The sequence below is a fragment of the Pholcus phalangioides genome, unplaced genomic scaffold (assembly GCF_987345545.1).
Source record: "Pholcus phalangioides strain wild (caught in Gottingen) unplaced genomic scaffold, Ppha-v1.0 ptg000009l_1, whole genome shotgun sequence".
In the NCBI taxonomy this organism is placed as follows: domain Eukaryota; kingdom Metazoa; phylum Arthropoda; class Arachnida; order Araneae; family Pholcidae; genus Pholcus; species Pholcus phalangioides.
In genome coordinates this window covers 1,862,504-2,006,682 of record NW_028301602.1, presented here as the reverse complement: position 1 = coordinate 2,006,682, position 144,179 = coordinate 1,862,504, and the positions used below count along the sequence as shown (strand labels likewise).

At 35.8% G+C, this 144,179-nt stretch overlaps 5 protein-coding genes across 6 annotated transcripts; 3 read left to right on the top strand and 2 right to left on the bottom strand.

Annotated features, from left to right (window-relative positions):
* The first annotated feature begins 45,922 nt into the window (after positions 1–45,922).
* Positions 45,923–89,799, top strand: LOC149081619 (next to BRCA1 gene 1 protein-like). Of its 2 annotated transcripts, none has more exons than XM_089237028.1 (15): positions 45,923–46,157; positions 51,577–51,747; positions 65,343–65,432; positions 67,617–67,704; positions 68,262–68,340; positions 69,850–70,095; positions 70,317–70,446; positions 73,223–73,543; positions 75,592–75,760; positions 76,107–76,229; positions 77,103–77,255; positions 77,815–78,158; positions 81,372–81,562; positions 87,062–87,176; positions 89,104–89,799. In XM_089237028.1, the coding sequence occupies exons 1-15, from the start codon at positions 46,101–46,103 to the stop codon at positions 89,341–89,343; spliced, it is 2,517 nt and encodes an 838-aa protein (XP_089093154.1). In that variant the 5' UTR covers positions 45,923–46,100; the 3' UTR covers positions 89,344–89,799. The 2 variants fall into 2 exon arrangements, with proteins under 2 accessions (XP_089093154.1, XP_089093153.1); XM_089237027.1 differs by having other exon boundaries at positions 45,952–46,157; positions 73,223–73,561.
* Positions 89,800–90,339: 540 nt separating this feature from the next.
* On the bottom strand, positions 90,340–96,000 carry LOC149081618 (coiled-coil domain-containing protein 12). The gene is made up of 5 exons (XM_089237029.1): positions 95,667–96,000; positions 95,094–95,170; positions 92,002–92,057; positions 90,595–90,706; positions 90,340–90,483 (listed from the first exon to the last, which is right to left on the bottom strand). Exons 1-5 carry the CDS (start codon positions 95,804–95,806, stop codon positions 90,416–90,418), a joined length of 453 nt encoding a protein of 150 aa, XP_089093155.1. The 5' UTR covers positions 95,807–96,000; the 3' UTR covers positions 90,340–90,415.
* A 214-nt stretch (positions 96,001–96,214) lies between these two features.
* Positions 96,215–119,286, top strand: LOC149081617 (splicing regulator SDE2). The gene is made up of 7 exons (XM_089237026.1): positions 96,215–96,435; positions 103,708–103,825; positions 104,752–104,863; positions 106,900–107,069; positions 112,885–112,981; positions 114,533–114,980; positions 118,935–119,286. The coding sequence occupies exons 1-7, from the start codon at positions 96,328–96,330 to the stop codon at positions 119,139–119,141; spliced, it is 1,260 nt and encodes a 419-aa protein (XP_089093152.1). The 5' UTR covers positions 96,215–96,327; the 3' UTR covers positions 119,142–119,286.
* A 1,010-nt stretch (positions 119,287–120,296) lies between these two features.
* On the top strand, positions 120,297–132,098 carry LOC149081616 (acylphosphatase-1-like). Its single transcript, XM_089237023.1, has 4 exons — positions 120,297–120,511; positions 128,460–128,476; positions 131,546–131,655; positions 131,858–132,098. The coding sequence occupies exons 1-4, from the start codon at positions 120,394–120,396 to the stop codon at positions 131,970–131,972; spliced, it is 360 nt and encodes a 119-aa protein (XP_089093149.1). The 5' UTR covers positions 120,297–120,393; the 3' UTR covers positions 131,973–132,098.
* A 1,336-nt stretch (positions 132,099–133,434) lies between these two features.
* On the bottom strand, positions 133,435–143,534 carry eIF3k (eukaryotic translation initiation factor 3 subunit k). The gene is made up of 8 exons (XM_089237025.1): positions 143,396–143,534; positions 140,945–141,043; positions 139,051–139,171; positions 137,376–137,450; positions 136,279–136,345; positions 135,473–135,550; positions 135,248–135,373; positions 133,435–133,518 (listed from the first exon to the last, which is right to left on the bottom strand). Exons 1-8 carry the CDS (start codon positions 143,446–143,448, stop codon positions 133,487–133,489), a joined length of 651 nt encoding a protein of 216 aa, XP_089093151.1. The 5' UTR covers positions 143,449–143,534; the 3' UTR covers positions 133,435–133,486.
* Positions 143,535–144,179: the final 645 nt, after the last annotated feature.

Here is a 144,179-nt window from a genome sequence, read left to right as displayed (position 1 = left end):
CGCACGAAACATAATTTAAAGTTCAATCAAAAACCTTCAAATTCAGACTCATCAGGAGATACTCATCGGGCTAATAACATCATGTTCTGCAGATTGTCCCCAGCGGTAGATAATCCGCATTTTTTAATGTTTAACCACTTTTTTTAACAAATAGTCCATGGATTATACGGAGCAAAATACGGTAATTAGAGCCTGGAAGTTTAGGCACTAAAAATGGTAGAAATAGGCAGGCAAAAAGGCACTGAAAATGCCTAAAATAGGCATTAAAAAAGGCATTTATAATTTTTGAAAGAAAGAAAAAATAAAAAAAATAAAAACAAGGTATTAAGGGTATAAAAACTAGCTGAAAAATTTCTTGCACTTAATCCGTGTATTGTTTTAGTTGTATTTTATAATAACAACATTATTATCCAAGTTAAATTGATTTGAAGCCCAAAATAAAATGTTAGTAGACCCTCAGAATTAGGCCAATTAGAGGGCCACCATTACCAGACACGGAGCCCGTAGAGAAAATGGTCTGTGGGGCAGCCTTGAGTTGCTAATAATTCTGGTTCATTTTTTGTATTATTTAGTTAATAATTACTATTATTTCTATAGTTGAAGCATGGCTATCTCTTGTTCCATTTTTGTGAAATATTACCGCGCATTCGGGACTCCTTCAAGCGCGTTGCCCTCTGTGGTCATATCTGCCGCACACTCCGGGGGGCGACTCTGGTCAATTTAACCGAATTCTAAATATGTATGTTTAATAAATAGCCGTGGTTGTTTACAGTGCATTCATGGTGCAAAAAAAAAGTAGAATCAAAACAATATGGGTCCCATAGCCCTGTCTGCTCCTAGCATGCCTTATGCTTTGTCATGACGTCAATTCATGACGTCTTGGGACGTCTTGTCTGCGTCTCTGGTTCAAATGCGTATTTGTGAATCAAAAAAGAATTGGTTCATTATAAAACTTGGTGAGTACTGAAAAGTGGGTGATCTATGAGAACAGTATTTCTTAATCTTTTTCCGCCAATGACCCTCTCTGGGCCATATTTTCTTCTAGTGGTCCTCTCCCCGCGTTATTTCCCTATTCAGCACCCACTCCCCGTCCAGAAATGAGAGATCATCTACTCCTGAGGTCTTCAACCTTTTTCAAGTCGCGAGAACTGTATGTACCCACCATCAAAAGAAGAGTACCCCTTACGGCAAGTTTGACATACGAATGCATGAAATCGGGGTGATTTAAATCATTGAATGCAATTTGTACAAGGTGTTTAATTGGAATGTTGATCAAGCGCTCGCGAGCACGAAATTGGACAAGAGCATCGAGCACTCTGAATGATGATTCAGGGAGCACCGTGATGCGTGCGAGCAACGGGTTAAGATGCTTGATCTACTCATTCGGTTAATTTTTGAGTAAATTTATAATGAACAAAAAACTCCGGACTCCTAAGCTAGAGATCAGTGAGGGTTCTCTCGAGAGTGATCTATGCTAGGCTGTCTCATGGTGTCAAAGATGAAATGATGTTCTAGGCGAGGGGTCCAGATTTTCCTAGAAGCCAATTAGTTGAAAGTATCAGCTAATGGGCTACATATTTACGTACGTGAACTCAAAAACCGTTGTACCAGATCTCCTTATGTAACCCCCCCCCCCACATAAACATGGGCCCCGGGGCAATGTCCGGAAAGGTCCACGCTTTAGGATGGTCCCAGTTCCATGGGCAGTTCTGCTGGGGTCTAAAAGTAGTCACACTTTTTCCCGCTATATTTTACATAAAAGCCACATTTCTTCACATCTAAAAAAAATTTCACAGTTCTTCGCGACCCCGTCTTAGCCAACCGCGATTTCTCGCTTCAAATTACCCGTGATCCCTCTTAGAATATCGCGGTACCGCAAGGGAGCCAATAGCCCCAGGTTGAGAAACACTAATATGGGTCTGATCTAATCAAATATCAGGATAAGCAATCATTTTTAGAGACTGAGAACGCCACAATGAGATCACATATCCGCCATCTCCAGGTAGACATCGCTGATCTGCAACAATATTCCCGACGAACTAACATTGAGATTCTTGGCCTCCCTGAATCAGAGAATGAGGACATACATAGAATCAAATCCACAATTTTAACGAAACTGGATCTTCTTGATTTAGAGCCCGATATCAATACCATCCAACGACAAGGAAAGATAAAATCAAGCCCATTATCGTACAATTCAAATCAAAGGAAAAACGTGATATATTATTTAACGCCACACGCAAACTGAAATTGTGTGCATCACAACTTAATGAACACCTCAGACCCAGCAATGTTTTCTTTAATGAGCATCTTGCACCTTATACGAAACAGGTACTGTATTTTGCTAAAAAATTCAAAACGGAAAATGATTTCAAATTTTGCTGGTCACGAAATGGAAAAATAAACTTGAGAAAATCGGAGGACACCGGAGTGTACAAAATCAATCATATTGATGATTTAAATCACATTATTTAGCATGTATGAACTCTCTCTAACTGAAATGTGCACTCTGGGGTCTTCCCGATTTCATTTACATTCTATTAAAAAAATAATTTGGAAAATTCATATACAAATTTCTAAAATATACCCAATCGTTTACAATTTTTTGCTAGTATATTATGTGAATATTACAGTATCTAACTTAAAATTAATTAAATTTCCAATTAAAATTGTACACTTGTGCTACGTTTTTCTGCTTGATAACATTGTAATTTTTAAATTGGGTGTAAAAATTGATGTTTCTTCCTCCGGGGTGGTGGTGGTTATTATATATAAAACTACATTTTCTTGGAATATCTAGCATAAAATTCTCTGATCTTGGCACTCTGGAGGAGTTCATTAATTTTCTTCATACCCAAAATATGCATGATTATGATAAATTTTATGATATTAACAATGTTCACTTCAACATTCGTAGCATAAGAGCAAATTTTGACCAACTGATGGTCCTATTGAATGAATCTATGAATTATATTGATATTCTTGTATTGTCTGAGGTTTGGGTTGATGAGGATGAGGTTGATCACTATAGATTGCCAAATTATAATTTATTTACAAGATGCAGAGATCATAATAGTTCAGGCGGAATTTTCGTTTGTACAAAAAAATCCCTTCAGTTTTTCGAACTTGATTCTATAGTAATGCAAACAGGAGAATTGATAGTTATTCAAGAGCCTACATTAAAATGTACCATCTTCAGCTTGTACAGATCACATTCATTCCCGCAAACTCAATGTATTGAAGAACTTGATTCACTTTTTAAAAATATCAAATATAGAGATGTTTTACTAATTGGTGATATAAATATTGACATCCTTAAAACTGATTCTGGTACCCACTCAGATTATCAGGGCATGTTATGCAGTCATGGATTTACCCCTTTAATTTTCAAAATAGCAAGACCTCTCTCTAACTCCTGTATTGATCATATTTTTATTCGTAACTCATTTAGAATCAAGGAAATTTCTTCATCTATATATATTTACTACAGATTTGACCGATCATTATCCAATTTCATGTAAACTCAAGTTTTTACTGATTAATCCAAGAACTAATGATACTGACAGGAAACGCTTTAAAAAAATTGACTTATCTGGAATTGCAACCTATCTTCAACATCATAACTTTGTTTTTACAAATGAAAATCCAGGATTGGTTTTTGATGAATTCAGGGTTAAACTTGAAACCATAATTAACAATCATACATCATACTTACAGATCAAACCGAAAAATAAAAAAAATAAACCTTGGATTACCTCTGACATAGTTGACTTAACCAAGATTGAACAAAAACTTTTTTTGAAAACAAAAAAATACCCATTTGGCATAATAGTCAAGAATGATTACAAAAACGTCGCAACGTATCTCAAAAAACAAATTAGAGCGACAAAAAAAAATTATTACTCTACTTGTTTTTCGAATTGCTCTACATCATCCGAACGTTGGAAACTAATTAACAAAATACTTGGATATGATAGGAAAAACTACACTCTGCCTTTGGAAACTAATTTGCATGTACTGACTAATGATTTTAATAACCATTTCATAAATATTACACAAAAAACCCACGAATACGGAAATTTTGAGCAGTATATTCCTCGCAGTGACAAATCAATTTTTCTCGCCCCCACAGATCGAACTGAAGTCTACAAAATAGCAAAATCTCTTAAAGACAATGCATCTTGTTATGATACCTTGACTACTAAAATTCTAAAGAGCTTTCCTGAATGCGTGTATCAACTACTGGCTCACCTAATTAATAATTGCATTGAAAGGGGTGAACTTCCTGAATCACTCAAATCAGCCATAGTTGTTCCTATTTTTAAAAATGGTAATCAGAATAACCTCAGCAACTATAGGCCCATCTCAATATTGTCACCTACCTCGAAAATAATTGAAACACTTATTAAAACTAGGATTTATTCTTTTTTAAATAACAATAATTTCTTCTCCAATAATCAACATGGTTTTCTACCAAATAGATGTACTGAATCTGCTCTTTTAAACTTTTCTGAATATGTCTACAAGAATATTGACCAATCTAGAAAAGTATCTTTCTGGACATAAGAAAAGCATTTGATAGCGTGAATCATGAAATCTTGCTCTCAAAATTGTACTCCTATGGAATTAGAGGAAATACTTTTAATTTTATCCATTCTTATCTCACTAATAGAACTCAAAAAGTTAAATGCAAAAATTGTTTAAGCAAGGCCATGAAGATAATCAAAGGAGTTCCACAAGGATCTAATTTAGGACCATTATTATTTATAATTTTTATCAATGATCTATGTAATTTAAATATCAATGGTAAAATCATCACGTTTGCAGATGATACTGTAATTCTTTATTCAGGAGATGCCTACCCAACACTTATCAACAATATAAATACCGATCTGTTAACAGTTCGTAATTGGTTTACTGCTAATGATCTTCATATCTATATTTCCAAAAGTAAATTTATCAATTTTTCCTTACACAATATTCCACATATTGACTATGACATAATTTTCCATGAACCAAATTGTGCTAGTAATAATCCATGTGACTGTCAACGTATAGAACAAATATCCTCTATAAAATATCTAGGTATTTATATTGATCAAAATCTAAAATGGATATCTCATTGTAATCATTTAAAATCAAAACTTCGTTTCATTTTATACAAATTCTTCAACCTGAAACCATATGTAAACCGATCTTTCTTGTTAACCTATTATTATTCAATGTTTCATTCACACTTACTTTATGGTCTGCCAATCTGGGGAAGTGATTATGTCACCAATATTGCACCCATTATTTCTTTACAAAAAAAAGTTATTAGAATTTTGGCAAGCAATTACATCACTCCAACGAATGAACTTTTTCTTCAATTAAACATCCTTCCTTTAAGACATCTATACTTTTACCGATCCATACTTATAATTTAAAAAAACCAATTCTCTTTACCTCTGAACTCGTCAAGAACATCTAATAGACACAATTTTATTTACTCAATGCCTTTAGTTCATAAAACTATCCTCAAAAAACATTTTAGCTTTTTCATTCCTAAATTTTTTAATAGCCTTCCAAATGATCTCATACAGTCCCCCTCATTTTCAATTTTCAGAAAAAACCTCAAAAAACACATGCTACAAATTTTCAATATTGAAAATTATTTCTGATTTCATCCACGGAATCTCAATCACTCCCTGTTGTGTGTGTATTACTGTCTTTTCACCTCCAGCTGTCGAATTATTCATTAAAATACCCTTGCTGCCAACTCTGCTCTGCCAGTCCAATTCATACATAATCATATGTTGATTTATAGTTGTTTTTTTTATGATCACTAAAGCACCCCCCCCCCCCACCCACCGTGACCGTTGCATTATTCATTATTTATATATATTTGTATTTTATGTATTATATGTGTTTGTGTAATCACATTTCCCCCCCCCCCTTCCTATTTTGATGTTTTTTTCATGATTTTTTGTTTTCAATCTCAAAAATCAGTATATAGTGACTATTTTACACTGTATGATAATTGAAATGTTATTGAATTAACTTCATTGTAACAACCAGTATGGAACCTTGGTGTCTCCTTGGTGGTTTTCACTAATCTAATGTATTGTTATCATTCATCTAACATATTAATAAAAAAAATTGAAATTGAAATTGAAAAAATTGGGATGCTATGAGCTGTGTGTGTCCGTGTCCCCGTCCCCTTTATCATCTCTTTTGTACCAGTCTCTTGAGGCTACAAAGTGTTTGTTTGTGTTTGTATTATGTGTGTACGTATGTAACATTAGGCTTGAGATATTCACCACGTTCTTTAACTAAGATGAAAAGACAGGGATATTCAAATATTCACGGGAATAATGAGGGGTATTGATATCTCCCCATTCGATTAAGTTCCCAGTGATTTCGAGATTCTCTTCTTTATTATAAGATTGGTACTATTTGTGTATTATATATTGGTATTTGTGTTTGCTTTAGACCAGACTCATCCGTGGCAGATCGTTATAAAAATAAACGATTTGCGGCCATTACAACTTGCTATTGAACAAGCAACTCAAATAATTGGTACTAATTTATTCGACGACGATGGTATTTGTGTATTATATGTTTGTATTTGCGAAATAAAAACAAATGAAGACCTTGACCTTGTGTCAAGGAGATTTACCCACGATCTAATAAACCCCATAATTTCGTTTAAATTCTATGATTTCTTTTACCTTCTTTTAGACATTTCATAGACTTGAGAATATTGTTTCGATCTTCAAAAAGAGATACGAAATACGCAAACAAAATATGTACGTGGAAATATTACAGTCTAACCCTATTGCTCATTATTAATATTGTTTGAGTGACGAGTGCGAAAGATTAGCAACAGGTGAGACCTGCAAGTGGCACCCATTTGCGTGGGTGTAGATGGCAATTAACGTTATAAACACCTGTCGGCATTCACTTTCTTTACATGATGTGTGTTGTTGTTTTTTTATTATTATTATTATTATCCTAAGAGAAGAATGGATAGCGTACTACTTACTTATACGATGTGTCAAAACGGAAAGGAAAAAAATGTCGAGAGAAAATGGCTCTAAAAAAGCGGGATTCTGTCAAGGTCTGCTATTCTTTTTCTTTCCATTTTGTGTGTATAAATTTCCATTGTCTTACTTGTGATGCTAAAGAAGACATTTGATATTCTTTTTAGAAAGCAAAGCTTCTTTTTTTTTTCCAAGGGCGACCATGTACAAGTCGATTGCATTACTATTTTGGGGGGGTTTTCTTCTTCACTCACATTGGCCAATTTCTGCATTCATGTTGCAAATGCATATTTGACAGCACTATAAGTCCCACGGAAATTTCGAAACCGGTCAACGATTTTGGCTTTATTCATTCGGTTAACTTGGTAAATATTATTTTTGAAACAACTCACCATATAATTTTTTTTTTTTTAATTTCAGGGACACTCTAGGGCACTCAACTTTTTTTTCAGATCGTGACTGCCATTTGTGTCCAGGATGAAGAGAAGTTTTAAAATGATGAAATATTTTCTACATACGAAATTTTTCTTTGAAGGAAGAAGTTCTCAAATTGGCCAGCTAGACTAACCTGCGAGCAAGGATTTGTGCGCACACATGCTCTAATCTAGTGATCGCTAAAGAGTATGCCATGAGATTCTTTGGATATAAAGTTATACTAAACGTAGATATAAGACTGATTCCCTATCGAGGGTCAGAGTAACTTAGGGGTGAATTGAAATGTCTCGAGATCGAGCAGAGGTGCCACGAGTAAAATCACAAAGAATCAAGGAAACACATTTGCAGCAAAAAAAATCATTTATTCTTTTTTCAAATTATCCTCTCTCAGATGATATGCAATGGTCTCATCTTTCGATCCGCTTTTCAAAGCAAGTAGAGAAGATTTTTTCTAGGAGCTGCATGGGCGGAGATACGGGGGGGGGGGTCAAAGGTGGAGTCGACTGATCTAATCTATATATGTGTATATGAATTGACATCATCATCATCATCTTGCCCCCCCCCAGACTATGTCCGCCTATGAGGAGCTGTTTTAGTGAACTCTATATGGCTGAAAAAACTGAAAATTCTCCTACAACATCGAAAACACCCAAAAATAGCAAGGCACAAGATCCAGATTGTAAGGGGGTAGCGGCATGATTTTAATATAGCATTTACACATTATGTTTTAGTTTTGAAAAGTTTGTGACAACTCATATCGAGAAAGCATCGTGAACTGGTAGAAATTTCAGCTGTGCAGGTTTCACTGAGTCTACTTACTTAGGAAAATGGAATAAACGAAGGGACCATAATGTAATATACTTAGAAAAATAATATATATGTATAAATTATTTTTAGCTCTACCTATATTTCTTGATTTTTTTTATGACTTTACTCTACCTTCTTATGGAACGCACTTTGTAAAAAAAATCGTGAATCCCCGCTAGTGTAAGGTACAAATACAACGGAAAAGACTAAATGAGATAAAAATCGGCTGATACATGTATAGTAGTGTCAGGTCTTATTTAAGTAAAAGTCAATTTGCGTTACGATAAGATTTTCGATTCTGCAAGAATAAAAATAAGTGTTAAGGCTTTTTCTGTCTGAAATGGGTCAAAAATCAACCAGAAAGTGTATTATTCAAAAACGAATTTTATTCAAAAAAAATATCAAGGCATGTTTTGAAATACAATAAAACCTCTTTTTTGCGACGGGATAAAAAAAAATACGTCTGTAAAAGAGGGGTGACCGTAAATCAAGAGGGCGTGAAATGCATACTTTTATTGTACGACGGGAAATTATTATTTTGTCGTAAAAGAAGGGTTTTATTGTATAATCATACATGTAATATATGCCTAGTTAGCAATGTTTTTATTTCAAAGTATTTTTTATTTGTTTTAAAAATATTTTTATTCAGTTAATAATATTATACATCATTTTCACTAATAAGATAATTTAAAATGTCTGAAAAAGTCTGAAAACTGCCCTGCCACAATGGTATTCCGATTCTAACAATGACTTTAGGAATGTATAATTTTTCTACAATGTCCACATCCATGATCAGGGTGACGATATAAGATTTTTTGTCGTCGTCTCTCCATATCGAATTTCTAAAACATTTGTAGTGCAAAAAAATTGAAATGATGATAATGTTGATTTCCGGGCACCTAGAATAGAGCTCTGTTAGTAGTCTGGTGAGAGCCATAATGGTAATACTTAATCAAAATATGGAAAAAATTAGACTTAAAAAAATAAAGATGGTGTATACAGTACACATATATATATATATATATATATATATATACACACACACACACACACAGTATATGAATATAGGCGTAAAGTTATCAGAAATAATGCAAGGCTCGAAAAGGGGGGCGGGTAAGTCATATATTTCCATAGGTTATATGGAGATAGAGTAACAAATGATGTAGGGCTCGGGCCCATGGGCCGGATACAAGTTCGCACCTTTGTTTTAAGAAGATACTTTCTATTTGAAAGAATCAAAGGAAAATATTCTTTTTTGAAGAAAATCGAAAAATCATTGAAGTTTTTGGAAAAGGCTCCCTTGTATGCAATGTTATAACAAAATGAAGCCCCCTTTATGGTGATATTTAATGCCACAAATGATCAAAAGAATGAATCAATGAAAATGAATGAAATGATTGAATTACCGCAAATGAATAAAAGACAGATCAAGGTACAAACGTTAAAAAGACTAAAAAAACCTCACGAAAATTAGGATATGCCTCCCCCCCCCCCCACGACACTTATATCTATATAAACTGAACAGCAAAACTTTTTTACGAATTTATTAATACTAAACACAAAAATTGAATGTTTATAAAATACAGTAGGATAAATTTGCCATAAAATTAAGAAAAATTTGACCCTGAGATCCTTGGCAAGAAAAATGTGTGTATCCGTGAAATGAAGGTTCTAAAACAAATTCGACTGTGATTCGATATAACGCCAAACTCGTTACAGTGCCAAAATTTTAAAAATTTATATCGACATAAAATCGTGATCTCCAACTGTAGATATAGAAAAAATATTCACGAAAAATAGAAAAATATGATATACACGAGTGTTTATATGAGAAATACTTTTATAGGAAAGAAAAAATATATATTTTAGTGATTTTTTTAATTTTATTTTTCGAGAAACGTTGATAGTTTTTTAAGAAAATCTCGCAAAATCCTTGGACCTGTTGCGAGTTTCTTGTAGGAGAGGAAGGTTCCCTTGTATGCAGTGTTAAAGTAAAAGAAGCCCCTTTAATAAGCCTCTCTTTGCCCTTCAAATAACGAAAAAAAAAAAGAGTTTATTGAGTTCTTTGGAATGTATAACTTTCACAGATTTTTCTACTTTCAAGGTTATAGCCCAGTTTCAACCCAAAAGGGGTCCTCATCTTTTCTTCTTGTATGTACGTATAGTATTTTATCTTGGTAGCACTTGACTCGATCTCATTGCCATGGGGCCTAGCTTCTTCTTCTTCTTCCAAGGACACAAAAAAATGTATATCTTAAAAAGTATTAGGTATCAAGAATAAGAGCGATATACTTGCTCTCTCTTTAATGGATATTGTTAATGGATTTTGCAACACCGTGATGCCGCAATCATCAGAATGTAACTAATTGAATTTGGGAAAGCCAAGTTAAGATAAATGTTGTGACAACCTGTTTCCCTGTTTTTGCACTTTATTAACCGATTTTATATTTTTTACTCCGATTTTTTCCCCCTTTATTTTTTCTATAATTTTAAAAATATTTGTATTTAAATAACTTTTTTTAAATTATATAATCTTTTTAAATTTGAATAGTTTTTGTTTCAATTCATCAATATTTTCCTCTTTTCAAGTTTTTTTTTTTATCAAAAATAATTTTTTAAGGATTGATCATTAAAATATTCGTATTTGATTTTTTAAATTTCAATGAATATTATCGGTTTTGATAACTTTTTGCCTATCTATACATTTATTACTTTCTTGACTTTATTTTATTTTATCATTTTTTACTTTCAAATTTTTACCTTTTTAATTCATTCTCTTCTATTTTATCTTTTTTTTTAATTTTCCATTTATTTCTTAAGTTTTACATTTTTCATTGATATCTTGATTTTTTTATTTATATGATTTTGCAATAATCTAAATTTCTCATTTGTTTTCTATTTGTTCATTATTTTAATACCATAAATTTCTCATTGGTTTTTAATTATTCATGAATATTTTATTATTTATGTATAATTTAATATTTTTTATTAAATTTTGTAATCAATTATTATTTAATTTTTCTTCAATATTTTTATTATTCAAAATTTTTATCTTATTTTTGCTTATTAGTTATCAATTTCAAAAATTTATTGTAACATAAAACGCGTTTGTCTGGTATGTATTTCAGTAGAAGTGAATCATAGTATATGGACTATGATGCTATTGCTCTTTTTCCCAAAGAATCAACCGATTGCTTCGTAAATGTGAAATGTGTTGTTATCGTGGAAAGTTTCGAGAATTGTGAAATCAGCAGCTGTTTCCGACGCCGAACGATGTAAAAAATATGAATGGGATAATAGGAGCGTGCACAAACAATTGTGAATTCCTCCAGTACTTGTATATTAAGCAATGCATATTTCGAGAAATAAACCTTTAAAGGCAATGTCAGCAATATCACGCTATTGGTAAGGCGAAGTTGATTGCGACCGCTAATCGCATGAATTTGAGAAAGCTTTTGTGTAATACGACGATTAGAAGAAACCACGACAATCTGTAAGAGCCATCAACAAAGGCTTGATATAACTTGGATTATACAAACGCATACTGTATTTCGCAGACATTTCTGCGTTAAGAAAAGCGTGTTCTGCTCGCAGACATTTCTGCGTTAAGAAAAGCGTGTTCTGCTCGCAGACATTTCATATATGGAAGAGCTGATAATATATAACTCAAAATTTTTCTTATCATAAACTTCACAATTGTGTGATATCTTATTTGAGGGTGCTGTATGAATTATAAAAGGATCGTCACGAGATGTTTCTTTCACCTAAATCCATTTCAAACCTCTATTGAGAAATAAACTCTCCGAAAAGTCGATTTCCTGTGTAGAACAGCGTTTCTCAATCTATGCGCAGGCGCAGGCGCAGGTGACCCGCAGGCAGATTTGGTAATTTATTACCACCAGAATGAAAATTATTCAATTGTTGTACTTGTAGTTACAGCAATATTACTATGGTTTAAAATAGAAAAAAATTTGACCTTTTTAATTTAGGGTAACCATATTTCAACGTGAAAAATATGGAAAATCAATATCCTAAATATGAGATATCGCTAATTGTGGCCAAAAATTCTATTTACGACAAATTTACTGATTGTTGCTTGAAATTTCTGAAGAGCAGAGAGGTGAAGAGCTGCAGCACATCAACAGTAAAGGGAATTTCATTTCAATAGAAAAATCGTCATCATGACTTGGGTGATCATATTTCATTCAGGAAAATCGGATCTTAGATACGGAACATCGGCAATTTTCGTCAAGAACGTGGTCATAATTCGGCAAAATCACCAACTATTGCTAAAAAATTATCAAATGATGAGTGATTAAGGACTATTAGAAATTGCAGTTGATTGAGATGAATTTAATTTTTAAAAACAGTGTTTTAGTCATAGGTGGAGGCAGAATTGAAAGTCTGGGGGGGGGGGGGAGCGTCACGGTGATGATTTCTGGGGGGGGCATGATGATGATGATGATGATGTGAATTCATTTATATACGCATGTACATTAGATCAGTCTGCTCCCCCTTTGACGCTGGGGGAGGGGGGGGGGCGTATCTCCGCCCATGTTTGGTGATATCCTTTTGTTAGAACAATTTACCATGGTCATGAACCTACATGAATGTATTTTTATGCGTAGAAGATTATCATTTTTTTTAGTCATGATTATGAAGCTACATTATTTTAATTTTAAGCATAAAATATTAGTATGTAATGCTGCTTCTCAGAAAATTTTTAGAAACTATACGATATCCTCCGCGCATCACCAAGAAAATCGAAGAAATTCCATGCGCAAAGTAAAGGAGGATGCCCACCATTTCCCTCACGAGACTTCTTTCTGTCAGTGATTTGCCGTAATTTTTAGTTGAGCTAAAAACAGACAGAAAAAAAAGAAGAAATATACATATATCCATCGCATCCTTTGAAACAGCCTTGATCCCAGTCCAGCAGCATCGGAACATTTTGTTTATCGTTGTCCTTGGCGCTGAGTAAACCGTCATCAGCAGCAGCAGCACCACTATCATCAGCCAAAAGAGAAGATACCAGCGATGGTTCATCACACCATCTCCTTCCTCTCCAACATTGAACATCCCATTGAAAAAAAGAAAAGATAATAATAATATGTGTGGAAAAAATAAAAGAAGGGACAAGAGGGCGACAAAAGAGGGCTCACTCAGTCTAGGGTAGATGGATGGCAGCCATGATTGTCATTGACTAGTTCCATAGTTTTAACCTTGAAAAAATTTTGTACATTGGCCTTGACCATCTAAAATAGGGTGGGACCTTGGGCGTTGAAGCGGGGATGTGTGTGCTGCAAGGATAACATTAAATAAAAACACACACACACCAACCGTTATGGAGATAGATAAGGAGACATGGGTGGGCGGTCACAGGTTCGACCCCGAATTCGACTCTTTTAAAGGAGGGTGAAAGGTTATTGTATAATAAGAAGGTCGAAAACGACAAAACGTGTAACCATAGATATATTGGTTGCAGCATCGGTAGCAAGGTCAGCGTGTGGGTTACGTACGGCTCAGAATTTTCTATCGAATAAGAGCAACCTTGGATATTAACCAGTTTTTATCCAAAAAAACAAATGTGTTGATTGAATGTTGAAGCAGCTGCAACCCAAGGATAATGTCCGTCTTGAATCAACAGTTGGTCACCTCATATGCATGTTAATTAACGATATATTGTAATTGTAAGAGACGAATATACACATATCATGAGCGTAGGTTGATGTATTATCATGTATTAACATTTTCATCGGACATGATTCTTCACGTCTGACCTGAATTCAACCGACACGGACAATTCTCGTTGAAAATTTCCAAGGAAATTGATTTTTTGAGGGTTATTTGATTACTTTTATTGAAATCAATTTTTCTTTTGAATGTTTCTCATCCGCTTAAAAATAATTATTTATTGAACATTAAACCAAGTTTCTATCAAAAATTTAAGGAATGAATAAAGGGTGTAAAATTGATTGAGAATTATTCAATTTAGAGGTTCGTTAATTAATCCTCGTTACTCTACAAAAGAACTTGATGAAATTATCTTAATTGGTGCTATTTACAGGAAACAATTTTTACAAAAGTTGAAAAGCAGCCTCCCGAAAATTGTTCGTGCCTTAAAATTTTAAAAATGTCCTGTTATTGCAGGTGCTCTAATTCACATTTACGCCTCAAAGTTTAAAAATCTTACGAGATTAGGCTTTCAATTGATTTACTCAACTCCTAATCATTAATCATAAATACAGCAATTAATGATCGTTTTAGTCATTGAAGCATGGACCTCGGAGATGGGTTCTTTTACGCCCCTCCCCCGTTCAAACTTTTCACGGGCTATATAGTTATAGTTAATTTAATTATTTATATTTTATTTTATAACTATTTATCTATAGTTAATTTATAGCATGAAAAAATAAAACAAAGATGAGAATTGTCAGTCCCGCCCTTGTGGGGGCCATGATTGAAGCAGTGGTGTCGAAAACGAGGAGGATGTGGGTGCTCGCATGGGATTTTGTAGCACGGGGTCGAGAACACCTCCCGAATAAATTCAGAAATCCAAAATCTGCTGCATAAACCTCAGGCGGAGCACTCAAAGCTGTAAATAATTTCTGAAAAAAAAAACTGTTGAAACTGAAAAAAAAGCAGTCACAGAAAACATTTGAATGTTTCACAAACACATAAAAAACAAAACGAAAAAAGGAACTCACTCAATGTTTCAATTTGTTTTGAAACATGCGTACAATGTTTATTATTTCGTAGAGAAATGACCTCCGTATAAATTTCTTCTGCACGTTTTTACCAATCTGTTAGGTCAAAGATTGATGAAAATATTTTCAAATATTGTATTTTACACACAATAAACAAACTAATAATGATTCAATTAGCAAGCTAATTAGTTTTTCTCGTCAATATCGAGCTTTTAATTAGAAGCAAAAATTATTGGCATTAATCTCTTGGAAGTCGTGACTTATTCAATGAGTTTTTCTCCAATTTTCCGAATAATTATTATGTGGCATATTTCCGGAAATGATTAATGATTTGTTTTCGTAGTGGAAAACATTGTTCTTTTCTTAAAATGTGTGATTTCTGATTAATTTCTTACATACAACGGCGTCGCGTCTTTTCTTCAAGAAAATGTTTCAATGATTCCTTTATCCCGTCTTATACGTGTATCATGATGATGATGGATGACATGTGATAGCCACAGCATTTTTCTGCTATACAACAGTGCGTCATTTTCTATGCAAACGGTGACAAATCCAGGGTCGGTTGCAATAGCAGTGACCTTGCACATCGAAAAATGGATTGTTTGTTTCAAGAGGACGCACAGCTGCTTTAACATGGAAGTCGGAAAAAAAAAATCCACTCAATTATTAGTACAACCGTAAGTCTGTAACATGTACATGCGCTCAGATACGTATAACCAACTCTCGAGTTTCGTCCATTGAATCACACATTGAGCGACTGCGTGAATTAGAATCGCTTACTTAGAGTCTGGTATTTATATTTTCGAGGTCGGATTCTTAAAAATAGGGGGAAAAACGTCAATTTGACTATTGTTTGAACAGCCATGCGCTGAAGTAGTTGTTCGCTGAGGCACTAGGATCGAACCTCGTCTCGACTCCCGTTGCCACCTATTTCGTATTTACCGTATTTTAACGTGAATAAGAAACCTCCTTAATTTTTTTTTTCTGCTTAAAATTTGGAAAAAGTTTTCTCATCAAACTTTATATAGATATATATTTTTCTTTTTTTTTATATAAGATTTATATATATATATATATTTTTCTAACCTCAGAATTCATTAAATTCCTCATCATTCTCATCTGATACATGATAATCAGCTACACCAAAGGTGCTCAATTTTACGAGCCTGTGGGCCACTTAATTGGTTTGAAAAAGTGTCGCTTGCCACTTAAGTTCTGTAAATGTGCCGCGGACATCTTGTGTGCTCTGGAACTGTGTCGTGGGTCAGTTGAGTGATCTTTAAATATACCGCGTGGAGGTGCACTGTGGGTAACTTAAATTATTAATAAATGTTCCGCGGGTCCCTTAAGCTCCCTAGAATTGTGCCGCGGGTCACTCGAATGATCTGTAAAAATGTACCGCTTAGTTCATTTTTAAAAAATAGGTTTGAGATCGCGGGCCACATCGTACTACTCCGAGAGCCACATTGTTCCTTACAGGCGAAGGGTTGATTATGTATGAACTACGTCAACTAGTCCATTATCAGCATTAGAGTTACTCTCGTCGTAAATTGCAAGGAATGGGGTAATTTGTCAACATCATTAATACACTCCATGTATTAATGATGTTGACAGAAACCCCCCATTTTTTGGGCAAAAAGGGGTTCCTTATACACGTTAAAATGCGGTAATTCAAAAATTTTACGAGTAAGTGCTTTAAATTTTTTTTATTTGTGTTTCATTTTTTTTTCTTTTCAGGCACTCCATTGAAATTTCAGTCTCGTCCCCCGTTCACTCAGTCGTAAAAGAAATTGCAAAAAAACAAATAAAATTTACAACAGACGCGTTTTCGAATGGCGCGACGTCTCATCATGATACGGAGAATGCAATTCTGTGCTGCAACGGGACGAGAATTACGTCATATATCAAATAATCCCGACCAGAATTTTCTACTTCATTTTATTTGGTGAATTGAAATGAAAAACTCGAAATTGTAAGAACATTTATTACTTAGGCCGGGATTACACTATAAAAGTTTCATTTTATAGTGTTCAAAAAGTTAATTTATAAAACTTGAATAATTTAACCAATAAGGTTATTGGTTATATTTGAGAAAATGCAACCGATAGCTTTATTGGTTAAATTTTTCAATTTTTATAAATGAAATTTTATGAAACTTTTACTGTGTAATACCGGCCTAGAGCCAGGATTGTATGCCAATGCATATGTGCATATGCATTTGCATATTTTGGCCCTTTTACCACATTAACGCATATAAATGCATAAAATCAAATAATTTTCATTATAAGTGCATATTTTAAGATATTTATTTAAGCTCAATCACCTTTTTCATAATTTTTCAAATAATATAACTGCTCATAATGTTTTCTTAACATCGGTTTTTTCCCCACCACAGTGTGTTATTTTGACCATTTACGACAAAAATATTTTCTCAGTTTTAAATTGATCGAGATCGATTTTTTGTATCCTATCCCTTGTATCATTCATGTGTACATATATATACTCATTAATATCTAGTTTATCCCATAAACTATGATAAAACTGCAATAAACGTCATAAAATGCAATTTTTTTGATGAAATGCAAATACACATGTGGATGGCGCCTTAAAATTCAACCATTACTCTGTTACATGAAGATAAACATTAGAATACAAGTTAGATTGAGTGTTCATTCCACCATATCTCTCGTGCCGAAAATTACAAATAATTGTAAAGAAACATGCAAACAAATGAACTAATAAAAAAAAAATGCTAATATAAAAATGATGGAGAAAAAGCCTGCTCTGTATCACTGTTCGATGAATCTGGATTTGATTCGGATTTATCCGAATGATAAGTGGGATTTTTGTTGATATCTGTTATTTTGGCGCCAGAGTGGATAACATAATAATTTTGATTCCTTAATCCTGTGATACGCAGGACAGAGTTCACGCCAAAAGTCTTTCGCTTGTTGGCGTAAGAGTTTAGACCTGCGATACACATTCTACTAAATAGCACGAAAGCATATGCGCTTTCGAGCATACGCAACCAATGAGGTTATTGGTAATATTTGCATGTGTTACCCCCATATCTTTGTATTTAATGACATTTTTTGTGCGGTGAATGGGGGGAATTGTGGAAGGAGTCCTGCTGTTGGTTGGCTTGGGGCTGTCCGGCCTGTTGCGGGTGGTTTGCCGGTCTTGGATGTCGGATTTTCCACCATGGCTCACGTCTCCTGAGACGAACCAGCTTATATCCCCTAGGGGAAAAGAGCGGGGAGGGGGGGGAATGCTTGGTCTAGAGGTAACATTTGCATGAATGTTACTAATAATCTCATTGATTGCATATGCTCGAAAATAGCAAGTTCTCGTGCTACTTAGTAGCATTGTATCACGGGCCTTATACCCATACGTTGAAAGATTAATATCCATCATCAAAGAAAGCTCTTGATCTGATGATAATGAAGATGACTTTTGAAGAATTGATCTGCGGACATTCTTGATCATAATACTTCTGTTTGGAAAGGCATTTAGAGTTATTTCGCTATAGTCACCGAATCACTCTTACCCACTTTTCTCAGTGTTACTTCGACAGCTGCGCACAATTCTTCTGGACTCGTGGAGATCAGAAGAGGTTTCACTTTTCGCGACTTCACTCTAGGAATGCAGTCGGTGAAAAGCTTATTGCGTCTTCTAGGTCTATTAATGGCAAAAAAAATTTGTGACGGACCTGGAACAGCCTCAAATAAATCTTCAGCATGAATAATTCTTCATTCATAAAGAAAGAATTATTCATTCATTTCATTAAGCAGCTTAATGATAATGAAATAAGGCAGTTTATCATTTCCTGTGGCAATTGGTCCCACTCGTCCAGCAACGCTGTTTTCATTTCCTGGATGGTTCCCGGAGGGGGGTTGCGAGTTGCAATTGCCCTCCCCAGAGCGTCCCAGACATGCTCCATAGGGTTAAGGTCTGGAGATCTGGCTGGCCAATCCATCCAGCGAATATCCTCACTCTCTAGAAAATCGTCGAGCAGAAGAGCTCTATGTGGCCTCGCGTTATCGTCCATTAAAATGAACTTGGGGCCAACTGCACCCTTGAAAAGGCGAACATGGGGCTCCAAGATCTCATCCCTATACCTCCACCAGTCACAGTGCCTCTTTCAAAGACATGGAGAGGTGTGCGGTCATCCAACATGATGCCTGCCCAGACCATGAAACCTCCTCCGCCATAATGGTCGATTTCGCGGACATTGGAGGGTAGGTAGCGGGTCCCTGGTTCTCTCCATATGAACGTACGGCGAGAATTGGTGCTTAGGCTGAACCGAGACTCATCAGTGAAGAGAACGGTCGCCCATTGATCCAATTTCTATGCTCTCTGCACCATGATAAACGGATTCTCCTGTCCGTAGAAGTGAGCGGGACGCAAACAGCAGGTCTTTTTGCAAACAACCCTCTCTCATGAAGTCTTTTGGAAACAGTCACCCTTGATACACGGGTTCCTGTGGCTGCATACAAGTCATGAGAAGCTGTAGCACTCCTGTTACGCCTGGCTATAATCGACAAATGGCGATCTTTTCTGGCCGTCGTGGCTCTTGGACGACCTCGCCCAGACTTTCTCTCGATGGATCCGGTATCCTGAACTCCGGTATCCGGATCCGGAACTGTTTCCATAAGTTACACACTATGTGTAACTTACTCTCTACAAATCTGGACTTGAGATTGGCCTGCTTCTAGCCTCCCTACAATTCGCCACCTCATTCCATCATCTAAACGTTGGTGGTTACTCATTTTTACTGTTAAAATTTGAAATTAACCGATTGCTGCAAAATAACACCAAGAAATTCGCCGAGGTGTGCTAGCGAACGAAATGCGTCTTGACTTACGCGCGCTTATAAAGCCTGTTTCTCTACACACACGTGTAGGCTTACGTATTTGACGTACAAGATTTGCATTTTTGTCTAGAAGCAGTGGTTTTACATTCAGTTCAGTTCTTTTCATGAAATTCGATGAAATATGCAAATTCTCTTAATTTATTTCACCAGTGTAGATACATGTCAGAAGGGTTCAATTTGTTTTTAGAAAAAGTGGCGAAATTTATAAAAGTGTCACTAAGAAATATATAAGATGCATTTTAAAGACATGTCTGCTTTTTTTTCTAAGATGGTGATTTTTTTTCAATGCATATTTTCTCGTTTTTGGTATTTATTTCGGAATTGTTAACTTTTTTTCAGGATTTTTTATTGCATATTTTGGGTTTTTCAATGTATATACTGGGGTTTTAAATGCATATTTTGGCATTTCCAAGTGCATATTGTCAGGCTCTAATTACTCGGGTACACTGAAGTGCCAGAAAAACTGATCTTGCAGCTGCACTCGGAACTGCTGCAACACGATGTGGCATGAGGCAATTCACAACATGATTCACTCAGGGCAGTTCACAATTCCATAACGATGATTTTGAACGGTACATTGCAGGGTATACCATGTGTAAAGGGTTCTTAATCTGTATGTGTCGACCCAAACTTGGGTCGCACTTGCTTCCAAGAAGGGTCGTACAAAATCACTTACAGCCAGAGATTCTTGAGCTGTGGCTCACGACACAAACTTGATTCGCACGAGCTACTACTACTACTAAACCAAACATGCACCTCGTCCACATTTCTCTGCGGAACTTCTAACGAATTGGTACATGTTGGAATGTGCGTGTACGTGTTGTGAACCTGACGTAAAGCTTGTTTCTGCGTGATGCTTGTTATGTGTAGTGCCGCCATCTGCCATCAGTTTTTATAACTATGAGTGAAGTGTGATGATTGAATAACTGTGTCATTGTAGGCCTATTGCTCTCTGTGGCGAAACTTTCTAACGGGGAGATCGGCCCGCATTTGCATCTCGAAGTTGGGAACCAAAGAAAACCAACTTCAGCCGACCAGCACTGTGGCGACGGTGGGATTCAAACATGGGCCCTCGCGATGTGAGGCCGTCACTATGACCGACCGCAACGGCGATTCACACGGGCTGCAGAGACGGATTGTTCAAATTCGCAAACAGCCAGGGGCTCTTGGGCTATGGGTAACGACCCAAACAGGATTCGCAGGGTCTTCTGATGAGGGTCGTATAAACCCATTTGCAGCCTGGGATTCTTGAGCTGCATTCAAGATCCAAACTGGATTCGCCGGAGGTTGTCACAAATCCACTTATAGTGAGGGACTGTGTGGGTCTTTACCAAACTTCCGAGATGGGGTCGTTCATATCCACTAACAGCCAAGGGCTCTTGAGCTATGGGTCACGACCCAAATTTGTTTCTCAGGAGTTTTTTTGAGAAGGGGCGTACGAATCCATTTACAGTCACAGATTCTTCAGCTATAGGCCACGATACAAATTTGAATCGTAGTGGCTCCCGAGATTGGTCTTACAAATCTACTTACAGTCCTATTATAAATGCACTTATTGGGGCCTTTGGTTTCGCTAATTTCGACAAACAAACAATTATGGGTTGCGAAACTAATCTTTTCGTTGATTTTGGGTCGCTGCTGAAAAAGGTTAAAAATTCTTGCCATATGTGCTCAATAATGTTCGTGTTTGGGGATATGGGTTGCCTGCGGCAGAGCCACCCTACGTCTGGACGAAAATATTTAAACCGCGGGCCCGATGCAACCGCACCTGTCGCTCATCTCTTTTTGCCGCTCTAGCCTACGGAGGATGTTGAAGTTAGAAGAGTGTTCCTGGAACTAAGACGCATTAGTTCATATAAAGGGGGCTTGATACGAATGCATGAAATGACGATGACTTCAATCCTTGGATGAAATTCCTTCAAGGTGTTTAATTGGAACGTTGTGTGTGCGTGTGTGATCAAGTGCTCGTGAGCACGAAATCGGAGACGAGCATCGAGCACTCTCGGTCCAACAGGGAGCACCGTGGTGCTCGCGAGCAGCGGGTTGAAGTTGCCTGTGCCCTATACACAAGTCGAATGATGACAACCCTGGGGTTCGAACGGAAAAATCAAAGCAGCGCACTGCACATTAGATATCCCCAGAATCCCGCTCTCTTGAAAGACCAATGTTCCATAAATGGAACATGCATTTTTGAACGCGCGTAGCTCTTTAATGTTTAACAGTACAAAGAAACTGATTAATTTACTTTGATTGATATATTAAGTGGTAGAAACACACAAAATAATTTTCAATTTACTTCAAAATTGAAATTTTAGCAAATTTTAACCGAAATAGGAAAAAAATGACCCAAAAATATTAAATTTCAAAATTCTGTCAAAAATGTTTGTATCAACCTGAAGTTTCCGAATTTATTTCAAAAAATACTTTGAACTCTCGTCTTTATACGTTAAAAAACCGGAAATACATGAATCAATTTTTATCTGATATTTTTGTAAATAAAAACTGTTCCATTTAGTGGAACATTGGCCTTTAAACGGTTAATGCAACTAAAGTTCAATAATCAAGTGCATTCTTTAAAAAAAAAGGTTTGATCAGATATATTTGGATAATCAAATCCATCAGAATAACCAAAGAACTATAAAAACGGGATCAGGTCAAATGAAATGGAGGCAATAGTTATAGACGAGAGTAAAATACTGCCCTGACCCGAGTCGTCCTCGTGGCGATTGAATCTGGGCAATATTCTGTTATCGTCTTTCAACCATAATCTCCACAGACAATGATTTTTTCACAGGCTCCTTTTTTTTCAAATTTTTCCGACTTACAAATTAAATGTAATGAAATTTATCTCGCCCGGACTAGAGACTTATCAACCTCTACCGTGTGGAGACTATGGTGAGCGTTCAACAGCTGGCTGGTGCGAAGATGAATTCAAGAAATAAAGAAAATTCGTATGGATATAGCCGACACACTACGTGTGTTCGCAAACCTAAAAACTTTCCGAGTCCGACGCGGGAAAATTACAAGACTAATCAACGAAATTTGTAAACGTGGTTAATGGAGAAGCAATTTTTTTATAATGTGTTTCTCCAACTAAGAATTTCTTTCGAAGTATCAAATTTACAATTTCATTCATGGAAAAAATCATTTTCTGGGTGAAAATCTGAACTTTTTTCTGGTTTCGTTTCGGTCTGAAAAACATACAGAGAAGCAGAAGTGGATTCATGGGTTTAGTCTAATCTCTTTAATAACCACTCGTTCCCCAAATTTGCTGAACTGAAATATCATCCCCGTAGCCCAGTGTTTCTCAAGTGTTCGTCGCGGCTCCTAGGGATGTTATGGAGAGCTGGAGATATTGGTTTGTGTGCCTATTTATGTTTGAAGTGGTGTTTTACAAGTAAAATCAAACTATCCTAGAACTGCAGATGAACCACGAATTGGGCAAGGGAGGCGCCGGTGACAAAAGTATGAGAGATCCACTGCTTCATTCCCCCTCCCCCGTTAATACGCCTCTCCTGGAGGCGCAGAGTTGGTAATGTGCTGGGCCGCAACTAGATGCTTGGTCACCCGGGGCAAGCGCGCATTTTGACGCCCCTTGTAATGAAGTTTCAGGATGAAATTTGCGCCCCCCCTCGGGTCCAACGCGCGGGGCACGAGACCCGCCTGCTCCCCCCTAGTTGCGGCCCTGGTAATGTGTTGTGTGTGTGTGCTTTTTTTTTCTCCTTATATATATATAAATATTTTTTTCTCATAAATTATCCATACCAGATATCGCTCAGTTTGTAGCGCCATCTATATTAGAGAAATACAAAAAATAACTTCTGCCAATAAACTTTTTTTTTTAAATCGTCCATTGAGTTGCAAAATTTTTAACATTTCGATTTCCTCTCTGCCCATGTTCCCTAAAATGGATAAAAAGGAGAGAATTTAATGTACGGACGTGTGGAGAAGAAACAGAACAGAAGTTATGAAAATATGAATTTTAAAATCAGGAAAAGTTCCTTTGATATATTTGTAGAGAATAAAATTTATGGATCGTATCATACTAAGTTATGTGCCTGATTTTGTACTTGTTAACACAATGATTTTTTTGATCGGCATCAAATACACAGGGTGCATAGTTGGTATATAGTATATATTCGGATTAACTAGCAGTACTTGGAGCAGGGGTCTTCAGCGTATGGCCCGCGGGCCGTATTTGCTCTCGGAATTGTTTGTCGTGGCCCGCCCGCCGAAAATTTTTAGGAAATGATCGAAAACATTAAATGATTAAAAGATGATTAATTCTACAATTAACGAAAAGAATAATTTTGAAAATAATGAACGAAATATTTTTGTGAAAAAAATTAATGATAGAAGTAATTTTTTTGAATTGATGAAAGAAATAATTTCGGAATTCGTTAAAAAAAAATAACTTGAAAATCAATGAGGGAAACAATAATAAATGATTTCCAAGATGTATTGAGAAGGAAATAATTTCAGAATAATTGAAATAAATAATTGAGGAATTATTTAAAGCGATTTCAGATTGAAATAATGATAATGAATTCGATTAATCAATAGTTAATCAAAAACTCTTCCATAGTTGGTGAAAAAGCGATTTGAGAAATAATCAAAATTGATAGAAAAATTATAATAATTGCAGAATAAATAAAAGTTTTTCAATTATTTTTGCCCCAATACACTTCGGACCCATTGGCCCCTTTTATTAAGATGTCACTGTAAATTTCATAAGTAAGCCCTCGTATAAAAATCTATATTCTTATATATAAATACCTCAGTCTGAACTTGTGGGCCGTGTGCTATATACTGGGGAAATTTCAATTTGTGATTCACGCATCTAGATCAGGGCCGGATTTACCATTAAGCAAAATAAGCACGTGCTTAGGGAATCAGGAGGAAAGGGGCACAACAAAAAATGATCAAATAGTACATTGGTTTTTAAATGTACGGTTTTTTCCCAACATCAACCATTAAGCAGAAATTTCAAAATTTGTAAGAGCATTTGAGATTTTTTAAGATTCTTAAAGCTTCTCCAGGACCGCAACTAAAGGAGGGCTGGGGGGAATTCATTCCTCAGGCGTTGAACTATAAAGGGCGTCGAGTTTACTCATTTCCCGTTAAAAATTACGGGGAGGGGATGCAAAATGGATACACAACCCCCTCCCCAAGCGACAGAGTAAATTTTCGTTTCTAGTTGCGAGCCTGAGGGTGACACAAAAGCAGAGAAACCAAGTTAATTTGGAATAAAAACTCGCGTTAAAATGCTCAGTTTTTCGATTGAGATTTTTCTCTATTTCTATAAAGTAAGCCCAGAGCTGTCTCTACAGTATCATAGGCTTCCGGGTAAAACAAATTTTTCTGAGGTCCCTTACCCAGGGCCGTAACCAGGACTTTTGCTGCCCGGGGCAAACATGATTTTGCGGACCCCACAACTTTAAAGTTCTATAGTTTTATAACGGTGTTCCCACCTAAAACTGCCCTCCCCTAAATTTTTACGCCCAGGGCAGTTGGCCACTGACCCCTTTAGTTCCGGTCCTGTACCCAGGTGATCCATATCTCAGATACTAATTATCTGATCCGAATGAACCGAATTGTTTCAAATGTTGTTTTGAAGAAGGGGGTATATGTTACAACTTATTCTGGATTTCAAGTCTGTATCTGGAAAACTCAAAAAGATACGAGGCTGTGAATTTGAAAAGGTTTAAAAATTTCCAGATTTTTTCTTAAAATGTCACGATATATGAGGACAAAATGCAACCAGAATTACAAAAATCGGGCACGAATTCGTAGAGCAAAAATGCGATCCCGAATGCAAAACCAACGTGCAGTCGGCATACTGTCGCGAATATACAGGGTCTTACAATGCTCCAAGTCCCTTGACCGCGAATCACTGGCGAACCGTTGATCCTAGAGAGGCCTACTTTCAATAAGAAAAAATATCCAAGTAACATGTAAATCTCAGACAATTATATTGCAAAGATTGCATAATTATCAAAATAATAATAATAATAATAACTTTATATTCGCTGAGATATTTGAATTAAAAAAAAACATCGCTGAAAAAGTTGTAAAGAATAGCATAATGAGCTTTTCCTTTAGTTTGTGCCATTCTTTTTCCCCTCATTTTGAGTGGTTTTTAATTCAAATATCTCAGCGAATATTGAACTCAGAAACATGGATTTTTCTTTTGCCCTGACAAGAGACAAGCCATTAACTTTCTAACTGGGTGTCTTAGAATAGGGTGACCAGATAGAAAGGTTATATTTTCATTTCAATAACGATCTTGGAATATGAATGAAGTGTATAAAATACACACGTTGTTTGGATAATTTTTCTAATTGGAAGTATGCCTCTAAGATGGACGGTTTGCGAGTAATTTGCAGCCAAAAAACTTTAGGCATCTCCCTGTAAGCAACGTGCGAGACCAGGGCGGCCCTTATCAGACGCGGAATGGGGCAAAAATAATTTCGGGACACCTTGGTTGGGATTTCATATATTCAGTGCGGGAGGAGAATCGGAATCACAGAATATACAGGAATGCTGAAAAATATCCACTCAAAAAAATGTAGACCCAACCGAATGTAAATCGATACAAAAATTAATGAAAATTCAGAACTGATTCATAAGAAAATTTTAAATTGATGAAAGAAGTAATGAAAATTAGGGTCTAATGTTCTGAGAACTAATGAAAATTTAAAATTGATGAATCGAAATTATATATAATTGTGAGATATAATTTCATCACACAAATGAAAATAGAGAATGTATCAAAGAAAAAATCCCAGAATTGATGAAAGAAAAATCCCAGAATTCATGAAAATTTAGAATTAATGAAAAAAAAAATCCCAGAATTCATGAAAGATAAGAATTAATGAAAGAAAAAATCCCAGAATTCATGAAAATTTAGAATTAATGAAAGAAAAAATCCCAGAATTCATGAAAATTTAGAATTAATGAAAGAAAAAAATCCCAGAAATCATGAAAATTTAGAATTAATGAAAGAAAAAAATCCCAGAAATCATGAAAATTTAGAATTAATGAAAGAAAAAATCCCAGAATTCATGAAAATTTAGAATTAATGAAAGAAAAAAAATCCCAGAATTCATGAAAATTTAGAATTAATGAAAGAAAAAAATCCCAGAATTCATGAAAATTTAGAATTAATGAAAGAAAAAAATCCCAGAATTCATGACAATTTAGAATTAATGAAAGAAAAATCCCAGAATTGATGAAAGAAAAAATCGCAAAATTAATAAAAATTCTAGAAGCAAATCAGTTGAAGCTCAGACACCATGTTTTACTACGAAAAAAATGTATTTGGTTATGTATATTTTTCCACCTCTATTACTGGAAATGCGGGTCTTCTCAAACCACAGGGCCCAGTGCGACCGTACCTGTCGCACATTCCTTAGGGCGACTTGGGACGAGCCTGGATCAAGTATGGATGTGAATTACACTATTTTTTTTTTTACACGTGACGGTTTCTCTTTTTTTCTGACGTATCTGAACGTAAGTCAAAATCCACACATTCCAGCATGAAAATTTGATTTAATTTCAATTTACTGTACGCGATTGACTGCGTCAGTGTCCGACACTGACCTATTATTTTTTTTTCTGGTCACGTTGTCACCGTTGTGTCCCCTCTAAACATCCTTTGGTACTTTAGGCGAGTATCTAATCGACCTGACCTACCAAGCCCCACAATAATATAGCTAAAATGACGGAGTCCTAAGGCAGTCACAACGAAGCACTCGACACTATTGTATGCGGAGAACACAACAAAGATTTAATTCATTACTGAACTTATTAACACATTAGACAAAAAACCACAGTGTAGTTAGACATACTGACACTCGAACACACATAAGCAACACAACGAAAGGCATAATGAAATGCAAGGGAAAAGCAAAAGGAAAAGTCCGCATCACGGTTACACGGAATGTATATAAACATGAAAATATTCCAGCGGCGCCACCTAAGGTTACATGAATGAATGAACGCCAGAACTTTGCCACTGGACTTATCCCGTTGCCGAGATCTCTTCCAGCCCAGCTTCGTGGCAGAGTCTGGAACAGGTTACAAACCTAAGTTACACCTAAGGTTACAAACATATGTATATAAGCAATAATAGCCTACGGTGAAATCCCGATATAACGACACTATTACAACTACTTTACCACACATGCACCTCGTAAACATTCTTCTGGGGAATTCCTAATGAATTGGTGCATGCAGGAATGCGTTCTGATCGTATGTCTTTCCCTAACGTTTTGTGCTGTCAGAGTTATACGTATTTCGTGTTCTGCTCTAGTGCCGCCATCTGTCTTTCATATTTTTCGAGTGAAAGGGACAGATGCCTAAATTTTCATAATATGTAAGTATCGATACTCTGTAGGTTAAGAAAAAATACCGTGTGTGTATAGGGATTATCGTTATATCGAGAACTGGCATTATAATCACGAAGTGTTAAAATTTATAAAGTCTTTATAAATTAAAGATATAAAAATTATAGATTAAAGATAAATTAAAGATTAAAAATTATAGATTATTAAAAGTCTTCAAATTTATGCTGTTGTTGACATTTCTTCTATATCAGCGTTGCTGTACCACCAGAAGGTACACTTTTATAAGTATATATTCGCCGCAAAAAAGTACAGTAAAACCTCTCTTAACGGCCACCCCCTCAGAAGCGGTTAACCCTCTTCTACGGCCAAATAATAATTTACCTTGTATGTATGAGAAAAGTATGCTTTTCAAACCCCTGGTTAACGGTCACCTCTCTTTTACGGACAAAGTTTTGTCCCTTTTTTGACAAAAGAAAGGTTTTACTGTGTAATTGAATAATTTATAAATACACTCAAGCACACTTATAACGGACCTGAGATATAACACGGAAAAACACTCAGTTAACCTAGAAAATAATTCAGATATCACATACTGCAAACAAAAACCTGAAAAAAATGAAGCCTAAACTGACTTATTTGTGCAACATGTAGTGTGCATGCAGGTGATATCTCTTGATGTTTTTTTCCCCAAGGAAGCCGTGGTGATTTTTGTAAAAACGCAAGATTTATCGTCAAAATAATTATATTTACTGTAAATAAATAAACTAGCCCCATAATCGTATACAAATAAAAAGCGCCACCTGTTAGTGACGACGAAAATATTTGTTCAAACATTAAAATTATGTGTTATTTTTAAAAAAAAATTATTCTTTTTATGAATTTCTGTGAATATGCTCTTCAAATTATTGAATGTTTCCTTTTTTCTGTTACTTTTGGATAGCTTGGTGGATAGCAGTTATAAACGATTGTTGTGATCGGTGAAAGCAGAAATCCGTACTGTTTTAGGAGCATCAAATTTCTACCAATTGAAAGATTATGCAAAAGCATGTTGATTGATAACAAGTAAAATTAATAAACATTAGATGTTTGTTTTTAATGCATTGTATAAATGCTGACAGATTTTTTAATGAAAACCATTAGCATAAACTTAAATAATACCAGCGAAATCAATTAAATTGGGGGGGGGGGAATGAATGCATAATCCTGTATGCACTACACTTCAATACATTTTCAAAATTCCTCAGAAGATATCAACCAAAAACGATATTCATTCCATATAAATTTAATTATTCACTGCACAAGCTTATTTCGTTCGGGACATTCTCATTAATGCACTTTATGCATATATAGGCTACATACAACTGCTATATAATCCAATTTCAAGAGACCTCGCTTATGAAATGCACGTTGGTTATAACACACTTCTCGACTCACCTAGAAGGTATGTTATAAACGAACTCGACTGTATAATTCTGTTATGTGTTGTCATTTTTGTAAAACGTTTACCGCATAATACTCTTGTGCACTACACAGAAAATAGCGATACCGAGGTGTTTATCAACACTTTCGATGATGGTGCTAAATACCAATGTTATTAGACACCCATTGGAACAACAAGAACCGCTGATGAATTTAAAAACACAATAAAGGTGATTTTCAGCGAGGATACACAAAAAACATCGTTGCAAAGGGATTTATCGCTATAGTGAGGTTTCATTCTAGTGCGTTTTCCCACATACGTAGATTTATAGATTTTTGTAATGGTTGTAATGGGTTGAAAATTTCTGTAACCCCAGGAGCCATGTTATGTGTTTATTCTTTGTAATGATTTATTTATTTATTGATGCACATCTCAACAGGCAAGTATTGACCAATTATAGAGATGCACAAGAGAGAGAGGGAGAGAAGAGAAATGTAATAAAATACAAAACTACATAAAGAAGCGGAATGATTATTAAAGGAACGACGCAATAATACATACACAAAATCCATAATAACATGATACGAAAAACATAATTTCAGCCGAAAATTATTCATAGGTGCAGCTGAAAAATTAGAAAAGAAATCGTGGCAAGTAGAGAAAATTGAAGTACGATTCTTGGGAGTATAAAATCTCTCTAATCACCTCTATCCTAGCGATTCTCAGCTTTTCTGAATCCAAGGACCACTAAAATTTCTGAGATAGTTCGATGGACCACTAATTTACGTGGTCCTAATTTTTCATTCGAACTCAACAATGTCATTAATCAAGGAAACAGTTATTTTCCGGATGTTATGCTGAGGTGAGCTCGGAAAGAAAAGTCATCACGTCTCCGCCGGGACTCGAACCCAGGCCCTCTTGCATACCGGGCATTAATGTCATTAATGTTAATAGATTAATAGATTATTGAATAATTTTCATTCAGTTAGTATAGAATTTTCAAGTCTGACTGCGGACCACAGATTGATAATGCAGTGATCTATCCGAATACGAGGCATTTATGCGCATCATAATACTGTATACAATGTACAGGCAATTTTATCTCTCATATAAGACGACACCAACCCCCCATTCATTTCTAACGAATTAGTACATGCCGGAATGTGTGTTCTGAGTATATGTGTGGGCCCCCCTATAAAGTAATGTTATCAGCATAATGTACGTTTCTTGTGTTATACTGTCGTCTGTTTTCCATATTTTGAAATGAAAATGGCAAATGCCTCAACTTTCAAGTTATGTAAGTAACGTGTTGAAGGTCTGCCTGCTCTCAGCGGAGAGACTTATTCAAATGGGAGACAGACTCTCACACACACACACATTCACTCCTTGAAGTTGGAAACTATTTCAGTGACCCTGCAATTCCAGAAAAAAAAGACATCGTCCTACAATCATGCAAAAGAGGTCGCTACCTCTATCGTTTTATTGAACGATATTTTCAGAAATGATTTTGAAATTTTCTATCTATCACTGATGAGGAAATTTATGAACGAAATTATATTTTCAAGAAAGTTTAATTAGTTTTAAATTTTTCAAAAAATGAAAAAAATGCAACCAGGCTGGCCATTGTTTGCATTTTCTCATTAAAACAAATTCGGTCATAAACGGAATTTATTGAATGGCTATCACCTCTGATTAGTTTTTGAACCATGTACACATCCATTCTGTTTTAAACGTTACTTGCACCCTGATAAGATACGTAATTCCCTGCCGAACGAGTCGCAATTGAAAATAGTTTACGCGCTCCATTATGTTGGGAGACATTACAAAGAATTGATGAGGTAAAAGAAAATAATGAATGTGGTGCCTAACCTCCAGCACCAGAGACATTGCACAAAGCCACGTTTACGTTTACAAAACCACAGAGAAACTATCCAATCAATCTGTCTCATCACATTCTTCTACCTCCTGACCTTGTAATGAATGTTTCGTCTCTCTTTTTCCGGATCTCGACACGTTATAAGAAGTAGTTTGTGCAACATTTAGCCCCGTTATGTCCCGAACAAAACGCGTGAAAGTTTTTCTTTCTTCTTTATAGTGTACATTTTTTATAGTCTCCGTGTCCTAATTTCTCTTGTAAAGTGAAAGTTTGTCTAACACGCGATCTAAATCGCAAACACGCATATAGGTCAGCCACAACCGAGAGGAAAAAAAAGGGAAAGCACCACGTTTTGTAATAAGGAAGGCGGAAATGCCAGTGGCATACACAACATGAGTAAAAAGAAGATACGTTCGGAAAACTTTATGGTATATTGTCTTCTTTTTTTAACGGACTGGGAAACTTTCATCTTCAATATGAGAGAATTTTTTGCTGTTGAAAACGTTTCTCTCTGAAATTCTTTCCGAAAGAATTCTCCTTCACTGTTGAGGGAAAAGCAACCACAATGACGGCAATACACAGTGGTGTCTCTACAGGGCCGGCCCCAAAAATTCTGTCGCATGAGGCGAATAATATTTTGCCGCCCTTAAGATACGACCATCTGAAAAGAGTTTTCTTTCTTCACCTCTATTACCTTGATACAGTGGTTCCCGAAGTGTTAGTCACAACCCCCCTTGGGAAAAAGGTGATAACGTTGGATTTAAGATGTCGCGAGAGAATTTCCTAAATAAAAACGTCCTGATGAGACGTTTACTCATCACATCTGTCACAAACCTATCACATCTCTAAGGGGGGGGGGCATAGTGGACGCAACTGTTTATCTTTTTTCTATGGGTTTTGGAAAAATGCCTACCCTTCAAAGGATTAATTGAGGTATTTAGCTCACACATATATATCATATAACGCATTAAAATTCTGCATAAAATTTACTACAAAATAATTTGAAAAAAAAATCTTATCCAATCAAGTATCACAAATGTGCTTTTGCTCACTTTTATGAGAAAACATGAAAATTAATAAATTAATTTTTATTCTGAATCCAAACACAAAATTTATTCGTTGGAAATCAAATCCAAGAATAGCTCTTCTCATTTCCTAGTTTTTAGAATCGTGACTCTCCGCGTTGTGTCAATACCTTCTAGAGCAGAAGGCTCTAGACGGTATTGGCTGTGTTGCCTACACACGCGTAGCATAAGGATAAGTTTTTCCTACCTTTTGATTTATACGTTGCTGCGAAATTTTCTAGTGAAGTGGCATCCCTCAGGCTCAGTTCATACGTTTCTAACCAGAGGTATAGTACGCAGGAGAAAACCTGGGAGGGGGGGGGATTCGTGCCCTCGCCAAGACGATCAAAAATTGAAAATATTTTTAAATATTGCAATAAAAAAATATCGGAAGAAAATACCTTTGTACTGTATGTTATTTTTATACATTTCTGTTAATTCAAAATGATTTTTGAAGGTCAGTAGCTCAAAATTTCTCAGGAAAAGGTTCCTTGTGCTCCTCAAACCCAATGTGCCCCTCTAAAGGTCGAGATTGCTTAGGCCAATGCTTGTGACCACGATACAGGGTATTGTAATGTTGTAGGTATGGTGCATCTTGGATACCGCAAATTTTACCACCAGTCATTGTATCGCTTTAGCGCCGCATGATCTTGATGGTCCTTGCACCAGTAAAAAACAAACTCCAATCCAATCAGAAGGTCCATGTGCAACCTCGAATTGTTTATGGCACATATCGTAGGAAATCCGTCGGAAAAATATGATATTTGTGTTTGGTGAAGTGCTGTTATGCAACTCTCCAAAAAACCTCCTCGACCGCCCATTCTATGATCAAAAATGCTTGTTTAGGTGTCATATCACCTCTTAAAGTTTGTCCCATTAATTTAGAATCACTCTGTATTACATGTGATAAACATCAATAATGTAGAGCCCCTTCCCCCCACCACCTATCAAATAAAACTTACAATTCTTCGATTGACATTAGCAATCGGATTTTGATTAATGTTCTATATAAAAAAACAATGGCATTAGTTAATATTTTACAAGCAATAATATTAGCTGAATTAAAATCAATCAAATTAAATTAGTTGAATTTAAGTTTGCCTCGAAATTTTAACACTTGCTATTTGCACATGGTAAAACAACGTTAGTAAAAGTTCCAATGTGTTAGGCTTTTTGCGATTGTTATCAAATAGGATACATATATATAAAAGATAAGGACGGCTACACTTTGCGAGTTTTACTAATGTTAATTTACCACATAAAAATAACATCCGTTAAAATTCTGACTCAAATTTGATAATTCAATTTGTACAGTATTATTATTAAAAAAGTATTTACTAATATCATATTATATGCTGTTTTTTCATACAGCACATTCATCAGTTGCTGATTCTAATCAAAGGAATTGTAACAGTTTTATTTGATAGGTGGCGAAGGAGGTTCTACTTCATTGATGTCTTTCTCCCATGTAATGTAATACAAATACAAATACAACACCACAACAGGCAAAATGCCCAACGAGGTGGCTGATAAAAAGATGCCCATAAAAAAATGGTTGTCATAATGTTTCTAGAAGGCATATTTTTGCCGATGAAATTTTATTTTACCCGTTTATTGGTTACGGAAAAAGTGCCTAAGAAAGGCAACATTTTTTTTTTCATGGTGAAATTTACAAAATATGAATGTTTATAGTCTGAGAATGCTCCCGTTTACATTGTTTTGCGCTGCGCAGAAAAATATCCCCTATATTGTATAAGGTTACACATTATTACTGTGAGCAGAGAAACAAGGCTGTGCAGGTGAAACAAAAGGCAATACGCCTCGTTATCGGGGGCGAAAAAAGAGTTAAAAAGCACATTTCATGAAAGAATAAAAAAAATATTTTTTACTGCGAGCGGTGCTCATCATGCACCTTCCCCCCTTCCCTTCCTTCCTGGAGCTAATCCCCTCAAGACTGAGATCTTTGGAGGCTCTATAGTGAATTTATAGTGTAAAAAAAAATGTTTCTCCCGGGCTTTCGTGCTAGAGCCCTGCCAACCTTACCCTTATGGGGGTCATATAGTGCTCACTTAAACCACTGCGGATAAAGAACCATTGAGTGAAAATATCCTTAACAAAAAGAGAAGGAACCTAATTTTTTTCACAAACCAGCTTCTCCAAAGATAGGTGGCACTTTTCAAAAGTACAAGAAAGGAGGTGTGCTGAAATGAATTAAGTATTGAATAGCAAAGAGTGTTGAATAACATTTCGACACTGAAAAGTATTGGATTTACCTGCGCTTATTTATCCACTCGCGCTTTCCCTTCAAAATTATTTCGATATATAAAAATTCGTGAGAGTGGAAACACCGTCATAATAAATCTGTCATAATCAATGCCGCTCTAGGCAGCCTCCTTGTCGCCTCATGCCTGGCGCCGGCAGCCAACGAAAACTAGGTTCTCAAGTTAAACAGAGTCCCTTGAAGTGATAATTTTTATAAATACGCATTCTCTCTCTCTCTCTCTCTCTCTCTAGAGACGACATATCAATAGAAATGAAGAACATAGATTTAGACATATCAATAGAAATGAAGAACATAGATTTAGACATATCAATAGAAATGAAGAACATCGATTTAGACACATCAATAGAAATGAAGAACATAGATTTAGACATATCAATAGAAATGAAGAACATCGATTTAGACATATCAATAGAAATGAAGAACATCGATTTAGACATATCAATAGAAATGAAGAACATCGATTTAGACGTACCAATAGAAATGAAGAACATCGATTTAGACATATCAATAGAAATGAAGAACATCGATTTAGATATATCAATAAAAATGAAGAACATCGATTTAGACATATCAATAGAAATGAAGAACACCCAGTAATTTCACCCCCGATAGTTTTCACTTCATTTAAGGTAGGTTGAAAATCTATTACTTTTTCCCATATGAAACGAGTGACTCTTGTCGTCTTTCCCACTTAACTTAGCGTTGGAAACATTTATAAAAAACTAAATTATACCTCTGATAAAATTCATAACTTTGAAGTGCAATGCTTGGTTTGTCTATCAAACATTTGGGTAAAATTGAAGCAATGTTGTGTAAAAATGTTTCTATCGTTCTGATTTTAGTTCATTGAGCATGGAAGAGATTACCCATATAAATGTTTGGCTGTAGGCATTAGCAGTAACCGTTCTTCACTTCTATTACCTTGATACAAGTGTTGGCCACGACCCCCTTGGGGGGGTAACGTTGATTATTTAAGATGTCGTGAGAAAATTTCCTAAATAAAAAACGTCTTGATGAGAGTAGATATATCGAATCAATATAATAACCTTCTTTGAAGGGGGGTGCTCCCATAGTGGGTGCACCTGTTTATATTTTTCCCTATGGGTTTTGGAAAAATGCCCTCCAAATGATTAATTGAGCTATTTAGCACTCATATACTTTATATCATATAACGCATTAAAATTCTACATAAAATTCATTAAAAATAATTTGAAGGAAAATCTTATTCAGTCAACTATCACAAATGTGCTTTTTTGTGCATTTTTTTATGATAAAACATCAAAATTAATAAATTAATTCCTTTATTCTGAATCCAAAGACAAAATTTATTTATTGAAAATCCAAGAATCGCTCTTCTCTCGTTTCCTAGTTTTTAAAATAGTGATTCCCCGCGTTAAGTTGCTTACATGTTGTTATGTGTTGCGGGAGTAAAGAGATAAGTTTTTCCTGCTTTTTTATTTACACGTTGCTGCGAAAGTTTCCAGCAAAGTAACAACATCCCTGAGTTCATGCGTTTGTGACCAGAGAAGTATTAGGCAGGAGAGAACATGAGGAGAGGAATAACATGTCCCCTCCCCAAAAAGATGAAAAATTGAAAATAATTTCAAATACGTATTCTAATAAATAATTAAAATATCGAGAGGAAATACCTTTTTATATTGTAGTTACCTTTATCCATTTATGTTAGTTTAAAATGCTTTTTGAAGCTTAGTAGCTCAAAATTTGTCTGAAAGAGATTCCTTTTGCTCCCCAAACCCAATGTGCTGCCGTCTAGAGGTCGATCTTGCGTATGACAATGCTAGTGACTAGGGTGCAGGTATTGTAATGTGGTAGGCCCTCTCATGGTGCAACCCAGTAACGCAAATTTTACAGCAAGTCATTATACCGCTTTATCATTGTTTGGCGCAGCATAACCTTGACGGTCCTTGAACAAATAGAAAGCATATTCAATCCGAAGTTGCATATGCACCCTCGAATGGTTGATAGCACATATCGCAGCAAAGCCTTCTTAGAAATATGATATTTGTTTTTGGAGAAGGGCTGTTGGGCACTCTATGAAAAACCCTCTACCGCCTTTTCTATTGCGATTCGACAGCACATTCTATGATTAAAAATGCTTGTCTTAGCACATTTTAAAGTTTGTCCCATAAATTCAGAATCACCCTGTATTACAAGTGAGAAACGTCAATAAACTAAAACCCTTCCGCCACTTATTAAATAAAACTGTTAGAATTCTTCGATTAAAATCAGCGACCGGATTTTGATTAATTTATCGCATGAAAAAGCAATATGGTATGATTTTAGCTAATATTTTACAAGTGGCAATAATATTAACAAAATTATCAAGTTTGCTTCGAAATTTTAACACTTGTTATTTGTGTGTGGTAAATATTAGTAAACTCGTAACATATAATTATTTTTAACTTTCTGTGATTAAAGTGAGAAATAAACTTTGTGAGTTTTACTGATGTTGATTTGCTGTACACAGATAACAACTGTTAAAATTTTGAGACAAACTGGGTGATTTAACTAATATTATTGGTTATAAAATATTGGCTAATATTATATTACATCGCTTTTTTTACGCGGCACATTAATCAAAATCCAGTTGCTAATGTCAATCGAAAATTGAAACAGTTTTATTTGATAGGTGGCGGAAGGGGTTCTACTTCATTGATGTATCTTTCTCTCATGTAAATACAATACTATACTGTATAATTGTTTTTAATGTTTTCCAGAAGGCATATTTTTGCTGATGAAATTTTATTTTTACCCATTTATTGGTTGTGGACAAAATTAACTAAGAAATTCAACGTGAAAAAAGGGTGCCTAAGTTTACAAAATGTGGACGTTTAGCGTATGAAAATGCTTCCGTGTATACAGAAATTTTTTGCTGCGCAGGAAAAAGTCTTTATATTGTATAAGGCAGCATGTTATTTTGCCATTCCGCAGTACAGATATCGAAATTTTGTGAGCAAAGAAACAGGTCTGTGCAGGTGAAATAAAAAGCAACGTGCCCCCTATCTGGAAAAAAATTAATTAAAGGGTACATTTCATGTTAGAATAACATTTCCCCTTTTTACTACAACCACCTCGGTGCTCATCATCCCCCCCCCCCCAGACTGAGATCTTTGGTGGGGCCTCCTCAGTAATAAATTTATAGTGTAAAAAAAACAATGAGGCTTGTCCCGGACTTCTTACTAGAGCTCTACCCTTGCAGGGGTCATAGTACTCACTTAAATCATTGAGGATAGATGCTTGATTTCATATTCAGGAGATATTAACCGACAAATCATATGAACACAATATCATTTAATGATTAACATTATAATTATTTCAATTAAAATCATAATGTCAGAGTTCTTGTGGTGGTTCTTCTCTTCTGGTGATGGTTATAATTAAAGCTCTCGATTCGTGGATACGCCTCTCAACAGGCTAACAGGGTTCCAACGTCGTGAATCCCATCACGGTCCCACATCCCGCAGTAAGGCCCTAGACTGAGATCTACTGGTGGACCTAGGTGAAACTTTTCACGGGCCCCCTTTCTAATTGGAATTCGCAGTGTGAAAAACAAAATTAGAATTACATCTAATGAGAATCATCTCGGGACCCCAGGGCAGGAGCTCTGCCAGACCCACTCCCTTTGTGGGGGCCATGAAGAGACCTCAGTTGAACGGGAGCTTCCACGATAATTTTTGGCACAATGATTTATGAAAATAAATATGTAAATTTTAAGAGGTGTTGCCTAAACCCTCTTTCATTTTGCTCTTCGACTATGATGTTGCTGGAACGGCAGTAGGGACATACTTTTTTTTGATTAACTATACAAAAAATTTATTTTAGTTCTGTTTAACCGCCTCGTTATCATCAAGGATTTCGCCTCAAGGACCAGCCTCATAACTATCAAGGGTTTCGCGAGAAACTCTACCCTGGTATAGAGAACAGGTATAGGTATACAGAAATGGGGAGCCAGGGCACCCGGAGACAAACAGCACCACACTAAAATTAAAATGGTGGATTCTTTTAGTATCATGTTGGCTGAAAGAGGAATTTGTCGGAAGATAAACAAGTGATTCCCAAACTTATGATGTGGGGATTTGACTAAAGAAAGGAAATCCAATTGGAAAAATGTTGATAAAGAGCGAAAACATCCTTAACAAAAAAGAGAAGGAACCTAATTTTTTTTCAGCAACCAGCTTCTCTAGAGATGGGTGACACTTTTTAGAAGTGCAAGGAAGGAGATGTGCTGGGATGAATTTAGCATTGAATAGCAAAGAGTTGAATAGCATTTCAACACTGAAAAGTATTACATTTACCTGCGATTATTTATCCACTCGTGCTTTCCCTTCCAAATTATTTCGAGTGCAAAAAATCTCCGAGAGTGAAAACACCGTCATAATAAATCTGTCATAAAAAATGCCGCTCCTGTAATCATGACGTCCTAGGCGTTCGCCTCATGCCAGGCGTCGGCCCTGGCAACAGGCCTACAACGGTACAAATATTCAAGCGTTATACTTTATTCACAGTTTGAAAAATCGATAGCAGATGGCAGCTCTATACAAGTATTGAACAGAAACTAACTTCATATAAGGTTCACAACATACACGCACATTTTCCAGCATGGTCCAGGACACCAGGTTATACCCATTCATTGAGACAGAGCGGCGGACTATGACCTAATTAGCAAGAGGAGGAGGTTAATTCGAAGTTCAAAGTCACTGGAAAAAGCTCGAATTTTTCAAAATTCGAATTTAATCCATCCCTAATCTTTGTAAAATGACTACATATTGGAACTCACGCATCAGTATTCACATTATGGTAATAAATATCAATTATAAAAATTTGATCATCATTACGAAACTGCTTCCCAATTTTAAAAGTAATTGATAACTGTAAAAAATTTGCAGTTTCCTTGCTCTTAAAATGACGATAAAAAGCTTCGGATTCGGTACACCTTGACCCATAGGTTGAACAACGTAATTCGTATCAAGTGCTAAATATTCGAAATCCACTCCATGTTAAAATGGACATTAAAATATCAAATTAAAAACACTTAAAATTTATAAATTTGCATTTTTTGTATTTTCTTATCTTAATCTATTATTTGATATTCCTCACTCGTCATTCAAGCACTTTTGTTGGATTCATTCAGCACGAATAGACGTTTTATGAAATTAGATCACGGAGTTTTGCCGGTTTTTCCGATCAAAAAATGGTAACTTCTTTGTCGAACTGAGTTGCTAAAAAAAATAAATTCAACGCGAAAAGCAAATTAAATTCTGACATACGTTTTTAGCATGCAAAGGGTGCTGTTTTCTAAGAAAAAAGATTTCGTTTTTTATCAAAAGTCTGTCATAAAACCTGGGTTTATCTTTAGGGCTTTTTTCACATTTCTTTACACGTTGCTCAGCAGACAGAATGTTAGCATGGCAGTTCGAACCATATGTCAAGATCGAAAAAAACTAGCATTCATAGCGCGCGGAAATTACGTCAGAATTTTCAAACTACTACTTATTATTTGTCTTCAAGGATTTGTTGTATAACAACTTGGTCGAGAGAAACAAAATCTCTGACTGCATAAGGCATTTTTCCAAGCTAAATATTTGCTCATACAAAAACCATTATTTTTGTCCCTCTAACTTCGAACTGTCCGAAATATTCGAAAAAAAAAATTGGAATTAAGCAAGAAATTTTAACATTAAATAAAAACTCAAGGGGTTTCATAAAAGTTCGAATTATCCAAAATTCAAATTAATTAAGTTCCTCTGTGTAAGAAAACTAGCAGGACATCACGTGTGTAGTGCTGTGCGTACTATGTCTTCAAAAGCTGATGTCATCTCTTATTCAAACTGGGAGCGAGAAATGAGTGAATGAATGTCTAAGAAATGTATTTCAATGCAGCGGATCTATTGATATCGTTTTGACGTTGTAATACTATAGAAAACCAGCATTAGTTAAATACCACACAAATACCGTCGCATACATTAGTTAAATACCGTCACAAATGTATTTATCCCAAGCTTTCAAGATGTTAAGCCATCTCGATACCCACACGACTGATTAACGATTTTGATTGGGAAAGAACGGAGAGCAGGTAGTGAAATCCACAATTAGTGGAGATTCATTTACATGCATAATACATTTCATGAATATGATTCGTTCACAAACGTCAAATATGCTTTAAGCCCGTGCATCCTCAGCTTGAGCTTCATCTTTTTCCTAAGGCTCCTACCTGGCTAGTAATCACTTGCCTACTAATTTACGTTTTTATTATACCAGATCTCTTCACCACAAGGGCCCCCACTCCCCCACATGCCCTTTAATCCCTGGAGTTGTGCCAGGGTGAGCACATGCGTTAAGACGATACTGCTTGCTTGTTTTCAATTTTTCCCAGATTTTTTTAAATTTCCTCACACTTTTATAACTGGTTCATACATGGCCCCCACAAGGGTAAGGCTGACAGAGCTAAAGACGGGGAGCCCGAGATGATTTTAATCATTTTTTTTTTTTTATCTTCTGTTGCTATAAATTCATTATGGGGGGGGGGTCCTTTAAAGTGTGGCCTAAGCCCACCAAAATCCTAGCCTAGGGACGATGTTCCAGGATGTGTGTGCGGGGGGAGGGGCTCCGTGCTCTTTCCAAAATTTTCACGCCCTCCTTCGCAATTTTTCCAATTTCTGCCCTCTTACCTTAATTTCTTAGTCCCTCCCAATTTTTTTTTTTTAAATTTCTGTTCCTCCCGCTTTTTTCCTGAATATGTCTACCCTTACCCAGCGCCATCTTAAGGCATGGGCCCACTCGGGCACGGCCCGGGGGTCTCAAGCCAAGAGGGAAAGAACAACAAATATTTCCCGCCGCAGCCCCTTCTTCATTTGCAAGATAACCAAAAAATAGATATTGTGCAAACAGCTGGACGTCAATTAAATCTTATTTATCCAGATCCGATCCAGAACACCGATCTCCAATCTCGTGGCATTCCACTGCACACAAGAGATAAGACTATCACACACATGGAGATAACAAGAATCATTAACAAGTTAAACAATAGAAAGGCACCAGGTATGGATGGAATTTGTAATAGAACTATCAAAAAACTTCATTGTACGTTCCCTTCTCTATTCTATATCTTGTTCAATAAATGCCTGGACATTGGAACCTTTCCGGAACATTTCAAAAATGGCATGCTATTATTATTCCTGAAACAAGGGAGGAAGCCCGAAGACCTTGACTCTTACAGACCCAGAACATTATTATCGAATGTTGGGAAGATATTTGAACGTATACTCATAAATACAATGGATTATTTCTTAAACAAACAGAATTGGTTCCATCCGCTACAGTTTGGATATAGAAAAGGGAAATCGACAGAAAAAGCAATAGACAACATGATGCAGGAATTGAAACGACAAAAAAGAAAAGAGTAATTTCTCTGCTGTGATCCTTCTCGATATCAAGTCAGCATTCGATAATCTTCGTCATGAGCTCATATATAATAGGCTATCGTCAATTTCAACAATACCTGATAATTTACTTAAAAGCGCTTTAAGTATTTTAGAAAAAAGAAGTATATCTATCATGACAGATAGAGGACCTGCAACAAAGACACAGAAACAGGGATGCTCTCAGGGCTCCTGTAGTGGTCCTTTTTTTTGGAATGTTATTATTAACGACCTTCTCAAACATCAATGGCCAGATGATGTATGTCTACAAGCATATGCTGATGATATCATTCTTATAGTATCAAGCAACACATCAAAATCCATCAATGAAACTGCCACCCGATGTCTAAAAGAAATAGAAGAATGGCTTGAAATTAATCACCTGCAACTTCAAACCAACAAGATTGCATATTTCTGGCCTTATAGAAAGAAAGGACGCCTGAAAATCCAACATGATAACCAACACATCAAAAGAACACGGAACTTTAAATATCTGGGGATCAATTTTGACGAAAAATTTAACTGGATCTACCACATTGACCAACAAGTACTTAAAGCTCATAAAACACTCCAGTCTTTCTATAGGATTAGGGGCAGCAAGTGGGGTATTAACAGGCTATTCAGAAATATCTATATTATCGAACCATCATCATCCCCCAATTATCCTATGGATCGAGTATTTCGTTTGCAAACCCCTCCTGCAGAATGAAATGCAAGATGCCGACAGCTCAAAGGCAATACTTACTTTTTGTAACAGGTGCATATAATACTACGCCAACTAATGTGTTACAACTTTCCACTGGAAATTTACCTTTGGACCTTCAAGTAGAAGTTATATCGAAAAGAAGCCGACTCCTTCTATTAAGACACAATGTCATATGTAACGATTTCAGTCTACTAGCATCTGCATACGAAGAAAAAATAACCTCATGGCCTCATCATCCAGCCGTGGATTTTCGAGATAATCAGCTCATCACTGAAGAAAAAGACATTCCAACTGCCATCAAAATATATACGGATGGCTCAAAAACTTCTAATGGAGTTGCTTCGGCTTTTGTCGTCTTTCGCAACAACGTCATCATACACGAATGGTCACAAAGGCTACAAGACTTCAACTCTGTTTTCCAGGCAGAATTGTATGCTATTCATCAGGCCATTCTCCATATATTGCATAAGAACGAACCTATTCAGATTATATCCGACAGTCTTTCTAGTATTCTCACGCTTAGAAATAATCCCCCCCCCCAACTTGTACGACAAATCAGAGAAAATCTAATTGACAAGCCCAACACTTTCATCTCATGGACCAGGGCCCATGTGGGTGATCAAGGTAATGAATTAGCAGACGCACTTGCTAAAATCATCGGAAAATATGAACTCTGATGTTTTTCCTCCCGGGTCTCATGCCAAACACAAGATACTTTGTGTAGCGAAAGAAACTTGGCAGTCCAGATGGATTGATGGTGAACAACGGGGCAGAAAGGTCTTCCAAATCATAAATAAGAATAAAATCTTCAACCAACCATGGATTAGAGAAAGGACAATCCTATATAGTGAGCATGGCCCTGTTCCGTATTACCTACGGAGATTTAAAATATCTAAAAATAAATTATGTGCTTGTGGGGAAATCGGAACATTTCCTCACTATATTTGGTCGTGTCCAAGCACTGCATCCTACCATCAGCCCCCGATTAATCTAAAACATTTCCACGTCTGAAAACGTCAAGTAATAAAAACTAAAAACTGGGCTGACATCATTAAACTTATCAACTTTCTAGAGGAAAATCTGTCGTTACTGCACAGCAAAAATGAAGAAGATCTCTTTGAATCTGATGAGAGTGGCACCATGGTGACTAGATCGATGGCCAGATCAGCATCGACACCCCAAATCTAATGACTATGCTGAAATTGTAAAAATGTGTTCACATGTTTTTCCTTCTCTCGGACTGTGACGTGCATTGTGCTTACCACAGATGTTTAATTTTTGCATTGTTTTGTGTTTCCCATAGTGATTTAACTGATGTTTATTTTCTATTCCTCATATACATATGTACTTGGACGGACTGTGACGTGCATTGTGCTTACCACAGATGCTTAAGATTTGAATATTTCTTGTGCTTACCATATTTGCATTTTCGTGTTCTTCATATTTGCATTTCTGTTGTTCCCCGTTTTTTTTTTTTCTCTCGGACTGTGACCTGCATTGTGCTTACCACAGATGTTTATTTTTCATTGTTCTGTGTTTTCCAGTGTTATATAACTGATATATAGCATATATAACTGATGTTTTCCCCAACCCTTTTCATACATATGTAGTTGGAGTGTGACGTGCATTGTGCTGCCACAAATGTTTAATTTTCACATTATTTTGTGGTAGCTATATATATTTTAATTCCCCCCCCCCCCCTCCCATGTACTTTGAAAAAGTGTTCTCATGTTTGATCGGGTAGGGTGGATGGATTTGATGGGCTGGGGAAGGTGTTGCTACTTTTCCAACAGATAGCCTTTACGTTAGAGGTTCCGTAAGAAATATTAACGTGGGTATCTGTCTGGTAGTTCAAGTTCAAGCCAAGAGGGGCCTCACAAAAATGAGATCTGGTTGAAATTTTCGAGAAGTTGTTTGGTAAGGCCTCAGAAAAATGACGGACCTGCCTCCCTCCCACTCATGTGAACAATGCAAATTTTTCACAGAACGGGGAGGATTTATTGCCCATATTGCCCTCTCTGTAAACGTCTATGCTTCCTGCCCTTTTTGGCTTCCATCGTCCCCGTTGAAACACGTAGTCAATGTATTTTCATCGATTTCAAGGTCCTGATTTTTCATATCTCAGCACTTGTCCAAGAAAAACTGATCTATACGTACAGTGCTGTCTTAAAGTATGAGCCTCCAAACACGACCCAGTGTAGATGGGCTTAATTGAAATGAGATCTGGTCAAATTTTGATGAAATGAGATCTGGCCAGATGTGGGGGGGGGGCAGAAAAATCACTTTGTCCGAGGCCTGTGGTGCCGTTAAGACAGTCCTGGGTACGCAAAAATTTTACATTGTGATGCAATCAATCAGGACTCTTTCTCGACGTGCATAACAATTTATGATGCAAGGGTAGGTTGGCCATGTTTCCTGGAGAAAACTACGTGAAATATTGAGATCTCAAATACCACAAAATACAGGAAATCGGCAGTTGTCACCAAAAATGATGCCGAAAGTAAGCAAAGTTGCCAATTACCGCCGTTTTCGCCAAAAAATCATCAACGACAAGAAATGAAGCACTGCTGCAAATCAAGGAGGTTAAAAGAACAAATATGTATGAATAGTATATTCGTATTTATAGTCCTAATTATCATAATATAATACTTATATTAGTTGGAAAAATAATTTCAATCTTCCATTCGGAATAGCCAAAATGACAGAAATATCTCGAGAATTACGGGACATATGGTCATCAAAAGCAAGATTAAAAGAGCAGCTTTCATTTAAAATCCTCTTCAATTTCGAAAAAAGTATCATAATTTAAGAATAAATTATTATTTTAGGGACATATATATATATATATATATATATAGTAAAATATGTCTAATTTTGCATAAAAAATCATGATAAATTAAATAATTCAAAAAAATATTAATTGTGTGCGGAAGTTGAAAATGAAAAATAGAGGGCGGAAAGTGCGTCATCACACATTACATTGACTAACAGACGGGCAGTATGTTATGTTTGTCAACTTGGCCATGGTGTCCTTGATGAGGAAGACGCTTTGAATCGTGTCTTGACTGCGTTGAATTGAAACGTCGTCGCTTGACCGAAGAATTTTGTTTGTTTCCAAGATGAGGATCACGGCGGACGTCATCGACGAGGAACCGCGTCTCGAATGCGACACCAGAGTATGTATCAATGTGACGCTTGTCATGCCTCATTTGCATGACAGAGAGCAATTAACATTTCATTTATATTCCATTATTTACTTCCATTAAAATCTTTAAACCACGGAGCTGGGCATCGCGTAATGTATTCTATGTGATTTTCTTACATTTCACTCAACAGGTGTTCAATATTATGCAAAGAGTGATTTATTTGTATACCGAGTTGGAAATCGTGAAAAAAAGATTTAAATAGCTTGAGATATTATGAAAATAAGATGAACGTTCTTCTATTTGCAATTAAAAATCTCATTTGAATACACAGAAGTAGGCAGCGCCTTCCGTATTTCATTACTTGTAAACCGAGAAGCGAAATTCCCTGCAATGTAGTCTATGTATCCATGGTTTTGGTTCCGCAGCTTGAAAATTTTGCCGTTCTTTACTGTATCAATATGTGTGCCTCCCCAACAAGGATGTGACAAAGCTCTAGCACAGAAATTGGTTTGTTTTATGCTCCATAATATATCTATGAAAACCAATTTAGGGGCTCACTAAAAGCGGTGAGGAAGCAGTATAAGCACCCTGCTTGGCGCCAAGAAGTGCCGAGTCTAATGTAACCCCGTAAAAGGGAAATAAAAAAGTTTTTTTCCACCCCTCACCTGGTTTTTTTCTCATCCTCCACAGCACAGCAGTAATCCCATAGAAATCAAAATAATCCTTAAGGCACATACACGTGAAATAATCTAAAATGCACGTAATAAATTGAAATATTCCATGTGTAATTGAATGGGCGGTAACTACAGAATTTTTTAAAAATGTCACAAAAATAAGCAATTAAAATCACCGGAAAAATAAATTCCGAAGTGTTTGAAGTTAGTAGGCCTTTGCCCAACAGAAGCTAGTTAACACTGCCAAGAATTAAAAATCTGTGGTGAAACACAACTGAGCAGAATATCCTGCAACGTGCGATGGAAGTGAAATGACACATGGTTCAACAGTGCATTTGCGCAGAAAACGTTTCGTTCAATCGTTAACATAGGTGCATGCGAATATGCAAATAAGACATAAGAGGGTAGGAATAATTTCTACAGCTATAACCGTAGATGTGATTTTGCTTTTGTCATGATGCCTCAACTCCAAGTATTAATTTAAAAAAATGAATACCACAATACAATGTACATTGCAAATATATATTTTTGATTATATATATATAATATATATGTAAAAAAACCATTTCCGAATACTTTATCAGTGACTACATCTGTAGGCCAAACTTCGTGTCGCTTCTCCGGCTGTTGAAGGCCGCCCCCCCCCCTGCCCCTGGACTGAAATTATCAACTCTGTTTTCACAACAATCGGAAACACAGCAATATTATTTCATTAAGCAGGATTAAAGCCCTAGCGGACCGAGAAGGCAGCATAATTCAGTTGAAGCAGGCAAACACAGCGCAAATAAACGTTTCCAAGGTGCCACAGTTGGCGACTTTCTGAAGGGGTCTAAACTGCATCCCACCCTTGAATGCAGGACCTGTTGCTAATCGGGCAAGCACATGGAGTACCATAAAGATGAAGACTTTTTTCCCAAGTTCACCTTGACATAATATCCAGAAAGTTTATTGATTTGATGTATTGTGAACTGAGAAAAAATTCTTATCTATCTCTACTGCTGTCACCTGGAGGACATTTGCTGAGTTAAAACAGGCTGCAATGCCTCTACGTAGCAAGGCATGCTGATATACATTGTTTAAGGAAAGAAAGATTTCTTCTCCACATGCTGTAATGGTCAATGCTTTTGTGCTTTTGCCCGATTAACGAGAAGTCCTGGGTTCGATTTCTAGTAGAGACAACTAACTTTTTTCTCAAGTTTACCTCAACAGAAAGTCTATTAATTAGAACTAGCACTTTCAAGTATCCTTTATTCATTGAGCTGTCATTGAGTATGAAGCTGACTTTTCAATCTTATTTGCAATCTTATTGCATTCTTTACATTTGCTCAAGAATGCAAAAATGAGCTTGCCAAACTTCTTTTCTTTTGCTCAATAAGTTTTCAAAATAATTATTATTGCGCATATGATCAAAGAGTGCTGAAATCAATGTCCTTGGAACTCGTGGAGGGGAGATGTTACATGCACATTATTTTGTATGAAGGTTTTGACATCTGGCTGATGGGAAGATAAACCCAGGAAAGAAAATTCAACTGCCATTGCAGAAATTAAACCTACATCCTCTCACCTGCCAGGTGTGTGCACTCGACTGCAAAGGCAACAAATTCTCTCTCCTTAGAGCTCGTGTGCGCTGAACAGGACTGTATATGGATAGCCAGACCTGACTCCAGCAGAAGCTCACATTACTGGCATTGCCACCAGATGGTGACTTACCAGAAGATTATAACGAAAGAGGATTTGTTGCCTTTGTAATCCAGTGGTCTACTGCACTCATTCGGCAAGTGAGATTACCTGGGTTCAATTCCCAGCAAAGGCAGTTGAATTTCCTTTCTTGAATTTATCTTAGCATCAGCCAGCTGTTGAACCCTTCATATTAATAGTGGAGAGTGACATCACCTTCTGACACATTATTTTGTACCACAAAATCAAGCACCCAGAGAACTAGTTTTGAAGTTGAAATCTCCAACACTAAGCTTGTTCACCCTCAGCTATTAGACACCTCAGATACTTCTGTCGCAAATACTCTGTGGTTCTTTGTACATCTCCATTTAGCTCATCTAATTTTGCAAAGAAAGTGCATGAACATAACATATGCTTAGTGCAGCTGGGGTGCACATAATTCTTGAGCAGGGGACCCCCTTTAAAATATTAGAAATATAATTGAAAAGCTGTTTTGTCCTGACACTGCGGTTTCAAGGGACGATGGTGATGAGCCGTACCTTGGTAAGTCCCATTTCTTTTTGTGTGTGCCATTCCAAGTGATATATTCCCATATAATCTTTTCTTCCATTTTTGCAAAATATTTATTTATTGATTTCAATTAATCTTGGTGCAAATCATAATTGTATAAGTCTTCAATATATTTGTTTCATTATAGTTGATTAATGACTTAGATAAATTTTAAAATGCCTAAAATTTTGAATTAAAAGTTGATAATTTGCAGCACAAACATAATATTTCAGTATTTTTCAATGCGTTATGTTTCATATAATTTAAAACTCGGTCGTGTCACAGTTACGCAACATCTAATTTTGTAAGGAAGAAGATATATGAAGATACATGAACGCAAATACACATATGGTTAGTGCACCTGATAGTTTTTATAAGTCAAAATTGCCATTCAAAATGAACATGAAGCTATAGACAATTTTGCTGTACAATCAATGAACTCTGTTCTTTAGTTCAGATGTGCAGGGCCATCTTTGAAAAAAAAGAGCATTATAGGCCCCCCAGGCCAAGTGATTTTACTGAGGTTCTACTCTGAAAATTTACATACTTACTCTTGAAAATTTTAACTAGATCTGATTTTTGTGAGGCCCATACATTAAAACAGCACTGTAGATGTATAAAAATAACTTGAAACCTAAAATTCATATTTTACATTATGCTGACCTGTCTTTCTCTTAAACTGTGTCTTCGTCTTGCATAAAAAAAGCATTATTTTCATTCAACACACATTTTATTTTGGATTGCTTTATCTTCCTTGCTTCTAAATAAACTTGATCGATGAGTCTAAATACACTCATGTCCATAAAATAAGGATAATGCCAGCTCCGGCAAATAAAGGTTCAGAAACAAAACAAACGTTACTTATTCATAAAGCCCATTTATTAAACAAAAGATAAAGAACAAAAACGATGGTGTATGTATGATACCATTCATAAAAACTATGATTTTTGCTCCCTGGAGCAATTGTAAAAAATATCTCCTTTACAAAAACTTACTATTACATGGTTGGTATGATGGTTAATACATTGTATGTCTCCCATGCGATGAAATACAGTCCGTACAACGCCTAGGCATGCTGAGTATCAAATTATCGATCTGATCTTGGGGAAGATCACTCCGCTCAGCAAGCAATGCTCTCCGAAGTTCCGGTACACATGTAGGAGGGGGTTGACGGCCTTCAACTCATCGGCCAAGCATGTCCCACACATGCTCTATCGGATTCAAGTTAGGTGAGAATGCTGGCCATTCCATTCGGGTTATATCCTCAGATTTAAGGCATTCGTTTACGATGTTTGCTCGGTGAGGACGTGCGTTGTCATCCATAAACACAAATTCTGCACCCATGGCACCCCTAAACAAACTTGCATGTTGTTCCAGAATGATATCCCGATAAATTTGGGCTTTCATGGTTCCGGTTTGAACATGCAGATCTGTTCTGGAACCCAGTATAATTCCACCCCAAACGAGCAATGCTTCACCACCGTAACGGTGTTCTTCAATGATGTTGTCTTGGTGGTAACGGGTACCTGGCGTTCTCCATATGAAAGTCCAACGTGAATCAGACTGCAAGCTAAACCTGGACTCGTCGGAAAACATCACACAAGCCCACTGTGACGATGTCCACATTGCATGTTCTCTACTCCAGGCTAATCGCTGCCGACAGTGAGTTGCCGTGAGCGGAACACATCTGACAGGCCTGCGAGCATATAGACCAATATTTCCCAAATGTCTGTACACGGTTTGCCTTGAAACTGTGGTACCCGTGGCTGCAGATAGCTGACGAAACAGGTCGGATGCGGTGCTCCGTGTGTTTCTTTTGGCAGTTACTGCCAAATACCGGTCTTCATTCGGCGTTGTAACTCGGGGACGACCTGTACTGTAACGTCTACTGACAATTTCTGTTATCTTGGAATCGTTGGCAAAGCCTAGAGATGACACTTTGGGCAATTCCCAGTTCCTTGGATACTTCCATCTGAGTACGCCCACATTCCAGGTGGCCGATAATTCTACCACGTAAAATATCATCCACATGCGTCCTCTGTCATAACTATTCGCTTATGGCACTGAGCGCCTTACAGAACTCTTGTGAACAATTTCACTTCTATACCACCATTCCTTATATACCCCCCTCTTACACTCTCGTCATTGTGACGTACTATCGGCATCATCTGGTGGCTTCCTGAAATTTGCATATCATTCTTGCAGATGTGTGTGATAATTCTACAGGTAAAAATTTTACTTTAGATTTCGATTTCCGTGTGATTCTGAATTATCCTTAATTTATGGACATGAGTGTAGAATCGGTTCTTTGATTGATATCTTTACTTTGTTTTATGCATGACTATTTAAAAGTGATGCACAGATGAGGCTGTGTCATTATTTCGGACAGAGGTGTTTTTTCTTGAAGCTGCAAGTAAGTGATCTAGCTATGAAATCAACAATTTCATAGAAATTCTGGTAATAAGCTTTTACCGAATAATGTTTTTGACCGATTGTGAAATTTTAATTACATTATTTTTATTCTTAAACTCTTTGTTTTTTTGTTAAAGAAAAAATCAGGTGGGCATTTATCCATTGTGCTGAAGGAGCCAACTAAGGTGTCTTCAGAAACTTCCGAAAAACTGGTTGACAGCATGTTGAAGCAATTCCAGAATTTAAGCATAAAATTCATACCTAATGCCTTAAAAAAGGATGCAGACATTGACGATGCTGACTGGAAAGTAAGACTTTTTTTATCATATTTTCTGCAGCAGCAGGAGAAAGTAATTCTATTGCTATAAATATTGAAATTTTACAGATTCATTAACTGCATAACAAATGATTGCATGACAAATATTTCTGTATATGTGTTAACAAAATAACACTTTTGACAGAAGCATTCAGTCATACAGTTACAGTCGGACCCCGACATTAAAGACTAATTAACAAATTCCTTGATTTAATCATTTTTTTCTGAAATTCTGACAAAAGTGAAGGTCAATCCCTTGTTTTAACAAAAACAATTTAACTATCCTTAATTTTTTTTAATTATTTCTCATCACTGAAAACCACAATCCAAAGATGACCTCCAGCTCTCTTTTAAAGACAAACCAAAGAAGGGAGTAGGAATCTGTTCCTTTTTGAGTAAAGGAGATAATAAAGCAATTTTTGGCTTATGCATGGGAAGGTTTCAGCAACCAATTGACATCAATCATTACCACAAAGCATTGTGCTGTTTAGATTTCAGTAAAGAATAAAGTTACTTCAAATTTCTGCCCTGTCTTGACAAGCAAAGAATGGCGGGTCATCTGAAGAGAACATGTTTTTCAGTTAGCGAAGAAAAATGGCGGTTTCGACAGAATTTTATTTAAAAAGATGTTTGACGTACCAAGAAAACTTCTATTTTAAGCAATTTTAAGTTTTCTTGCTCTTTTCAACTGTTGGCAGAAATAAGTTGCAACAATTATCCCAAAGTAAGTAGCTTTTGAAATTTGCTGAGTGTTTTGCTCTTAATCAATTTGACTTCAGTTTAGCAAATAAAATTGTTGGTTTCTTCCAATGCATAAAATCGAAGGGTCGACTGTATATCTGAGAAATGTCTTTACTGAAATCGCTGGTCCTAGTGTTGCAGTCTTTCTGGACACAGAAGTAAAAAGCTTCCATTTGTGGAAGAGAGATGGTGCGAATATGACTATACATACATGAGGTGTCCTCCCCCCCAGAGCTGCGACTAAGGTGTGGCTGGCTGGTCTGGTACCTCAGGCAAATGACCAGGGGGGGGGGTGCAAATTTCAAATTTCTCCCTTTTTACCCCTCTTTTAACATTGCAAGGGGGTGCCAAAATGTGTGCTTTCTCCAGCTGACCAAGTATCTAGTTGTGACCCTGAGTATCCCCCCCCCCCATCATCAAATGGTTATTAGGTACTAGGCTGTAGCTAGAAATTTCAGACAGAGACCACAGGTGTTCCCTGTTCTTCCATATATATATCAGTAATTTTTTTTCTTCATATTTTGAGGGATACCAGGACCCTACCTCTTGGTAGGGTCTTGGGTTAATATACCCACCTCTCAGTGAAAAGCTATTTGTAACTTGCTGTAGACTGCAGGGCCTAGTAGTATAATTAGCCCTCGTGTGTAGTAAAAAAAAAGATCAAATTGCTAGAATAGGTCATAATTTTCTTTTCATCATCTCCCAATGATGGAAACCATTAGTTTTGGAAAGGTGTTTGAGTTATATAATATTCAAATTCCCTATAGTTCTCTGGCGCAAGACAATATTATTTTTTGAACGATGGCAGCAAAAACCTCATATAAATACAAATACAAAGGCCACAACAAACAAAAGGCCTCATCACCTACTTAGCATGGTGCTCTTTTCACTTAATTGGCCTCCTTTGAAACTACCTGCTGCAACTATTAGTGAGGGCACATATTGGACTGATACAACAAGCCAATACCCCACAGTGATGCATAACAAAATTGACACTAGCTGGATTTTTAATAAATACCAAATCAATACCATTTTCATGGTTTTAACCAATCCCTGTCGATTCCTGCAGCAAACCGCAAAACACTTTTTTTTTTCCATTCTTTGCACAGAAAACTTAATTCAGTTTAATGTGCACTATCTCCATTGGTGAGTAAATTGGAAGTGAATGGAACAAACTCCCAAGCTCTATTGTCGAATCCCCCACTATCGCTAGTTTTTTTGTCAAATATCAAACAATATCTTTGTAGTTTTCAATCGCATCCTCTTGTATAGACCCCAGGGCCAACAATATTGTATAAATAAATAAAATAAACTATTTGATAATTGTCTCAAAAAGGTTTAAATCGATCAGAATGTATTTACATGAAACTTGAAGTCCTATGCATACATTTAAAATAAAAACTTTTCACACATACTGTTTGAAAAAACAGTTTTCACATGATTTTTTTCTCTATTTCTATGACAAAAAAGTGCACTGTTTTGTATGGCATCATATTTTCAAGTTTCAAAGATTTATAATAAATTGCTTCTAAATATGATACTCTTGTGAGATATATTCACCATTAATATCTGATAAGTAGAACCTGGAAGTTTAGGCACTAAAAATAGTTCAAATAGGCAGGCAAAAAAGACCCTAAAAATAGGCACTAAAAAGCATTTATTTTTGGAAGGAAGAAAAAATTACTAAAAACAAAGGTATTAGGGGTCCAAAAACTATATAGCTGAAAAATTAGGTGCACTTAATTTGTCTATCATTTTAATTATAGTTTTAGTTTAATTTTAATTTTAATTAGTTATTTTAATTATAGTTTTTACGTAGTTAGTTTACAATAACTATGTTATTGTAAACTGTAATAACTACGTTATTGTATACGTATTGTTATTGTATAAGTATTACAATAACTACGTTATTGTATACGTATTGTTATTGTATAAGTATTACAATAACTACGTTATTGTACAAGTAATATTGATTTGAAGCCCAAAATAGAATGTTAGTAGACCTTCAGGATTAGGCCAGTTCCAGGACCACCATTACCAGATGCAGAGACAGTAAAGAAAATTATCTGTGGGGCTCCTTCGAGTTACGAATAATCCTTATGTATTTGTTGTGTAGTTATGAATAATCATTATCATTTCTATAATTGAAACATGGCTATCTTGTTTTATTTTTATAAAAAAAATTAACTTTCTTTATATTACCACATATGCAGGACTAAAGTGTGGGGGTCCTGTGTGGCCACGTCTGTCACTCACACCTGAGGACAGCCCTGGTCAATTTAATCGAATACCAAATATGTATGTTTAATAAATAGACATAGTTGTTTGCAGTGCATTTATGATGCAAAAAATAAAATCAAAACAGCATGGGAACAGTTAACACCATCTATTGCAGAAAGTCTCTATGTGAAGCTCATGACTTCACTGAAGAAGGTCATCTCACCTATAGTCATTGGATATATAACAAAAGAGGTAAAGATGGCGCATATAAAAAAAATCAGCCTGCTATATCCAATGGCTGTAGGTGAGATGAACTTCTTCAGTGACGTCACAAGCTTCGCGCTGATGCCTTCTGCTATAGATGGTGTTGACCCAAAGCCCTGTCTGCTCCTACCCTGCCCCTTGTGTGGGCCATGACGTCAATTCATGACTACTTAGAACACTCATCGGTCAGCTATAGGCCTACGTAAACAACACAGTCCGATGCCTGAGCGAGACAAGTGGAGCATGTAGAGAAACAAGCATTTCTAGTTTTTCTCTGCTTTTCTAACACAGGCGGCATTGATCTGAAACAAAATCATTCATGTATAACATCACCCGGTCAAAGCAAAGTTAATGCATGACAACACAAATATCTCAGATCACTTATTTGCATCTAATTGGGACTTTCTGATAATTAATATTGAGAGTTAGAAAATTTTAAAAAGAGCAATTCTTTTGAAGTTCTCAATACTAAAAATATCCACGTTTTATAGACTATGAAGCTTCTGAAACTCACTAATAAATTTAAAAATATGTTAAAATAGGCATTTACGGCACAGAAATTTCAAAAAAGGCATTTTTACCAAAAAGTTTGAAAATAGGCAAAAAAAGACATTTATGGTATTTTGCCTGAACTTCCAGGCTCTACTGATAAGGACTTGAAAATGTAAGCACGACTTGATAATTTTAATATGTTCGCAACCTATTCAGTTTATGAAAATTTCTGTTGAGAATTTTTACATCTAATTTTTCCTGCTATTATACACAAAAGCTTGATTATGTAGTCGTTGTACTCATCATTTTGTTGTAAATCATTTATCGTCTTAAAATCGTAGCTTAAAATTGTCAGTTATTTTGGATAAGAAAACATACTCATCTGAATTTGTAGATGAAGACCATAACGAAATTTAATCCTTAAAAAATTAACATTTCTTTATTATGATTTGTAAAATAACTGGATTATATATATATATATATATATATATATATATATATATATTTTTTTTTTTTTTTTTTTTTGTCCTTCTGGATCATTATTATTTTTCAAATGAAAACAATACAACATTCAATTCAATGAGATTTAGCATTGTGATGCAGTGGCACCTCAAAGTGCAGATCCAGAAGGGAGTGGTATTGGAAACGACCATCTCTCCCAAAAGCCACATATAACATGGAAAAATTGGTCTGTCTCGTAAAATATGGGACAATCCAAATGAACCTACAAAATAAATTGCCCTTCCCGACACATTACCTTGGATCCATGGCTGGGTACCTCACAATTAAACACCCAAATTCCTTGAAATTATGTATTGCATGGGATTGTTGTCTTATGTTTGGCATATGTCATTCAGAATGAGCAAGTAGAAAATTGAATGTCATTATGTTAAATTTATCATGTGACCACTCTTTTTTCTGCATTTTTCTAAAATATCATAGTCAATGAAAAAAAAAAATGAATATTTCTCTTCTCTAGAAGAGGGTTTTACCAACATCTCTTTCAGAAAAAAAGTCCCCTTTCTCTATACGAGGTTCATGTTTTACATAAATGTCAAAATATTCTTTTCGACGATGTATAAAGTGTGTGTGAAATCTGTCCTATGTCAGTCATTCCTCTGGTTTGTGTATCTCCAGGAGTATGTCATGGGTCGTTCGGGAAGCATGAAATATAATAAGTTGCAATTTTCACTTGTTTGAAACATCTTTTCAGAGATTCCAGGGATAGACCACTCTAGTAAAATCAGCCGGGAAAATTTGCAGATTTATATATGCCATGCATGGGCATTAAAAATTAGTTTTAAAGGCAAAAAATTTCAATTTTCTTCAGTTATATTATTTCTTCATGTCTGATTTGGTGTCCTTTCTACAGTGCTGCAACTAAATGCTTGACCAGCTGGGGCAAGCACACAATTTGGCACCCTCTTGTAATGTTGAAGGAAAATTTTAAAGGGTGAAAATTGTTCTCTCCCTGTGGTCCAGTGCTGGGGACAACAAAGACCCACCTGCTCTCCTAGTTGTGGCCCTGCTCTTCTATTTATTATTCCTCTTTTCATACTTATTATGTGTATAATTTGTGAATTTCATAATTATTTTTGTTTATTTTTTGTGTATCTATTCATTCTTATTTTTCCTTGATGCATATTTTATACTCATACATATGTACTCATTCTTGAGTTGCTATTTTGCATTTATTTATTCATCCATCCAGGTGTATTTTTGTCCTTTATCTTGCCTTTCCTGTATAAACATTTCTTTTTGTTAAAATAAAGTTCGCCAGGATTTCAGCCCCTATGGGGGGGGGGGGAAGCTTAAATTGTCCAATGGAGATAGAGCCTAGACCATGTTTGATTGTGAAAGTGGTGCCCTGCATAGCCGCTCCTGTTTGCTTCAGTGCCTTACATAGGGAGGCAAGGTTTGGATATTCCAAAATGAGGACTTACGCTTGTGCCACCTTAGTAATTACCAAAGTTGAAAAAAAACAATTTTTTTTTAAATTTAAATCAGATTTTTTTTTGTTGAAATTAGATTTTTTTTAACATTGTTTCTCTAAAATTTAAATAAATTTTAAATTTAAATATTGTGTCTAAATATGACTGAACACTATTAAATCCTTAAGGTAAATATATTTTTTAAGGATAGAAATCAGGCTAACACCAATTTTTTAGACAATATTGAACTTGATGAATAAAATAAGTGCATATAATAATACATAATACATGGAGCAAAAATTTATTTATATGCATAGAAGAAAAATTATTGTTATAAAATTTCTGCTAATTTTATTCTTTATCATATCCAGGGTTAATAAAAATTGTGATTTTTTTCAATAAATAAAATAAATTCTATTTTTTTAAAAATTTAAATTCAATATTTACTCACATATTTTTAGGTAAAAGTTTGAGATGCTGATTTATTAGGGGTATTAAATAGTTTTAATAGACCCTTCAGCGCCTCACAACACAGTGCGTGAAATTAGGAAGGCAGAGTCATGTGTCTCCAGTGGTGTAGATGGTAACATGCTTGCCCGGTATGCAAGAGAGCCTGGGTTCGAGTCCCGGCAGAGACGTGATGACTTTTCTTTCCAAGCTCACCTCAGCATAATATCCGGAAAATAATTGTTTCCTTGATATCTCCGGCTGAGAAAGAAGCCATCTATATCTCTAATGGTAATGTTGGTAAAGTTGGTAATGTTGGCTTTGTTTATTGATATGTATGAAGAAAGACAACATTACAAGACTGATAATGTTTCTATCTTCTTCACACTCATTTTAATTTAATTTTTATTGCAAAATATGTTTAGTGCACGTATCGTATATAGGTAAAAATAACTGGTTTAATGAAGAGAAGAAAGGTTACACATATAAATTTTTCCATATTTATTAGACTGTCCAACATTATGTGGGAATTAACATAATCAATGAAAGTGATAGATGTAGTGAAATTTAAGTTATAAAAATGAATTAGTTATTAACAAAACTTTTTTTGTACGAGATGATTGATGCCTACATCAATTGCAACTGACATCAAACGTTGTATAAATGTGAAAGTCGTATAAACAAGTACTGTTTATTGTGCCTCCCCATTAGCGGACAAAATTTTTGGTCTCATGGGTGTCCATTATCTAGAGGTTCTACTGTATTTATTTTTGAAGAGAAACATCTACATTCCCATAGATGATCCCATAGCTACTTCGACAAAGCTTGTAGTGAATTCCATTCCAGGGATAAAAATCTTGTCTATACAGTTAATACTTTCTTTAACGACTTCACTTTTCGTATAGGAAAGAAAGTTTGTAAATAATTTAAATATCAATCTTATTATATCTATTATTTACTTGTATTAATAACATCATATAAGTTTAAAAAAATCATATTATTCAAAATTGCTTGAAATATCAAAAATACACTGAAGAGCCAAAAAAACTGGTACCTGCCCATTATTGTGTAGGGCCCGCAGAAGTGCCGCAACACGACGTGGCATGGACTCGACTAATGTCTGAAGTAGTGCTGGAGGTAATTGACACCATGAATCCTGCAGGGCTGTCCATAAATCCGTAGGAGTAAGGGGGGGGGGTGGAGATCTCTTCTGAACAGCACGTTGCAAGGCATCCCAGATATGTTCAATAATGTTCATGTCTGGGGATTTTGGTGGTCAGCGGAAGTATCTAAAGTCAGAAGAGTGTTCCTGGAGCCACTTTGTAGCAATTCTGGACGCGTGGGGTGTCGCATTGTCCTGCTAAAATTGTCCAAGTCCGTCGGAATGCACAATGGACATGAATGGGTGCAGGTGATCAGACAGGATGCTTACGTACCTGTCACCTGTCAGAGTCGTATCTAGACGTATCAGGAGACTCATATCAAGCCAACTGCACACGCCCCATACCATCACAGAGCCTCCACCAGCTTGAACAGTCCCCTGTTGACATGTAGGGTACATGGATTCATGAGGTTGTCCCCATACCCGTACACGTCCATCAGCTCGAAGCAATTGGAACCGAGACTCGTCAGACCAGGCAACGTGTTTCCAGTCCTCAACAGTCCAATGTCGGTGTTGTCGGGCCCGGGCGAGGCGTAAAGCTTTGTGTCGTGCAGTCATCAAGGGTACACGAGTGGGCCTTCGGCTCCGAAAGCCCATATCGATGATGTTTCGTTGAATGGTTCGCACGCTGACACTTGTTGATGGCCCACCATTGAAATCTGCAGCAATTTGTGGAAGGGTTGCACGTCTGTCACGTTTAATGATTCTCGTCAGTCGTCGTTGGTCCCGTTCTTGCATTATATTTTTCCGGCCGCAGCGATGTCGTAGATTTAATTTTTTACCGGATTCCCGATATTCACGGTACACTCGTGAAATGGACGTACGTGAAAATCCAAATTTCATCGCTGCCTCGGAGATGCTATGTCCCATCTTTCGTGCGCCGACTATAACACCACGTTCAAACTCACTTAAATCTCGATAACCTTCCATTGTAGCAGCAGTAACCGATCTAACAACTATGCAAGACACTTGTGTCATATAGGCGTTGCGGACCGCAGCGCCGTACTCTGATTGGTTCCATATCTCTTTATTTGCATACGCATGCCTGTACCAGTTTTTTTTTTGGCTCTTCAGTTTATCTGATTTAAATCAGATCAGTGATTTAAAAAAACACAAGCCGATTTAAATCCTACGAAACTTGGCCGGGTTCACACCCGTAGCTCTACGTCGCTCCGATATGCACAACTTTTAATGGAACTAGGTGTGAGTGGTCGAGAAGCTTGATTCTACCGTTCGGTTAGAATCAAGATATCATCGCACCTCACACTGATTTGGGTCGGAAGAAGGAAACGCCGCCTAAATAGAATGCACACAAGTGAGCAAGTTTCTTTGATGTACCGCGCGGTCGCCCAGTGGATCGTGCTCCGACACCTTCTAGAATAGAGCATCTGCTCTAGAAAGTGTTGGCTCCGACGAGAGCGAGGATACGCAATGTTACGCTGTTCGCCCGTGCACTTCAATCGCGCTGTGCGCAGCTCCACCACAAAATTATATTTTCACAAAAGATGACACGTCTATGCATTGGTGTACGCGAAGGCCCCCCCCCCACCGAGGAAATTCGGCGTACACCTATGCACTATTGTTTTCAAACAAAAATGCATTTAATATTCGCACCTTAGAGGAAATATAGGGAGCTTCTATACCGCGGCCTCTAAAATGCACACGGTATTTTTTTGGGGGGTGCTCTTTCTAACTGGTAAGCACAGCCCGGGTTTCCTCGAAAAGTGTTTTTTTTTTGTTGTTTTGTGGTGTGCGGGGAGGGGAGAACCAAATGAACACGCTGATTTATGTTCCACGTTTCAATTTTTTTATGAAAATTAAAAAATTTCAAAAACGTACGAGATGCTGAAAATCACTCAGAAAATGATGTCTGGTAACCCTAGCTTACATAAAGTAAGAAAGCTTGGGGGGAAAACCAATCTGTGGGGGGTTCTTAACCTTCTGTGTTTCAAGGACTTCTTTTCATTCAAATGTTCAGAAAAAAAAAAAAGGGAAGTACTAGATTTTCATTTCAACTCACGGGGGCCCCCCTGAAATCTTATCAAGGATCCCTGCTGGAAAAGGACTTCCTCTGTTACCTGCGCTAGCCAATGCAAGGATGTGGACGATGCAAAAGAGCCAATCAGAAGCACCGAAACAAATAGCGTAGCGAAGTCCACAAACTTGAGCTCTTCCCTGATGATATTGATCTGCTGGCAGCTTCTTCGCGCGACCGTAACCGTGTGTAAGTAGTTTTCTTTTTCCCCTCTTCTGTTACGAAAGCGAAAAGGTCGCTCTGCGACGTCTTTTAGTTCCTTATTGTTTATAAACAAGGTAAAAAAGCCATTTCTTTCCGTTTTAATCGCATTCCAGAGTGAAAATATTGGTGTTTTATTTGAGTTGTGCATGCTTTTGTTTGTCAACATTAACCCCTGGGATAAGTTGATGCTTGTGCAGCTGAAACCCGTCCAGTCTAATCTGGCGATTTAACGGGTTGTTTACCTTTTTTTTTTCTTCTCTCTCTCTCTCTTGCAGTGGCGGTAGAACACTATTTCGGGGTGGCTGGAAGATCGATAGAAACGTTCAACTTCGATCCGTTTCTTTGTTTCTCATGCCTTATTTGGGTGCAGACCCTGACCTTGTAAATAGAACCAATGAATGCGACCAAAAATTTAATCTCATTGTGTGATGTTATTACGCAAGTTTCACCAACTCTCTGACTGATCTGGACGAATTCATTTGAGCATTTATATTTCTTTCGTAAATTCTACAATATGATTGAAGAAACCCTTAGTAAACCATATAAAAAAAGTCGAGAGAGAACTTTTTAAAACATTTTTAGTGCTGTGAATAGTCACTATCTAAAGTAGGGGTCTTTAATGTACAGCCCACGGCAGCTGGGCAAATGCCCATCATGCCTGGAGCATGTAAAAATTTTAACATCGCCATTCATTTTTTCTACCATGTGGTTGATACTGGCATATGAGAAATTTATATGGGCATGTATTATTGTTTGGTCGTGTAAACTTTTGCAGATTTGTCCAGTCCTGCCATAGCTTGTAAGCCAATCGTATCCCACTGAGGTGCAATGTGTGCTTGATTGGCACACATTCAAAGAACATGATAAACACCTAATTATGTTCATTTCTGTTCTCAGCGGGTTTCTGAAAACCATGTAATTGGCATAAAACCAGTCAAACAAATTTTAATGTTGCGGGACAAGGTGGAAAAATAACCATGCTGTGCCTGTCGAATCAATGTGCTTGACAGAAAGAAAATAATGAGAACCTTAAGATAATTGTTCCAGTCAGTAAATGAGAGAAATACATGTTCTATGGAGGGTCAAAATACTCAATTTCAAAATGTTGCGTAATCAGGCGCACTGAGCTTAGCAGATCACTTTGGTCACCAACCACATTAGGAAGGTTTTGAGTGAACTTTGACTATTATGCATTCAAATCTGACTGGATAAGAGATATGTACTCAATAGTGCAAGTGCCATTTAGAGGGGGGAAGAAAAAATTTAAAGGGGTCGTGTGTGTGTGCTATTCGGTTGCACCCGATGAAGGGTCAAGATATGCTTAGCATATTTTAGCAGCCTGCAAGTCGTCCTAATATATGGGTCTTAAATGCATGGAGGAAAACCCTTCGTGATGATGAAATACAATAGTATTTTTAAGGATTATCCTAGTGGTTTTTCACTTAGCACCAAAGAGTAGGTTAACAGAAGGATCTCGTTGAAATTAAATTTGCTGTAGTGGAACCTCGACTCATGACTAATCAACTTCTGGCTCCACACTTACTACTCCTACAGAATCAACGAAAGGGACTTTTTCATGCCTTGCCTCATGTCGCCACCGCATTTTATGCCACATATTTGTAACTTGAGGAGCCCAGTATCCCCTAAGAAACTGTAAAAACAGGCCTATTTTGGCACAGGTAAGTTTGATAAACAAAGTTCCCAACTCTCTCATTACCCAAGGTTGGCCTACCGTTGGAAAATTTCAAATCCAGGTCATTTGAAATCATGTCCTGATATTTCTTTACCACACTGAAAATAGAAGGCATGACAAAAAAAGACAGAAGTCACACACAAGAAAAAATATCTGAAAAATACGACCTAATGGAAAAATAACCCGGAATAATCCTAGTGATGAGACAACAATGCGTTTAGACAACGGAAAACTAAATGGCACTATTTTAAATATTACACAAAGGAATAGAAAGATCTAGAAAAGTTACGGCAAAAGGGGGGTTATATTATACCTGCCTTGGTGATCTGGATTATACTGCATCGGTTTTGTCTAATTGTGGAAAAATATTTTCCATCCTATCCTGCAATTTCTATGTATTCAGTGTTTCGAGGGACGTGAGCATCGAATTGTGACACCATCTAATGAAAATCATCCAAAAATAATGCATAGGCCCCAATCAAATTTGTTAGGAGCCAAGCATATTTTTTTCAAAGGAAAAAGGTAAAAATTTATGATTTTTTGGGACTTGGTGAACCTTTTATGTTGTAGAATGTACTCTGGCATAACATTAAAAAATTTGTTTCTTCCTCAGATTATAATTTAAGTATCACACCTATAAAATTTTAGGTGTCAAAGCCAATTTTGTAGTCACTCTGGCTGCAGATTGGGTCTAATAAACATATCAAATTTCTCTTGATTTCTAAAAGGAGAAAGAATGTCGAAATGTAAGCATTTCAAGTTTTTCACTTAATTGAGAAATATTTCCATACAGCTTCGAATGAAATTTTGGGAAGCAAAATGACAGCACTTTCATGGTTAGTATTATGTTCATAGGATGGTTTTGGTCTGAAAAAACAGTGATCTAAGGTCTCACTGTGTTACGTAAGCAGCCATTTATTTTTATAATATTGCATACAGTCCCTGATCTGAAATGTTCTTCGTGTAAACCAAATTGTACACAAACCAAAATACGTTTTCCCATAGGAATCGATATAAAATCAATTAATCCTTTCCTAGGACTCTGAAAATTTCTAGTGTGAACTTTTACACCAGTTCCTGTGCAAAACCAATAGCAATCACTAAACCACCGCTAAAATGTTACCATGATTCAAAAGAGATGAAATGCAAATGAAATGAAAATGATGCCAGGACAAAGTCTGGTTTCGTGAATATGTATTATGTTATAATTCCGGTTTCAAAGCCCTCAAAATCTCCTTTTGCTATCTGAGCACAATATCCTCCAATCAAAATTGATGGTTCTAGCTTGATTATTTAACGACCAAACTGATGGTTCTACTTGCTACCAAGCTTTTTAAATAAGAACTATACAATTTAGGATGATAAAATGATGTTTTCAGAAATTACTGACATAGATATGTGTCACATATTATTGCAAAACATCTTTGAAAATTCCTTTTTTTAAGGAACTTCATAAATTTTAAAATAACCTTGCTGATCCATGGGCTGAATCAGAAGAGCCGTATTTGGTTGGTGGTACTTTAATGCAGGGAGATATTCTTCATCCAAATACTGTCGTAAGGGTAGTAAAAACTGTAATCTTGGACTTCTGAAATATGCCAGTATTTAGACTGCTTTGTGTATTCGTAAATCAAGACTAATTCCTAGTAAACTGAATTGTTCACAAACCGAGACGTTCTTAAACCAAGGGTTGGCTGTAGTTGAAAAGTATCTATCTTATTATGTTGTTATTCTTGTCCTAATATGTTATTATTATATTAGTCTTGTCTTGCTTTTGGCCGAACATTTTTTAATGTTGAGATTGGGAATAACATTTTGATTTTGACAAAGGTTTTCCATGCATCTGTTAAGTTGTTTTTTTGAAAATTTGTGCACATGCACTGTCTCACTTCCAGTCAGCATGCATGAAAATTCTTCATTGTCAGAAAATATCCATACATATGCATTTATGCATGTATGCTATTATTTTTAATTTAAGGAATGTTTCTTAGTTGAGACTTCTCTGGATTTTGCCTCTGAACTTTTCCCAATTGATTGAATGATGTTAATTAGTTATGTTTTGTTCCGTCTGTCTTTAAAAACAAATTGAAACAATAAATATTTTCTAGGATCCTGCATTTTTAAAGAGCACTTTCACATAGTGGGGCATTTACTTGTTCAACATACTTACTCATCTGTAAAGCAAATTTATCTGTTTTTTCAATCTATTGCTTCTGAAGAATATTTCTGAATTATTCAAATTTATTGTTTTCAATGAAATTTTACTAAATTGTAACTTTAATTGTCTTGGTTGCATCTTAAGTTGATTGAATTGTTGACTTGTTTTTGTTAATTTATTTTTATTCATTATCTAAACTCTGAAACTGATTGAGACGAACCTTTTTTTCTTTTTGAACAGGTGCTGAAGTCTAAATTGAGAATGGATCCAGAAAATGATTCAAGCGAGCCTAAGAAATATGAAGATTGTTGTATTTCATATGCTGAGAAGGTGAAGATATCTTCCTGTTTCATAATCTTAAGAAAATTGACATTGCATTAATAAAAAAAAAAGTAATGTATGAAAAGTAGGAAAATGCATTTGTGAAATTTAAGCATTATATCACGGGGTTATTAGATTATTAAGTAATAATCACAAGTAAGATCAGAACACCATATGTAATGGAAGCACACACACACACTACACAGAAGCACAAGAGGCTACAGTGTATGAAGATAAAAATTTTCAAGGGATTTCAGAATTGGAATCCCAAGGTTTGTATTGCAAGCCTTCTAATATATCTGCCATTTCTACAGAGGTTATGATTTCATACCCAAGTCCAACATTATTGCTAGTCTTAAAAAAATCGTTGAGTGTGATAACTTTTTATTCACAATGTATCTGATCTGCAGCTCTCAATTTATTTCATTTTATTTAATTTCCAGCTAGGACTTTGTTAGGCAGTTGTGATGGATTATGTAGGCAATGCATTTTAATCTATTTTATTTTTACAACCCTTCATATTTTGAGGCCTCAAGTCCGTCTTGGAACGTAAATTTGCTATGATTCCATGAGCGATTTGAACAGAAGCATGCTGACTTCTTTACGAACACCAACAGTGTGCGAAATTATAATTGACTGATTGTAGATTTTTAATGAGAATGACCTCACATTAATTTTATAAGGATCAGCATCGATAACCCAAAAATTGATAAATTTGACCCTGAACCTAATGTAATATCCAGTTGGGGGGGGGGAAGAATATAGAAAAAAAAATCTGACAAGGGGGGGGGTAAGACATAAGATTGGGGAAACTCTGTGTTAGTTTTCGTCATATCAAGCCACGGAAGTGATATTTTTTTTGAAGAGGAATTAAGTGAATAACTTAAACAAAGCTATTTTGTGCACTCTTTTTAGCAATGTGAAAAAAAATTTTACACTGAAATAAGTCAATTTGGCGAATATATTTAGTAATATTTTTCGAGCATGTAAACTATAGATTTGGGCATGCATTTTTTAAGTCACATGCCCGACTGAGCATTTAAATTTTTCGATATTTGCCCAGCCCTGTATGCTACTTATATTTTTCATTAAAAGTATGCTATTAAAAATAGAAAATGTGATTCCTCTGATATAACATAATAGACCTTGGAAGAGGCATAAAAATTGTCAAGATTGGCTTTTATAAAATTTAATTGAACTTTTTAATTTAATTTTGAAAATTATCCTGCTATTGGCAATTTTTATTTTATTTAGATAATAAATTTAAATGCGTTTCAGCATGCTGTAATATATACCATGATAACTTTGTGTGCTGGGGCACTTTTGTCACATATAGCATCTTTATTTCATTACATTGGGATTGTTAAATCCCTGGCTTGTCAGGTCTGCATGGTGATGTTATCTTTTGATTGTTACAAGTTAGGGACTTAAATTAATTGCTGTCATTCTAAGATATAAGGTGAAAAACTTGAGACTGTTTCACCTCAAATCACTTGTTATTCGTTGGTTATAGAAGCATACTTTCAATTAGAAAAAGGATTTATTTAACGTGCCTATCTTAGATCTGTCATTTATTTTATCAAGAGTCGTATATGTATTGAGGTATAAAATTCAGATTTTAAACTCTTGGCCTCTTAACTTTAAGTTAGAAAGTCATTGCCCTGTTTCTCCTGAGCTCCCCCTCCTCCCAAAAAAGAACAATTTTCATGTTTCCATGTGCAATATTCGCTGAGATATCTGAATTCAAAAAAACCGAGAAAACCACGTAAACTAATGCACAAGCTCATTCTATGTGTTATATGTTCTTTCACTCATTTTCAGCAAATCGAATTCAAATATTTCAGCAAATATTGTACTTGAAAACTTAAAAAAAAAATTTGGGGGCGGGGCACGGGAAAGACAAAGCAATTTTCTAGCTCTAAGTTTGAGGCAAAGAGGAACACATAAAAAAATTGAATTGTCTCTCGGTATATATATGGCCCTCTGTGAAATAGGTGGCAAATCTAAGATGGACACGTTATTTCAATGCTTTCATTAGTTAGAAGGATTTTTCTAAAGCCAATGGTTTACAAAGTTATTTCAACTGAAACAGATGTAAGTTTTCACCCTGTATATTTCTTGTGTCTTATGCTAATTTGAACAGCTTTTATTTTGTCATATCAAATTTTTTATCAGTTTGACAAATTTTTTCAGATGAAAGAAGAGATAAAGAAGGAAGTAATAGATGAAGTTCTGAAGATATTGAGGGAAAGTCAACCTCCTCCTTGTTCATTAAATCCTGGTTTGTGGTGTTAAAAATAATCTTGAGTTTGCTTTATGCTCTTTGGAATATTATTTTAATAAGAAAAATAGGCCTATACTATATAAAAATCGTAAATCCTATATAACAATAATTAGTTCCCAGCTTCCAGGTGCAAATGCGAGCTGATCTCCCATTGAAACGTCTCGCCACAGAAAGCAACAGGCCTACAACGATACAATTATTCAATCATTACACTTCATGAAATTTGTACTCATTTCACAAAGAATTTCTTATGCAAATGTGACAATTTTAATCTCATTTGTTTCATTAAAATCTGTTTTGTGGTCAAAACAATAAGACTCAATGAGATCTGAAATCATTAGGATCACAAACTTCTGACTATATTTCATTGGTTTGGATTTGTGAAATGAAATTTTTAAAATCACATTGCAGTGAAAATGTAGCAAAATACTTTTATTACACATTTAGCTAAATAAAATATAATGAAAAATACCCTTCTTTTTTGAGTGTTTGTGAACTTTAATTCTATGTCCATTGTTTTTTTAAAATTAAGTCAAATTAAATTTTCATTTCAGTTTCGAATAAAGTAGTGCATCCTGGGATATTTTGTGATCATTGTGATCAACAGATTTGTGGAGTGCGCTACAAGTGTGGGTGAGTTTCAGCAACACTAACTTCTCCTCCTTGCTTAAATTATAGGTACACATAAAAATATATGCAGTGATTTATTTCTATCGTTTTCAAAACTTGTTTTAATAACATCACCCCAACTTTTATAAACACACGAGTGTTAAACAAAGGTATGCATATTATTATTTTGAATTTTTTCATGTTTGAAGTTTCAAATAACTATAAATTTGATATTTCATATTTAATGTGTTAACAGGTAAAGTTAAATGTAAAACATTCTCCTGAATAGAATGAACACTTACTTTAGTCAAAAATGAAAATTATTAATACAGTGAAACCTTGATATAACGATATTCTGCGGATCAACAAAATATATTGTTGTAGAATAGGGGCCTTCTAACCCATAGCCCGCTATCAATATTTTGGTGGCCCACCAAAACATTTTGATCGATTGCCACAATATCATTCAGAAATAAGGTAAAACAAAGATTTTAGCATAAAAAGTCACCAAGCTCATATAGACTTATAACAAGCACAGGCTGATCAATGTACAGTATTTAGCTTCTTAATAAGGCCTTAAACGTAAAAGAAGCCACACCATACACTTTTTCACCATGTAACTTTGCATACATTCCATCCTCCTTGAGTGGGAGAAAGTAGAAATGAACAGAATTTCCATGGTATTGTATTTTTTGGGTGCATGGATGGGAAAGGAGCAGGTGGATGCATGCATCTTGATTGGTTGGAAGAAGGATTTCTTACAGTTGTTTTACTTGTGTTTTAGCCTATGAAGTCTTTGGTCAGAAGCCTTTTAGTCTTTAAATGAGTGCATGATAATGAATCGTAATAGTGGAAAAAAGAAAGTTGGAGAAAAAATGGGATTTTTTCCTAGAAAAGTGGTTATCCCTTTATTTTTTCATTGATCAGAAAGCTAAAGCAGTTCGTCTCATTTGCAATGAGAGCGTAGCCACAATAAAATAATACAATATTAAGAGCTGAAATTATTAAAATTTTTCCAAGAAATATGAGTATTTTCTAACAAAAGTCACCATCTCCATCATAAATGAAATGCTAAACAAGCTTTTATTACATTTTGAATAGTAAATCTGCTTCCTCTCAAGCCCAACCCCCACAACCAGTTCATATAATAAGCATTCATCGTTTCTCCAAGAAGTGAAAGAGTTTGCCTAAAAGGGGGGGGGGATCAGAATGACTTAGCTTTTTCCCTTTGGATGGGAAGAAAGTTTTCACATGGCCTAAAATTCTTTGTTTTAGCAGGTTTTGTATCTATAGACTAAATATGCCTTCTGTTTCCATGTTAGACAGCTTCCATCCTAAAGAGGTTTCATATTATTGAAAAAACATTAATTATTCACAAGACTATATATTTGTTCCATTCATACAGTATCCATCTTAGACAGGTTCATTGAAGACTAATCAAGGATATCTAAATCAAAATGATCGCAACTTAACACAAGTTTATAATATTTTGATAATTATCTAATACTGATTATAATACATTTTCCATTATAGGAATTGTGAAGACTATGATCTTTGTGAGGAATGTGAAAAAATCCCTGGCATCCACAGTTATCGGCATGTGTTTTTGAAGTTGCGTTATCCATTTTCGTTATGTGTAGATGATGAAGAGCCCAAATCTGGTACTGAAGCTTGCATGGTTAGAAACGAGAATGGCTCCTATGTATTTAGACCAAAGTCTGCTCCTTCTAAAGTCCATAAAGAAATGGGTTTTATGAAAAAGACTCTCGAGAAACCTCTGTTAGTAGGCCTTTCAAAGTTTTTTTTTTTTTCAATTTATTTTTTTTAGTCTTAATTTTAATTTGCGAAATGTGCATTGCATGTGGGATAAAGGATATTGCACTCAAGAGGTCTGCCCTCATAAACATCTTTATTTTCATCAATAGACTTCCAGACATCAAAAATATTAATTTGCAAAATATTTAGGAACATTACATTCTGAAACCTTATTACTTTTTCAGGGAATTCAATGCTAAGTTTCTCTATCATGAGACCATTGGTGATGGTGAAGTGATAAGTGCAGGGAAGCCATTTTTGAAAAAGTGGAGAGTTGCTAACACTGGACTGACATCTTGGGAAAAAGATGTAGTTGTAAGTTTTGCTAAAAAATTTTTTTTTTTAATGTTACAGACTAAACAAATTTATATATGTATTTATATAAGTGTAAAAATTTATTATACAGTCAGACTCACTTATAACAAACACGTATTACAAGTTTTCATATGTAACAAAGCTTTTCAGTGTCCCATGGGTTTTGTATTGCTTATCTGTGCCATTTTGATTGCTTATAATAAACACTGATTTCAGCAAAGTATGCCTATAAGAAATTTTTGACTGATTTTAAAACATGAATTGTCTCAAATTTCTTTGTGATCTTATCTAAATCATCTTATTTGGAAATGTAACTTCCTGTAACTGATAATGTCTATTTTCTTTCCTTAGAAAACATTTTTGTTAACAAACAGTTTTGGGTACTGTAAAATTCCATTTTGATTAATTTTTTTTTTCTATCTCTGTTAAATCTCATTTTTCTTTGCAGGAAATTTTATTAGGAAGAAAGGATTGGGATTGTATTTATTCCTAAGAATCTAATCTCTAAAACACCTTTAGTGCACATTTGCCATTCTCTAGCTAGCATCAGTTATGGTGGTTTTATCATTTGCAAATTAATTTTGAGACTGTTTAAGTGCAAAATGTCATTTATAGCTCAAAATTGTAGTTGTACTGTTGACTGTAAGCCAAAAATAAAAAATGAGGTGTAAAAAAAATTCAGAATTACTTGAAATTTATTATTCTGTCTTTAAATGGTTTGAAGACATGAAATGAAAAAATTTTCTTTGTCCTTACTCTTAGTAAATGAAAAGGCTCTGCATTTTTCATGCTTATTTACCAAAAATGATTTCAATGTAAAACGTTTAACATTCACATTTTCCTGGGGTGATTGACACTTGAAGATTTACATCCAGTTGCAGGAAATGCCAGGAAGTTAGTCAAAATGGTTCATAGTTTTCTGCAACTGAAACATGAGGCATAAGAATGGTGTAACCTTGAATGCAGCCACGTGACCCCCAGGCTCATCGACTGGACAAGCACACTATACTTTTTCTCATTCTTGTAGCACATTTTATAACTGCGCAAAATGGGAAAAGGATAACCATGTTTTTCTTTTACCCATCATTACCTTCCCTTACATTAGCCCGAATAATCATGGTTCTAATTTATACAAAAATTGTCACGTTTTTAAGACAAATAAATTCAATTGGTTGAATGGTCGACGCGTTTCGGCTCTTCAATGGAGAGCCGTCATCAGGACCTCGTGGTCAGAATTCACACTAATGAGTCGTGGAGGGGTGATGTTTACGTCTGGTCGTCCGAAGAGTTCGCCTTTGTATTTTCTGCGTCCGAGTAGTCTTTGGATGTGAATTGGGGAGCCATCTGCAAAGTGTTGAAAGTTTTGTCACGACTGAGGTTAATAAAGCCTGTCCAAGCTGACGAAGAAACACGCCACCTATTTCGTCAACTTGGACAGGCTTTATTAACCTCAGTCGTGACAAAACTTTCAACACTTTGCAACAGATGGCTCCCAATTCGCATCCAAAGACCACTCAGACGCAGCAAATACAAAGGCGAACTCTTCGGACGACCAGACGTAAACATCACCCCTCCACGACTCATTCGTGTGAATTCTGACCAGGAAATCCTGATGACGGCTCTCCATTGAAGAGCCGAAACGCGTCGACCATTAGACCAATTGAATTTATTTGTCTTAAAAACGTGGCAATTTTTGTATAAATTAAAACCAGGCAAAGTTTCTCATTTCTGTGATAATCATGGTTCTATTGTATTTCTGCCATTAGTGAAACCCAGTATATTAGTAGCTTGGCTATCCTTCAATAAGTGTAATTTTTATTAGAATTTTCACATGGGTAATATGAATACATACAGTGGATAGTCATTTCAAACAGGTAAAATACATAAATACTACTTTTTTTTAATATTTTAAATCATTGTTTATCTGTGTTCACCTTCCCCGGATAATCGAGGTTCTACTGTATTTAATTACATGGGATTTCAAATTTAATTTTTAATCTTTATTAAAATACAATTTTTAAATCCATTCATCATCAATTATTTAATCTATTCTAATGCTCAGATTATTGAAAAATGTGTATCATGCAATGTAAATGTTTTATTTTCTTTAAACATATTTTCCAAGCTGGTAGGGAATATAACAAAGTTTGCGTGTAACTAATAGTTTTGTTGTTTTTTCTGACTTTATTATAAGTGGGTCTGACTGTATGTTGTAAATTTTTGTAATATGATTTATGGATTGTTGATACAGTTAAGCCTATCTAAGACAGAATCGATATATAGTCTGTTCAGTTAGTGCTTTTATTTGCACCTTTATAAAACGGAAAGCTGTCTGAAATGGAATATTTTAGTCTATTGACTTTGTTTTGTACAGGTTTCATTGTATTTTCAATATCTTAAGAATAAGTTCTGTTTATTTGGTGTTTTTAAATAATATTTAATTTTATGTTCTGACACTTTTGAGTTTCTATTCAAAGTTTTGTAAAATTTTATTCGCATCAATGAGAGTTGGACATGAGCTGATTTCTCAACATGCCAATGCAGTAAGCCATGAAATACGAGATGAACATTTGACTCTCTCATGCATATGGGCTGCATATTGAGGATAGATTAATTTTACTTTATAATAATTATTCAGCCATTGTTGAGCACTATTTTGCATGCTTGGGAAGCAAAATTAGTTCTAGAATCAATCTAAATTGACTCTAGAACAATCTAGTTTAGATTGATTCTCCATTCCCTTGAATTTTCTATTTTTATTTTGTATTTATTTCAGGTTGCACGATTATATGGCTCAGATGAACTGATACCAGATACTACTTCTGTTACTGCTCCACCACTGAAACCAGGAGAAGAAGGTTTTGTGATTGTTTACTTCACTGCGCCCAGATCTGAAGGGAACTTTGCATGTTATTGGCAATTCAGACATCAAGGAAAACATCCATTTGGCGATACCCTGTGGTGTCACATCAGAGTTGGTCTTCATTCACCAAAGATTTTCCACTTTGCTCCTTCAAATACATTGCAACCAAAATTTACATCCTCAAAAGCTTTTTTTGGAGATCAAGTGCACTGCTTGATGAAGAGTAGACGAAAAGTGAGATTGTTTTTGACGGTAATTGCAATGAAATTGAAATGTGATTGAGTCCATTACCTGATAGTTGATTGCTTTAACCAATTTCTTCATAGTGTCGCGTTTGCAGGGTATGTGATGCTTCGAAAAGAATTACATTTTTACAATGAAACATTAAAGCATTTTAACATTTTAATGGTCTGTTTAGATTTTGATTCTAAGTGAGTTAATTTTCAACTTAGTTTGTCCCTAATGTTCTTTGATTCGCTTCTCAGATCTAAATTATACATTATGAGAATGCTGTCCCCAAAAATCTTTTTTGCACTGGAATCTGAGTTTGTTCCTTTTAATCCTTTGGTTGCACAAATTGTCAGATTTACTCCCCCCCCCCTCTCTCTCTCTCTCTCTGCGAATGAAAAGAAAATTTATATTTTTTCACTTTTATTTTGTGAAAAATAGATGGCCATCAAACTCAATTTTAAAAAGGATAAAGATATAGTGGAAGAAAAAAAGCAACAAAAAGATATTCATACGCTATTTATTTCATCTCAAGAATTTCATCTAAAGAAAAAGCAATCGAGATCATAGAGACTGATTGAGCATGCTGCTACTCTTGTGATCTATAGATGATGGGAGCAGCTTCTGGATTAAAAAAATTGCAGAAATATAAATTATGTAGTGTCTTTTTACTATGTATAGTTATTTTCAAAATCATCTCTCTTGTTCAGTATTCAGCTGCATTACAAATATTCTGCTTTTCATGAACACTTGAATAAAATAACAATTTTGTTTGTGCAAGAGCAAATATTTTAGATCAATCGTGAATGAATATTCTTTGTGAAATTAAATAGCCCAATACCAAAATGATTTTTTTTAAAGCTGTCTTATGTTAATATAAATAAAACAATACATGTAATGTAATAGTTGTTTTTAAAATTGGCCCCATAAACAAGACAGACTATTGCTTAGGGTCCAAACCGATTATGATACTCTGTAATAGACAAAAAATATAAACATCTGTGTGTGTATGAAGGTTTTGCAGGATTCAAATTACATTGAGGATATTTAACAGTGTTCTTAGAGGGAGTTTTCTTATTTACAAGGGTTTATTCCCCACATTTCATGAAGAAACATCTTCTAGCAACACAGTGTTGTAGTATTATCATTCAATTTGTAGATTATATGGTCGTACAGGCGTGCCAACTTTTGGAATCCAGAAATCTGGAGATTCTCCAGAGGGGGATACCCCCCCCCCCTCCAGCACTCACAGACTCGATCCAAGAAAAATTTAGAAAAAAACTTTTTTTGTAAATCAATTAAGAAAAAGTTCCATTCCCCCCCCCCCCCCCCCCCAAGAGGCAGGTTCTGCATTGCCTTTGAGTAGAATATAATTCTGTGTCAGTCTTTCCATGCAGAATAGAGAAATCACATCTATATACTGTTCATAAAACATGTGTTTCCTTTCGTGGAGGCTATCAGTGATTGATAATCTTGGGTATATGAACTCTTAAAAGCTTTATAGAGCTTAAAGTTTTATATTTTCTTTCTGAAGACAGAGGTAACATCAGAGGTAACAATTTAAAAAACTTCAAAATACAAAGCTGCTGACGAAAAAACTTGTGTTTACCGCACAGCTGTTAATGGAAATACGATAATGATTATACAGGAATTTTGGCAATCCGGGGCTTCCCCAGATAAATGATTGCCGATAAACGCTACATAAACAAAGTCACGTCTTTGCCAGTTGCTTAAATGTTGTCACCAAGACTTTTTTTACAGCTGCTCGATGGAAATGACCACAGCTGTCCTCTATGGGTGTTTTCACTAACAACGACAGCAGTCATTGACGTCACGACAACGTGAAAGCTCGCGTAAAATATAATTTTCTGCCAAAATCCGGAGAAATTTTAACAAATCTGGAAAGCAGGAGGAAGGATGAAAAATCCAGAGTCTCCTCCGTATATCCGGAGAGTTGGCAGGTCTGGGTGTATTAAGATAATTTATAATATATTTCTAATTTTTTTTATGTGTTTACAATTATTAATTTTTTATACATATTTACAAAATTTCAGGCCAAAGAAGAACGCAAGAAGCGGAAAGAATCCAGAAAGAAGGAGGTAAAGCAGATTTTTGATGTCCTGACTGCTGTGCAAGAAGAACAAGGATGTCGCAGACCCAAATCGGAATCCTTGAAACCTATAGTAACATCGCACACAGCCACTCCTAACAATACTCCTTTTGGTGAGTTCGAAAATCTTTTTTAATGGTATTCCATGATATTTGGCTACTTCACAAAACACCAACTCTGGCCATATCGCTATAATGCAATTTATTTCTATTAATAAAGATGGGTTGGAAGTGAAGGTGCTGTCTATTGGTGGTCACCTCAAGCTCGTTAGGGAAAATATCTTGTCTATATCCTCCCTTGGGTGCGAACCTGTCACAAGGACAGCAGCCTTCACGGTGGTAGACGAGCATCTTACTACCACGCCACTCTGGCGTAATATGATAATTGGCTGTAAATGATATTTGGCTGGTAATGATTACCTAATTATTGATGTCAGTAAAATTTGAAATTTTCTTTCAGACCTTTCTCCACCAAAATCACCAGAACCACAAGAATTCATAGAGGTGAAAACAGATGCCATCATTAGTTATGTTGACACAGGCTTATCAGATATAGAAAAAGTTGAGCAAAAAGTTAATGTTGGTAAGTTGCTTTACAATTAACATACTTTACAACGACAGTTGTGGCTTGAATAAGTTTGTTGTTGTGACAGATGTGACACATATTGTGATACACCATGTTTATAGTGTAGTTGTGTGTGTGTGATGCATGTATAGGGTAGAAAAAGTTATAATCTTACTAAAATTTCTTAATCTTTGTCTTTCACAAAAATTATGTTTATGTGCATTTAATGCCAGTGTCCATGTACTAACTGTTAAAGAGTATCTTCAAATAGTGTTTTTGAGCTGAATTTTGACACAGAATGTCTTAAAAAATAGCTGATATTTTTTCCCTTCAAAACTTTTTCAGTGGGTTATAGTGTACAACATAGATATATAATGAAACAGTCCTAGATGTATAAAATATTTAGCAATTATGAAGTCAGTTGTATTAAGCCATGTTGTAAAGCATATATTTTGCGGTATGTTTGCTATGCTCTCTCATCATTATAGTATGACTTTAATCTAGTGCTTTTGCAGCATAGTTATATCTGTTTGCTGGAGGTAAAGGGCACTATGTCCATTTTCATCAATATTGTTATGAAACTATTAATTTGTTGTACGTTTGTTACACTATACATAGGTATAGGACACTAACTACTATTTAAATAAATAGTAGAGATATTCTTTTTATAAAACAAGCTCCTCCATAGAAGGCCATACTAAGAAAGATATCTTTAAACAGCTCTCCTGCAAAATTTCCTTTTTCCTTTTGTGACATGGTGCCCTTTACCTCTAACAGATATATTTGTCTTTTTATATGTTGTCTTTCATGTAATAAAATATCTGATAGTGAAAACTAATTGAAAAATTCAAATATCTGACTTTTATCGTGTTCATTCCTATGTCTTTTAAGTGACTACCTGGAACGACGAGCCACTCAATTTCAACACCATTAGCAGTTCTGAATCTGACAGTGAGTTTGTTGTTATTCCCATGCCAAAGTGTTTTTCTGTGCTGGAAAACGTGACTGTCAGCCAAACCGCTGCTTCTCAGGCTGCAGATATTGGTAATGTTTTTATAACATTCTCTTTGTGTTTTAATTCTAATATTAGGGTTTTTGAAACATGTGATGTAGAAATTTTCTTCTTGTGTATCCTACATAAAATGTATGTAAAATCTTTAAGGAATACATTTCATGATTTTTTTAAAATGTAAATATACAATGCAGAAACTTGAGATATTCATGAAGAGATTTATTCAGCAGACAAGATATTCATTTTAGTTATGTACCAGATCTAAAATATTTTAAATCCATCTGTGAGTTGATAATGTTTATGAAAATATGTAATGAATATGTGTATGTGGGGCACATTTTGTTTGAAAACTATTTTTCACAAAACACTTCATACTCGGCTCTTTTAGAATATTTGTATATATGAATGAGCTGAACACCATTGAAAATTGATTATTTCCAAAATTTCATTCTCCAATAGCTTGAAAAATATTTGGTTTTACTGTGTGTTTTAATTTGATTAATTTCATTGATGCTTATATAGTTGAAAATCATTGCATGTGTGGAATGAATGAAGTCAAGTGTGATATATTGCTTCTGGATCTATTACTAGCTAGAAACAATCTGAATGAAGATGATGCTCCAATCATAAGTGAAATGAATCGGTCTCCCTCAAAGCCATCCGGGAATCCAGAGCAAGTATCGCAAGAAACAGGAGCTCCAGAAGAAGCTGAATATTTCAATGTTAACAGAGAGATGCAGGTTAAAGAGATGAGCGTGAGAAGGAAAGAGATCATAGCTAAATCTGACTTGAGACTCAACTATTCCCCATCATCCTCGAGTGTTAGTGTCATTGAAAGTGAGGATAATATGTCACCTTCTGCACCATCAGCCCCACCTATAGATATTACAGAACCACAAGAACGTCCGGTGGAATTGGTATCTACCCATGTCCAGGTGAGCTTACTACAGCCAAATGTTATTTAGACAAATTCACTTGAAGCAAATATTTGCTTAACAAAAATTAAATACAGTAAAAGTCATAATAAGAGCTAACAATTGTGGGAAATATTGTTATAATGAACTTCTTATTAGAAGCAATAAATTTTGTAGAATTCTTATGCTTTATCTGCATTATGATCACCTTTTAAATCATTTCATTCTGATATTAGCAAATGAACAGGACTCCAGTCATGAAATTTACTTTTGTGCTTACAAAAATTTACTCTCAAACATTTTTTTCACAGACTTCCATATTCTCAAAACCCTATAGGCCCTGGCAGACAGTGAAAGATTACCATAGTCTGGTACTATTGTACTTGTCCTCTATTCATTGAAAGTAAAAATAGTTTTATGAAGTCATGGCATGTATGTATGTTGGGAAAGCCTGAGTGATGGAAAATGTGACTTTTCTGTGTCCTCCTTTGTTAAAAGTATCTGAGAGTAATATTTGTGGAGCATGTACAATAATAAATGGTGATTTTTCACAATTTGATTCAAACTTCTGATAATTAATTAAAATAAAATGTTTATTAATGCAATTAACACAATTCCCATATTAAGTAATCTATAAATGTTTCTTATATTTTAATAAAACCCAGCTTTTGCAATTTAATTATTTTATAGCTTAACTCAAGGAATTATTTTGTGTGTGGGAATTCTCTGTTAATGTTATTATTAACTATATAATAAAGATGTTTTCCCTAGTTACACTTTCAATATGCTTAATTACGACTCTGTTTTGCAAAAACTGTGATAAAATCGAAGCAATCACAGTGTGCTCAATGAAGCATAATGTAATTTAATTAGCAATGATTTACAATATACATGGTGGTTTATAACTAAAGTTCTTATTTCAAAACTATTACTAAACCAGACATGCACCTCATCCATATTCCACTGCGGAACTTGTAATGAATTGGTACATGTTGGAATGTGCGTGTATGGTGAACCTTGTTTCTGTGTAATGCTTGTTATGTGTAGTGCTGCCATCTGCAATCAATTTTTTTAAGTTTTTTCTAAACTCGTAGTGAGTGAAGTGGAATGAATAATTGTAATGTGTAGGCCTGTTGCTCACTGTGGCGAGACTTTTTAATGGGGAGATCAGTTTGCATTAATGCCTTAAAGTTGGGAACTGCAGAAAACCAACTTCAGCCAAACACCACTGAGGCAATGGTGGGGTCAACCAGGATCCTTGCAATGCGAGTCCGTCACTATGACCACTCAACCACCGCAGCTGTTTATTTCAAAACACTGTAAAATAAAAACCACTGGTCAGAATGACGTGAAAATTTGTATTACCATTCATGAATGTTCCTGAGGCAAGGAATTTTGTATGGCAAAGAGGAAACAAATACTTTAAAATGTAAGATAGATGGCATTGTACTGATCCAGCACATAGGAAATTTGCTCGCAGAATGAATATGACAGCCAGTCAAGGGAAAATGATAATGCAGTTAGCATGACACAATTTCATAATTTATAGAAACATCACAAAAATGAAGTCATTTAAACAAACAACTGCAACTTACACAAGCAATGTTAAATATGCTGTCCACTGTGTTCTGACTGTGAGATGAAAGAACAAAAGTACTCGTTCGACTACAGATCAGAGTAGGCCTATGCCATGGTAATGATGTGAATGTGCTTTTAATTCACCAAAGTTTGCAATCCGACCACTGCACATAACATTTTGGGGGTATCCCCAAAGCCAAAAGTTGCAAGGGTTATAGTAGTGTTCACCTGCCAGGTGTGATGTCATGTTATTGTCAAAATGGTTTTCCGGCAAGTGCTTTGCTGGTGTTGCAATGTACATCTCGATAAAAGTTGTGCTATCCACCAGGGCTGGACAAATAAAAAATTTAGGTGCCACCCAAATTCGCTAAGAGCAAAGCATGTTTTTCCCCCAAGAAAAACAGTTCTGGGTATTTTTTCTTTTTTACTTTTCCGGGACCCATTCTCATGTTGGAAGACACATTATTACAAAATCAAAAAAAAAAAATTGTCTCATACTAACATTTCAATTTAACTATGATGCATATAAAATTTTAAGTGCCAAAACTGATTTTCTAGTCACTCTGGCATCCGAGATTTGTCCAGCCTTGCTATTCACACATTGATGTAGTTGCATAAAATATATTATAAATTCCATCAAGAAAATTCCATTGCTTCATGCAATGGACCCATGCCAATTTTCAAGCCATTCCTATCAGCAGTTCTTATTCGTGTTTTGGAATCAGAACTCTAAGTATAATCACCCTATATATAGCTGATTATTTTTTATAAATCACTTACTACTGTACATCCTAACCAAACTGTGACCCATTCCATATTCCAAGGAATTTCTAACTGAAATTTTTTTCTTTTGGACAGGGATCACTGGCCAATTTCCGGCTTTTGCTACTGTACAGTAGAACCTTGATTAACTGTGGGTAGTGTTGAAAATATGTAAAAATAATTCAATATTATGCCTGGTGGTGATATACATACAGTACAAGATGTGCTGCTCCCTATGGAAAAAAATGAAAATGTGAGGTAAAATGTAACTCTGTGAGGTAATTTAATCACTAGTACATAGGTCTTTGTCTTTAAGGAGCAGCTGGTCTACTTTTGGATTATAAGACCACCTGCCCTTAGTATGCCAGTGAAGTCACTCATTATAGTGAGATTCTTGCTTATAAGCCATACTGTCATGCCAGACTTCTTCTGTATTTTTCACACTTGATATAATTAAATCACGGTTTTGTCAATTGATATCAAATGTAGTTTGATTACAAAATTTTTTCTCTCCGTGTTTCTTTCTCTTTATCAAACCTCATATTAACACGGTTTGACTGCATTTTATTATCCATTCTAATTTTTAATTCTATATATACCTATGCATTTTTCCTTTCTAAACATGAAAGTTTTATTCGGTGAGAAATGATAAAACCCACATTCTTCAGCATTAAAAATGTCACAAGACCTGTAAGCATCATTGAGAACAGTATTCTTCTACTCTGAAACAATTCATCCTCAATACCCTTTAAGCTAATGTTATGGGCATAAATTCTTTGACAAAAACTGTTAGTTTTAAAGTGCTCTTTAATCGCTATAAGTTTATACCATGAGTTCACACAATTCTGCATACAGACTTTTCTGTATATATTTATCTTTTTTCCTTCTAACCAGGCAAATGAAAATGTTGCTGCTGTTGTTGTACAGTATGATCAGCCACCACAGAACTGTACATTCCCAAAATTCCCACTTGATACAGAGGATTCTCCTGTTTATGCCACGATGTCATCCTCAAGCAGTTCTGCTAACACTGAAAGTACTTCTGTCAGCACTCCATCGCCAGTACATACAACAAATGAACAACAGTAAGATTTTTATTTTTGAGTTTACAAACTGAAGTAACTGATTAGATTTGTATTACTTCCATTCATTAGCCTGAGAGGTTATTCATTCAAGCCATGTTTGATGTACAGGGTGCATAGCAACCCCTAAGGCATTTTACTTATCCTATAGGTATACTTCCAATTAGAAAAAGTTTCCAAATAAGATTGTATGTTTGTTAAAAAAAATTAACTTTTTATATAGTCCCAGTGACCCAATTAGAAAGTTGTTGCCCTGTCTCTCCTGATGCCAACTAAAAAAAATTCCATGTGCTAAAGTGCAATATTCACTGAGATATTCAAATTCGAAAAAACAGGAAAGTTGAAAAGTTGAGATAAAACAGCTCTACATGCGGACAAACAGTTTTACCTGCATTTAATGTTTTTTTTTTCCGAATTTCCTCCATTTTTCGAATTTAAGTATCTCTTTGAATATCACACTTAAGCACATAGAATTTTTTTTAATTGACATCAGGAGAGGCAGGGCAACAACTTTCTAATTGGGTCATGGGGACTGTATAAAAAGTATTTTTTTTATTTTAATAACTATACAACCCCTTGAAACGTGAATGACGTATCTGAGTACTGCATCTTATTTGGAAACTTTTTCTAATTGGAAGTATAGCTATAGGATCAATGGTTCGCCAGTAAAATGCTTTACTACTCCCTACCCCTGTTTGCTATGCACCCTGTATATGTTACGTTGAATGTGATATCGCCATAATATCTAGTTACTATGTGTAATCACCAATTGTCTTTGGTGAGTTTCTTAAATTTTCCTATATTTGTCACTTTTATCAGTGATTTTATGTAATTCCTGAATGAAGTTGGTAAGTGTGAGAGAAATCATGCTGAAATATGTCACTTAAACTACTTACAGTAAGTGATAAACTTTTTCTAATTGGAAGTATAGCTATAGGATCAATGGTTCGCCAGTAAAATGCTTTACTACTCCCTACCCCTGTTTGCTATGCACCCTGTATATGTTACGTTGAATGTGATATCGCCATAATATCTAGTTACTATGTGTAATCACCAATTGTCTTTGGTGAGTTTCTTAAATTTTCCTATATTTGTCACTTTTATCAGTGATTTTATGTAATTCCTGAATGAAGTTGGTAAGTGTGAGAGAAATCATGCTGAAATATGTCACTTAAACTACTTACAGTAAGTGATTATTTATCTCCCATGTGTAATAGGTGAACCCAGTGACAGATTGCCTTATAGGCTTGACATTCTGCAGCGCAGGGCTCTGAGGTCCTCAAAAATCTCAAACTTATTTTTTGGTAAAATTTCTTGAAGATCAAATTTTTTTTCAAGTAGGAAATTCAGAATTTTGTTACCCCACATAACAAATGGTGATAGTAAATCCAGTAAATATATTTAGTAATATTTTTCAGGCATGTAGAATATTTATTCTGACATGTATTATTGTAAGTCACATACCTGACAGGCCATGTAAAGTTTTTGAGATTTGTGCAGCGCTGATGTAATACCAGAGGGGAAGAACATTTGGTATTTCATTTGAACATGTGTAATCATAATTTTATTTATGTACTCACTTGCGCCAAATAGAAATTGATCTTATCTAAGCACTTTAAACGATCAACCTGGTGGCTATTTTGTTACAAATGGATGCACACCTGAGAAAGATTTTGAAAGCATTGAATTTTATTGATTCATACGTGTGGTATATGAATGACCATCTAACAGCTGAGGTGCCTAATATTTATACAAACATGTTCAGTTTAACAGGACTGGCAGAGGCATTTTGAATCAGCGAGTGGATGCTCATCTTGAGCTTTATAATGTAGGAAATTTATATTTCTCAATAAATTCTGGGGTACTGAGATGTATGTCACCTATTAGTGCTCGAGCACCCACAGCACCTCTGGTTTCAACACCACCGAGGACTGTGTTTTAATTCTCAGTTGTAATTGGCTTTACTAGGTTTCATTTGAATAAACCATTGTGAGCACAAAATGACTGTGGTGCTGCAAAATTGAACAAATTGAAAATATTCACAGTAATAAGACTGATAGAGAAATTTGATTTCTGTTTGTGTTGTAAGACAGAGCTTACTAGGGTGGAGATACATGGGAACATGAAGGGCTTGCACCCCCCCCCCCCCCGCATCAAATATTTGTATGGTCGATCAAAATACATTGTGTATATATGTATTGACATAATCATCATGCCCCATGAAAAGTTGCAAAAGAATGAAATTGATTTCTTATGTTTCTATAATGTAAATTCATTCACGTCCCCCCATTTTATTAACACAAATCCATCTAATGGGGTGGTGACTCACATTTTGGGAACCACTGGTATAAAAAACCATCCACCATGGCTCATTATGTCGAACGAGAAAAGGTCACCGAAAAGTCACCAAATTTAGCTTTTGGTACACACCCTGCAGAACATTTTATTAAGAAAAATAGAAAAAAGGATCTTACATTTCTTAAACAATGTATCTCTCACGTATATCGTATCAAATAATTTTACCCTCAATAATTGTTCGTTTGCTTCAATAGAAACACTAGTTCTGTTTTGATGCTTTGCCTACTAATGTTTCACTATCTGGAATGAACTACACCAAATTTTTAAAAAATCCTTTCAGCACAGGCAGTCAATACTTTGGCTGTGGTTGGTTAACAGGGTTCAAAAATCGCATATCACTCTCCGTAATTACATCTTTACCCAAAACATTATTAAAAACTATTCTACCACTTAAAATCAGACATTGTATCAACAATCTTAGTATTTTTTTTATTTTTACCCTTTCGCCATGAAATGGTTCCAAACTTCCTCAAAAATTTTAATGTAATTGTCAGGAATCTAGAGCCACAGTTTTGTTGACCCTTATTTCTTTCTTCTTTTGTGACATCGATTCCCATATTAGAATTTAACACTAATGAGCTTAGAATAAATACAGCAAAGTGTGCATCTATTAATATGATTGTTCATATCTATTTTTATATGCTGAAGACAAGACTTTATTTTTTGATGTTGATGCTTCTTTTATCTTCAATTGCAGCTTCTTTTTTTCATGCTAGTTAGGGATACCCATTCAGCTCGGGAGCAGGTGTTCCTTTGCACAAAATCAATAGTTTTGGCTTTCGATTTCAAAATCGCAATCATGTCCTAGACATTTCTTTAATACAAATACAACGCCACAACAGCATATATTTAAAAAATGCAGCAACCCAATTAAAAATGCAATTAATAAAAATTATAAACAATATATACACATGATAAAATATTATACAATGCCCATAAAGAATACTTATGGTTGTCTTATTCTAAGAATGAATAGCTTCTCGATTTACCCAAACATGTTTATCGTATTTCTTTTTAAACGTGTCAATTGTGTTACAATTTACTACCTCCGGGGGGTAAGCTATTCCATTTATTAACAACCCTATTAGAGAAAAATTCCCTGCGACACCATAACCTTGCATTGTCCCTCACCAATCGATACTGGTGTCCCCTTGTAAAAGCAGTCGATTGGCGGTGTACTAAAAGTTCATGGTCCATCCTATCCATCCCATTGAAAATATTGAACACTTCATCATATCTCCTCGACACCTGCGTTCATCCAATGTAAACATATTCAAAAAATGAAGTCTCTCTTCATAACTCATGCCAATAATGACATGCGTAGCTCTTCTCTGCACCCCCTTCAACCAATTCTATGTCCCTCTGTAGGTATGGTCTCCAAAACCTTACAGCATACTCCAGTCCAGGACGAACTAATCCTCGAAAAAGCGGAAGAATGACTTTAGGAGAACGCGAAGAGACCTTTTTGAAAATGAGACCAAGCATTCTATTAAATTTTTTGACCACCGCTGAACAATGTTCAGAAAACCTAAGCCGCTCGTCAGTGAGAATTCCCAAATCGGTGATGCAACCCTAATTGCATCCAGGATAGTGACACCATTCAACTCATAAGAGAACCATGGGTTGTTCGAACCAAAATGAGCGACCATGCACTTATCAACGCTAAACGTCATGCTCCATTCATTTGCCCATGCTGCAATCCTGTTTAAGTTGGTCTGGAGCAACTCCCTATCTTTTTGATTCCCGATTACCCCCATTAGCTTCACGTCATCTGCAAATTTGCTAGTAATCCCATCGATACCCTGATTGAGTTTATCGATAAAAAGTATGGGGCCAAGGACACTTCCTTGAGGAACTCCACTTGTGATGTCTGTCCAACCAGAGAATTCCCCGTTCACCATAACTCATTGCGACCCATCTCTTAACCACGATTCTATCCAATTCAGCAAGTTGCTCCCAATTCCGAAATTGACGATACGATGATCACTGGAAGAAAACTCTTCCACCATCGAAACATGTTCAACTAGATCCTCAGAACTAGTAAGAACTAAATCCAAAATAGCAGTACTTCTAGTGGCTTCTGATACAAAAAATTTTCGAGCACCAACTTAAGAAAGTCTCTTTCATACTGATCTCTAGTATGATGTTAAACCAGTATTTACGATTTTACTGGTGTTGTCACTATTTATTTGAGATCTGTGGTTTTCACAAACTTTGGTAACAACTGATCAGTTTTAACACAAGATTCAAGAGAATGACAATAACACGTATTCTATCGTGCCTCTACAGGAAGTATCAATGCATTTCCACCTTCTGTATACCATGCTTTTGAAAGATGATGATTGTGAAAATATTTAACTATACTGTACTTGTAACATGCTTTGTTACACCAGTTTTTAACCAAATCTATGACTAGCAGGTTTAAAATGTGGGCACTGCACTCATATGTCCTGAAAACTCAAGCTCTTCATCTAGTCTTTCTGGAAGAAACCATATTTGCAGATATTGTCTGTAACAAAACTTGATATTTTACATTTGAAGTTTTCTTCTATTGATTTCACTGAACAAAAAACCAAATTTGCTAAATAATTTCCAGTATGTGATGAGCCAGATGTGTCAATAGCATCAGTAGGGATGACTTTACTACTCTGTTTGGTAACACACACACACAATTGGTTCATTCTGGATATCCATCCATCCATTGATTGCCATGTTAAACTGTCTGATTTTCTAAATCAGCTTTACATCCCATAGCTAAATCTTGAGTAACTATTTTTCAGCTAAATTGGTACAACTATCACATCTGACATATTTGATATATTTTAATATTATAAATAACATTTAAAAATAGAATTAAAATAATATAATATAAATTTAAATCACTTTTTAAAGCTGCATAGTTTTATTTGATTGAAACAGGTATTTTTTTTCATATCTGAAATTGATTTAAATCAGTGAATTTTTTTAAAAAAATCAACTGATTTAAATCACTATAACCCTGGTGGTAACATTCAAAATATTTTTTCTGAGTGGAAGTATCCTCTGAAAATAATGGTAGAGGAATAAACTGTTAGGCACTGATGAAAGTTGACACTGTATTTACATTTATTCTAATGATTATATGTATTTTTTTCCCTGCCATAGTACTGTTCAAGTCTTGCCTGAAGGTTTGGTTACAGGAGCTTTGATAGCTGCTGCTTCCGTATATAACAACACAAAAGCTTTCATTTCAAGAATGCAACCTGGGAAAAATGAACAGGTATGTTGATGTATATTTTTTTCAATCTACACAGGAACTAGTTCTAAAGCTTTCATTTGTTTGTTTTTCCAAGAATGTTGATTCAATATGTTATTTTAAACAAATAAATTGACAAGTTTGGAAATTTCCTTTGATTTTTGAACTTTCTCTTCAGATCATTCTGGGACTTTTAGATCTTTGATTTCATAGATTATCATCTTGCACTATTTCGTTTCCGCTCATATTACTTCTAAGTTTAAAAATTTTATTGAACATGAAGAGATTTTTCTGCAATGAGGGTGCTCAACTGTTTTAAAAACATTTTCCACATATGTGATTTGGTAAATAGTCCCAAGAAGTAAGTTTTCTGAGTAATAAAAAATAATGTAAATTATAATGTAGTGATGAAGAGATAAGTTTGGTACATGTGAGAATTTTCAAGATATCACTCTCCACATTGAAAGGAGAATACAAGATTGCATTCTTCCTGCAGCTTATTGTCACAAACAGCCAAGGCAATACTCTGTCCAGGCAGATTGTTGTGAGCTCATTACCACAGGAGGAACATGTATGCAACAGGGATTTCCAAGCATTTTATTGTGTTCACTGCCTGTACAATCTTGAGACTGTATCATTTGGGATCATACACATCCATTTGGGAATCGCCACGTTCAATATAAAGTGAAACCTCGCTACAGCAATATTCAATACAAATACCACGCCACAACAGGCAAATTGCCCAACGAGGTGGCTGACTTAAGAACATCATGAATCCCCAAGCCATTTTTTGGAGGCCCTACCTACTACTGCTACACCACACATGCTTTTATCATTTTATTATGAGTGACGAATACAAGTAAGGATCAGAGATATTATTGTAAAGAGCATGTTTAATCTATAAGCTAAAATTCCCTGTATAACTGAGTTAGTAGTTCTCTGTTACAGCCTGTGTTGGAGGCTGTGTTGTGAATACGATTTTTGTCAGCCAAAATAGAAGTGAAAAAAATTTTGAAGAAAATATAAATTTTTAGGTAATACAAGAGAGAGATGCTGTTTAATATTGCAGACAAGACATTATTCTATAAACATAAATTTCAAATTAATTCAATGATTAGTTCAAAAGTTATTATTTTTTTGCTAAACATCTGCAGAACCAGTGATTCCATTTACATCTCCAGGTTAAGTTATCCACTTTTTCAATACAGCCTTTACCACAGCTGCTGTGGTGGTAGAGTGGTTATAGTGATGGACTCGCGATGCGAGGATCCGGGTTCGAACCCCATAGTGGTGGTCAACTGAAGTTGGTTTTCTGTGGTTCCCAACTTCAAGACGTGAATGCGAGCCGATCTCCCCATTAAAAAGTCTCGTCACAGAGAGCAACAGGCCTACAACGTTACAAATATTCAATCATTACGCTCACTCACAATTTAAAGTATAGATGGCAGCACTGAAATATCATACACAACACTAGCTACACACTCACTTTGTTCCAGACTCTGCCACGAAGCTGGGCTGGAAGAGATCTAAGCAACAGGATAAGTCCGGTGGCAGAGACCCTGGCGTTCATTCATTCAGCCTTTACCACAAATTACAACTGGTCTGAAGGTGAAATTACACCATCTAGCAGAGATTAGTCCCATATAAAAAAAATCTGGGTCAAAGTTGTGTGATGAACAGTCAAGCAGGTCATATATACTTGCTTAAAACTGATGAGGATGAAACATTTGGATGTCATGATTTATCCGTACTACTGCTATTACTAACTGCTATTATATTACCTGATGCCAGCCATTGAAAGCTTACATACTTTTGAAGAGTTATTTGCTTTTGCAACTAATACAAACTCATAAATTTTGAGTGTTTAATTTCTTTAACTATGAACTCAAATCATCACTCTCTTCAAATTTTGTACCATATCTTATCGTCAATAACACTGAGAATCTTTCAGGATAAAAGCACCCAGAGATCGGACAACAGCACCCAGTCTTATGATGGAGCAACAGCTGCAACTGAATCACAGAACCCTCTCGAGCAACTGGTTGAAATGGGTTTCTGTAATCGAGCATTGAACGAGAGGCTACTGCGTGAGAATAAGGGAGAAGTAGCTGCTGTTGTTGCAGAGCTTGTCAATATGGATGACAATGACTGGTATGCATCTCGTCTGCCAGATTCTGCATCTGTAGATTGATTTAATTTTATTTATGACAAAACGCAAATGAGAAATTCACCATTTCTTGATGTAGTGATTTCTTATACTATGATGCATGGAAACTCTCCTACCCTCGATATAGTATCAGATTATTAAAAATTAAAAGTGTGAACTATCTTTTTAGTTATTTAATTTTTTTTTTTTTGTTATGAATTTATATGCAATATCAGGCACACATAGTTTATTTGTGCGCCTCAAGTTTCAGGGGTTTGATTTGAGTGTGCTTTTTTTTTTTTTTTTTTTTTTTTGCTTTTGGGATACATTTCTTTTTGACTAATATTTTTACTGTGATCTTGTATTTCTGTCTCATAAGTATACATGTGGAATATTAGTAAATTGTATGTAAAAGAAGATATGAATTTTTCTTAAGGTATCTGTCGACTTATATATATGTATGTAATACATATATCTAATAAAATTTTATTTAAAAATGTTCTCATATACCGTATTTTTCACTACAGTAAAAGTATCATATAATGAAAATGATTTATGGCAAGATTCTTCTTATAAGCTAGAGTGACTACTACCAAACCAAACATGCACCTAGTCCATATTCCTCTACTAGAGTAACTGTCACGACAAGGTGGAGATAACAATTTGTATGTCTACTCATGCTTTGAGGTAGTTTTGTAAGAGAAAATGTATCTATTAAACTCTTCTGGGGGAGGGACATGATCCCTAAATCAAGCAGGTGACTAAAGTTTAAGAACCACTGGTCTACAAGTTAATGTTGAAGATGTAAAAAATATTGTTTTAGGGTCAACAAAACTCTAGAAAGTGCCAATTTCCTTTTAATTCTTCTCCAATTATACTAAAAATGAATTGCTACTACTTATCACACATTCTTTTCATAAATATTGTGTGATGGATATGTGTCGAAACTGGGATCTCAATGAGAGTCAAATCAGCAAATACTTCACATCACATAATTACTAAAAACAAATATTTGGTTGTAAGTGATAAAGAAAAACTCAGTCACAATTAAAAAAGTTTATATACAATGATAGAGGATTATCATACATGTTAGACTGAGGATGATATAAAAAGTACTTCAGTCCTTTGCACATGAATTAACGACATCTGCTAGATCTTCATTTTCCGAGTTTAGTAATCTTTCTCCTATAATGAATACAATAGTAAATTATGTACCATGTGAATCTATATTTCTTCAGTGTAAAACTTCACAACCACTAGCTTTTAACTGAAATATTGTGTAGTAAAAAATCATACTTATCAATTCAACTATGGCTCTTTGCGTCCTTTTCTCTAGTTTTTCCAGTTTCTTGGCAACGTCTCTTTTCAGGTCCCAATCTGGTTTGCGCGGAGCCAACATAGAAAGATCCTTTGAAAGCATCAATTGGTTTAATTTGAAATTTATATAAACTCAAGAAAACATACACAAGTAATACCTTATGAAGTGTTAAGTTCATGAATAATTTTAAATTTCACAAGGAAATATTCTACAGTAGAACCTTCATTAACAGATACTTTTGAATACTACTTCGCCATACATGCACCTGGTAGACATTCCTCGGAAATTTATAACAAACTGTATGTGTGAACTTAATATATTCACGAGGCTGTCAGAATAATGCTAGTTTGTATTATACTGGTGTGGTGTCTTAACATATTTCAAATGCTGTGTATCATGTATAAAATCAATAATTTTAATGTTGTGTATCATGTTGAAGGTTTCTCTGCTAAGAAACCTTTTCAAATGGAACCCAAGTTAAAAACTGCAGACCAGCACTGTGCCTCTAATGGGGTTCAAACCTGGATTCTTGCAACTTGTACAATACCCATATGATTGTATAACAGCACTTTTGAAGGTAGTGGAACAGAGTCTCAATGTATTTTGCTAATCAGGGTGTACAGCTAACATCACACAGCGTAAATGTGGATTTTATTGTAAAACTTCATATGAATCTTATCTGAGGCCTACATGTTATTTGGGTACTTTTACTAATTAGAAATATTCCTCTAAGATCATTTGCCAGTAATTCATGGCGTGTGATGTTATCTATGCACCCTGTACATTAACAGATGCTTCCCATCAGCAGATAAACATTTTGGTCCCATGGTGTCCGTTATCAAGAGGGTCTACTTTATTAAATTCTTGCTTTGACAGAGAAACATGCAAGTAACAAAAAATCAAAAATTATTTTTTTGTGAATAAGGTTTAACATGAACCCATGCCAGTAGCATAGTAAACCAAGTAAGTCACTGGAAGAAATAGTTTAGTTTCTGCTGCTCTTCAAAGATGGCATTAGCAATGAGTGTTTATGGCTTTGCCACAGAAACTTTGGATTGTCCTGCAAAACACTATTTGGTTTTTGTGTTCTACATGCTTTTCCATGTCAACCTGACAATTACAATAGGCCTAGACACTCTGCGAAATAATGTTATACTACTATTGTTCAATAATTGGAACATATTCTATGTAAATATGAATATAACTTCTGGAACATCCTAAGCTGCTGCCTCTTGACCAGTTTTAAAAAAAGTATTTACCAGGACTGGAATTTAAAATCTTTGCTTAGGATGAGTAATAGTCATTATGCTGTAAACACAAAATCGCAGATCGATTAAAAACGATACCCAAGAAAAATTAATTATGCATGATATGAATCACCTTACCACTTCATGAGCATCTGATTTCTCTTCATTAATGTGTTCTTTCACTACTTCTTCCACTAAAATTGAATAAACACAGAATTCAGAGGGGGGGGGAAATTCAGTAAATTGCTACAAATGTATGAAACAAAAATAGTCAATGTCACTGCATTCAAGGCATGAAAGGATTTTCTATCTACTTGCTATAATACAGGCATAGGTGGTAGATAAACTTGGAAGTCTTGGGGGTGGCATGATGATGTGTCAATTCATATATACATTAGATCAGTCGACTTTACCGTTGATGCTGGAGGGGGGGGGGCAATGCCCCCCGTATCTCCGCCCATGAATTCAGGGTGGTCATAAAATGACTACAATATACTATCCCCCTAGATGCGAATGAAATTTGACAGGGGTGTAGCCAGAAATTTTGTTCGGGGGACCAAAGTGATAGAACTATAGATTCTGCCATCTTTTCCCCTTTTTTCAGTCGTCATCTCACATTTTGGGGAGGGGGCAGGCCCCCAAATCCCCCCCCCCCTGCTACGCCCTTGAAATTTGAGACTTAATTTAACGAGAAGAAAAATGGAAACCTAGCTCTTGCGGTTACACTCACAGCAAGAACAATTTAGGAAATTCAAATGGCAAGATCCAATTTTATGCATTGCAAAGTGATTGGTGCAATGAACGGCATTGGAATGGCATCAGCCACAGAAACGTGGAAAAAACCAATGCAGATCACATTACTGCTGCTGGAAGCCTCCCCTTGTCCTCAGGTGTTAGCGCACCAACCCCTTGATAAGATCATCTTTGTCTGCGTCCTGCACAACATTTATGATATTACAGGTACCATTCCAACGCCATTCATGGTTTTTCACTGCACCAATCACTTGCCAATGCATAAAAGTAAGTGTTGTCATTTGAAATTCCAAGAATTCTGTAGCTGTGACAGTGACTGGAAGAGCTAGAGTGTTGTTCTTCTCTTCATTTGTATTTGTATTCCATAAGATGGGAAACTAGCTCTTCTAGACTTTCCAATATTACAACTTTCACATGTATAATCTTTTAGTATTTGTACATTTTTGCGGCAACTGCAGCTTACATATTTGCAAAGTTATCCTATATATCAGCCTCTTGTAAGGGCCCTAGATGCGAGTGATGGGCCAAATATTATTTATGAGTTTATTATAGAGTACATGATACTGGGATAAAAATTTTGTATTGACGGGAAAAAAATTGCATGTACTGCTTAATTTTGAAATGCTGTGAATGTGTGGAAAAAAACAGATATTGATAATTTTATACAGTCGCCCCTTCCCCCGTATTCGCAGGGGTTACGTTCCAGAGGTGACCGCGAATAACCGAAACCATAGATGTTTTTGTATATCTCGTTTATTGGACATCATGAGAAAGAGTAGGGTGAGACAGAGGTAGAAGGGAATGTAAAAGAGGGTGCAGCGATTGTTGGGGGTGTTTTCTGAAAAGAACATTGTAATTCCTGTTTGCCGTTTCTTCTTCTTCACATCATCAAGTATGTTGACACAAGGCTTCCTCTACTAATTTTTCTACATGTGAAGAACATAAAATAGAGGGATCTTTGTTATGAAAATAATCTATTGCTGATTTGTGCTTGCGAAGCCCTTCACATTATGTTACTCATGGTGAACTTATCTTCTACTTCTTTATCTTGATCATCTTCATATGGTACCACTTCAGTTTCAGGACCAGTCAGCTGCATTAATTCCTCCTCAATCGATCCAGTATCAATAGAACTTTGAATAGCATGTATTCACTCTCAAGGTACCTCCTGACTTCCGGAACGAAACACCGTTCAAACCAATGCAGGAAAAGTGTTTTCATAGTCCAAGCCTTTTTATTGTTTGTCCAAAATACTGGGAGCTTTGGCTTATATTTCCCTTCAATGCTCACGGGTTCGCAGATTTGAAAATGATGGTGAGCTTTATCATGCTACCCATATACGCATTTGCGCAAAACAACATAGTAAGTCTACTTCTACTTGCCTTAAAACCAGGAGCTCGCTTTTTTTTCTCTCGCTTAACTTCTTTTTGCTGTGTTTTCTTCCAAAATAGTGTAGTTTCATTAGCGTTAAACACCTGCTGATGTGCATAACCCTCTCTTCAATAATTTTCTACAAAGTCATTGGAAATTTTCTAGCTGCCTCCTGGTCGGCAGAAACTTGATCGCCAGTGATTTTTACATTGCGCGATACGAATTGTTTCTTAAACCTATGAAACAACCTTTACTTGCAAAAAATTCTGATGAAATAGACGTTTCATCAGCCTTTTCCTTATGGAAGAGTAAAATTTTTCGCCTTTTCTGTTACAATATCACAATCAATTGTACCCACAAAAAAAACATATTTTTTGTACGAGAAACACGTGGATCCTGTGGACACTGCAAAGTTTTGACTGCTACGGGTACAGCTACAGCCACGGCTGAACGAATTTCAGATTCCTTTTTCTTGATGTATCTCACCGTAGATTCGTTGATTCCATAATGGCGAACCACAGCAGGTATTGACTAACTTTCACCAAGCATAGTTTCATCAATATATCCAATTTTTCTTGTCAAGTTTTCACTTTTATTAGTCTTTTCAAAGCATTAGAAGAATGAGCCATCCTAAACAAGCACAACTCAAATTTTGTAAACAAATCACGTGAATGACGATTGCTGAGTGTCGTCAAAAAAATTTCTCAATAAAGGAAAAAACCGCGAATACGGGAGGGGGGGGGAGCGACTGTATAGGAGAATAAAATTCAGGACATGATTCGGTAAGCTTTTGTTATAACCATACCACTTGCACATTTTTTGTCTTGGCAAATTTTCTTCAAATTTATACCTTTTTTGTGTGTTAATATGTTTAGTATAAACATTTTTTTTAATTTAATGTCCATAAATTTGTTATTTTTGTGAAAGAAACAAGCCAAAATAGGTTAATTTGGTTTCAAAAATGTGTGGTACACTTAAAGTGGAAAAGTACCCATGATTTCTGTGACATAAACCTTTTCAGAAAAAAAAATTATTTTGTAAATTAATTTGTAATTTAAGATACCACTAGAAATTCAATAACTGTTCGTAAAAAAATATGTACAGACCTGATTCAGGTTTAGCTTTAGGTAAGACATTATCTTTCAAACTTTCATCCACAGGAGCATAACTTCGAAACATTGGCCTGCGTTTACAAAAGAAAACACACATTACAAATCAATTTTTGTTTTCCGACATCAGCAAGGTCATAAAAATAACATATTTTTTTAACCCTTAACTGTCGCGGTGGGATCATTTCCGACCCCATGCATTGCTCATCTTGCCACCCCTTGAGAAAGAAGTTACTATTAAACTACATATACACTTCGTCCGTATTCCTCAATGGAATTTCTAATGAATGAGTACATAATGGAATGTGTTGTGAAGCTAACGTGAAGTTTGTTTCTGTGTAATGTTTATTATAGCGCTGCCACCTATATCTCGAACTATGATTGAATATTTGTACCATTGTAGGCCTGGTGACAAGACTTTGTAACGGGGAGTTTGGCTCACATTCGCACCTCAAAATTGGGAACCTAAGTTGGACGCTGTTGAACAATGACACCTAGGAAAAGCAATACCATTTAATTACAACAACAGCTTGGAGAGAAAGAAGCTCAATCGTGAAACATAATGCATACTTTGGTAGAGCAGTTTCATTCGAGGAATCTGCCGAAGCGCTGTTATCATTATCATCGTCTTTGTCTAAATTCTGTCTCAAACTCCGGAGGCGAGCTTTTCTTTGTGCAGCTTGCTCCGCTAGGGAAGTTGTCTCCTCCATGGCTTCCCCTCACAGTTTAAGTGACGATTATTATGGCGCGTGATAAGTCAATTCGAAAAACAATCTCTATCATGCGGGGATTTAATTACGAAACACTTATCCGAAAATTATCTCACAATTGCTTAGAAATAGCATAAAAAAACACAGTATTGCTTACAAACATTACGCATTGTCATATCGGGACGGCTATGACTGATTGATCATGAGGATTGTCATTAGTTCATTTAAACAATTAATAAATAGCAAATAAATTAATTTTTTCAATTTCAACAACCATTGATTTTTTTGAAAAAATAAATAAATTGGCATTTTTATGAACGTTATCGGGAAGATTTGGAAAATACGGGAGAAACTGACGCGTAGTCTGCTCATGCTCAACATCGTTGTGAAGTTACGATGGAATGGTGTATTGTGGGAAAAGTAAAGACAACGTCGTGAGCTTTTCCGAGTTTTTTGAGCGTAGACTGCGAAAATTATCGTGCTTCCATTTTTGATAAACAACGGCTAGGACGTCATCAGTCATGATCTTCGTTAATTGTCCTTTTCTGCCGCATATCAAATGCTTGAACCTCGGCGAAGATGAAATTATCGATTCTCAGAAACTGCGGGACGTCATCCAGTTCCTAACGGTTTGTATACGTGCATTTTAAATTTCCTTCATAGACAGGTTTTTTAGGTGTTGCCCTACCCCTTGCTTGCGCAGTGGATCCCGCTTATAACGGTTTTTTAAAAAAAAGAATCCATCGTGTAAAAACGTTGTAAGCAGGAAAACACTTTAAACGGGATCTCGATGAGCATTAGAGAAGGTTGTGACCACAAAAATGGATCGTACTAAGCTAGAAAACGTTATAAGCAGGAACCACTGTATAAGCTAATATCGTGTGCACCCACCTGGAGGTCTTAAAGGGTCCCTAGCCTGGGCTCCACAGACTGAATGAAAATGCAATTTTACACTTAAAATTATCTGTTAGGGGGCCCGGCTCTAGGACATCATTGGCCCCTGGTTAATATAGGATTTGTATATGCTACATGAATTGTTTGTACTTGAGTCTTCCTCTCAGCAGTTTTTCATGTCTCGCATTTGTATTTATTTCTGATATACGCCAACACTAAACCATACATGCACGATCTTAAACGTTCCTCTGGACAATTGGTGCATGCTGGAACTTGCTGCATGTGTGTGTGTGAACCTAACACAGTCTCACCCTGTTATAGCACCAGGGTTTAAGCTACAGTCATATTTTTCGGAAAATGCAAAAGGAAATCGTAGAATGGGAAAGAAGTAGTAGCCACTTTTGCAAAAATGCATACAGGAGGTACGAAAGGAGTAGACATCTAACCATCAATCATTAGCATTGTAGAATTTTGATAAAGCTTTTCCCCCATTTTCGTTTTTTTTTTTTGCGAAAGGAACTTTTCATCCAGCTTAAACCATGTATAGCACCCCTGATGTCACGCCAAACATTTTCAAAGAATAAATTTTCCATATACATAGGATTAGACGTGTCTCAAACCGTGATGCTTGTAACAGCGCAGAATTGTGCGAAATAAATTATGGGCGTTAAATTGAGGTTCTATTGTATTTGTGATTTCAGAGTGGCACTTGTTTCATGTACTGTCAGACCAGACACGACCCAGGCTCTGTCCCAAGACAGACATTTCATACATATGCTCTAAGGAAGGAAAATGTCTGTCCTCTGCAGTTCAGTGGTTAGAACACTCGCCCGGACAGTGAGAGATTGGTGGTTCGATTCCCCACAGAGGAATGTGAATTTTCTTTCCGAACTATCTCTCTATCTCGAACTAATCTCAATCTCTGCTTGGTTATCCAGGCTTTCGTACTTCGTATGAACAGCAGAGAGTGACATTGTTTCTCTCTAAGTGTATTGTTGCACCATATTCATCATAAGTCACAAGGAGCTATCTGTTTCATTTGAAATTTAAAAAGGTCAAATGAAATTAATGATGGAATTAATTAGAATTTTTTATGCAAATTCATAATTATTGGTAGAAGACAGTAGCAAAAATTCTTTCTTTTCATTTTAAAAACAATTTTGTTCTTGTCAATTGGTTAACATGAAGTTATAGCATATGCTGCTAAAGCTGCCAATGTTTGGCAAAATTTAAACACATTCCTGCTCAACGTCACTGTAGAAATGACATGCACAACAACCTTCCTTATATGTTATGTTTATAAAATTTTATTGCAATAAATAGTTTATTTTGGTGAAGCCTGCATAATCGTTATTCTATAAACTCCTCCATCACCACCATTAGGACAATGGTGGCCCAGAAGTCAGCGTAGTGACATACGCCATAAAGTCATATAAAATCTGGAAGACCCCCCCTTCAGGTTTGGGTTAATGAGGTTAAAGATGATAATATAAATATAAAAAATATTACTAGGTGGGTTTCATTCAAAGTTAAATATATTTGGGCCATGAATTATATTCTTTCAAAATACTTTTGTGTTGATTTGATCTGGCCCATCATTTGGGGGAGTATCAAAGAGGGGGGCAGGCTTTAAAAATGCAATAGAAATGGATAGACAAGGTGAAATATATATACACACACGCACGCAGATTTATGGTCCCGTCGCCTTTGGACTAGACAAATTTTTCCGCCTTCTGCCACATCGGCTCATTTTTTTTACCTCTGGTTCCTCAAATTTGCATCTCTGGTCCATACTCAGCCCATGTAAATACAACTCTCTCTCTCTCTCTCTAAATTATTCTTTTGGTCATTTCTACACTCACACACTCTCTAGGTCAGTGGTTCTCAACCTGGGGCCATATGGCCCCCCTGCGGTCCTAGGATATTCTACAGGGGCCACGGGAGAAAATCAGAAGAAAGGTGATCCACAACATGTGGTAAAGGGAGTCATAGAGAGCTGTGAAGAGAAAAGCTTCAAAAGTGAAACATGGTTGAAAAAACTTTCAGAATTCATCAGATCCGTCTATACAACCAGGAGCATCTTAACCCTTGGGTCTATGTGGGGCATGACCTGGGTCTTCATGTCTATAATGGAGGGGGGGGGGGACTGCACTATATGTAGGATCTGGTACTATGATTTTCATATGTAAGCTGTTACTTCCAGCTAAGTATGGAGGGCCCCAGAGCAACGGTTGATGTGTTGAGAGGGTCGATTTATCGTGCATGTTCGTTGGATTGTCCCGTATTTTACACAGACCGTTTTTTGCAATATAATTTGACTCCTGGGAGAGAAGATAATCCACCATTTGAATCCATGCCTAGCCACGATTCCAGAGATTGATCTGATTTATTAAAATTTCATTCATAATAAAAAAAATAGAAAGTATCTCACTCTTGGATGACGGTAAAAGGGTGCCCTGGATAGGATAGGGGAGCCACGAGAGAAAAATGTGATCCATAGGGGGCCATGAGCTGAAAAAGGTTAAGAAGCACTGCTCTAGGTCATTCTTTTTTGCCATTTATATGTGTTCACACACTATTTTTGTTATTCCTATGCTTTAACTTGAAATACAAGACAGATAGCCACATTAATAATATTCCTTACAGAACTTCTAACATAAAAGGTATTTATGTATCCATCCAGCCAAACAAAGAACACTTTCGAAGCATAATCAATGTCATTATGGGAAGTCATTCCTATGTTGACACACATTTTCAGGGTCACTCTTTTTACCATTTACGTGCTCATAAAACTCTCTAGGTCATCCATTCACCTGGTTCCTTGCTCTCTAGGTCATCCATTCACCTGGTTCCTTGCTCTCTAGGTCATCCATTCACCTGGTTCCTTGCTCTCACTTCCTGGTCACTCCTATGCTCACACACTCTCTAAGCCTTTCTTTTGGTCATTCACATGCTCGTACTGTTTTGGTCACTCACATACAAGCTGTTTTGATTAGTCACTGATCTGGTCCTTTGGGCTGTAGGTCACTCCCATGCTTGCAAATCTCTAACTCACTAACTTACCTAGTTCCTCGCTCTATATGTAGAGGTGGATTTACGGTTTTACCACCTGTGAGCTATATAAATTTTTTAGCCACTCATTTTTTAAATTTTCCTCAGAACATTCCTCCCTGGGCTATATCCCGCCAAGGGTGCCCTCCCACCCTGTAAGTACACCACTATATATACATACATTAAGTATATGTTCTTTACCCCATCCTGGAAAAAATTGAAATGGTGGGCCTGGATCATGGGCGGAGATACGGGGGGAGTGGGGGGGGGGGCATTGCCACCCAGCGTCAAAGGTGAAGTTGACTGATCTAATGTATATATGCATATATGAATTGACATCATCATCGTGCCCCCCAGAAATATTGACCGTGCCCCCCAGACTTCCGAGTCTATCTCCGCCTATGGCCTGGATTTGATTGATTTCCTTGAAAGCAGGGTTGGTAAAAAAACCAGGTTTTTTGGTTTAAACCGGTTTTTTTGTTTTAAATAGTATTAACATTAAAAACAATGAAATTTTCTGAAAAATCATTTGAACTTCCAATAATTAACTAAAATAAAATGTTTATTAATGTAATTAACACTATTCCCATGCTAATTAATCATTAAATATTTATTAAATTTTAACAAAAACCAACTTTTGCCATTTAATTATTTTTTGCTTAACTCATTATTGCTCATTATTAACTCATTTCTTGCTTTTGATTACTGTGTGTTTGAAAATTCTTTTAATGTTATTATTAATCATATAATATATAAAGGTTTTTCTCCAGTTACTTTCAGTATACTTAATTACGAAGCTATTTTGCAAAAAGTAATAAAAATTAGGTGAATATAATGCATTTAATGAAGCATAAGTAATGCAGATTAATTAACGATGATTTATGATATACAGGGTGATTATAACTAAGGTTCTGATTTCAAAACACTGTAAAAAAAGAGCGATTGTCAGAATGACTTGAAAATTGACATGAATATTCCTGAAAAAATGCAATTTTATTTGGTAAAGGGGAAAAAATACTTAAAAATGTAAAATTAATGACATCATCCAACATGTGGGAAATTTGCTCGCAGAATGGAAACGATAGCCAGTCATGGCAAAATTATAACTTAATTATAGCATTGCACGAGTCCATAATTCACAGAAACATCACAAAAAAAATGAAGTAATTGAACAAATAACTACAACTTACTCAAAAAATGTTAAATACACTCATTGCCATAAAAATTTGCGCACCCAGAAGAAGTCGTCGAAGTGAAACGAAATTTTTACACATGTAAGTACTACGTTGATATAAGTAAGTGATTAGAAAATCCAAGAAAAAGGATCATTTATTGCAGAAAAAGGTACAGATGAACAGAAGTTTTAGTACTCTGTTGGACCCCCTCTAGCGCGAATGCACGATGCGATACGAGCGGGCATTGAGGCATACAAGTTCCGTATGGTGTCCTGAGACATCTCGTTCCACAGTTGCTGTAAATGCGCCTCTAGTTCGACCAACCTCGTAGGGTGTCCAACTTGCCGTCCCAAATGATCCCAGATATGCTTGATTGGTGACAAATTTAGGGATAGAACAGGCCAGGGAAGAGTGGTAATGTGGTGGAGGCAGTCTTGTGACATCCTTGCTGTGTGTGGCCTAGCATTGTCTTGTTGAAAAATGGCTCCTGGGAGCCCTGCCATGAGTGGCAACACATGTGGCTGAAGGATGTTATGGACGTACCGCTGGGCTGTCATTGTGCCATGGATAAATATTAGGGGTGAGCGTGTATCGTAAGCAATGGCACCCCATACCATGACACCAGCTGTGGGAGCGGTGTGTCGCTGTAAAGCGAAAGCAGGATTGAAGCGTTCACCACGGGGCCTCCACACACGAACACGATTGTCATCACTGCTCAAGTTGAATCTCGATTCGTCGCTGAAGACGACCTGGTTCCATTCCGTTGCAGTCCAATCCCGTCGTGCTCGACACCACTCCAAACGGAGGTGTAGGTGGGTGGGTGTCATTGGCAGCACACGTAATGGGCGGCGCAATACCAGATGTCCTTCAGCCAGGCGCCTTGCGATGGTTCGGGAAGACACAGGGGCCTGTAGTGAAGCTGCTGCCTTTGTCTGGATAGCGGCCAATGAGGCAGTTGGCTCTACGCGTGCGTTTCGGATGATGTGACCGTCTTCTCGATGACTGGTCTGTCGAGGGCGTCCTGAACCTGGTCGCCGTGTAAATGACGTCTCTTCTGTCCACTGATCCCAACACCTCCTCACAGTAAAATCAGAATGGCCTAGTTGACGAGTTACTCGCCGAGCTGACCACCCAGTTTCCATCATCCCGATGATTCTTCCCCTATCGAACTCTGACAACTGCTCATATGGTCTTCGACGGCGGCCTAACGCCATGTCTACCTCAGCATTTCCTTTGCAAACGATTAAATACTTACCTGTTTTATACTCCAAGGGGAACGAAGTTCAACTCCCTCTAGTGGCATTATGCAATGCGCAATCACGTTGCATTTCTAATCATTTGCATATCTGCCTGACATGTACCTTCAGGCCGACTTTCGTTTCGATCCCACAATTATTTCTTGGTGCGCAAATTTTTATGGCAATGAGTGTATGTTGTCCACCGCGTGTTCTGGCTATGAGGCTGAAAGCACAAAAATTCTTATTCAACAGCAGAATCGGAGTATGCCATGGTCATAATGTGGATGTGCTTGCAATTCAGCTTTATTAAACCAAATGCGCCCCCTTTCCCCCGTTCATATTCCTGAGGAACTTCTAACATATAGGGAATGTGCTGTAGATTACAATTCACCAAAGTTTGCAATCTGACCACTGTTTATAACATTTTGAGGTACCCCCCCACAGCCAGAAGTTGCAAGGGTTAAGGTGCATCCTGTCAAAATGGGTCTTCAACAGCTGCTTTGTTGGTATTGCAACGTGCATCTTGATAGAAGTTCTATCCACACACTGATGCTGTGGAAGTGCCGAAATGATGTGGTTGCACAAAATAGATTATATTGCTGGCCAAGTACAGCATCATCTACTTGCACATTTTGCACTTTTTTCTTTTGCGAAAGAAACGTCCATTGCTTCAGGAGTATCCATGCAAATTTTCAGGTCATTCCGATCAGTACTTATTGTATAGTTTTGGAATCAAAACTTAAATTATAATCACCCTGTATATAGCTGATTGTTTTTTATAAATCTGTTACTACTATACAGTAGAACCTTGATTAACTGGGCTTAACAGTGTGTGTGTGTGAAAGTATAAAAAAAACAACTATTGAATATTAAGACTGGGAGATATACAGTAGGAGATGTGTTACTTCTTATAGGAATGAAAATGTATGTGAGGTAATGTAACAACTAGTACACTAGTCTTTGTCCTTTAAGGACAGCTGGTGTCTTTATTGGATTATAGGACCACCTGCCCCTAGCATGATAGTGTCACTACTGTAACTGCTTCTTTGTGAATGGAAAAAGAAACCCTGTGAGATAATACACCACTACATTTAGATGTGTGATGCAATCCTTATTCATGAATTTGCTAAAGATAGAGCATCAGAATGTAGCCAAAGGTTAGAAAATGTTGTAAGAATGAGAAATTCAGGCTTTTATATATAACTTTAAATGACTAAGATACTTCATAATATGAAAAATATATATATATTCTGGCCACTTTTATGAGACTTTTTGAAAAAACCACTCATGAAATCTTATGTCATTTAAAGATATACCGTCAGAATGTACCCCAAGGATATAAAATGAGGTAAAAATGAAACATTTTGGCTAATAATGAACCAATATGATATTTTTCAAGGAAAAAAAATGATATTTAGGCCACTTTTATCTGATTTTTTGAAAAAAACCAGTTGGTTAAAACCAAGGTTTAAACCAAACAACCCTGCTTGAAAGTGAGCTTTCGTTTGCAATATACATTGTTTTATTTTTTTTTTCCTTTCAGGGAATTCCCGGAGAATATCTTTCTGTTTTTAGGGGATGCCATAAGGTTCTACCAAGTGAGAAGATCGATGATGGAGCTACAATTTTTCTTGGACTTTCTCTGCCTGGTGGGAAAGGAGGTCAGTATTTGCTCATTTTGACTTCGCTAACAATGGCCTTGCCTGACTTGATTGGACATGCTATTATTCTATTCTATCAACAAGCATCACAAAAGTACCAGGCTAGGGCTCTTTGGAACCCCAGGCTGACCTGTCTAACATCTTTAAGCGTAATATTACAACAGTATTTATCGCTATAGGAAATCACTGTTTCTTATCCTATTTTTTTTAATGATTAGACATCACTTTGAGTAGCAAAACTAGTTTTTTGCTCTAAGATGGAGGAATATGTGTTCACCCTCCTTTCTAGACACCTTATAGCCCTTTTTTACATGAGAAATGAAAAATCTGGTTTCCTTTATTCTACAATAGGGAAAAAATGGGAAAGGGATATGCAAAGCAAAAATCCTCATAGAAGTGGGTATAAATATTTCCTCCTCTCCCTACCTGGGGGAAAAAGTCATCAAGCGGGTGCCAGAACTCCCAATGCTACTGCAATATTGCATATGCGAATACAGCTTATATCAGGCTAGGGCTCCTTAGTCAACTAGATCATACCGTTGATTGATTGTTAAATATTTATTCCTTCTTTGGAAAATGGCATTGATTGTGTGTTGAAACAGATGTTATGATTTTCAAACATAAAATTACCATTTTTGTTAGTTATAGTGTTAAGAACTAGGTATTCATATGCACCTATCTAGCTTATAAAAAATAGAATATTCACTGGAGAACTTCTATTCGATGAAAATATATCTCTCGTTATATCTATCGCTCGATACTGAGATAGTAGAATTTCAAATACTGCATGCATTTTAAAACTAAAAACTTGTTACATACATAATAACTATGTGGTTGCAAGAAATATTTATACAGGTATTTCCAACAGTTAATAAGAAATATATCTATGAAATTCTATGTTTGCAATTTATAATTTCTCTGATTAGGGTTTGGGTCTATGCTCAGAGCAATCGGTGCACAAATTGAGAAGACAACAAATCGGGAGGCATGCAGAGATCTTACTGGCAGAAGGTTGAGAGATATAAATGAAGAACAACGGTAACCACCTACATCTCATGTTTTTCTTTTCTAGTTAAACCATGTGAAATATTATTTAGCCTTCTTTCCTTCCAGTAATAAATGCCATTTCTGAGTTGATATAAAATATTTGTAATTATGATATACTTAATTATGACACTTGTGGTGATGTTTTGGTGTCCATGGATTCCTTCAATATTTTCTTGGAATTTTGTTGTGAATGCTATTTCCGTTCCTGTGGCCAAAATAGGCAAAACAAGTTCTGAGCGAATGAATACTACTAAATCACACATGCACTTTGTCCATATTTCTCTGTGGAACTTCTAATGAATTGGTTGTGAATTAAGACTGTGTCATCAAATTTTCCTTGTATAGGCCTCGACCAAGCAATATTGAATAAATAAAAAATAGTTTTTTAAAGTTGCTGAACATTGAAAAATACAATAGGAATTATATCTTTCCCAGATTCAAGAATGGATCATTCTCCAAGTTATGAAGTGTCTGCGATCAGTAACAGCTATCAAGCATGAGATTAGAACATACATTTGTGAAAAGAAGCATTGTTGAAGAAATTGTGTCTGTTTCTCACAAAAATATATAAATTTTGTTGTTTTCCAATAATTTCTTACTTTTATATGTTAGAGCCTCCTCACACGGGGATACTCAAATCGATCTCGAGTAGTCTCAACTTGAGAGTCGAGTTCTCCCTCACACGAAAATAGCCCAGGAAAATAGTAAAAATGACAGTGTTTAGTTCACCTTCTTATCTTCCAGTACCTCATAAACCGGGATAGAAAAAAATCAAATTTCTACCAATTCTAGCAGTGATGAAGATAATATTATTATTAATAGGCCTATATTATAAATAATTATCCTACACTATTACCTCTGCTATAAAAGACGAAATAGAAGAAAATTATAGGTGGATAGATACATTGAAAAGATTATTCATTGTAGACTATTTGTTTCTGTGCAGGGCCATCTTAAGCGCATCGTAGAGCCTCCGGGCAGAGTTATTTTTCTGAGGCCCCTACCTGGCTAGAAACCTGCCTACAAATGCTCACTCTCGAGAATTTGATCCAGATTTTATTTTCTGAGTGCCCTGGTGAGCCCATGCATCAAGACGGCTGTTTCTGCTACAGAATTACAAGAATTCTATTCCAAATTCATTGCATTCTATGGAGTAAGGAAATAAGAGACACTTACCTGGAATTAACTCCTGACATAGGCCTACCTACATTAGAGAGACCAGCCACCTCGTTGGGCATTTTGTCTGTTGTGGTGTTGTATTTGTATTTGTATTATAATTTAAAGAATTTGTGAGCCCTTGATGAGCAAGTAATTACCTAGAGTCAAATTCCATTATTTTGGTGAGTGGCAGTTATATAAGACAAAAAAGTTTTATTTCGATAAGAGCAGACCATGTTGTTACCGCACCAAGAGCAAAAATATTACTGTTTATCTTGGAAGGATATGGGATTTTATTTTTGCTATATACTCACACACACCCGCGCGTCCTATATTTACATTACAGGCATTCCAGTCGAAGGGAGATTATGAGGGGCTGTATCAAAGTGAGCACTCTATCACTGAGCTACACCCCGATCTGTATCAGAGAACATTTCTGCAGAAAATACAAGCGTTAAATCCATGCGTTGTCACCCATTGTACAACCTAGACCATAGTTTCCCAACCTTTTTGTCCCATCGCCCCTTCTTCAGAAATTTTTTTCTCCCATCGCCCCCCCCCCAATCTAACCCATAAGATCCTATGTTATACCCGTAGCTTCTACCGCCTCGCCCCCCAAGGGGGCTTTAATGCCCACGTTGGGAATCACTGACCTAGACCAATGAAATATGAAGAAATACTTTAGAGTTGCACTACCCCAAAAGCACAATGTTTATAGCACTGTTGTGCGTATTCTCTTAGATGAGTGGAAAAATTGTTCTTTATTACGACTCTGATCATGAAGCATGTGTGTAGGGAAATTAACATGCAGACCTGATCTTTATGTATAGAATTGTAATACTGAGACTTTTTTATCGCTGTATATTCAGACTAAAGAAATGGCTTGCAAAAAAAGCAGAACGGGAGCAAGAAAAATTAAGGAAAAAGAAAGAAAGACTGGAAAGACTCAGATATCAACCAAAGCATGATTTTCATGATCCCGAGTATAACAAGCAGAGATCTGAGCTTCCTGAACGTATCGATGATGCCTTAACTCAAGGTAGGTATTAGAAAAATGAGTTTTTTGTACTTAAACTGATATGCTTTACTGTATTGCCTTTACGCCAGGGCTGGTCTTAGACCAAATAGTGCCTCTTCTTAGTTACAGGAATGAAGTCAGTCAAGCCGCCTTCTTGTACAGGGATTAAATTACCTTGTTAGCAAGCATCTAAGCAATAGTAGTTTAATTAGAATATTTAGACATTAAAATATGTGAAAACAAAGAATCATGCATTTATACAGAATACACAATAATTAATCACAAAGCCTATAATTACGTTTTTGATTCTAATTCCAGAAAATAGATTACGCTTCATTCAAGAAAAGGTGGAATTCAATAAACCTGCTAACTATAACAAGCACATAAATAGAACACAAAAATATAACTGCATAATAAAATATAAAATTATGGTACATAATGAAATATACAATTGAAGTATATAATTTATTATACAATTAAAGTATATAATTTATTATACAATTAAAGTATATAATTTATTATACAATTAAAGTATATAATTTATTATACAATTAAAGTATATAATTTAATATACAATTAAAGTATATAATTTAATACATGGGGTGATTATAAAAAAACTATCCCGACATATGGGCCCCTAACTATCATACCATTCACAGAAACTGAATGAAATTTTGGCATAAGGTATTTTGAGGTATGCGCTCAAGAATGATATGGAAAACAACAGTGTCACTCTAACAGTTACGGTTACAGTGAGAAAATTTCGAAAATATCAAATGGCAACACCAAGTTTTTTGTATTGGAATGCGATCTCCATCCTGAAAAACACTAAATAGCGTTGGAATGGCACCTGTAGCACGAAAATCCCCGGAGCTAGGCAAGGAAAAAGGACTTTGCCGTGCACCAGAGCATTAATGTTCGTTTCATTCGTCACACCGTTTCTTCGGCTGAGATCCCAGCCTGATTAGTCCTCCACAAGGTCATGTGGAAAATTTGTGAAACACAATAAAATGCTTTATTTTATGTTGCTTCTCTGTCCTTATTGGTTGTCCTCACTTTTAACCTATCTACCGCCGGTGATTTTCATGCTACAGTTGCCGTTCGAACGCTATTTAGGGTTTTTCACAATGGAGATCACATTCCAATACAAAAAACTTGGTGTTACCATTTGATATTTTCGAAATTTTCTCACTGTAACCGTAAGTGTTAGAGTGACACTGTTGTTTTCCATATCATTCTTGAGCGCATACTTCAAAATACTTTATGCCAAAATTTCATTCAGTTTCTGTGAATGGTATGATAGTTAGGGGCCCATATGTCGGGATAGTTATTTTATAATCACCCTGTATATAATATAGTCAAAGAAAAGCTACTTTGTAAGATTTTGCTTTGGGAAATTTTTGTATCAACACTGAAAAGTCCAGGCTATTTGCCGTCAAATTCTCAAAAGACAGAATTGCTGAAGATGACAGTCTATCATCTGTCATCGTTGCATGCAAATAGGTCTTCATGAGCTTCAGTTTAGAAAAACCCCTTTCAGTGCTTGCCATGGTCACTGAAATGGTCAGCAAAATTCGCAATGCTACCCACACATTGGGAAAGCAATCCCGAAGATTGGGTTCTTTGATGAAATGAAGAACTTGGATAGGCGAACCCTCTGACCTGGATAAATAAAATATTTTAATTCTTTAAGTTTGTGCTCCAACTCTGTTCCACTATCATCGTCATTGTACCCTTGCAAAGCTAACTGAAGGGCTAGCTCTGCACTGGGAAGTTAAGCTGTTATCTGTCTCAAACTCTATATCATAAAGGAATTCCTTCAAAGTATGGTGTTCTTTCAATAGCATGAAGCACTCTCTCAAGGACGCAAAAGTCTTATCTAACACGAGGAAAAGAATTCATACAAAAATTTCTCTTTCGTAGTTATCTCTTTTTCTTGGTCTGGTGATTCATAGTCAAACTTCTTTTCTTTTTTTTTTCAAATTTGTACATCTTCAATGAATTCTACTTCTAAAGATTCCACTTTATCTTTAGCATTTTTTTTCTTGCTTCAGCATACCCATCTTTTCTGTAAGACAATATACTAGCTGATGTTTCCTCTCAATCAAGACATTGACCACATCTAGGTTGATGTTTGTTGCTTGCAAAGTTTTGCTTATGCCATGTATCTGAAAGAGTATGTCATACCAGCACACAAAATGAATCTGAAAACTTTTCAGCCACACAGCAGGTTTCATGCCACATACCCAGATCAGATATTTCTGTCGGTACCTAATAAACCTCTTTTGTCTGAAATCGGACAACGTCAATGCTGTTAATGCGACTTTCTCCTCTTGTTTCACTTAGAGGTTTAACAGTGAGTGTTTTGGCATGTTTCTGAAGAGCAACTCCACCAATGCACAGAAGCTGAAAAAGTTATATATTCTCTGGAGAACTCCAAATAATGTTATTTCTATATTTATTTCTGAAGGTATGTCAGATACAACTAAATTCAGAGAATGACAACCACCGAGAACAAAAAAAGCTCTTTGATTGCCATTTAGAATTCTTGTTTTCACTCCCTTGTTTTTCCCTCGTATGTTTGCGCCATTGTCATATTCGTGTCCATGAAGGTCTTCCAACTTTGATCTGTGTTATGTCAATATATCAATTATGAGTTGAGAAAGACCTTCTCCAGTGGTGCTACGAGTCTCTTCGAATCCAATGAAAGGCTCAACTACATCTATATCGGCAATCAAAATATCTTATAATAATGGAGATTTTCTCAGAATGCCTTATATCAGGCGTACTGTCCACAATAATAGAGAACTATCAAACATTTAACTTTTGTAAGGATTGGGTACAAAATATTTATCAACTCATTCTGAATTATTTTACTAGCATAATGATCAGAAGCTTTATGATTGAAAACTCATCTGATATGTTCTTTCATAATGCTATCAAACTTCCCAAGTAATTCTATGAGGCCAAGGAAATTTTCATTGTTTCATGTACAAAATAAACTTTTGCTGAAAGCAAGATCGTGTGCATAAACAAAGTTATGGCCATGAGTCTTTCTAAAACACTGCCAGTGCTGTACCTCCTGTTTCATTGAATGCTGATGAGCTGCATTAAGTTTTTTGTTGGTTTCCAGCCTTATTTTTGCTTCATACCAATCACAAAAAGCCCTCAAGTGATCTGCTGAGCATTCATGTTCTCTCAGTCAAACTGCTACATGCCTCCAATCTCTATATCCACTTGAGAGATGCATTTTTCCCAAAAATTTTACAGCAAAAGCAAAAAATGCTATCTGATGTAGTGGAATAAACAAGTCAACATCTTTTTAATTTTCTTCATTTTCAAACTTTTGATTCATAAAGTTTATAGAGAAGCGACAACGAGACTCATAGGAAAATTCCTTAGAGGAATTTCCATTGATAAGTTCAAATGAGTTGATTTTTGTATGAGAGCTGGTCGAAGAAACAGGCCATTGAGATTGATCACTTACTGTGAATAGCTGTGATTCAATCTATGAAATATTGTCCTTGTTATCTTTATTAACAAATGACGTATTATGAATTCCATCATCATTTTCTATAGAAGATTTGTTCAGTTTTCCAAACTTTTGTGCCCTCAGCTGGTTTGAGTTGCTTTTGTTTGACCATCATCATCCATTCCTTTCTTCAGAACCTAAGGCATAATTACCATTTCTTTGAAAAGTTTCTCTGGCAATAGTTCAATTTGTTAATAGTTTAATGTGCAATATTCTACTTCTTCTACAGTATTTTAGGCAAGAACAATATTTTTATCCAAAACCAAAACTTCACTTTCCTTGTTAAAATATTTCTGGAAATTGTGTGCAGCTTTTTTTTTGTTGTCTTTCTTTCTGCTTTTCTTTTTCTGTATCTTTTTCCTTTAGGAGCCATCAGCATATTTCACAGCAAACAAATGCGGAATATCTGAAACAATAAAAAGATAAAAAAAAGGATATTCTCAAGATGTAATTTTATTTACTAATGCACGTGAAAATAATAGTTCTGTGCCCTATACAACCAAGGTAAATTAGTAGTCTCATGAGCACAAACACAGATCTATGGGGCGGGGGGGGGGGGGGTTGATGATCACCCCCACCCAAGCAAAATGCAATAATTCATGAAATTTTTTGAATTTTTATATGATAATAATAGCAATTCATGAGAGATGACTCAATCAATCTATTGAAAATTACCTGTGTCAACGTTTTGATTAAATAACAAATTCAAGAAAATTTTGATTAAAAAACTGGAAAAATCACAACATTTTTCAAAAAGTTGGGACGGAGAAAAAAAACAGCAAAATGGGGACTGTCCCGGAAAACATGGGGCAAAATGTGAGACGTATGGTTGCCCTATTAACAATGACTAATTTTTAGCAATCTGTAAAATCACCCCTCCCAACAACGAGCTCTATATTTGCCCATGCATGAGTGTTAGAAATCCTTTTCTATTTTTTATTTCATTTGAATAATAGAGAATGACCTAGGACGATCTTGCATCATGTTACAGTGAAAGTGATAAATCCAGTAAAATCAAACTTATCTGTGATTATGCATAATAATCTATATTCATACAGATTCCATAAAGTGAAGTTTTGGTTTTGGATAAAAATATTGTTCTTGCCTAAAATACTGTAGAAGAAGTAGAATATTGCACATTAAACTATTAACAAATTGAACTATTGCCAGAGAAACTTTTCAAAGAAATGGTAATTATGCCTTAGGTTCTGAAGAAAGGAATGGATGATGATGGTCAAACAAAAGCAACTCAAACCAGCTGAGGGCACAGATTATGCATAGTCACAGACTATTTCAGTGTGTTCAGTGAATTTTTTCATATACGGTTATAACTCCAGTGGCAAAGTTAATTCCTTCCGGAATCACAATGATTAGTTGAAACCCTATTTTATATTTGTTGTAGGAACTCCGGAAATTTCAAAGTAACTTTTATGTAACACTGAGAAGCACTATAAAAAAGATAAAATCTGAGTAAAAGCTGCACTGATCAGCTTCACAACTGGATGAAGGATAAATTAAAGGAAGATGAAAAACTTAAGATATTTTCATTTTACACTAAGTAGTCAGATTCATGAGCCACAGTGGAAAAAATAAAGAAGTATGTAGTGTGCTATGTGATATATAGTCAGCTCAATTTCTCTCTCACACACACATGCAAAATATAAGTTCCTAAAATGTCCAGACAGAGTGTTCAGTTTGGTATTAAAAGTCTACCCAGGGGTTCTTTACCTGGTCGCCACCATTATGTATCTACAATGCATAATTTTTTTTTTTTTTTTTTTTTTGGCATTTGAAAAGCGATCAATAGCTCAAACCCACTTGAAAAGTCATAAAGAACGGAATACTGTAGGTTATGGTGTAATGATATATGCTCTCAAAAGCTTTATTTCCTTAGAAGGTAATTTCAGATAGGGATAGACTATAGTTTCTCAAACTTTTTGTTCCATCCTTCCCTTCTTCAAAACTTTTTTTCTCTCATCGTCTCTTATGTGAACCCATAGGATCTTACGTTAAACCAGTAGCTTTTATCCCCCCCCCATCATTCCATCATTCAGGGGGAGGGGGGGCAATATTGCCCACTTTGGGAAACAATGGGATAGACTCTTTAACTCACTTTGACCCACATCACGTTGCATATATCTCGTACTGTCCTGACTCCAGACTTCTCTGTATATTACAGTAGCATATACCATACCCCTTCAACTAACATCTTATAAACACTTTTCTATCGTATATTAATATATTTGCATGATTTTCAAAACAATGAAATTTAAAAAGTTATTTTTGATTATCGTTTTGATTCAGGTTTGCAGAAAGGTGCTCCTGGAAAAAAACGTAAAAGAGTGAAAAAAGATGACAATGACAATGAATGTAAAGAAATTCTCAAAAAACAGTGCCTTTTGTAAGTTGAATCCAGTTTTTATATTTCATGAATGGTTTTGATTTACTGTTGAGTGATCCTGATCCATTTGCATCCTCCCTTGAATTTGGTACCTGGCTCAAATCTAGTTTTTATATACCCTACAAGTGGATTATTCTACTCTGTGATAAAAATTTGTGAATTATTCTGCTTCCGGATGTAAATGGGTTAAAGAAAATGTTTATCTTTCGAGTTAATTAAATAATAATAAAAAATATATATGTAAGCATATACAGCTAGGATATACAGTCGACACTTGTTATAGGGGCCATTCCGTTACAACGACCGCTAGGATAAGTCTCAAATGTTTTAGTGTAACAAATAACCTGTATGTTTTTCCTTTCGATATAACAAATCTTCCAATATAACGTCCATTTTCAATGAGACCACGGGGGTCGTTATAACGAGCGTTAACTGTATGCTCATGTATGAAGTACACAATTTCATTCTGGTGGCAATGGAGATTATTAAGTAGGGTGATGTAGCGACTACTGTAATAATTCATGTCTCGCCATGACTATTCACACTGAAAGAGATGAATATTTGAATACACTTTCCAAAGAAAAAACTCTAAACCATAGAATATTACTCTTTATTTCCCCACATTAGCTGGCATGCCAAGAAATTTCAGTCACTGATTCTGGAAAATTCTTAAATATCTTCTAAAAAACCACTGAATTGGCTTAATACATTGTTATCCTTATTAAACCTTGCTTTTCCTGGCATGATGGGAATAGACCAGACCCCTAACATTCAAAAGGCTGGTGTCCCTCGAGTTTTACCACATGCCGGTAAATGCTGGGGAAATCATATGTGGTACCAAACCGATGGAGCATGTAACTCACATAGATTCTTGAATCTCTGTTTTTTAATGGGTACTTGGAAAGTATTTAATTAACAGAAATTATTTAGCAAGTATTATATTAAGCATTTGAATTAACAAATTAATTAAAATACTATATAAAAGATATTTTATTTCACCAAATCCTGCATTTGCCTGTGCTGACAAGCACAGCTTGTTTTTGAAGATAAATCAAATTTGATGTCAGTCGCTGATGGGGCTTGACAAATCCCAAGCGCCATGTTGCCGTGGCCACTAAAAAAATTAAATTGGCGCCGGCTAAAAGTTTCTTTGTGTAGTTAGTAAATTGGAGTTTGAGAATAGCACAATATGTTTGGAATTTATAGCAGCATATCTGCTGGCATGAAAGAGGGTCACTATGCCATGGAAAAATCAGAAAAAACATTTTGTGCCTGTTTGTTTTTTTTTTTAGTAAAAAATTTTTTGGCTCCTAAAATATTGTTCTGACACATTTTTTTTTTTCTTTTCTTTTGCAATTGGTCAAACCCTGGTTGCTTATTGATTCTCAAATTTAATATGAAGGGTGTCTCTAAGGCACAAGGGGTTAAGTATATATGTTTTAGACCCCTTGTGCATCATACCCATGAGAACTCTTGTCTACTTGAAATAAATCATTGACAGCTTTTTCCGAAACTGTATTAGTTAAAGTATGTCCATGCTATATTTCCCAGGCTCGGACTCGATGTTCCATCAAGTGGATCTGAATCAACTGACCTTGATAGCGATTCAGATTCTGAAACACCACCACCTGAAGTAAGTTCAAATAATTCAACAGGATGTACAGAATCTTCAAAAACAAGTGAAAGTATCGCTGGTCCATCTGTCTCAAAGTGCAGCAGTGATCAGTGTCCAGAGAAAGAAGCAAAAAATCATTCCACAGTCTCTTTGCTATTGGATCGCAAAAAAATGAGTGCAGAAGAAAGAAAAACAACCGGAAAAGAGGTAGACGAGTCTGCAGATGGATGCCCATCAGAAAACAATAGTAATGGCGTAAATCCCAAAGAAAACGTATCAAAAGATTTAAACAGCACTTGTGAGAATTTAGTGAGAGTTGATTTGCCGGAAACGGAAAGTAAAGAAATCAGTGAGGAACAATCCTCCAATCAAATTGAAACGCAGGTATGTTTTTGAATATTGAAGTCTTTGCAAGATTTTTTCTGTGAAATAATATTGTTCATGTTCACAAAATATTCCTCAAGTTTGAAATTGCAAATTTTGTAGTCTATGAATTGTGTATGGTCCACAAGGGGTAAGTGTGGCAGCAGGCTGTCATTTTTTAAATAATCTTGTAGCTTGGTATCAAACATATTTTACTTCATAGTAAGTTATGAGGTGTATCTATATATAAGAAAGTGGCACAATTAAACATATTTATTTTTGTCATTCCAAAATGATGTTGCCAAAGAATTGAAAGTTCAAATTCAGAGTTCGTTTGTTGAATTCTAATATTTTCTGCTATAAAAGAATAATTAAACCAAATCTTTATGAAAATACTCAGTAGGAATTTATTTACATGCTAGTGTAATCGGATTAGTTTTTTAATTAGCAGTAGTGAAATAAACTCTGGGGGGCGCCACACTTACCCCTTATAAAAATATACTATGGGGTAAGTATGGCACCCGAGAGAGAAAATTTATTATTTTTTATGTTTTTAGATCTCTTTGTCAACGCAATTATATAAACCTTCACATGCAAAATATTTTCAATTCAATACTTGTGTTAACTGTATTTAACACACATAAAGAAGAGCATCTATGAGATTTCATGTTCGGCAAACACAAATGTCTATATACAAGTTATACAAAACAAAATGTCTATATATAAGTTATACAAAACAAAATGTCTATATACAAGTTATACAAAACAAAATGTCTATATACAAGTTATACAAAACAAAATTGGCGGATGATTGCAATACTTTCAATGATTCGAGAATTTGCATCTGAAGGTAGTTACAGCTCATCCAAATTTTCTTGTCTATGAAGTAAATAATGCATATCATCTATTTCATTAGTTAAAACTGTTATTACCTCAAATGTATTGATTCTGAAGCGACCTTTCCATATTTCTCGTATGCTTCAGTCATTAGATGGTACAGTTTTTAGTTGGAGCTCATCGATACAATATTTTATGTCTGATTATTCCACTGTATTGCAAGCAATTGAATTACTACATGAAGTAGTAATTCATAAAGTTAAATGTCATGTGCCAGCAGATTTCAACACTGAAAAGAATACATATTTGTTGTCATGGGGGAAGGGAAAAAATTCAAATACAGCAAATCAATATGTTTGATTTGTCTCGTAAGCAGCAGATGATGAAAATAAAGTAAACGTGATGGGTCAAATGTGTGCATAAATAAATTTAAAAAAGGAGTTCCTTAACTTAATGGCTCATGTGCTTCCTTCATTCAATTTGAGCACATGCTGGCCGTTTTACAGAAACCAATGAAAACAATACAAAGTAACAACCGATGTTAGTTGACTCAAAATTACAAAAAAGGAACCACAGCTATACGCATTTTGGAACAATATGAAGTTCCTTCATCAGGTAAGGAAGGAACTTCATATAGTTCCGAAACGTGTATAGCCGTGGTTCCTTTTTTGCAATTTTGGGTCAACTAACGTCAGTAGTTACCTTGTATTATCTAACCCAAAAGGTAATTCATTTCAGTGAAAACCTTTTCTAGATTTCACAGCATTTTGAAATTTTTATCTAGCATGCATGTCTACAAAGCACCTTAATTCATCTTCAGAACATGTTTCTTTTTGTTGCTTTCATGTTTATCTTTTAACTGAACGGTACGACTTTTAAAAGGTGTTTGTTTCTGGTAGCATGTTTCTTGAAACTTTTTAAGGATTTTTGTGTTTAACATACGTTTTATTCAATGTTTGGAAGACTATTTGTCATTTGAGGTGTGCAAAAAAATTCTTTTAGGGAGAAAACAAAGGTATATATATATATATACTTAATTTCACTCTATTATAGCTTCCCTGGTATTTGTAAAAGTGGGAAAAAATTGGTGCCACGCTTACCCCCTTTTGAAACCATACTTGCCCCAATTCAAGGGGCCTGTGGCATATACCAACTAGATTTTCAGAAAGAAAAAAAAAAATTGTTGAGACTATAGCACATTTGTCCCAAATAGACTTTAAAATTAATTGTCAATTATTTTATGAACAAAATAAAAAAAATTGTTTTGCAGCTCTGTTAGTTTACCCACAGCATTGCCTCAAAGTCATCAAACTAATTTTTCGTGCCACACTTACCTCAGTTGACCCTATCAGTAATGTGCATGCATCACTATTCTGGGTAGGTTTCCCTTAATGAGAGAGTTTTCTCTTTCCAAAGTTCCTCCATACTTCAAAATATTTTAACATGTAGTAAACTGCATAATGGTAGTTTTTGCAGGTTACTTACTCGCAACCTATGGGTGCATTTGTTTTTTCAATTTAATTAAAATGTTCATCCAATTAGTATTTTTTAGTTGTATTTTTGCAAGGGATGTATGAATAATATTAGGAGTGCAGCTGGATTCTCTGAGCCTCAACCGTTTACAGAGGACCCATGTACATTTATTTATTTTTATACTATTCAGTGTTATATTAACCCCTTTACAATCACAGATGAAATATTTCGTCCAAACACCAGTGGAATAAATTCAATCCAGTTCTCTGTGTTTTCTTTCCTCTCTCGTCATTGCAAAGCTTTATCATAATCCTGTGAACTTAGTTTTTTTTTTTTCTTCCCCTCCTGTTTTTTCTATACTGCTGTTAGTGATTCCCCCTCCCCCACACACACATTTTATGTATCTTTTTACTATATACATGTAAAAGTAAAAGAGAACACGGAGAGTGAAAAAATAGCAATCTACTGTATACTCTATTTTATACTGTTTTTCCTTTTCTATTTATTTATTTTTTCTTCCCTTCTGTTTTTTTCCTTCCCCTTTTGGCTACTTTTTTCTAATGTGCAGTTAGGTTAGAACAAGGTTACGAGATTTATCGCCGATTCGTCAAATAGAGGCAATCCAAAATTGTTGCCAAAAGCTTGTACATGAAGGGATTAAGGTAAAAGGTGAAAAAAAGCACACTAGTATTGATATAATGTGAGACATAATATGGCCAATATCATTTGCAGATATCTTTTAATGTCCCAATTACAGGTCCTAGTATTCAACAGAATGGTAACAGTTACCATGCCTTTCTTTCCCAATACTGTTCTAAAAACACTTGGGAAATCTCCACAGAAGGGCACTTATTCACATAATCCATAGCTCATGTTATTCTACTTGGTGTCAGAGTAATGGGGAATTGCCTAAGCTCTTCTCTCTGGGACAATGAATGATGATAAATTAATTAGATTGGATTTCTTTTTCAATTATTTAAACATTAATATTTTTTAGTACCAAGATTGAAAGCTGAATATTTATCTGGAGTCATTCAAAAAGATATGCAATAGCTTAGCCAACAGAATCACATCTAACTGTAAACTGGATTGAATGTCTTTTAAATAAAGGAAATTTGTCATGCACTCAAAGTAAATTATTCGCATTGCTACAGTTCCCTTTGTTCACTAGTCATTCCAGTTCTAAAGGATTTTTTCTACAATATACCCTGTATTATATTGACATTTCATTGTGTCCCAACCCTTTGTCTGTTGCTACGTACTTTCACATTGCATGCGTGAAGTTTACATTTTTTATGGACTTTTTGATAAACAGCCCTTGTTAGTGCCATTTGTAATATACCCACTTTAAGTCACTACACAAAGTGGTCTTTTTCTGTATTCAACAGGATACTTACACAACATAAAAATTCGGGCACTTGCTACTTTCACTTCAAAACATAGAAGACAGGTGGCAGCGGCAGTAAAACGTATGAAATATGCATAACTCTGACGGCCACAAATACTCATAACATGCATTTCGGCATGTACCAATTCGTTTGAATTTTCCCGGAAGAATATTTACGAGGTGCATGTGTGATTAAGTAGCAGTAGTCCCTTGCTGTATGAGGGAAACAATCTATATTTAAAATATATATGCCCTGCTTGACAAAAATTTCTTTTCAGGATGACGAATGCATCGACCTATTGTCATTCACAAGTGTTCGGGAACTAGAAAGCATTGGTCTAAACAGGCTGAAATCTTTGCTCGTGTCATTAGGCCTCAAATGTGGAGGAACCGTAGAAGAGAGAGCTCAGCGCTTGTGGTCGGTCAGAGGATTGGACCCGAAGGATTTTCCCTCATCATTAAAAGCAAGAACGAAAAGGAAGTGATTTTCTCTTCTTTCTCATCAAGTGAATGAAATGCTTCTTTTTTGCGCTGTGCATTTTATATTATAAAAACAATGAAATGAACTGTCGATTGTTTTTATTCACAAGTTTTGTTATGGAATATTGATAATAAACAGAAATTAGTGAACTTTGTGTGTGAATATTTTTTGTTTGTTTCCTTGGAAATAATATACTAGAATAGCATTTCTCAACCTTTCTGAATAAATTCAACAAACCACTAATTTACAGAATATGGGCTTAATTTATTATAGAAACTTATGAAAAAATATCAGCATTAGTTGCATACAATTGAATTTTCATTTAATCCGAATCAAATTTTCAAGTTTGCCCGTGGACCACCGTCTTATCTTCAGATTTCTGGTTTGCAGACCACAGGTTGAAAAATGCTGACAAAAAGTTGAGCTTTGATTTTGATTTGCATTTAATTCTGTGATTATGTTTACAGCTGAATATATAAATCTGTATTCTGTTATAAACCTTTACACCTAATCGATTAAAAGTTGAATTTATTCAACTCAACATTAACTGAATACCAGGGTTTGACAAATCGGAAAAAAAAAAATCGGCGCCAGCCAAATTTCTTAAAAGCCAACCACGGTTTTTGCTCAAGAAACGTTTTTGTGTTAACCTTAGACATAATTTAGCAATCACATATAGAATATTTTAGGCCTCAATACCGATTTTCTAGTCGCCGTGGTGATCTGGCGCCTGAGATTTGTCAAGCCATCCTGAATACCGATAGTGTGTCTGACCTATAGTATCGCGATCGAAAACATGTGCCAATCCAATGTTCGATTTTCTGGCAGTCCTTAGTACTGCTTATCTGTTTGGGCTTTGATCGGCCAGATTTCTGACTGACTAACATAAAGGTAATTTTAAACTTTGTCGGAAATGAATATGGACTGTTTGTTACATGCATTGAGAGATGAGAGGAAAAAAAAGCCCGAAACTGTCTTTCGAGAGAGAGAGGGGAATGTCTTTTCTTCCTTTAAAATTCTTAAAACATTCTCCGAAGCAACATTTGCTTTCAGTCTAAACATCAACCCACTAAAGTCAGGTGGTTTTTGTATCGGAGCTTCAGTGCCGCCATCTTGTGGAAACGGCAATTTTTCAACCTGCGTTTCTATATTTAAAATTTTCCTCCCAGAGCTCTCCAAAACTTTGGAACGTCACTCGACGGGATAGACCAACTAATATTCGCATTTGTGGACTGTTCTCGAATCCAGCTGTTGAAATGAGGCGCCGTGAGATAATCGTATGGAGGACTCCTAGGCGATTGTTGGAATTGGAACCATTGTCCCTACCTCCGTTGTTGGTCCAGGTCGACTTCGAAATCTTTGGAGATATTCATGGTAAACAAATTGATTTTATTACGATAGAAAAAAAAAATTACATTGAAATCGCGGACATTCAATCGCAGGCACAGGGGCCTGAACCAATATCGGTGTTATTTTCAGTAAAAAAAAAGGATCCCCACACGAGAAAATCCTGTGAGCCAATTTGGTCGCGGGTAATCAGTTTCATATTTCCGGTTGTTAGTAATTTGTATAATGGTATTTCATTCCATACGATCCACAAAAATTAAATGAAATCCTCCGATTTATTTTCATCTCGGAAGGGTGTCACTCCCATTTACGTTTTCTCAAGACTTTCAGTAGAGAACTTGTGTCAAAAGAAATATTTTTCTTTATCTTATTATTTATCCTGTTTCATTAATACGCATTTTCCGTATGCCTCATGAAAACCATGCATCGCAATGATGAACTTTTAGGGGCCCTGCAATTAGCATTTTTATATTTAAGATGGGAAAAAAAACAATTTTAACTTGCTACCAAAGTTCGCTGTCTCCATGCATCATGAAGTCACCTCTGAGCCAATACCTTATAAATACTATGTAAGCTATCTAGGACATACAATTGAAAGCCGATATAGATGAACCCAAAATTGCAAAAGAACCACGGCTATACGCGTTTCGGAACTATATGATGTTCCTTCATCAGTAGCAGAAACAAAGAAGAAAAACAATGTTGTAGGTCGTCTACAACAGCGAGTAACTCCCGCTATAAGGAGTTTTTCTTTGTTTTTGCTACTGATGAAGGGACTTCATACAGTTCCGAAACGCGTATAGCCGTGGTTCTTTTGGAATTTTGGGTTCATCTACGTCGGCTTTCAGTTGTATTATCTAACCCAAAAGGTAATTCATTTCTATCTAGGACATATTGCCTGGTCACGGTGCGGGATTCCTCTGTTGACCTTGCATTGCAACTAACATTAGTTCATAGGTTAACTGGTGTTAACCTCCGGTTTATCACTATTGCTCGTGGTGATAAACCTTGTGGAATTGTGCTCAGTTTGAAAGAGAGTGTATTGCTCGTTAGAAATTTAAAAAATGCTTGCGAAGTACATTTCTCGTCGGAGGCAACACCAGCTATAGTGGACTACTCTAGTATACTATACCTGATGTTGGGTGGGGGGGGGGAGGCATGATACTAGTTACACATTGTGGTCGGTAGACTGCGAAACGTTTCCTTTCTCAGGACCGTCTTAATATATGTTCATGCCCGGGGCCTCAAGTACATAGGACGTCATGATAATGAGATTTGGTATCACTGTTAAGATACGCCCCCAGCAAAATCACGAAATGTACCATGGCATATTACCATTCCACGCATAAAAAAACGGGTCCTCACGTGAAATGAAAATTAAAGGGAACGTTTGTACTGGTATAACTTTTTATAGAGTAAATATGCAAAATTGGTGGGTAGGTACTTGCAATAGGGTACAGAGTGTGTGTGTGTGTGCCCGCAACATCTCTTTACCCAAGGATCCATGATGCTGTTAAAGTGGTCCAACAATCCTCAGTTCCCTGCACATTCGCGGTATACCACGGAATCGGATGTATCGCTACCACCACCATGTGTCCCTAGTTATTTTATTAAAATTAAGAAAAATATGTTCACATCACATAACTAATCGTACTACAATTAGGTAGGTGCGTAGGTGAACCATGTCCCCGACGCGACGGTATCTACTGTCTTTTGTGCTAGACCAGCGGTTCTCAACCGGTGCTCCGTGTACACTTCCCAGGGGCTCCGCGGCCACTACCGCCATATAAATAATATGCTAAAAAGGGCTCCTCGAGTTATACAGGGCTCCACCATAGAAATTATACACTGAAAAGGGCTCCGCTAGTCAGAATGGTTGAGAACCGCTGTGCTAGACAAATGAAAAACGCCTGTCCTCGTCGACAATTCGTTAAGATAATCTTCCATTTTATCACTTCTCAGACACCGTCAGTACTGTAGTATGGCGGAAGATCGAAGCGAGCCACCCGAAATCCATTTATCATAATAGAACTAAATTCTAAAAGAAACAATAACCAAAGCAGTTGGCAGTCTATACGTCTTAAATTTCAAAAGATACGGTTAATGCATTCAATGAATTATGAAATTAAGAATTTCAAACGAGTATGTGTATATTGGGGCCCCATTAGTCCGATTCTCTCCCCCAATATATACTTGCCAAAATTATCATATTTAATAGATATCTAATTGAACAATGAGCTGGAAGCTCCCACCCCAATACTTTCAATGATTTTACGAGTATGGACGAAACGTTGATGCTCAAACTTGAACCAGGAAAAACTTGATCCACATTCCGGTGACGTTATAGAAGGAGAAAAAAAAGTCAGTGACTTTCTGTGTCTCGGGAACTTATGTTTGGGGCCAAATAAATAAATAACTAACAGGAAGTCTGTTCTTTTAAACGGCGGCAGTTAGTTTCGACAGAACAGCAGAAACTGTTGGCGCGGCCCTTAAATAACTCACTCTTTTATTTCTATTTCTCTTGAAAGCACACTTGGAAAAATCCCAACAAGGATTGCGTGGGTGTGTTATATTTACTGATGGAGAGGTTTTCAGTTTCGCTACAGTCGGTAGTAATGGAGTGCGTGAAGAGTTGGGGCCAGTAAAATAAAAAAAAACTTGCAGAAAGCAAAACTCTTTCCGTCTTGGAAGAAAATATGAAAAATAGTTGATACAGCATAAAACTTTTACGTAGTTAGCAAATTCATCTGATGGAAAAGTTTCAAAAGAACTCGTTAAGCAGCGATAAACGCCTTAAACATGAAACGACTGTCAACATTTTCTGTCCAAATATTCAAAAGTGAGCCTTTTTATTCTGTAAACATACAGCACCAATTGATTCGCTCATTGATTCTCTGGTGCAAGGATTCTCAAACTTTTCACTTTTGCCAAAAAATTGGGAATTTTAAAATACAATATGGCAGTGGTTCCCAAAGTGCAGGGCGATCCCCCGCGGTCGCGTTAATGAAGTTGAGGGGTCGCGAGAGATTCTGCAAAATGAAAATGTCCCAATAAAAAATGTATAAGTTTTCGCAACTTAAGTAGAAATATGACAATATGTCCTCTGTAGCTTAGTGGTAAGAGCCATTGTCCGGTATACGAGAGGCCAGGGTTCGAGTCCCGGTAGAGTTAAAGTTGAATTTTTCCTTCCAAAAAAAAATCAGGATTTTCACACATCTAATTTTTGCCGCTGTGATGGTCGAGTGGTTATAGTGACGAACTCGCGATGCGAGGATCCGGGTTCGAACCCCACAGTGGTGGTCGGCTGAAGTTGGTTTTCTGTGGTTCCCAACTTCAAGGCGCAAATGCGAGCCGATCTCCCCATTAAAAAGTCTCGCCACAGAGAGCAACAGTCCTACAACGATAAATCATTCAACCATAATACTTCACTCATAGTTAGAAAAACTGGTGGTAGATGGCAGCACTACACATAACAAGCATTACGCAGAAACAAACTTTACGTCAGGTTGCACTGCACGTACACGCACATTCCCGCATGTACCGATTCGTTGGGGGGTGGGGGTGTTGCATGTGTGGTGTAGTAGGTAGGGACTCCAAAAAATGGCTCGGGGATCCATGATGTTCTTAAGTCAGCCACCTCGTCGGGCAATTTGCCTGTTGTGACGTTGTATTTGTATGACGCAACTAAAGCAACGCCGCAACTCAGTTGAACAGTTACTTACCATACGTGTGTCGTAATTTTATCAAATTTTTGTACAAATCAACAGATCGAGTCAATATTTTAGCGGGGAATTCAGGAAAAATCAACCGATTTCAAAATATGTTTATATATTTTTAAAAAATAAGAACACAGAATACGGGAATGTAAAGCTGAAATTCCTACATTTAAGATTATGAACAGTTACTAACGCTAGAGTGTGCCGTTTATGAGGCTCTTTTGATGAAGAGGTAAAAATATTGGGAAGAAGGACAGGGGGTTCAGAAATATTGTGGGGAGTACACCGGGTACTTGCTATAATAGAAAATACTACTGTAATTGAAAAATAATTCTGTAGAAAAAGCAAGGGTGTGGCTGTGCCACAACTATGAAGATGTCATAAATATTCAAAAAACAGTAGAACAAATCAACCAAATTTTTTTTCTTCCTACGAAGGAACCCGAGAATATTTTCGCACAGGGCCGTGATTTTGGTAATGGTGCCCGCAGAGTTCGATTAACCAATCTATACCATTACGACGCGCGAGATAGGCATTCCGTCCGAACTTGCGGCTGTGTTGATGACACCGTCCGCAGGATCCAAAGTCAAAAAATGCGTGATGGTAGAATTCATAAGAAAACAGTTCTGCAAACTAAATGTTAAATAATTATTTGACTTGATTCACCACATTGATTACGGAAAAATTAAAGCGCATTTATTAACAAAAAAAATCATGAATATCCTTAAAAAACGGGACATATGATCACCCTATATAGGAGGGGGGGGGGGAGGATTCACGTTTCAAAAAGTTTGGGAATCACTGCCACACGACACTTTTGCTCAGAGTTACATAGATGACAAAATTAAAGTACATTCATCTCACCCAGAAACATACAAAAAAAAAAAATTAGCGACGAAGTTCAATTATTAAAGCCGCAAAAAAAAAATTAATTACAACAGTTGGCTACTTATCGCCTCTCGAGCTTCTTGGCGATATGTATGAAGAACTTCGTTTTCAGCTTTCCCCTCACGGTAGAAACTCTCTGTAGTAACAGAGAAACCAAGTTTAAACGACATTCAAGAGGCCGAACCAAAACGTCCTATTAATGTAGAAGTCTTTTAAAAAAGGTGAAACATTTTAAAAAGAAAATAACTTCTCCCCACCCCACACAGGCTCACAAATATTACAAAATTCATTGTGTTTAATTGCATCTCTAACTCTTATAAAAAAACATATTTCAATAACACTTGAGGGGGAAAATAATTAAAGCACGCATTTCAAGTCACTTAAAGAAATAAAATTTAGTGGAACATTACCTTTGCGCTACGACATTGAGTAAAAAATTGCAACAAAATCTTCTCGCGACTTGGGAAAATTTCCCATCTTGGAGTCTCATTTTTTTGGCAGTAGATGATTTGCAACCAGCAGCTCGGTCTTTGATTTTGTTTCTCTGCTTTATAATCGTTTTCAAAGTTGCCACAGGGATATTCCAGTTTTGCAAGATCGAGTTTTCGTCATTAGTTCATTCTTCCAAAATTTATTTTTTTTTAAAGAAAGCGCTTCTCGTTTTCTCGACATTCCAAACACGTGGATTTGACACAACCAGCAAGCAAAGCACCACCAAAGAAAATTCCACAGGAAACGCGCGATCGAAAGAACTTATTGTGCATGTCTCTCTTATCGGCAGACCTGTACCCTCCAAACAATGTGTGGATAACCTTTGAGGATAACGCTGAAAACATTGGGAGAAGAAAAATTCTGAAAGGACATATGGCCGTCAAAACAATTGAAACCCATTTCTTTTGGACTTACCGCGTTTGCATATTCTTAGAAACAAGCAATAAACAAATCACTTAAGAGTCCACTCTAAATGACCATCAGCTAGCTCATTGGCTATTTTCGTATATATCAGCAATCGTCCTAAAATTTGTGGCTATAGTGGCGACAATATGCAAGAAGAATTGTTGCAGCAACGCGTTTTCACTGCATACAAAAATTGTGTGCATTCGATGGACATTTTTTCAAAAAATTCGGTGTGCAAATCGAAGTGAAAACGCAGACTAATTGAGGGGAATAAATTAATTATTTTAACATTAAATGTATAGGAACATATTGCGACGGAAGCCAAACGTCGTATAAACGTAAAAGCCGTATAACCGTATACCGAACGACGTATAAACGAGGCTCCACTGTACAGTCTCCCTCCCCCCCCCTACATATATTCGCGGTTTTTTTCCCCTTTATTGGAATTTTTTTTTTTTTTGCAACACTAGGAAATCGTCATTCACGTGTTTTCTTTACAACATTTGAGTTGTGTATGTTTAGGATGGCTCGCCAATGACATTACTGTCATCACTAGAGCCATGGCAGCTCCCAAGAGAGAAAGAGGCACCTCGGGTCGGTCAGGGCCGTCTTTTAAGAGTATCATGGGCCCCCGGGCCATGCGGTTTTTCGGAGTCCCTACATGGTAAATATTAGAAATGTTTGACGGATCTCTTTTTCTGTGAGGCCCCCGGGTGGGCCCATGCGTTAAGACGGCACTGCCTCGGGTTGGATTAACCTTTGGCCACAATGTGTGCTACAGGAACACACAACCATTTCTACAGAGCCAACTGTCACGTTAGCGAAACAGGTGGGTGGAGAAGGATTCAATGATATGGATATAGAAGACGAACAGCTAATCAATAGCAATTCAGTGGTATTGACCGAGGAGGAATTAATGCAATTGACTGCTTCTGAGACTGAAGCAGATCAAGATAAAGTAGAAAACAAGTTCACCATGAGTAACATAGTGGAAGGGCTTCGCACGTTCAAATCACCAATAGATTGTTTTCATTACATAGATCCCTATATGGTACCCTCTCCACATGTAGAAAAATTGGTAGAGGAAGCTGTTGTCATCATATTCCAACATAATGATATCAAGAAGAAACAGCAAACGAATCACAATGTTTTTTCAGAAAACATCGCTGCACCCTCTTTCACATACCCTGCATACAAGAAAAAACTATGGTTTCGGTTATTCGCGGATTTCCCGTATTCGCGGCCACCCTCGGAACGTAACCCCCGCGAAGACGGGGAGCGACTGTGTTTCTTTTTTTTTTCTCTCTATCTGTGCTATGCCTAATCATTTGTTGTTTGAATGACATCACTCCTAAGACCCTAGGGTTGTGGGATTTCAGAATTTTAAATTTCATTCTTGGCGTTCAGAATATTAATACAGGGTGGGCAAAAAGTCCGTAGAAACTTTAAAAATTCATAAAAACCGGAAAAATAACAAATAAAAAACGGTTTGCAGGCTTAGCATCGCTAGCTTTTTTTAAGACGGGGGGGGGGAATAACAAAAAACAGCCGATAGGTGGCGCTGACCTACACAAGTCAAAGAAAAGATACGCAAATAACGAACAGAATGCCTCCAAATCGTTTATTACAGCAGTGTGTGTTCCACATGACCTCCGCCACAGAGGATTATCAGAGGAACACATTATCACACATTGTACACATTATGAATTTTTAAAGTTTCTAAGGACATTTTGCCCACCCTATATTTACTTTTTCTGAGCGACCCATACTAATTCCGCCGGAAATTTTTACATTTTCGTGCATATTTTAACGAGTATAATTAGTGGTAATTTTTTCGAAGCTTTATGAGGATGCCACCTTCCGACACTTTCCTTGTAAGCTGAATAGGCAGAATTTGCTTTAATTTCACTGTGGGAGGCCACAACTAACATGGGGGTGCGGTAGCCCGGTCGATAAGATGCTCGCCTAAAGTACCAAAGGATGTTTAGAGGTGTCGCGAGTTCGATACCCAGTTCGTCCCTGTCAGAAAACTTTCCTGACACAGGGGTACAACAAAAAACGGCGACTTGACCGCAGCAAAAATTGCTACCGCAGGGAGTCCCCCATCGAGGGGTTAGCGCACCAACCTCTCGATGAGTATGAAAAACACGCCTGCCGTTCGGAATCGGCAATAAATTGTAGGTCCCGGTCTAATTAGCCCTCGTGTGCAGAAAATGACCGTGGTGCGACAAAAATGATCAAATGAACAACTAGCCTTGTATTATACCAAAACCCTGAAATTATTACTCATTGGAATGCCATTAAAAATATCTTCTATTTTTTCTGTACATCACACAGACTGATGAAAATGCCACAGATAAAAAATTCTATAAAAAATAGTTTTTTACCTGTGTTACGTGTAGATTGTATTATTGTTATATAAAGTTTAAACGAAGATGTTAATTTTTGAATTTTTTTCTTTTGTTCCATTTCAGCTGTTAATTTCGTTCAGGTGAGTTGAATTTTCTCTACATTACCTTCATTTTATAGGGAAACGAAAAGCAATTTGTTTATAGCTTATTTTCATGAGGGAATTGATATTATTTCATATAATGATTTTAGTTTCAGCTCAATCATTTGTTTTCACACAAGTTTATATTATAGCTTAGATATTAGCATCTCTCATGTGCTTCCAACTAGGCTTTAAATTTTGGGAGCTACAAGTTCCTACTCCTGAGCAGAGCATTATTTTAACACTAAAAATCATATTAAACTCATTAATTTACTTGCATAGAATAGCTTAATGATTTTTCTTTGAACAAATCAATGATAGTGTTGCCAAACTATAACTGTGAACAAAATTAAGCATTTTTATTTTGCTTAGGAAACGTAGCTTAGAAATATCATTCTATGGTAAAACATTGATTATTCGGATCAGATTAACCTGGGTGAAAAAATTTTGAAATCTCAGGGTACTAAAGAGCCAGCATGACATCATAGCACATAAATATAACATCTGGAAAAGGTACTGTTCATAGGCAGAGATAGACTTGGAAGTCTGGGGGGCACAATGATGTTAATTCATTTGATCAGTCAACTCCACCTTTGGCAATGGGGGGCAATGCCCCCACACGCCCCTTATCTCCGCCCATGGTACTGTTATTCAGGGTATGGTTGTTTGGATTATTCAAAATAAAACGTGGTCTTCAATAACAGGAGAAAAAAAGAAAATAATTGCCCATAACAATTGCATCTATGAAGCCTAATTTTTGCTGCTTTACTTGTAGTGAGGATCAGAATCAGTCTTAAAAAAGGGCCCTGGAAAAAGCAGGCATTTAGCACTTCCATAACTAGAATCAAAGATGTTTTATTTATTAACAAACATATACTGTTTAAATTTAGGGAATAAAATTATGAGGCTTCTGGCAAATGCCAGACTCATTATATGGCTTGCATACTAACTACATAACCTCTTCAAACCTAAGACAAAACTAACCATTAAAATGTTTTTGTTTTCAATTGTGTGATTTGTGTTTATCATCAAAATACCTTTTAAAAAGATTTTTTTTTTTCTGAAAAACATTAATTTGGGTTAATATATTTCTTGGACTAATTGAAAGCTGGGTATCCTTACGCATACCTGAAGTCTTAACTTGAAAAAAGAATCAAGACAATTTAACAACCATCAAAAATAAAGGTACACATATTGTGTATCTATGGAGCGGAGGATAACTAAATACCGTCTGACTCCAGGGTTTAAGCTACGGTCGCATTTTTCGCAAAATGCAAAAGAAAACCATAGAATGCGAAAAAAGTAGCAACAACTTTCGCAAAAATGCATACAGGAGGTACGAAACGAGTAGACGTCTAACCATCAATCATTACATTAGCATTCAGGGGCGTAGCCAGAAATTTCGTTCGGGGGGGAGGAACCAAAGCGATAGAACAATAGATTTGGCCATCTTTTATCCTTTTTTCGGCTATTTCTGCACATTTTGGGGGGGGGGGTAACCAGACTCTCAAGTGCACCCCCCCACGCCCTTGTCGGCATTGCAGCATTTTGCTAAAGCTTTTCCACTCATTTTTGCTTTTTTGCGAAAGGAATTTTTTATCCAGCTTAAACCCTGTCTGACTCACTTATAATGAAAGCGGATATTATAAATTTCAGTATATAATGAAGTTTTTCCATGTCCCGTGAATTTTGTGTTGCTTGGCTATGATTTTGATTGCTTATAACGAACATCAATTTCATCAAAGTACACCTATAACAAATTTTTGACTGATTTTCAAACGTAATTGTCACAAATTTCTTTGTAATCATATCTAAATCTTATCTGTAAATTTACCTTTCTGCAACTGATGTCTTGTTTCTTTGATAGGAAGAAGTAGGGCTTTTCTCGGTACTGCAAAATCTTATTTTGCTTCTTTTTTTCTACTTTTCTCTGTTAAATCTTATTTTGTTTACAGAAAGCCTTATTAGGAAGAAAGGCTTGAGGTTATGCATTCCCAAGAATCTAGCCTTCAAACCACCTTTAGTGCACATTTGCCATTCTCAAGGTAGATTTGGATGTCATGTTCTGAGAAATTATAGCTCTGCAGTTGGTTGAAAGCCAAAAAATGGGGAAAAAAGTGAAGAATAAAAAAATTTGGGATTACTCAATGTTTGTAATTCTATTTTTGAATGGTTTGAAAAAATGAGACAAAAAATTTTCCTGTGTGAGAGCTCTTACTATACAAGAAAAGCATGCTTATTTGGCAAAAATGACTTAAATGCAAAACATTCAATGCCTATAAAACACATCAAGAAAAAAAAAACAATGAGATTGACACATATTTTTGTTGATGTATTCCCTTATGAGAGATTTTAACCTTCATTAAGAAATATTATTTTAATCTATTCATTTTAAGATTGCTCAGATGACTGAAAAATATGTATCATGCATGTAAAATGCTTTATTTTGCTTAAATGCATCATTGTTCAAGTCAGTATGGATATAATGAAGACTTGCTGTTTTTTCTGACTTCATTATAAGTAGGTCCGACTGTAGTTAAAAGTTTTGTATATTTTTGTTTTCTTTATTTTGAATTGCGATGGTTTGGCATGAATGACATGAGAATATACACTCAATGTGTATTCTCATTTTTCGACCAATGCATATGTATTTTATTCAAACTATTTTGTGATTACAGTTATACACAACTTATTTCTGGCAGTTTTCTTTACCCAATTTTCGGTTATCTACAATTCTCTTCCCAACAAATAACCCTTGAACATTGAGAGGTTCTACTGTAATTCATTTCTGTGAGTATCAATCAGGGTGCAGAAGTAATAAACAAGCTCTCTACCATTTCAAAAGAGAAAGCTAGATTTGATATACGAGTAACCTTCAGGAATGAACTAATATTACAAATTGAGGTGTACCGCTGTATTTATTTTTTTTCTAAACAGATTAACTAAAATTTGAAATTAAAGACTGTTTTATTAAATAAATTTTGTGATAAACAGAATTTCATGATGAAAATTGACTTAAATTAAAAATATATACACCTCTATATGTTTTTTGTTTCCTTGTGCTTTTAGCATGCAAGAGAAATTGGTGATCGTTTGGGAGTACGAGGATGGATAACACTCACAAGGTATGGATCAATTATCGGTCAAATGCAAGGAGAGAAATACAGAGTCGAAGAGATGTAAGTATAAATGAGTTCTCTTTTCTGTATGTGTATAATCTGCTCCACGTATCATTGCCATCTGCAACACACAAAAACAATTTTTTTCTTTTCTCAAAAACTTAAAATTTATGTATAAATTTCACCTCTTCCCCCTTTATTATACTATTATTTTTAAAAGGTGGTACAATTGATATAAAAATGTGAAAATTTTCATTTACAGGGCTCTGTGGCTGAGAGGAAATGGAGGCTATGGGTCAAGAATAGAATTCTGCGCATTCAGAAATTTTAAAATGGTGGATGGCTACGAGTACAGGAAATTCAATGCCCGAATTTGATGGTAAAAATACTGAATATCATGTTTTACACAACTTCAACACACTTTTAAGTGTCTCCCATAATGATCACAACAACATGCATAAGTGTTTTAGCATGTAATTAAATGTGATTTGTTTTTCCTGTTATTTTCATTTTTGTCTTGTGTTGTATAAGAATACATAGAAAAATTAAATATCAATCGGGACACCAAACTAGATTATGTAGATAGAAAAAAAAAACTTTGTACAAGGGATACGCCCCATAACCCTTTCAGGCCCAAGCATTCATTTTTTGGAATTTTCAAAATGTTTTTGCATTTTTGATGCTAAAAAAAAACTTTTAAAAACACGTCATCCAATCTCTAATTTTTCAAATCCCCATTTTTATTTTTGTGAAGAAATAATTCACTTCATTTAATTTTTCTCAGCAAAATGTGATGCAGGGTGCATTAATCTTCACATACAATTTCTTCAGAATAAAATTCTGGAAAGAAGCTCTTACTCTAGAAACCATCTTAAAGCTCCCTGAAAGTTCAACTTTAAGTGCTGCCCTCTGATGAAGGGCCCCAAAGTTCATATTCGCCATACTTCTAGCTCAAAACTTACACAATCCTTTAAGTGTGGGCTTAACTTCCCTAAGGTAAAAAAGAAAAAATTCTGCAGCGAGAAAAGGCAACCCACACATTTTTGGCACCAGGGTCTGAAAGGAATAAGGACTTTTAAATATGTATATAGGGTTGACTGAGACAGCCTCCTATGAAGCTTCCTCTACTTCTATGAAAAGTGGATCGAACAACGGGACAATTGCATATCATCTGATGGAAGATACTTTGAAAAGACTCAATTTTTGCTATAACTGTATTTCTTGATTTATATGACTCTACCTTAACCCTTTAAGCAGTTTTTAAAATTTTCTTGATCCGCTTGATAACTGCCACAGAAAAAATTATAAAACCTTCCAGAAACTGCCACCTATTTTCAAGAATATTTTTTCCTTATCTCGACAGCTGATAAATGCTTTCCCTCCTACACAAAATAATGATAAAAAAACAAGGAAGGGAAAAAACTATCGTTTTCTGTTACTTAAGCTGTAAGCATAATCATATACAACCTTGAAGGGAAAAGAAAAACATTTTCTTCCCCCCCCCCTCTGTTATCAGACTTTCAACAGAAGCTGACTGCACCCACTGGCAGTTGACTGACAGGATGGGGAAAACATGCTATCATAGAAGAAAGCCTACAACAGTATGTGAGCTTGGGGTTGACAATATGAGTTTAAAGAGCCCTAGATATTTTGAGATTTTCGATATGATAGGGTTTTAAGAACCTGAGATATCTCGGCATTTCTGCTGTAAGGGTTAAGTTTTCATGGAGCACACCTTGCCTATAAATTAATACAAACTTTTCTCACCAAATATATGAGCAAATAAATTTTTGGGGCTTACATACAAGACTTTCACAAAGAAAAGAAACAAAGAGGAAAAAAGAAAACAAGAATGACTTTATTGTCCCATTAACTTACAGCTAAAAGTAGTTTATCTGCACGTTGAAAGAATCGCTGCCACACCTGAAAACCACAAAAATAGAATTTTTAGAAAAAGAAGAAAAAAGATTGAAAAGAATTTAATTCATTTTGAATACAGAATAGTCTATAAAAAATTAGAAATTATTCACCAATGACACTTTTATATTTATTAAATGTTCAAGAAGTCCCCCCCCCCCCCTCCAAACAAGAATGAGCGATGAGATCCAAAAGGTGGCTGGAGTCAACTGGATGGCAAAAGCATCAGACAGGGGGAAAAAGAGAAAAATTTACAGGAGACCAACACATCCAGCAACGGATTGAAAATAGTTTTGATGACAATCATATTTTCAATTTCATAATTTATTTAATAATCATTTCTATCCAAAGATTGTTCTATAACTTCAGTTATATTTGAATGGAAAACCTAAAATAGTCTCTCATAATTTTTTTTTAATGCTAAAAGAAAAGCACAATTATTCTTAAATCATAAGCACAAGAAAATTATGAATTGCAGCAGGGCTTGATAAGCACCAGGTCACAATTCCGACTAAAAAATAGGTATTGCGCTTAGAATTTTCTATGTGTGATCACTAAATGGGGGTCTGAGTGCAATACAAAATTTTATGTCTGCACGTCTACTAGCAGGTAAAACCCTCACCAACTCCTATTTAAAAGAAGGCTATTCAGGACTATTTTTCTCAGATGAAAAATGCTCTACTCCTAGAAATTTAGCTTATGCCTAAATTCCTCCCTCCCCGATTTATATTTAAATATATATATACAAAAAGAATTATTTTAAGAAAAAGGAAAAAAAATTGAATTTTAACATTAAAATTAGAGTGAAATAGAACCTATGCAGTGGGTCTTCATCAGGGGGAACCCCATGCATGAAAAATGTAGGCATTTCTGAAAGGTGGCTATGCCTAAATGCATTAAAAATGCCAACCCTTGTTCCCCTAATATACAACCTCCGACAATAAAGTTCGGTGAATAGTCCTGTAACATTAACGTAGATGAAATGTTAACGAAAGTTACCTTACTGTCCTTCGTAATAGTCACCTCCCATTACTATGTACCACTGAGATCTCCTATACATGTCCTGAAACTTTTCAAGAAGTCTTCTTTTGGGATGGAGTTCAAAAGCCTCATCACGTTTCGTTGGATGTCAGGAATATCATCAAATCTCTTTCCTTTCAAAGCGAGTTTGAATCATGGGAATAGGAAGAAGTCTGGAGGATTGAGATCTGGCAGTTATGGTGGTATTCTTGTTGCTCGGTTCAATGCTCGCCCTCACACAGCCAATATCGTCAAACAGTTCCTGGCAAAAAAGGTGGTGGTGAAAATTGAACATCCACCATACTCGTCAGATCTCAATCCTCCAGACTTCTTCCTATTCCCACGACTCAAACTCGCTTTGAAAGGAAAGAGATTTGATGATATTCCTGACATCCAATGAAACGTGACGAGGCTTTTGAACTCCATCCCAAAAGACTTCTTGCAAAGTTTCCAGGACATGTATAGGAGATCTCAGTGGTGCATAGTAATGGGAGGTGACTATTTCGAAGGACAGTAAGGTAACTTTCGTTAACATTTCATCTACGTTAATGTTACAGGACTATTCACCAAACTTTATTGTCAGAGGTTGTATATATAGCCTGGAATTACAGTATTCTCATTACAACAAATTGCTCAAACAAAAATCATTATTAGATTGAAATTTCAGTAATGTAATCTGAACTGATTGGAAAATATAAGCGAAAAAGAAGCTCACTCTCGAATTCAATTTTTTCTGTGATGTTCTTGGTCTTTATACTCTCTTCTTGATTGTTGATCAGTATTGTGTTGTTACCCACATCTTTCCATCCATATTTGGTCATCCATGACCTCAAGTGATAATCTGCATATGGTATTGAAAAGAGTTCTCATTTAATAAATTGAACATCTCATTTTGTTTCACACAAAAGCATCGAAGCAACCGTACAAAAATTACATGTACCTGTTAAGCCACCCAGGAATGTAGATAGCACATCCTTATCTATATGCTGGTAGGTAATATTCACAACATGACAGATGACTGAAAGTAAGGAGAATGGAAGAAGTATAGGCAGAAAAAATATTCAATTAATCAAAGCACGGAAAAAGCAAATAAAATAATAAAAGGCAACAATCACGAATTGACCATTAGAACATTAAAATCATGCATCTCAATCACACATTAATGAGTCTTTTAGGGCTGATCTACTTCTCATGATGACCAGAAAAAAGAAACCCTGTTGAACTATTACAATTTGTCATGTATAGTGATACCTTCACTTATGAAACTTTTGGGTAACCAAGACTTTCTTGTGATTTTTCAGCCTTGGCTAATGAGTACAGCTTTGGCTAACAAACATTTTTTGTTGACATGAAATCACGTGCTAACATGAAACCAGCTCTGTCATGAGCTGAGAGAGAGAATTTCAGTGCTAATTATCATCAGAAAGAGAATAACTGTCACTTGAACCCGATTAACTCAACCATGTCCACCTTGAAATCTTTTTCCATAGAAGCTATGGGAAATCGCACTTCAGCATACAAACGTGATTTTGGAACAAACTATCTTCTTCTAAGGTATCACTGTATCCATAATTTGATCCAGAATCCATGAACTCTATGGATCTTATGAGTCTGCGTTAGTCTAACTAGACAAATTTATTTATTATTTGACACATTACTCATATAACTAGAATAACAAGAACACAAAATAAGAAACTAAATAGTAATCCACAATAACTTTAAAAAACTCAACATTGATGAACTTACATTTCCGAATGGAATCATCAAAGCCAGTAATACCATTAATGGACACTTCATTGCTTTTGATCATTTCCTATGAGCATAAAAACATGAGCCCATAAGGCATTTTAGACCTGTGATTGTCAATGCAGACTATACAAAATTTCATACACATAAAACCATGTTGCACATAAAAGCTGTGAAATAGTCTATTCCACAGCTTGGATGTAAAATTCACAACACGGATACACAGTGGTAAAAATAAATGCTGACATGGAATTGAAATTCTCACTCATTTTTTTGAAATAAAGGTAAAAAAAAATCAAATAAAGTTACTGCAATTACGTAACTCCAGATTATCAGCAGGATCCCTAGAATTTTAATTTATAAAAAATCTCAATGTACAGGGTGTCTAAAATTGAAAACGACATGTTTCGCACAGTCCACAGCTTTAACTACTCTTCTGAAAACTGAAATTTTAAGAACATCTTAATTATCTCTCCCATAAAAATGAAACAATTTTTTTTAAGGACTTGTTGGAAAGAGAATAAGTTGGAATGGGGGTGGGCAGGGTAAAAAAAAAGCTCCTGCATGGGTAGAGAGATATTGTCTCGAGCCGTCACCGGTTACGTGTTTGCAAAAACATAAGTATGGTGCCCCACACAATATCCATCCCTCTAGTACCAAATTTTAGAAATAATGTTTCTTTGGTCTAAGTTTCTTTCTTACCCTTTGTTTTCTGAATTGCACAGCTTTATGATGGGCAGTTAAAGCTTTAGAAAGCTCAGATTATGACAAATTTAATTATATATAGACACTATGTATTAATGAATTAAGCACAACAAAATTAATGTACTGTTACAAAAGTTCTGTAAAAAGATCTTCATTTATCATTGTGTTAATTTTCATTCATAAATAATGTTAATAGCATTTGTACTAAATGAAAACGATAATTATGGGCAAAATAGGGCATTTGCTGTAAATTGTGCCAAGTTGGCAACCATGTAAATGTTGTTGATGTGACATGGATAAAAACTTGTGGATGTTAAAAGGAAAACAAGATTATGATAGGAAGAAGTCACATAAACAATAATTATCTTTTATAAGGATATGATGCTAATTACCCAGAACTCCACAAATTGACATGTCTCCAGAAGATCATGCAAGCCCACGATTTTCTTAATCTCTTCCTTTTCAAGCTAATCAGAAGTTAAGGCAATGTGCCCTGAATCGAAACAATAGCAAAATCTGCTACTGAATATGAAAATGTTAATTTAATAGTAACACAATCTTAATCTAACACAATTTAATTGTCACAAAATCAATTCAATCATGAAAGTTACTTCACGGAGAACCCCTATATCTCAAAGCAATTTTTCTCTTTTACATTCATACAGAATAAAAACCATTTTAAAAATTATTAGCAGAATACGAAATTAGCAGAATAAACGAAACACAAATACAGGAACCGGATTGTGATTCGCTTTTATATTCTGCTAATAATTTTTAAAATTGTTTTTATTCTGTAAGAATATAAAAGAGAAAAATTGCTTTTAGATATAACAACATATCATCCCCTGCATGCCACAAGCACGAATGTACAAATTTCCCCCCCTTTTTTTATCAGCTGGTTGGGTGCCTCATTTTGCTATCTAAGTTCTGCCTGGAACGAAAATGTGTATTCCTAGTGAAGCATGTTATGAAACATTTTAGGAAAACAACTTCCAACAACTACCCAAGTAAGATGGGTAGAGTAAACATTCAAATGCCACATTTTGCACGTTAATTTTTTTTCCACGGATATTGCAAGCTTGCACTTCTGGTATGAGGGGGGACGATATAATTCAATCATATTATCGTATAGGGGTGGTTCAAGAATAAATAAACTGCACTAACACTTACTTACAAAAAAAAATTTCAACAGGAGATAGAGGATATCAAAATACAATGAAACCTTGCTATAACTATACTCGATATAATGATAAATCCCACTACAGCGATATTTTTTCAAGTCTTGTGATTGGAAATGTGTATACTAGTGATTCCCAACGTGGGCATTATCGACCTGGGAGGGCGATTGAAAGTTCTAGGGGGTGGTAGAAGCTACGGGTGTGACGCAGGATTCTATGGATTAGATTGCGTTGGGAGAAAAAAATTTCTGAAGGGGGCGATGGGACAAAAAAGGTTGGGAAACACTGGTCTATACCCTAACGTTAAACTGCTGGCTATCGATATAATGTGATAACCCCACTACAACAATCTTTTTTCTTGATTTGCAGAGTATCACTATATCAAGATTTCACTGTATTTATGTAGGTTGTTGCTATAATTGTTAAAAATTCCTTGGAATATGGACTGGGTCACCATTCTGTTAAGATGCATTTACATAGGAAAGCATGACTGTAAATAACAATTTGAAAATTATACTGTTCCCGCTATGGCTTTGAAGGCCTCCAAAGAAAGGAAGTCCCAATATAGCACCAGGCATAAAAAACTAAACAAGATATTAGGCATTAGCCAAAATTTTTTTTTTCAACTTTTCTAAAACTTTTTCCTGTTGTAGACACGCTGATGTAAATTCAGAAATTTTTGTCTCTTCTCAGGTTATAATTTGATAATCCCAAATAGAAAATTTTAGCCACCACCAAATTTTTGATTGCTACAGTGACCAGGATTTTTCAGACTCTGCCTTCCCCCTGAGCACAACTATTATCTTTAAGTGACATTTCTACGGTTTTCTATATGAATCACCTGCTCTGAAAAAAAAGGAAAGTTTTCATGCATAAAAGCAAAGGATACATTTTGAGATGCAATCAGACATTTGCAAAGAACAAAATCAGTATGTGGAAGATTGGTCAGAGCCTTCAACAAGATATATTGCACCACATGTGAATGGTAGCGCTGGGGATTGAACTGGTACCTACAATAAAACGCAAAAAAAAAAAAAAACAATGGTATGGAGAATGACCTCTAAAAGCATCACATAATCAGTCATTTGATTAACAAAAATAAAACATTTTAACTAATAGGGTAAGAAAGCTCAGATAAAATACACAAAAAATTCAAGAAGCAAATATGTAATAAAAAGCAACGACTGAAAGTCAATGTTTTGAGCACTTGGTTAGGGTTGGCAGGTTTTTGAAGGTTTAAACTGTCATGTTGAAAACCTCAAATATTGGTTTTCAATAGGAAAATTTCCATTGAAAATACACACATTGATTGCATGTAATGTTTAAAGGGACTATGTTATGCAAAGAATAAATACTTAGTATGACCATAAAATGATTTTCTACTCTCTATAGAATTGTTTTGGACTCTATATATTTTTTCCTTGCAAAATATACAATTTGAATAGAGCATAACATAAAAGCTGAAGGAAAAACTACGGAAGGATTTGATATATATTCTTCCATTTAAGATGATTCTTGACCTTCTAAAATTTCTACAACTGCTTATAAATGCATATCAACAGATGCTACAAGAGAATTTTTAATATGGAATATAATTTTGGGCAGATCAGAAAAAATTTAAAATATCAAAACAATGTATTTTATACTTGGTAATTATAATTCAAACACTATAAAACACTTTAATTCACACATAAAAGTTTTTTTTGTTATTTACATATCTATCAGATTAACCCTTTAAGCCGGGGGGTTCTCAAAAGTTTTCCAGTTGTGGCACCCCTTTTCCCTATCCAATGCTCACCTGCCAGCTCCCCAGAGCTGAAAAAAAGAATATTTTCGAAGTCTTTGTCAGGGTTACCTCTCCGCGATGTCCCTGACAAAGGTTAGAGGAGCACAATTTGAGAACCCCTGCTTTAAGCAACAATTAGAAATTACTAAACCCATCCCCCAGAATATGATATCTTTTCCAATGAAGTAGGCTTTTTCCTTGATTTTCAGCAGGTGCAAACTAAGGGGTATAAGGAAAAGTTTTTCATTGAAAAGTCATTTTTACAAAATGTCTAGGCTTGTCAGTGATAAAAACAATAGGCTTTTATGGAGGCAAGATCATTGCTGCTTAAAAAAGATCTATTTAACAATATTAACTATTTTAATATTGAGTTATTTTCGGAGATCAAAAACCCAATCCTGATCAGTTATCACATATATTTTGAATAAACAGCTCTACTTTGCTTATTAAATTGAGCACAGGTTTGGTAGTAGTTTAGATAAAATAACAAATAAGCATTAAAATTACATGTGTTCTAGACTCTTCGTATGCTGAGAAATTTCAAATTACAATTACATTAAAACCACTCTTTTGCGGACACCGGTGGGACAAAAAAAAAACGTCTGCAAAGAGGGGTGACTATTAATCAGGGGTTTAAAATGCTTACTTTTATTATACGTGTAAATTATGATTTAGCTGTAAAAGAGGGGGTGACCACATCTGAGGGATGTCCATTAAGAGAGGTTTTACTATAATTTTTAATTTTTTTAATGAATTAGTGTTTAAAAATATAACACTAGGTTATATACTATAAGCATATATACTACGCTTCTTGTCATGTTATGCACCTATTGTGTTCAAAACATTATCCAAAAAAATTCCTTTATGTTTCTGACAGTTTAAACTCATTTTTGATGCTTGTCACATCAAAAACCCAATCCTGTTTAAAGCTTAAGCGATTCCATTGAACAGAAACTGCTGATAATAAACAAATACTGATAATCTGTATGATGCTTACAGTTTCAGTACTGCCAAGTTTGCTTCCAGATCATAGGCGTTTTCTCTGCCTTGAATTTCAACATATTTTTCCAGAGTTGGAAGATTTTCAGGATTGTACCTGGAATGGCATATAACGTTATGAATAATTGCAAGATGAAACTAACAAACACATTTTAAATTTCACAACCTTCACATGTTCAAAAATTCAGAAGAAAAAATTCAAACTGAGACAAAACTCAAAAAGTATATAGACAAGGCCCCCTGCAAAGAGTTTTTCCCCAGTAGCTCTAGATTCGCAGCATTTATTAGGCTACTTTTAATCTTGCAAATACTGCTAAGGATTAAATTGTCTGTAATGGTCGGCCATTTCCTTCCGTTTTTTTTTTTTTCTCTGCCAGCAATTATTATTCCTTCAGCTTTTGGGTCGATATTTCTTTTTTTTCCTATCGGTTATTGTGTGAAGATTATGTCACCTTTAGAAGTGCGCTAATTATAATAGGCTTTAACACAGCATTCAAACTTATCAAGTCCGCTAGCATATGCACTCATATTTTTGGAGCGTATTTTATTAGTTCAATATACATTGTACTGCACATACAATTTTTCCAGCATGCCATTTGGAATGTGTTCTTAGGATTACACGCATTCTCTCAGATTGTACACATTTCATATATATTATTACATACCCATATATTATTTGAAAGATAGTCCTGGTTCTATTATTTTCAATTCGGTATCTGGTCTAAAATGTTATATTTTTTATCTCGATCCTCCTTATTTAGTCTAAAAGTACAAATGTTTTGTTTCCGTCATTTGTTTTTTATCATTTTTTTTAAACAGTCACAGTATTATCCCTTTTTGGGGATGTGATAGATTTTTTTCTTTGGCAAGAAAGACATCCAGAAGCATGACTCCATTTCGCTCTTGGCATCTTCTCGCCATACTTTCGGGTGATTTGCTTACCAAAGAAAAATTTACAACACCAGGGTTCCCCTGACTTTGTAGCAATTTGACTAACCAAATGGAAAAAGTTATAGCCAAATGAGAGCTAATTATAATAGGCCACCCTTAGCAAAATCGATAAAATGTGAATTTGAAAACTGCATCAAATGGCAGATTTCAACATCAAGAGGCATAATTAGCAATTTACAAATTCAATTTTTCATTTATCTGCCAAATGAAATATTTCGTCGCAATCCGGCACAATGGTGATCAGTAGTGGGAACCCTGGCCAAAATGTATCACCAAAAGGGATTATACTGTAGCTGTTACCAGTCTTGCACATATATGACTTATTTTTGCTCTTATTATTTGAAAGAGAGTCCTGGTTTTTATTAGTGGACGATCAGCCTTAGTAGACCTGGGAATGTGCCATGAGTCACTAAAGTCAGGCTTTAACAGACTGCCAGGTTGCCATGGCAACAGAAAAATTCATATTGCCACCTAAAATTTTTTGTTTCTGATTACTAGCTCAGGCAAAAGAAATGCAGGAACAGATATAGTATTACCCTCCACCAATTTTGGCGACTTTCCTTTCGATGATATGTCGTCAAGGCTGACATAATAGAACTGGGTTACTGATCATTCTTCTAGAATGTTCGTTGAGGGTGCTTTTTTTTTGGCGTCCATAGCATCAGTTACGGTCTAGGTAACTTTTCGTTGCAGGTGTTTGGCACTGAAAAAAGTTGCCTAAATTGGTGGCTGATTATACTATAGCTGTTCCGAAATGCACTTAGCTCGTCAAATATTTGGTCGGCGACTAGATTTCTTCTCGAGACTTGACTTAAATGATCCCTAAATATGTCAAGGGATCTCTGAAGTGATCTGGAACAGAGCGAAGGTCACTTATTGAAAGGCCCATTCACATGTGTTTAGCAATTTTAAAATTTTTTTTGAGTTGCCAAGTACTTCTAAGTCTATGCAGATGATAAAGGCTGTTTACCCAGCGTTTATTTGGCAAGTGATTAAATCTTTGAGTAAATCAAATAAACCCAAATCTGTTTTTTCAGTTAAGTAGACCTATGCGCATGCACCGGTGGGCCTTCCATGAAAGTCATCCAATCAGCGTTTACTAAATCCACTTAACATGAGGACACTTTTTTTTAAGGAATTGCCAACTTAAGAGTTAGTCAGTTAACTACTGAATCACTTAACGCATGTAAATGGGCCTCAACACGAGTCACTTTCGGTTGACCTGAAAATGCACTGTGGGTCCGCTTAATTTGCTCTGAAACTGCCACACGTCACTCAGGTGACATGTAAATGCATCGCAGGTCCTTCAAGTGATCTGTAAATGTGCCGCGGATCACTTGCGCGATGGGGAAACTGCACAGCGGGCCACTCAAGTGCCGCTTAGTTCATTTAACTGAGTTTGAAGTAGAGGGCCACGACCAAGGATTGAGCGTATCATATGGGATTTCGAGTGCCTCCCCCTAGTTGCGGATGGCGAACAGCACGCGTAGTTAATTACCTGTCTATTCCCTTGAGCGTCGCTGCCACAGTCGCTTTCATAGCTTCAGCCATTGCTCTGCTGTCAAATTGAAAACGAAATATAATTTCAACGGCCGACACACAAGCAACCACGCTTGTGTTTATGAGAATGACGCTGATAGTGATGATGATGAATTAAACTATATATATATATGAGCTAGCTGACTATATTTCTCTAAAAGAAATGCGGGAAATCTCCAGTTGTCGCCAAAAAAAATGATAAAGGTGAACAAAGTTGAAATTTGTTAAAATTTAAACAAAACTAGGCTTTTTCGATCACGTGATATTTCCCTTTCTCAGTGAAGGGTGTGAGGGATATACAAACAGCATCCAAGATAACAAACATGGCAACTTCCTCGTCAGTTCACCATGCCCCCCCCCCCATCTTAGAGCAGGGCCCCCTAGACTACTACTTTTCCAAACACCAACTCTGACCGTATCACAATATTGCAATTTGCTGCCATTAATGAGTTGGGTTGGAAATGAAAGTGCCATCTACCAGCGGTCACCGCAAGCTCGTTGGAGAAAATATCTTATCTCATCGTCACCCATTTTCAATCCACTGCTGGATATCCTAAATTTTGCCATTCTGCTCTGTCTGATGCTTTAGCCATCCAGCTGACTCCAGCCACTTTCCTGATCTCGTCAATCCATCTTGCGTGGGGACGCCTTCTAGGACGTTTAACACCACGGGGGTACCAATCTAGAATACTTGTGGTCCATCTGTTGTCCTGTCTTCTTGCAGTATGTCCAGCCCATTTCCA

Excerpts from the sequence above, each read along its gene's own strand:
- eIF3k (XM_089237025.1), bottom strand. The coding sequence starts at position 143,448 with ATGGCTGAAGCTATGAAAGCGACTGTGGCAGCGACGCTCAAGGGAATA. Across the intron at positions 135,551-136,278 it reads TGATGATTCCATTCGGAAAT|TCATCTGTCATGTTGTGAAT; the intron begins GTAAGTTCATCA and ends CCTTACTTTCAG. Across the intron at positions 133,519-135,247 it reads AGAAAAAATTGAATTCGAGA|GTGTGGCAGCGATTCTTTCA; the intron begins GTGAGCTTCTTT and ends TGTGGTTTTCAG.
- LOC149081617 (XM_089237026.1), top strand. The coding sequence starts at position 96,328 with ATGATCTTCGTTAATTGTCCTTTTCTGCCGCATATCAAATGCTTGAAC. Across the intron at positions 104,864-106,899 it reads GATATAAATGAAGAACAACG|ACTAAAGAAATGGCTTGCAA; the intron begins GTAACCACCTAC and ends CTGTATATTCAG. Across the intron at positions 107,070-112,884 it reads CGATGATGCCTTAACTCAAG|GTTTGCAGAAAGGTGCTCCT; the intron begins GTAGGTATTAGA and ends GTTTTGATTCAG.
- LOC149081619 (XM_089237027.1), top strand. The coding sequence starts at position 46,101 with ATGAGGATCACGGCGGACGTCATCGACGAGGAACCGCGTCTCGAATGC. Across the intron at positions 75,761-76,106 it reads TCCTAACAATACTCCTTTTG|ACCTTTCTCCACCAAAATCA; the intron begins GTGAGTTCGAAA and ends ATTTTCTTTCAG. Across the intron at positions 87,177-89,103 it reads AACCTGGGAAAAATGAACAG|GATAAAAGCACCCAGAGATC; the intron begins GTATGTTGATGT and ends AGAATCTTTCAG.
- LOC149081618 (XM_089237029.1), bottom strand. The coding sequence starts at position 95,806 with ATGGAGGAGACAACTTCCCTAGCGGAGCAAGCTGCACAAAGAAAAGCT. Across the intron at positions 95,171-95,666 it reads AATGAAACTGCTCTACCAAA|GCCAATGTTTCGAAGTTATG; the intron begins GTATGCATTATG and ends TTGTAAACGCAG. Across the intron at positions 92,058-95,093 it reads TAAAGCTAAACCTGAATCAG|TGGAAGAAGTAGTGAAAGAA; the intron begins GTCTGTACATAT and ends ATTCAATTTTAG.
- LOC149081616 (XM_089237023.1), top strand. The coding sequence starts at position 120,394 with ATGAGGCGCCGTGAGATAATCGTATGGAGGACTCCTAGGCGATTGTTG. Across the intron at positions 131,656-131,857 it reads AAATACAGAGTCGAAGAGAT|GGCTCTGTGGCTGAGAGGAA; the intron begins GTAAGTATAAAT and ends TTTCATTTACAG.